This window comes from Apium graveolens, chromosome 3 (genome assembly GCF_009905375.1).
Source record: "Apium graveolens cultivar Ventura chromosome 3, ASM990537v1, whole genome shotgun sequence".
Classification (NCBI taxonomy): Eukaryota; Viridiplantae; Streptophyta; class Magnoliopsida; order Apiales; family Apiaceae; genus Apium; species Apium graveolens.
This window is the reverse complement of record NC_133649.1, coordinates 53,819,251-53,963,429: the sequence shown is the minus strand read 5'-3', so window position 1 is coordinate 53,963,429 and position 144,179 is coordinate 53,819,251. Positions and strand designations below refer to the sequence as shown.

At 36.9% G+C, this 144,179-nt stretch overlaps 7 protein-coding genes and 1 non-coding gene across 8 annotated transcripts; 1 reads left to right on the top strand and 7 right to left on the bottom strand.

The window, feature by feature from the left end:
• Positions 1-42,205: 42,205 nt before the first annotated feature.
• On the top strand, positions 42,206-51,627 carry LOC141712284 (putative transcription elongation factor SPT5 homolog 1). The gene is made up of 22 exons (XM_074515157.1): positions 42,206-42,675; positions 44,345-44,583; positions 44,677-44,823; positions 44,921-45,082; positions 45,160-45,243; positions 45,480-45,550; positions 45,649-46,006; positions 46,183-46,338; positions 46,425-46,522; positions 46,601-46,649; positions 46,734-46,886; positions 46,972-47,112; positions 47,204-47,291; positions 47,519-47,677; positions 47,780-47,837; positions 47,911-48,032; positions 48,123-48,201; positions 48,871-48,925; positions 49,012-49,129; positions 49,232-49,375; positions 49,874-49,974; positions 51,218-51,627. Exons 1-22 carry the CDS (start codon positions 42,348-42,350, stop codon positions 51,455-51,457), a joined length of 3,150 nt encoding a protein of 1,049 aa, XP_074371258.1. The 5' UTR covers positions 42,206-42,347; the 3' UTR covers positions 51,458-51,627.
• Positions 51,628-80,302: 28,675 nt separating this feature from the next.
• Positions 80,303-80,407, bottom strand: LOC141715995 (small nucleolar RNA R71). Its single transcript, XR_012572731.1, has one exon. It is a non-coding gene; the product is annotated as a small nucleolar RNA R71 (small nucleolar RNA).
• Positions 80,408-89,497: 9,090 nt separating this feature from the next.
• LOC141714220 (uncharacterized) lies at positions 89,498-89,962 on the bottom strand. The gene has a single exon (XM_074517752.1). The coding sequence runs from the start codon at positions 89,960-89,962 to the stop codon at positions 89,498-89,500; it is 465 nt and encodes a 154-aa protein (XP_074373853.1).
• An 11,383-nt stretch (positions 89,963-101,345) lies between these two features.
• LOC141710717 (protein TRACHEARY ELEMENT DIFFERENTIATION-RELATED 7A) lies at positions 101,346-101,914 on the bottom strand. The gene has a single exon (XM_074513254.1). It carries the CDS (start codon positions 101,863-101,865, stop codon positions 101,530-101,532), a length of 336 nt encoding a protein of 111 aa, XP_074369355.1. The 5' UTR covers positions 101,866-101,914; the 3' UTR covers positions 101,346-101,529.
• Positions 101,915-102,096: 182 nt separating this feature from the next.
• On the bottom strand, positions 102,097-106,035 carry LOC141712283 (protein trichome berefringence-like 7). The gene is made up of 3 exons (XM_074515156.1): positions 104,768-106,035; positions 103,376-103,534; positions 102,097-102,862 (listed from the first exon to the last, which is right to left on the bottom strand). The coding sequence occupies exons 1-3, from the start codon at positions 105,571-105,573 to the stop codon at positions 102,580-102,582; spliced, it is 1,248 nt and encodes a 415-aa protein (XP_074371257.1). The 5' UTR covers positions 105,574-106,035; the 3' UTR covers positions 102,097-102,579.
• Positions 106,036-107,472: 1,437 nt separating this feature from the next.
• LOC141712282 (serine carboxypeptidase-like 42) lies at positions 107,473-112,231 on the bottom strand. Its single transcript, XM_074515155.1, has 10 exons — positions 111,658-112,231; positions 110,839-110,946; positions 110,629-110,721; positions 110,402-110,494; positions 109,548-109,633; positions 109,084-109,362; positions 108,877-109,010; positions 108,309-108,401; positions 108,096-108,213; positions 107,473-107,876 (listed from the first exon to the last, which is right to left on the bottom strand). The coding sequence occupies exons 1-10, from the start codon at positions 111,887-111,889 to the stop codon at positions 107,709-107,711; spliced, it is 1,404 nt and encodes a 467-aa protein (XP_074371256.1). The 5' UTR covers positions 111,890-112,231; the 3' UTR covers positions 107,473-107,708.
• Positions 112,232-113,723: 1,492 nt separating this feature from the next.
• Positions 113,724-117,029, bottom strand: LOC141712281 (uncharacterized). Its single transcript, XM_074515154.1, has 5 exons — positions 116,715-117,029; positions 115,428-115,474; positions 115,074-115,249; positions 114,503-114,611; positions 113,724-114,221 (listed from the first exon to the last, which is right to left on the bottom strand). The coding sequence occupies exons 1-5, from the start codon at positions 116,959-116,961 to the stop codon at positions 113,913-113,915; spliced, it is 888 nt and encodes a 295-aa protein (XP_074371255.1). The 5' UTR covers positions 116,962-117,029; the 3' UTR covers positions 113,724-113,912.
• Positions 117,030-133,177: 16,148 nt separating this feature from the next.
• Positions 133,178-133,864, bottom strand: LOC141714218 (uncharacterized). Its single transcript, XM_074517750.1, has one exon. The coding sequence runs from the start codon at positions 133,862-133,864 to the stop codon at positions 133,178-133,180; it is 687 nt and encodes a 228-aa protein (XP_074373851.1).
• Between the last annotated feature and the right edge of the window lie 10,315 nt (positions 133,865-144,179).

Here is a 144,179-nt window from a genome sequence, read left to right as displayed (position 1 = left end):
GTTAATGCATACCCAATCTCACTGTGTGCTAGAAGATTTTGCACAAAGTGCAAATCAGATGGAGCTTCATCATGGTTTAAGATTGCAGCATAGTTGTTGGGAACAAACTAGGCTCCATCTATAATCAAATCCTTAGGTGCCATGAAAATAATTGAGAAATAAGTTTGCATGTAAGGTGTTTGACAAAATGTCTATATGAAAAAAAAACGTCAGGAGATGAGATAGAACAGAATTAAAGAAAAGAGAGATAAAGTGTGAAAGTAAATAAAAGATTTTACAATCTTCTCTCTCCTTTACTTATACACAGTAGAAAAAGTAACCGTTGGACACCTGTCAGACATGCAGCAGTAAAGAATAATTAATGGGCACGGGAAAACAGTAATCATTACTTATCACATGCAATTTTTCAAGGAAAACCCGTTCCATTTACCAAGTAATCCCATTAATTTAGGTAGTTCAGTTTTAATTTAAAATTTAAACTGTTCCCACTTATTAAATCATTTTTACTGCGAAACCAATATTTTGTAAAAATACACTAAGTGAGAGAATGACAAAAAAAAATCAAGTAAACAGGTACTGCCACGTCAGAATCAGAACTTGATTTGTATCAGAAATAAAATGGTCATCAGAATATGGATAAATCAGGATTTAAAAATGCATCAAAATTTCAAACAACTCAGAGACAAAATCTTGCAAAAATAGAAAATTTCATTAATATATTGAGAAAATACATTCATGAAATTTAAATTACAGCTCAACATTACAAGATTGTCCTAAGCTACAAATCCTATTTCTTCTTCCTACTTTCAACAAAAAGAATAGCGGGACGAATGATTCGCTCCTGCTGTCGAAGAGCTTCCAACCGTTCTTCTTCCAGTCGCTCAACATGGCGATGGTAATCCATATAGAAGAACAAGAGGTCTGTCAGAACCCCTTGGGGAACAGAGTCCCAAACCTCATCAGGAATGGCAGTAACATGCCATTCCTGCTGCCATTCTGGACAGCTCATGGTGAGAAAGAAAGTATCATAGTTCAGAGCTATGTTGTAATTAACCATGATTGTGATGAGTGAAGAAGAAATGAGTTTTAGAGTTTGAGTTGTAAATGAGAGAGAGTGTGTGAGGAATTTAGAGATGTCCTGGCTGGAGTGAAGTGTTGGTTTATATAGCCAATGGAATGCCAGGAGACGCAAGGAAAATTTAATGCTTACAGGTAGAAATAATTCTACCTCATCTCCCTAGACTGAGGAGAATAAAAACAGCCATTGGAAGTATAAAAGTGGGTTTAATGTGCACAAGAAATAAGTAAACATTACTTGGCATGGACGTGTACAACGAACCCTAATTGTAGTGACTGTTAATATCTCACCCGAACATATTCTGATGTAAAATGGGACTTTTCAGATTTAAACCATAAATAAGTCAAGTAAAGAATCAGAATTTAACAGTCATCAGAACATGATTTCTTAACTCGAAAAGTGAATGCCTATCTCTGTAATTCTTCACACAAATTATGATTTTGGTTCTTCAGAACTTGATCATCAGAACTTTCATCAGAACCTGTCCTCAGAATGTATGCAATCTGACACATAAACTGTTCATCTAAAATAACATTGATCACCACAGTAATTTTCATCATTCATATGGAGTGTAAGTGTGTGCATTAAGCTAAATATCAGACAAGGAGTAAAGTCTGATTCACTTCAGTACATCTTAGAAATAAGTCATAACTAAGAACTTTACTTAAAATCTGTCATTATTCTAAAGCCTACTATTGAATGAGTTCATGCATGAGTCCACCTCAACTGTTTTGTGCTTATTTTATGCATCTTTTGAAATTCCATTTTACAGTGGCTTCTTAGTGTAAGTGAGTCACGACTGCTTATCAGAATTTATGCTATTATCATAGTATTTCTCTAGTAATCATAGAGTGTGAAAAGTCACCAAGAAAAATAATTATTTGCTTTTCTGATGCATATCACTTAATACCAGCAATGCACTTGGGTCGTCCCTTCCACATTTTTACTCTAGATCTCAAAGGAGTACCTGATTTTTATTCTTTGTTCTTTTCCTTTTTCTTTTGATAAGCTAGGTTTATCAGCACTTAGTACATTCACCAGATTTACTAACATCAGAACTTAACAGATGAGAAGCATTATTCTAGTTTTTGACTTAGTAATAAGATAGACAAAGTAAACTTAACTAGGCTCAATATCAGAATTTGCTTATGTCAATTGATTTCCACATAAATAATTACTTCTAACATGGGATTTTTAGTATATTAAAGACTACTAGGTCAGCATCTAGCACAGTTATCCTCATAGGATTGAATAGTCACAGAAACATTCATATCACTATCAGAGTTTAGAAATTCACATCAGACAACAATCAGTACTTAAGCAATTTTTAATTAAGCACAGAATACACAAAGATAGTAATATCTGTAAATACTGATCATAAAGTCTGATGCAGCAGAACAAAAAACTAAGCAGATTTAGAGAAAGAACCCGAAACCATTCCAAGTTCATTTACCAATCTTGTAAAAGTGGCTTCATACAGTGGTTTTGTGAAGATATCTGCTAGTTTTTGATCTGTTGGAACAAAGTGCAATTCCACTGTACCTTCATCCACATGTTCCCTTATGAAGTGGTACCTAATGCTGATGTAATTTGTCATAGAGTGTTGAACAGGATTACCTGTCATAGCAATAGCACTTTGATTATCACAGTAAATAGGGATTTTAAAATATGTTAACCCATAATCTAGTAACTGATTCTTCATCCAAAGAATCTGTGCACAACAGCTTCCTGCAGCAATGTACTCTGCTTCTGCAGCTGATGTGGAGATTGACTTTTGTTTCTTGCTAAACCAAGAAACCAATTTGCCTCCAAGAAATTGGCAGCTTCCACTTGTGCTTTTCCTGTCAATTTTGCAACCTGCAAAATCTGCATCTGAGTAACCTATTAGTTTAAAATCTGATTCTCTGGGATACCACAATCCCAGATCAGCTATTCCCTTAAGATACTTGAAGATTCTTTTCACAGCTGTTAAGTGAGGTTCTCTTGGATGTGCTTGAAATCTTGCACAAAGACAGGTAGCATACATGATATCAGGTCTACTAGCAGTTAGATAGAGTAAAGAGCCAATCATACCTCTGTAATCAGTATTATCTACTGATTTACCAGTATCCTTATCCAGTTTTGTTGCAGTGGCCATGGGGGTGGATGCACTTGAATAATCTTGCATTCCAAATTTCTTCAGCAAGTTTCTGGTGTACTTGGTTTGACAAATAAAAGTGCCTTCTTCATTCTGCTTGACTTGAAGGCCCAGAAAATAACTAAGTTCTCCCATCATACTCATTTGATATATTGACTGCATCAATTTGGCAAACTTTTTGCAAAGTCTGTCATTTGTAGAACCAAAGATGATATCATCAACATATATTTGAACCAAAAGTAAGTCATTTCCATGGTTGAGGTAGAACAATGTTTTTTCTATAGTTCCTCTATTAAATCCACTTTCTAGAAGAAACTGAGCTAAAGTCTCATACCATGCTCTTAGAGCTTGCTTAAGGCCATAAAGTGCTTTATCAAGCCTGTAGACATGATTTGGATATTTGGGATCTACAAAGCCTGGAGGTTGTTCAACATATACTTCCTCCTCCAATTCTCCATTGAGAAAAGCACTTTTCACATCCATTTGAAAGACAGTAAACTTTTTGTGAGCAGCATAAGCTAAAAATATCCTTATGGCTTCCAATCTAGCAACTGGTGCAAATGTTTCATCATAATCAATTCCCTCCTGTTGAGAATATCCTTTAGCAACCAACCTTACTTTATTCCTTATAATTATGCCATCACTATTAGTTTTGTTTCTGAATACCCACTTTGTACCAACAACAGATCTGTTCTTTGGTCTTGGCACTAGGGTCCAGACTTTGTTTCTTTCAAATTCATTTAACTCTTCCTGCATTGCTTGCACCCAATCAGCATCTTGAAGAGCTTCTTCCACTTTCTTTGGTTCAGTCTGAGAAAGAAAAGAATTGTAAAGACATTCACTTGAAGTAGCTGTTCTAGTTCTGACACCTGCATCAGGATTTCTAATTATTAAGTCAGGTGTATGTGATTTAGTCCACTTCCTTGCAGATGGAAGGTTTTCTCTAGAACCGGATGCTCCCCCATGCTCCATGCCATTTTCATCAACATCTTCTGATGCTCCCCCTGAAACTATGCTCTCTGAGTTGGATCCTTCAGTATTTAAGTTTTCAGAACTATCAGAACTTGGCTTATCAGAACTTGATGAATCAGAACTTGAAGAGCCAGTTATATGTTCTGATGCTTCTTGAGATGTGGTTGTATCTTCAGTATGCTCCCCTGCACAGCTGCATTCTCCTTTGATGTAGTCACCACAGTTTCAATGACATCAGAGTTTAATCCATCAGAGTTTGCAGTATCAGAACTTAGACTGTCAGGGTTTTCAGTATCAGATTTTAATTCTTCATTTTCGAATCTCAACTGATCATGATCATTGAAATCTTCAAGTTCAGTAATCTTCTTATCATCAAAAGAGACATTGTAGACTCTGAAGGCTTTTGTGGAAAGTGGATATCCAACAAAGATTCCTTCATCACCTTTTAGATCAAATTTGGATAGCTGTTCAGGATGAGTCTTAAGAACAAAACACTTGCATCCAAATACATGAAAATACTTCAGATTTGGCTTCTTTTTCTTCACCATCTCATATGGTGTCTTTCCATGCTCGTTAATGAGTGTTGCATTCTGAGTAAAACAAGCAGTCTGCACAGCTTCAGCCCAGAAATAGGTTGGAAGCTTTGCTTCATCAAGCATTGTTCGTGCATCTTCAATAAGAGTATTATTCTTTCTTTCAACAACTCCATTTTGCTGTGGAGTTTCAGGAGCAGAAAATTCCTGCTTGATTCCCTGGTCTTTGCAGAACTCTTCCATTATAAAATTCTGGAACTCAGTGCCATTATCACTTCTTATTATTATCACAGAGTCTTTAACCAATTTATCCGGTTGCTTGACATGATCAATCAAGATAGATGCAGTTTCACTTTTTGTGTGCAAGAAATACACCCATGTGTATCTGGTGAACTCATCAACTATGACCATAACATATTTCTTCTTTGCAATAGACATGACATTCACTGGACTAAATAGATCAACATGTAGTAGGTGATAAGTGTAAGAACCCTGATTTTTGTAAGATTTTAAAACTTCTGTGAATAGTAACTTGAGCTGATTAAGTAATACGTATGGGGATCATCATAAAATGAATAGTAGAATTTTGAGAATCCGAGATCATATTCTTCTTTATCGAGGAAAATAAGTGAATGTAAAAACTGACGGAATTCGAAGATTCACGATTATACTACGTATTTTCATATCCGTAAAGAATGGCGTAGAACCGGGAATACTACATGAAATAAATAATATATCAAGGTGTTTCTATGATCAAGAGAAGGAATATAATTGGTTATAGGATTATAAGCGATAAAAGAAATCGCTACGAAACAAGTCATTATACGTGGAAACTATCGGAATGGAACGACGATTGCGTTTACGATAAATAAACGAATGAGAAATTAAATCCCATGCAAGTTGGCCATGCATAACCAAGTCCTAACTAGTAGTTAGGAGTGTAACTAGATGATTAGAAGTTAACTAGAATAGTTAGTGGAATAGTGTTGAATAGTGATGGGAGACAAACAAGTACACAAGCCATACTTCCCTTTTCTCACTTCATCACACAATCAAACCAACCTATACCTTTGCCAAATTATTGTCAAATCTGCTGCATACATCCCATATATTCATTATACACTCCCACACTTTAGCCACAAAAGAAAACAACCCCTTTTCCCTCACTTAAAGCTCTCCCATTTTTCATTCCAGCAGTTCGGATTTTCTGAGCAAGGGAGAAAGAAAAATACATAACTCAAAATGTACGCATTAAAATATCATGAAATTTTTACCATAGCTTCTCTATATCATAGGTAAGCTTCGTACCAAATTTCATCCTCAAATTATTTGTTTTCAATTTTATAAAAATGTTTGAATGAGGTGCTGAAAAGTAACTCCGAAATTCCAACTTGTTTCTTGGTTTTGTTTCTTAAGGATCTAGTTCTTCTAAGTGTTTTCTAAGCAAACCAAGCCTCAATAATCCTAGCACTAACCTTACTAGTGTCCAAGAAGGTATAACTTTCAACCCTTTAAGGTTTTATGGTTGGATTTAAGAGTTGTGTCTGTTGTAGTGTTAAGATCCAAATGATTGTGTTTGTTTGAGTTTGTATTGATTATGTTCTTGCCAAAGGCTTGAGATGTTAAGTTGTAATCCATGTATGTGGTAATAGATAGAGAATATAAGGTGTATGTGGGTGGATCTTGAGAATTACTTGTATTTATGATGGTTATAGGTAGTGATTGTGTTAAGATCAAGTAGTAGAAATTGAGTTTGGGCAATCTTGCACTTGATCTGTTTTCTACAGGACATTCGGCCATGAAAATGGTTAAAATTTGAAAATCACTGGCCATGAATAGATAGATCTTGTTTTATAATTTCTATACATGTGTATATCATCATGAGGAGATTTACGGTTTAGGAGTTATGGTCATTTTAGTGTAAAACGTTTCTGCGATTAGCCAACTGCACTTAAGTCCACTTGCATGGTGATTTTGAAGGACTTAAAATAATTTCAAGATTCTGGAAAAATTATGAAAATGGTTATGACAGTAGAGAATACTATCCAAAAAGAATTTTGAGAAAATATTAATTTTTCGATTTTATAAAAAAATGTTTTGGTAAAGCGAGCGCAAGCGAGAAACGCATTAAAACCTAGTTTTGACGCGCGTTTTCTCACGTTCGAGCTTAAAACTTGAAATGGACTTTCTAAAGCGAACGATCGATTTCAAAACTCGACCATGTTATAAAGTGAGAATATAAGTGTTGAGAATGTGACGATCGGAGATTCGTTTTAGTTGAGTAGTTGCGAAAGTTGCTTAATAAAAGCGAGACGTTAATCGCGTACTAACTTAGACCGTTGGTTCTTGTTTATAGATCGCCAACCGAACACCAGAGACCATACCACTTCGATTACTAGAGGCAAGTTTACGAAACCCTAACACAAATTATCCATGTTATATATACTGTTGTGATATTGATTCCATGATTTACAGTTCGAAAATATATGCTTGTCTGTGATATCAATACCTTCCAATTATGCAATTGTTTATGAAAACGAACTTTGTTTTATATGAGTATGAGAAATTGAAACGTAATTTCAATATAATACAAGATAGTGGGAGTCGGAGATATTTTTAAATCGATTTAATCCCGGAACGAGCCGGACGCGGAAAATTTCGATTTCAATAAACAAAGTACTTTCGCGTAACATACATACTAAGCGAACGATTGAGATTTGATTTATAACTAAAAGAGGTAATCGAATACTCACTCAAGGGATATCCTACTTGATTAATTATTTATAAGTAATACCTAAAGAGTTACTAAAATATCCGAAAAATACTTAAAGAGATATTGAAAAGTTTTTTAAATCAATTCACTATATCTAAAACGTATGTAACCATTTGAAGGATAATTATAAGATGTCGAATCCTGTCTTAAGTATTTAATTAAGATTTTTATCAATTCATTGAACCTTATTAAGAAATATTTTGTACTTAAGGTTTTATCAATTCATTGAACCCTTCTTAAAAATATTATGAGACCGTAAATATTTAATATTACGTACCTCTAAAAATCATTTAAAAATAGACATAGTTCCCAAGGATACTTTCTAAATTATTCAAAATTTCTCGGAAGAGATCAATCATCTGAAACTTATCAAAATCTTAAGGAACTTAGTCTAGAAGCATGAAGGTTTTGCTTCCTCGCTCAATGAAAAACAAGTGAACAATATATGTAAAACTCTACTACGGTTAAGGGTCGAAAACGATTTTAAATTCAAAACTCCGACAACTCCCAAGGATCAATTGTAATAAAAGTGACGGATAAATTACCTTGTTTAAAGGTCAACTAAGAACGATCTATTCCTTCGATAAAGGATTTTATGTAAATGATATAATTGTTTTGGGACTGAAATGTGGCCTACCCGGCACAGAGAGGTATCAGGTAGTGACCAAGCGCGAAGTGGCGCAGTATACAGTTATATGGTCTCTGTGACCATTGACTTTCGGACTTGCACGGAAATGGGCAACCATCGTGTAATGTCTTGATAAGCCCAAAGGTGGATAGGTTTGTATTCCTTCTACTAGTAGAGAAAATTTCGTATTCGGCTGATCACCGGTACATGGTTTATTTCAGTATAGTCCCTTCCTCCACTTTGGATAAATTATTGTGAAACCTACAACAGAAGGTCGATAAGGCTGAGTTTTAAATAAGGATGTTGATGTACATATATCACATTCATATAAGAATCTTGGTTCAAGCATCATATTGAGATTTTGAGATAAAATGAGTACGAGTATAAGCCGATTAAACTGATACAGTTAAAGTTGAGTTTTTCATAAAATTGACAAGCATATAAACTTTTAGAAACCTTGGATATACAATGCCTAATGGTTGTTTTTCCCTAAATGATTATATTGAGATAATGGATATCTATATCTTGCTGAGCATTAGTGCTCACTCTTGCTTTTATAAATATCATATCATAACAGATTACCAGCATGGCCCGAACCAGGATGACTGCCCGCAAATGGGTAGGGGACGCACGTGAGTACCGTAGACTGTTCGTCCGCCAGCCACCTCAGGTAGACGAATAGAGATAGTTTCCTTTTGAGTACTTGAACCAAGACTATTTGTGACCCGAGTCAGTCTCATGTAGAGCTGTTCTCGGCATTCACTCTTTTGAGATAACTTCCTTTGGTCTGTAATAACTTAAATACTTTAACGTTAATTTAGTAATGTTTCTGAGCATATAATCTGTGTGCGTGAGTTTTGTTAAAAGGTCGAGTAATGATGTGAAAAGAGGATTAATTATTTATTAGTCAATATTAAGTGATCGTAACGACCCGAATTCCCGACCCTGAATTTGGGGGTGTTACAGAAATGGTATCAGAGCCCTAGGTTATAAGTCTCAGAAACGTTAGGTGAATCAACTGAATCAATGAACTAGAACTCACATAGAGTTCGTAGTCGGGCTACGAGGGTAGCACTGACATTAAGAACCCTTAGGGGTGATTTAAGTATCCAAGGATAGTAATACGTGTGTTAAATGACTTGTAGGTACCCGATGTGTTAGACCCTGAGGCTGTAGAGGCGTACGAGAGCGAGCATGATGAGGCCCTTTTAGCTGAGATCGAGGTAGCAGACCTTACCCCCACTGTGGGCTTAGAGGTATTCGAGTACCCGGTGACTGACCCTGAGGAGGATCCGAAGGAGGACCCCTCTGAGCCAGACACTGAGATAGCCCCTTCTGAGGATATTCCATACGGCAGCACGGAGGTTCCGTCTCCAGAGATGATGAGGGTGGATGTGCATCAGAGGTCAATAGAGCGTTTGTTAGATCGGATCTCAGCAGCACAGGCTCGAGTCGCTGAGCTCAAGAGCGAGACGGGAGTAGCAAATTTGATGGATAGGATGATAGCTCTGCAGGCCAGAGTCACTGCACTGACTGAGGAGTTAGAGGCGGAGCTAGGGGCAGCCACCCCAGTGAGGACACCCACCCCGTCCCCTGTACCAGTTAGTCCCGCACGGACTGAGACCGACGACGGCATGGATCCTATTCTGGATGGTGTGGCAGCGAGTCCTGTAGATTCCCCCCTTCCACCACCCCTACCAGTCATATCCCTAGCAGTTCACGACTGGGTGGTAGGTCGCTATGCTACTGATCTGACATCGGCTGAGGCCCGTATTGCCGAGCTGAGGGACCAGCTTTCCATCGAGCGGCACATGAGGATAGAGGCTCGAGGAAGGCGAGGATACCCCAGCGCCCGACGCATGCGCAGGACCATTCGCCGCATAGAGCAGAGGACCATCGGTAGGATTCACCGCTTATCCCCATAGCATGACTTGGTGAGTAGGCGCGAGGTTATCAGGGTTGTGGTCCGCGCTATGAGGCGGATTCGTGATGTTGCTCGTGGCTAGTGGACACAGTTAGTAGTTGGTTGTTGTTCCTCAGCGGTGGTACTTAGTTGTTTTGTGATAGTTATTTTGGGTTGTTGTCTTTCATAGTGCCACCAGCTAAGGATTATTGTATTAAGGCAGATTGAACTTTTATTATTCAGTATGTTGTACCCAGACCTGGCATATGGCCAAATTATGTATAATTATCGTGTTGATTAGTTGCAATTTCTAGATTGTGGTTTAATCTTCTTTCATACCTGCATAATTACATACTGTCATAACAAATCAGGAAGCATGAGAATTGGTAAATGAAAATAACCTAAATAAGTTTATGTAACAGGAAAATGTCGCCAAGGAGAATAGTAACAAGAACTCGCCCAGCTGCATTTGGCGGCCAGGGCAGTAATAATGAACAAGGGCATCGAGCACAGACCCCACCATTAAGAATTAACGAAGAACGAAATGAGTATGATGATGAGGACTATGAAGAGTCAGAGGCTGAAGATACTCAGGGGATGAAAATGCCAGTGAACCCTATGGAGCAGTTTGTAGAACTTCTGAGGCAAAACCTGCAACAGCAACGACCACCCCAGCAACCCCAGCAGGCCATGGCTAATGCATTTAAATCTTTCAAGTCGGTCAAGCCCCCAGAGTTTCACGGTGTTACTGACCCAGTTCAGGCTAGGGCTTGGCTAAAAGAGGTAGAAAAGACATTTGAGTGAATTGGCACTGAGGAAGCCCACAAGAATAATTTTGCCACTTATCTCTTAAAGGGTGAGGCTAACTATTGGTGGGAAGCCAAGAAAAATATGGAGCCCTAAGGGATTGTTACTTGGGAAAGATTCACTGAGTTATTTTTAAAGAAGTATGTCCCGAAGTTTATGGAGGTTCAGATGCAGCGAAAGTTCCTAGAGCTGAAACAAGAAAATATGAGCGTAGCGGAATATGAAGCTAAGTTCACCGAATTGTCGAGGTTTGTGCCACAGCTGGTGGGCACCGAAGAACAAAAGGCCGAGAGATTTCAACAGGGATTGAAGCAGTGGATTCAGAACAAGCTGGCAATTATGGAGATAACTGATTATGCCACCCTAGTGCAGAAGGCCACAATAGCTGAAGCAGGGAGTGAAATGAGCCAGAAAATGAAGCAAACTAAGAAGCGAAAGTTTGATGGTCAAAGCAGGAGTGTGGGAGGGGGGAGCTTCCCTAGTAAGTTTGTCAGGGGGATGACCTCCCAACCCAACCGCAATACAGGATTCAGGGGATCAGGGAGCTTGAGTGTGGCCCAGAGCGGGAACCAGACGGGAATGTCTTATCATAGCCAAACACGACCTCCTCTGCCAGAATGCAAGAGCTGTGGTAAGAAGCATTCTGGGCAATGTATGCAGAAACCGGTGACATGCTTTAAATGTGGTAAGGTGGGGCACTATGCCACATCTTATAACCAGGAAGCGGCTAAGTGTTTCCAGTACGGAAAGATAGGACACATATGGAAGGACTGCCCTACGGCGGCTCCAACTAGCTCAAGGGGTAGTGTAGCTGCATCTAACAGAGTGCCGACTGCCAGGACCTTTAATATGACTGTGAAAGATACTGTGAGGAACACCAATGTTATAGCAGGTACGCTCCTCCTAAACTCCAATTCCGCCAATGTGCTATTTGATTCTAGAGCTACTAAGTCTTTCGTATCTAAGGAATTTGCTGAAAAATTGAACTTAAAAGTGGAACCTTTGAAAGAATCTTTGCAAGTGGAAATAGCTAATCAAGAGATTATCCCTGTAAATCAAGTTTATGCCAACTGCAACCTAGAATTAGGTGGAGTAAGATACCCAGTAGATTTAATTCCCTTACTAGGGGAGTTTGATGTGATATTAGGAATGGATTGACTATCTAGAAACCATGCCCAGATTGATTGTGAGGGGAAGAAAGTAAAATCGAAAACACCTAGTGGTAAGAGTATAATAATTAAGGGGCAACGACAAACCAAGAAATTTCTAACTATGGTGCAGACCAAGAGACTTTTAAGGCAAGGATGTGAGGCCTACTTGGCTCACGTGGTGGATACCAAACAAGAAACCCCTGAGATCCACACCATACCTGTGGTTAACGAGTTTGAGGATGTATTTCCCAATGATCTTCCCGGACTACCTCCGGATCGGGAGATAGAATTTGCCATTGATTTAGCTCCCGACACGGCACCAGTATCAAAGGCCCCATATCGTTTGGCCCCCGTCGAGATGAAAAAGTTGGCTGATCAACTGCAAGATCTATTGGATAAAGGAATGATTAGACCAAGCGTGTCCCCGTGGGGTGCACCCGTATTATTTGTGAAGAAGAAGGACGGTAGCATGAGACTGTGCATTGATTATCGAGAGCTGAACAAGCTGACCATTAAGAACAAGTACCCATTGCCAAGAATAGATGACCTCTTTGACCAACTAAAGGATGCAACGTGTTTTTCCAAGATTGACCTTAGCACAGGTTATCATCAACTTAAGATCAAACCGGAAGATATACCTAAGACTGCATTTCGCACTAGGTACGGACATTATGAGTTCCTAGTTATGTCATTTGGTTTGACTAACGCGCCCACGGCTTTCATGGATCTGATGAACAGAGTCTTTAAGAAGCATATGGACGGATGCATGATAGTCTTCATTGATGATATTCTAATTTACTCTAGATCGGAGGAGGAACATGCAGAATACCTCAGGATAGTATTGGAAATCTTGCGGAAAGAAAAATTGTATGCCAAATTCTCAAAGTGTGAATTTTGGTTGAAAGAAGTTCAATTTTTGGGTCATGTGATTAGTAAGGAAGGAATTCTCGTAGACCCTGCAAAGATAGAAGCTGTCGCTAATTGGGAACAACCAACCACACCCACCAAGGTAAGAAGCTTTATTGGACTGGTCGGGTATTATCGAAGGTTTGTAAAGGATTTCGCCAAGATAGCAGGCCCGTTGACTAGACTTACTCGAAAAACAGAAAAGTTTGTTTGGATAGAGAAATGTGAGGAGAGTTTCCAAGAATTGAAGAAAAGGTTGGTATCGGCCCCAGTGCTGGCCCTACAAGACGAGAAAGGGAACTTTGTGATTTATAGTGATGGATCCCATAAGGGTTTGGGATGTGTGCTGATGCAGCACGGTAAGGTGATTGCCTATGCATCCAGGCAATTAAAGGAATATGAAGTGAGGTAACCCACCCATGACTTAGAATTAGCCGCCATAGTGTTTGCCCTTAAGATGTAGAGACATTACCTATACGGAAAAAAGTGTGAGATTTATACTGACCACAAGAGTCTTAAATATATCTTCACCCAGAAGGAGCTAAACATGAGGCAGAGAAGGTGGTTAGAATTGATTAAGGACTACGACTGCGAAATTCTTTATCACCCGGGGAAGGCCAATGTGATGGTCGATGCCCTTAGTCGTAAGGAAAGATTGAAAAGGATCACCACGTCAGAGGATTTGATCAGAGAATTTGACAAGTTAGAGATTGAGGTCAAGGTCGCTGAGCCAGGGACCGAAGGTTTGTATGAGATGGTTATGCAAGCGGAGCTACTGGAAAAGATTAGGCGATGCCAAAAAATAGTGTTGAGGGAGAACAAGGAACTGGTAAGCGGAGAGGAGGCCAAGTGTGACCCAGACGAGAAAGGAATTATGAGGCATGCCTACAGGATATGGGTCCCTAACGTCCAAGAATTAAAGGATGAAATTTAACTGGAAGGACACAGCTCTAGATATACGGTCCACCCAGGAAGCACTAAAATGTACCAAGATTTGAAGGAGTACTACTTGTGGCCAAACATGAAGAAGGATGTAGCAGAGTGGGTCAGTAAGTGTATGACCTGTCAGAGAGTAAAGGCAGAACACCAGCGACCAAGCGGACTCTTGCAACCCTTAGAAATTCCGATGTGGAAATGGAAGCAGATAGCTATGGATTTTATGGTAGGATTACCCCAAACTAAGACTAACCATGATGCAATATGGGTAATTGTAGACCGACTAACCAAGTCAGCGCACTTTCTTCCAATCAAGGAAACCTACACAGTGGATAGATTAGCGGAGCTATACATTAAGGAAATTGTGGTAAGGCATGGAGTGCCAGTAGCTATCGTATCTGACCGAGATCCTCGATTCAACTCCAGATTTTGGAGGAGCTTTCAGGAATGCCTAGGAACCAAACTAAACATGAGCACCGCTTACCATCCGCAAACAGATGGACAAAGCGAGCGAACCATCCAGACATTGGAGGACATGTTGAGAATGTGTGTAATTGAATTTAAGGGTTCTTGGGATGAACACCTGTCTTTGATAGAGTTTGCTTACAACAACAGTTATCATGCGAGTATCAGAATGCCCCCATACGAGGCGTTGTATGGCAGAAGGTGCCGTTCACCCTTGTATTGGGATGAAGTAGGTGAGAGAAAGTTACTAGGTCCCGACTTGGTGCAAAGGACAAGGGACATAGTTCAATTAGTCAGAGGACGCATAGCAGCAGCCCAAGACCGACAGCGTAAATACACCGATCTGGCATGAAAGGACAGAGATTATGAAGTAGGTGACCAGGTGTTTCTGAAAGTGTCACCATGGAAAGGATTGATGAGATTTGGGAAGAAGGGGAAGTTGAGCCCTCGTTATATTGGACCTTTCGAGATTCTAAGATGGATAGGACTCGTGGCATACGAGTTAACTTTACCTCCAAATCTTCAGAAGGTTCATAATGTTTTTCATGTATCAATGTTGAGGAAGTATAATGCGGATGCCAAACATATAGTGGAGCATGAACAAGTAGACCTTCAATCAGATCTGTCCTATGTTGAGCAGCCAGTCGAAATCATTGACCGAAAAGAGCAAGTACTCCGGAATAAGAGTGTCAATCTAGTCAAAGTCTTATGGAGGCATCACAACGTCGAGGAGTCGACTTGGGAATTAGAGAGTCACATGCAAGAAAAGTACCCCCATCTATTTGTGGATTGATTCCGGGATGGAATCCTTTTAAAGGGGGGAGACTGTAAGAACCCTGATTTTATAAGATTTTAAAACTTCTATGAATAGTAACTTGAGATGATTAAGTAATACGTATGGGGATCATCATAAAATGAATAGTAGAATTTTGAGAATCCGAGATCATATTCTTGTTTATCGAGGAAAATAAGTGAATGCAAAAGCCGACGGAATTCGAAGATTCACGATTATACTACGTGTTTTCGTATCCGTAAAGAATGGAGTAGAACCGGGAATACTACGTGAAATAAATAATATATCAAGGTATTTCTATGATCAAGAGAAGGAATGGAATTGGTTATAGGATTATAACCGATAAAAGAAATCGCTACGAAACAAGTCGTTATACGTGGAAACTATCGGAATGGAACGACGATTGCATTTACGATAAATAAACGAATGAGAAATTAAATCCCATGCAAGTTGGCCATGCATAACCAAGTCCTAACTAGTAGTTAGGAGTGTAACTAGATGATTAGAAGTTAACTAGAATAGTTAGTGGAATAGTGTTGAATAGTGATGGGAGACAAACAAGTACACAAGCCATACTTCTCCCTTTTCTCACTTCATAACACAATCAAACCAACCTATACCTTTGCCAAATTATTGTCAAATCTGATACATACATCCCATATATTCATTATACACTCCCAAACTTTAGCCACAAAAGAAAACAACCCCTTTTCCCTCACTTAAAGCTCTCTCATTTTTCATTCCAGCAGTTCGGATTTTCTGAGCAAGGGAGAAAGAAAAATACATAACTCAAAATGTACGTATTCAAATATCATGAAATTTTTACCATAGCTTCTATATATCATGGGTAAGCTTCGTACCAAATTTCAGCCTCAAATTATTTGTTTTCAATTTTATAAAAATGTTTGAATGAGGTGCTGAAAAGTAACTCCGAAATTCTAACTTGTTTCTTGGTTTTGTTTCTTAAGGATCTAGCCCTTCTAAGTGTTTTCTAAGAAAACCAAGCCTCAATAATCCTATAACTAACCTTAATAGTATCCAAGAAGGTATAACTTTCAACCCTTTAAGGTTTTATGGTTGGATTTAAGATTTGTGTTTGTTGTAGTGTTAAGATCCAAAGGATTGTGTTTGTTTGAGTTTGTATTGATTATGTTCTTGCTAAAGGCTTGAGATGTTGAGTTATAATCCATGTATGTGGTACTAGATAGAGCATATAAGGTGTATGTGGGTGGATCTTGAGAAGTACTTGTCTTTATGATGGTTATAGGTAGTGATTGTGTTAAGATCAAGTAGTAGAAATTGAGTTTGGACATTCTTGCACTTGATCTGTTTTCTGCAGGACATTCGGCCATGAAAATGGTTAAAATTTGAAAACCACTGGCCATGAATGGATAGATATTGTTTTTTAATTTCTATACATGTGTAGATCATCATGAGGAGATTTACGGTTTAGGTGTTATGGTCGTTTTAGTGTAAAATGTTTCTGCGATTAGCCAACTGCACTTAAGTCCACTTGCATGGTGATTTTGAAGGACTTAGAATAATTTCGAGATTCTGGAAAAATTATGAAAAATGGATATGACAGTAGAGAAGACTGTCCAAAAAGAATTTGAGAAAATATTAATTTTTCGATTTTATAAAAAATGTTTTGGTAAAGCGAGCGCAAGCGAGAAATGCATTAAAACCTAGTTTTGACGTGCGTTTTCTCACGTTCGAGCCTAAAACTCGAAATGGACTTTCTAAAGCGAACGATTGATTTCAAAACTTGACCATATTATAAAGTGAGAATATAAGTGGTTGAGAATGTGACGATCGGAGATTCGTTATACTTGAGTAGTTGCGAAAGTTGCTTAATAAAAGCGAGACGTTAACCGCGTACTAACTTAGACCGTTGGTTCTTATTTATAGATCGCCAACCGAACACCAGAGACCATACCACTTCGATTACTCGAGGCAAGTTTACGAAACCCTAACACAAATTATCCATGCTATATATACTGTTGTGATATTGATTCCATGATTTACAGTTCAAAAATATATGTTTGTCTGTGATATCAATACATTCCAATTATGCGATTGTTTACGAAAATGAACTTCGTTTTATACGAGTATGAGAAATTGAAACGTAATTTCAATATAATACAAGATAGTGGGAGTCGGAGATATTTTTAAATCGATTTAATCCCGGAACGAGCCGGACGCGGAAAATTTCGATTTCAATAAACAAAGTACTTTCGCGTAACATACATACTAAGCGAACGATTGAGATTTGATTTATAACTAAAAGAGGTAATCAAATACTCATTCAAGGGATATCCCACTTGATTATTTATTTATAAGTAATACCTAAAGAGTTACTAAAATATCCGGAAAATACTTAAAGAGATATTGAAAAGTTTTTTAAATCAATTCACTCTATCTAAAACGTATGTAACCATTCGAAAGATAATTATAAGATGTCGAATCCTGTCTTAAGTATTTAATTAAGATTTTTATCAATTCATTGAACCTTATTAAGAAACATTTTGTACTTAAGGTTTTATCAATTCATTGAACCCTTCTTAAAAATATTATGAGACCGTAAATATTTAATATTGCGTACCTCTAAAAATTATTTAAAAATAGACATAGTTCCCAAGGATACTTTCTAAATTATTCAAAATTTCTCGGAAGAGATCAATCATTTGAAACTTATCAAAACCTTAGGGAACTTAGTCTAGAAGCATGAAGGTTTTGCTTCCTCGCTCAATAAAAAACAAGTGAACAATATATGTAAAACTCTACTACGGTTAAGGGTCGAAAACGATTTTAAATTCAAAACTCCGACAACTCCCAAGGATCAATTGTAATAAAAGTGACGGATAAATTACCTTGTTTAAAGGTCAACTAAGAACGATCTATTCCTTCGATAAAGGATTTTATGTAAATGATATAATTGTTTTGGGACTGGAATGTGGCCTACCCGTCACGGAGAGGTATCGGGTAGTAACCAAGCGCGGAGTGGCGCAATATACAGTTATATGGTCTCTGTGACCATTGACTTTCGGACTTGCACGGAAATGGGCAACCATCGTGTAATGTCTTGATAAGCCCAAAAGCGGCTAGGTTTGTATTCCTTCTACTAGTAGAGAAAATTTCGTATTCGGCTGATCACCGGTACGTGGTTTATTCCAGTATAGTCCCTTCCTCCACTTTGGATAAATTGTTGTGAAAGCTACAACAGAAGGTCGATAAGGCTGAGTTTTAAATAAAGATGTTGATGTACATATATCACATCCATATGAGAATTTTGGTTCAAGCATCATATTGAGATTTTGAGATAAAATGAGTACGAGTATAAGCCGATTAAACTGATACAGTTAAAGTTGAGTTTTTCATAAAATTGACAAGCATATAAACTTTTAGAAACCTTGGATATATAATGCCTAATGGTTGTTTTTCTCTAAATGATTATATTGAGATAATGGATATTTATATCTTGCTGAGCATTAGTGCTCACTCTTGCTTTTATAAATATCATATCACAACAGATTACCAGCATGGCTCGAACCAGGATGACTGCCCGCAAACGGGTAGGGGACGCACGTGAGTACCGTAGACTGTTCGTCCGCCAGCCACCTCAGGTAGACGAATAGAGATAGTTTCCTTTTGAGTACTTGAACCAAGACTATTTGTGACCCGAGTGAGTCTCATGTAGAGCTGTTCTCGGCATTCACTCTTTTGAGATAACTTCCTTTGGTCTGTAATAACTTAAATACTTTAACGTTAATTTAGTAATGTTTCTGAGCATATAACCTGTGTGTGTGATTTTGGTTAAAAGGTCGAGTAATGATGTGAAAAGAGGATTAATTATTTATTAGTCAATATTAAGTGATCGTAACGACCCGAATTCCCGACCTTGAATTTGGGGGTGTTAAAGAAATGGTATCAGAGCCCTAGGTTATAAGTCTCAGAAACGTTAGGTGAATCAATGAACTAGAACTCACATAGACTTCGTAGTCAGACTACGAGGGTAGCACTGACATTAAGAACCCTTAGGGGTGATTAAGTATCCAAGGATAGTAATATGTGTGTTAAATGACTTGTAGGTACCCGATGTGTTAGACCCTGAGGCTGTAGAGGCGTACGAGAGAGAGCATGATGAGGCCCTTTTAGCTGAGATCGAGGTAGCAGACCCTGCCCCCACTGTGGGCTTAGAGGTATTCGAGTACCCGGAGACTGACCCTGAGGAGGACCCTGAGATAGCCCCTTCTGAAGATATTCCATACGGCAGCACGGAGGTTCCGTCTCCAGAGATGATGAGGGTGGATGTGCATCAGAGGTCGATAGAGCGTTTGTTAGATCGGATCTCAGAGGTCCAGTTGTTTGACATGATCAATCAAGATAGATGCAGTTTCACTTTTTGTGTGCAAGAAATACACCCATGTGTATCCGGTGAACTCATCCACTATGACCATAGCATATTTCTTCTTTGCAATAGACATGACATTCACTGGACCAAATAGATCAACATGTAGTAGGTGATAAGGCCCAAGAATTGATGATTCAGTCTTGCTCTTGAATGAAGATTTCCTTTGTTTAGCCTTCTGACAAGAATCACAAAGGCCATCAGGAGCAAATACTAACTTTGGCAGTCCTCTCACAAGATCTTTCTTGACTAGTTCATTTATATTGTTGAAATTTAAATGAGAGAGTTTCTTGTGCCAGTTCCAGCTTTCTTCAATTGATGCTCTACTCATCAGACAGATTGCAGAGCCATCAGAACTTGTTGAAAGCTTGGCTTCATAAATGTTACCATGCTTGTATCCTTTCAGAACAACTTTACCTGTAGATTTGCTTACAATTTCACGGTGTTCTTCAAAGAAATCCACATGATAACCTCTGTCACAGATTTGACTAACACTCAGCAGATTGTGTTTAAGTCCTGAGACCAGAGCTACTTCTTTAATGATGATATTCCTAAGATTGATATTGCCATATCCCAATGTTTTTCCAATGTTGCCATCTCCATAAGAAACACTTGGGACAGCCTTCTCCACAAAGTCTGATAGCAGGGCTTTATTTCCAGTCATATGTCCTGAACATCCACCGTCCAGAACTAGGATGTTTTTCCTGTTGCCCTGCAATCACAAAGACCACTAATGATTAGTTTTAAGGACCCAGACTTGCTTGGATCCTTTGGCCTTATTAAGTTTGTTAACATTTGCAGCGGATTTAGCATCAGAGTTTATATTAACATTTTTCTTATCAGAATTTACACTATCAGACTTTGAATCAGAACTTACACTAGAAGGAACAATGCTAACTTTCTTTAAAGAAGGTTTTATTTGATAATAATCATAGTACAAAGTACAAACTATGATATTCCTTACAAGTATAAATAGAATGCCAAAAACTACCACAATGAAAACAAGGATTTTGTGGCTTATATCTAACAGACCGACTCTTAACTCCTGACTTTGAAGGTAAGGAGTTTATGTTCTTATTCTTCCTGCAAAAAGAAGCCAGATGGTTAGAACTTCCACAGTTATGACATGTTTTTTTAGGAGCATTAGGAACAGGTTTATAATCATTGTTTTTATTTACACCTTCCTTTCCATTCCTATTTTTCCTAGGTGATTTTACCTTGTCTGCATTCTTAACATCTTTCAGCTTATGCTTAAGCTGCTTCTTTGTTATTAAGCCTATGTTAACTTCCGTTGTCTTTTCCTGTTTTAGTTTGTCAGAAGTTACTTCCTCTTTAACTTCTGATTTCTCAGTATCAGACTTTACAGCTACAAACTTGACAGGTTTTAACTTTGGCTTTTGTTTAACAACTATAGGCTTAATATCTACAGTTACTTTATCATTCTTATCATCTCCATAACCTAAGCCCTCTTTCCAGTTTCCACTACTTAACAAATTCTGAGTTGTTCTGCCAGAGTTAGTCCAAGTCCTTATAATCTCTCTTTCCTTTTCTAACTCAGCTTTTAGAGATTCATTCATTTTAAGTACTTCATCCCTAACACAGAAAGCATCATCTCTATCTTTCGGAGTTTGATGGAACATGACTAACTCTTTTTCTAAATAATCATTCCTCTTCTTACAAGCTAGATTTTCAGAAGTTAATCTTTCACATGTTAAAGTTTGATCTCTATAGCTAATGAACATGGTTTAAGATATCTTCTCAACTCATTAATATCATCAGTATGAAAGACATAAGTAGTTTGAGGTACCTTTAACTCAGCAGCTTCAGTACTGCTTTCAGCATTTGCCATATCAGCATTTGCCATCAAGACATAGTTCTTCTCACTTTCAGAATCTGAGGTGTCTGTCCAGCTTTTCTTCTTTGTGATAAGAGCCTTGCCTTTGTCACTCTTCACTTTCTTACAATCAGGAGATATGTGGCCTTTCTCACCACAGTTGTAGCATTTGATATTTGTGTAATCTCCTCTGTCAGACTTCCCTCCCTTGCCTTCAGATTTTCTGAAATTCTTCTTATCAGAACTTGCACCTTTCCTGGAAAACTTCTTTCCCTTCCTGAACTTCCTGTATGCAATCCTTGTGATTCCTTTCACCATAAGAGCACACAGCTTCATCATCTCTTCATCAGCATCCATCTCAGGCGAGCTTTCAGTTTCTGAGTCACCATCACTATTAGAACTTGATGACTCAGTATCAGACTTTGTGAAGAGTGCTTTACCCTTGCCTTTCCTTGAGGTGGCTGCCTTGGGAGATTCTTCTTCAGCCTTAAGAGCAACTGTCCTTAACTTTCCTCCTTTCCTCTTGCTTCTTTGTTCCATCTCAAGTTCATGAGTCTTGAGCATCCCATAGATTTCATCAAGAGTCGTTTCATCAAGATTATAGTTGTTGCCTTCAAATCCCATCTTTCAGGAAGAGCTAACAGGAATTTAAGGTTTGAATCTTCAAGATCATACTCCTTATCAACCAGTGACAAATCATTCAAAAGTTTGACAAATCTATCATATAAATCAGTCAATGACTCATTAGCCTTTGAGTCAAAGTGTTCATACTCTTGAGTGAGTATTGTCTTCATGTTCTTCTTAATCGAATCAGTTCCCTGACATCTTGTTTCCAAGGCATCCCATATCTCCTTTACAGTTTTACAGTTTATTACCCTGTTTGACATTACATTATCAATGGCACTATGCAGTAAGTGTCGTACCTTAGCATCCTTAGCAATTGATGCGATATCTTCAGCAGTGTAATCACTCTTCTCCTTTGGTACAGACTTTGCTGCTTCACCTGCAACTGCAACATCGAGTTTTATTGGATTGTGAGGTTGTTAGGAATATGTGCATTAGTTTGATGATAAGTTAAACAAAACACTTAAGTAAAAATCTAGTGTTTGTAGCCTCAACGGATAAGACCATCTTGGCTATCCGTTGAAGGAGTAGCTTTACTTAGCAATAAGTTTAGTATTGTAGCACATTTCATTCTCTGGATTCAAGCTGTAATTCTTAGATGTTATAGGAAAGTATCAGTCATGTTGACTACTAGTGGATATGCAAGTAGGAGGGCTAATTGTAAATATTTCATGCCTTGTAATTCTGTATAAGTGAAGAAGTATCAACTGATATTGAAGACCTTCAACGGATAAGAAACAAAGCTTCAACGGATGTCTCTAATGCTTCAACGGATAATATCCATCAACGGATAAGTGCTTCAACGGATAAAGACTTCAACTGATAATGCATCAACGGATAAAGCTTCAACGGATAAAGCCTCAACGGATAAGGCATCAACGGATGAAAGCTTCAACGGATGCTTGGTTCATTAGCAGTTGATAGTGACAATTCACAAGCTGACAGAGGCACATGGGTTGATAGAGACAAACTGGAATGTGGAAGCCTCTAGGAGGAATCAAGAAAATGCAGCATTCCCATTCTGATGCAAACAAGGAAGTATTCAAAGATTCACAGATCATCCTAGATTGCATTGGATAGAGAAATGAAGAAGAAACATGTGAAGAATCCTTTCAATTGTATTTTACAGTTTTTGTCTTCACTTGTAAACTTGGTGTTATATAAACCAAGTAGCAGCTAGTAATTAGATGTGAATTTTCCTGAGCTGTTTAGAAATATCAAGAGAGAAAATCATCTAGTTTGTACTAGGAAGCAGCTGTGATTTAATTCTTTGAATCACAAATTTTCTGAAATAACACATCTCTGGTGGAACAACAAATCCACCAGAAAATTTTTTAAGTTCTTTGTGTTCTTTACATTTGTGTTTGAATATATATCTGTCTGTATCAGCTTCAAGCAATTCACACACATTTGTTCACTTAAACACTTAGCCTTAGAAACTGCTCAAAACTTAAAAAGTTTTGAGATTTACATTCAACCCCCCTTCTGTAAATCTCATTGTTAGTCCACTGGGAATAACAATTGGTATCAGAGCAAGCTCTTAACATACAAAGAGTATAAAGATCTATTTTGCTAACATCATGAGTGCACAGAAGAATCCTCCTGCTACCATCATGAGTAGGAAGGATATTGGTATAAAGATCCCAGTCCTGGAAAAAGATAATTATCATCACTGGAAAGTGAAGATGCATTTACATCTTCTTTCTCAAGATGAAAGCTACATCAACTGTATTGAAAATGGTCCTCACATCCCTCACAAAGTAGCCACAGCTGCTACTGCAACAGTTGCTGTTGGACAGTCCATTCCCAAGCCAAAAGCAGAATGGACTATTGAAGACATGGAAGAAATCCGCAAGGACAAGAGGGCCATGAACATTTTGTTTAATGGCTTAGATCAAGATATGTTTGACAATGTCATCAATAGCTAAACTGCAAAGGAAGTTTGGGATACTGTACAAATCATCTGTGAAGGTACTGAGCAGGTCAAAGAGAACAAGATGCAACTTCTTATTCAACAGTATGAATATTTTCACTTTGAAGAAGGTGAATCATTAAATGATACCTTCAACAGATTTCAAAAACTGTTAAATGGATTGAAGCTGTATGGTAGAGTGTACCAAGTCAAGGATTCCAACTTAAAATTTCTTAGGTCTCTGCCAAAGGAATGGAAGCCCATGACTGTCTCTTTAAGAAATTCTCAAGATTATAAGAACTTCACACTTGAAAGATTATATGGAATTCTGAAGACTTATGAACTTGAAATGGAGCAGGATGAGCTGTTGGAAAAGGGAAAGAGAAAAGGAGGAACAGTTGCTCTTGTAGCTGACAATGAGAAGATGGAAGCCAGGAATGAGGAGAAGACAATGCCAAGTCTCAAGATTGGCACAAGCAAATCAGAATCAAGCAAGGGTAAAGAGCAAGCAGCTGAGGATGAAGACAATTCCAGTCAGGATGACTCTGATGATGTTGATGAACATCTGGCTTTTCTATCCAGGAGGTTTGCAAAGATGAAGTTCAGAAAAAATACAAAGTTCACTAAGCCAAACAAAAACATGGTGGACAAATCAAAGTTCAAATGTTACAACTGTGGCGTTAGTGGACACTTTGCAAGTGAGTGTAGAAAGCCAACTTCTGATAAAAAGAAATTTGAGCAAGTTGATTACAAAAAGAAGTATTTTGATTTACTCAAACAAAAGGAAAAAGCTTTTCTCACTCAAGATGATTGGGCAGCAGATGGGGTCAATGAAGATGATGATATGGAATATGTCAACCTAGCCCTGATGGCTAATTCTGATGAAAATGAAACTAGTTCATCAAGCAACCAGGTAATTACTACTGATCTCTCTCAGCTTTCTAAACATGAATGCAATGAAGCCATAAATGATATGACCAATGAATTATATCATTTGCGTGTTTCCCTTAAATCACTAGCAAAAGAAAACACTAGGATCAAGGAGAATAATGTGTTTTTAAGTGATAGGAATGTTGTGTTAGAGGATCAGGTAATTGAGCTTGAAAAGATGAAACTTAAATGCTTGACTGTTGAGAGTGAACTAGCAGAAGCTGTTAAGAAAGTAGAAATTCTTTCTACACAGTTAGAAAGTGAGCAAGAGGTAATCAAGGCCTGGAAAACATCTAGGGATGTTAGTGTTCAGATTGCAAAGGTTCAGGGAATTGAATCATTCTGTGAGGATGCCTGGAAGAAAAACAAAAAGGAGTTAGAATTAATTGATGGATTGTCAACGGATGTGGAATCAACGGATGATGAAAGTTATTCGTTGAAGGAAGAAAATGAGCATCCGTTGAAGGCTCATCAATTAAAACATGCAAGTTCTTTTAAAAATAAAAGTCTCAATAAAAAGAATGATTCAACTCTCAAGAACTTTGTCAAAGAAGGAGCTAGCACATCCAGAGATGTCAGTAAGGTGAATATAGGACACATGACTTTAGATCAGCTAAAAAAAACTCAAGCTGGTTGAGGATAAGAAGGAAACTAAAAGAAAATCTAAAAGAAATGGGAAGGTAGGGATTAATAAACATAACAATTACACACCTGATAGGTATGCTCCTAGAAAAAGTTGTGTGCATTGTAAAAGTGTTAATCACCTATCTAATAATTGCAAATCTGTTAAAAATGCACCCATGCCTTCAAATCCCTCCATGCCTAAAATGTCTATGTCACCTCTGCATGTTATGCCTGTTATGTCTCACCAGAATCCCCATGCACATTTTGCAAACATGCCATATATTAACAATCCTTATTTTACTGCATTTAGTATGCCTCAAATGCCATACAATATGCCTATGTGGAATAACATGTTTGCACAACCTATGCCTTATAAAATTCAAACAAATGTGTTAAATGATTCTGTGGCTAACCCTACACTTCAACCAACCACATCTGAGACCAAGGGTGACCCAAAGTTACCTAAGTCAAAAGATGCAGGAGGAATGAAGTCTAGGAAAAAGACTAACAAGGCTGGACCCAAGGAAACTTGGGTACCAAAATCAACTTGATTGATTTTGTTGTGTGCAGGGACAAAAAAGGAATCTATGGTACTTAGACAGTGGTTGTTCAAGACACATGACAGGAGATTTCACCCTGCTCACAGAATTTAAGGAGAGAGATGGCCCTAGCATAACCTTTGGAGATGACATCAAAGGGTTCACTATGGGATATGGCTTGATTTCAAAAGAAAATGTCATCATTGATGAAGTTGCATTGGTTGATGGTCTCAAACACAATTTATTGAGCATCAGTCAACTATGTGACAGAGGGAATACTGTTTCCTTCAATTCTGAAGCCTGTATTGTCACAAGTAAGAAGGACAATAAAGTGGTTCTAACTGGAGTTAGAAAAGGGAATGTGTACCTAGCCGACTTCAACTCTACAGATGTAGAATCCATTACTTGTCTTTTCAGCAAAGCAAGTGCAGTTGAAAGTTGGCTATGGCACAAGAAGCTATCCCATTTGAATTTCAAGACAATGAATGATCTAGTCAAAAAGGACTTAGTTAGAGGAATGCCTCTAGTGGAATTCACAAGGGATGGACTGTGTGATGCTTGTCAGAAAGGAAAGCAAAAGAAAGTATCATTCAGTAAAAAGCTTGAATCTGCAATTGATGAACCATTACAACTGCTACACATGGATCTTTTTGGACCAGTCAATGTATTGTCAATTTCAAGGAAAAGATATTGCCTAGTGATTGTTGATGATTTCTCTAAGTTTTCATGGGTCTATTTTCTTGGATCAAAGGATGAAGCTAGTGAAATCATTATCAATCATATCAAGCAAGTCAATAATCATCCTGATTCAAAGTAAGGAATATTATGAGTGACAATGGAACTGAGTTCAAGAATTCAACCATGAAGTTGTTCTGTGAAGAAAGTGGGATCATGCATGAGTTCTCAGCTCCAAGGACTCCACAACAAAATGGTGTGGTGGAAAGGAAGAACAGATCACTAATTGAAGCTGCAAGGACAATGCTTGAAGAGTCAAAACTCCCAACTTATTTTTGGGCTGAGGCTGTTAACTGTGCATGTTACACTCAGAACATTTCTCTAATCAATCAAGCAAAAGGCATGACTCCCTATCAATTATTCAAGAGAAGAAAACCAACCTTAAACTTTCTACATGTCTTTGGTTGCAAATGCTACATCTTAAGGAATCAATCTGATCACAGAGGGAAGTTTGATGTAAAGGCTGATGAAGGAATATTTGTTGGTTATTCTGCTGGAAAATCATATAGGGTCTACAATCTAAGAACCAACATTGTCATGGAATCTGTACATGTTGTGTTTGATGATAAAAAGATTGATGGACTAACAGATGAAGGACATCATGAAGGGCTCAAATTTGACAACATTGAGATATATTATGATGATAGTGAAGATGAGAATGATGAAGAAGGCATCTCAAGAAGAATTCAGAATCTGCCTTTGGATAATGCACAGAATGCTGCATCCGTTGAAAGTCATAATTCAGCTTCCGTTGAAACAAGCAATGCAGCATCCGTTGAAAGACAAAGTGCATCATCCGTTGAAGTTCATAATGAAGCATCCGTTGATCACAGTCTGTCAACGGATAATCAATTCACTTCATCAGTTGATAGAGCTCCCAATTCCTTTCAAAGGATCAGCAACTCAGGGGGAGTTTCAACCAATCAACATTTTATTTCACATCATGACAATACTGAGGCAACCTCATCTAGAGCTAATCTACCACCTCAAAGGAAATGGACCAAGAATCACCCTTTTGAACTGATCATTGGTGATGCTACATCTAAAGTGCAAACTAGAAGGGCTACTCAAGATGAATGTCTGTACAGTAGCTTTCTATCACAGGAGGAACCTAAGAGAGTGGAAGAAGCTCTATTGGATCCAGATTGGATTTTAGCAATACAAGAAGAGCTAAACCAATTTGAGAGAAACAAAGTATGGAAGCTGGTACCCAAGCCAAAGAACAAGAGTTCTATTGACACAAAATGGGTATTCAGAAACAAGATGGATGAAAATGGCATTGTCATAAGGAATAAAGCCAGATTGGTTGCTAAAGGCTATTCTCAACAAGAGGGAATAGATTTTGATGAAACATTTGCTCCAGTTGCCAGACTTGAAGCCATCAGAATCTTTCTAGCCTATGCAGCTAATGCCAATTTCAAAGTCTATCAAATGGATGTCAAGAGTGCATTTCTAAATGGGGAATTAGAGGAAGAAGTTTATGTAAGCCAACCTCCAGGATTTGAAGATCCAAATTTTCCAGACTATGTGTATTATCTGTTGAAAGCACTCTATGGACTAAAGCAAGCACCTAGAGCCTGGTATGAGACTTTGTCAAAATTCCTTCTAGATAATCACTTCACAAGAGATGCAGATTATGCAGGCTGCAAAATAGACAGGAAAAGCACAACTGGTACCTGTCAATTTCTAGGGAACAAGCTTGTGTCATGGTTCAGCAAGAAGCAGAATTCTGTTTCCACATCAACAGCTGAAGCTGAGTACATTGCTGCTGGTAGTTGCTGTGCACATATATTATGGATGAGGAATCAACTATTTGACTATGGTCTGACTGTTGACAAGATTCCAATATTCCGTGACAACACAAGTGCCATTGTCATTACTGAAAATCCAGTGCAGCACTCAAGAACCAAGCACATTGATATCAAGTACCACTTCATTAGGGAACATGTGATGAAAGGTACAGTGGAACTTCATTTTGTTCCAAGTGAACAGCAGATTACAGACATATTTACCAAGCCACTTGATGAATCAACATTTACAAGATTAGTAAGTGAGTTAGGTATGCTTAATTATTCATAATTTATGTCATCTATATAATCTGCCTTGAAGCCTGAAATGAATTTGCTGCAAGAACAAAGTTGGCTTTAAGTAAGACTTGTCCTATCAATGGATATTCCCCATCCGTTGAAAGCCAAAATTGTTCTATCAACGGATGTTCATTATCCGTTGAAAAACCAAATACATTTCTGGTAATTTTATCCTTCAACGGATAAAATGGTGTTGATCATCAACGGATAACTATTTACCTTATCCGTTGAAGTGTCACATCAGTTACTATAAGTGAGTCACAGCCGTTGATTCTTTTACTCAACCGTTGATACAGATATACATTATTGTATGTCTTTGTAGTTAAGGTAGTTTTCAGAATTTCTACAGTTTTATTTATTCTTGAACGGCTGTAACTTACTTAAAAGTATCATTTAATCATTTTATTTACGTTTTAATTCAAGAAAGTATAAAAGCCCAATTGAACTCTTATTTTCACTTTACGCTTTCTTGTAATTCTTATTCTCCTTCTCTCCCAAAAAAAAAAAATTCTCAAGTTTTTCTCTGCAACCTCTACTCACAACAATGGCACCAGTAGTCAAAATTATGTCTCAAACAGGATTTGTTTATGAAAAGAATAATTTCGTAGCCTTGGTTGAAAAGAATGAAGCCCATTCTGATTATCACAAGATGATGGACTTCATCAAAAACTGCAAACTAAGCTATGCAATGCTGGAAGCCCTAACCATCTACTGTGAGGTGATTGAGGAGATTTGGACAACTGCAGAGTTCAATTCCACAGATATGACTATTGCCTTCTCTCTCAAAGGTATGGACTATTGCATTAACTGTGATGATATACAATCTTGCTTTAAGTTGCCTGAGAATAATGCCATGACACCACACACTGATAAAGATGTATCTGCTATGTTAGATTCCATAGGCTATGCTTTTGATTCTGCTAGTTTAGGTAGTATTAGAAGGAAAGGCCTTAGGAAAGAATGGAGTTTTCTTGGAGATGCCTTCATTAAAGTTTTCTCTGGGAAGATTAGCAATTTTGATGCCATAACTTCATCTCTTGTTAATATGCTCTATATGCTAGTTTCTGATAGGTACTTTAATTTTAGCAACTGTGTTATGCTAGAATTAGGATCCAGATTAGGTAACAAAGCTAATAGACCACATAACATCTACTATGCTAGATTCTTTATGTTATTGGCTAATCATGTTGCTAAAGGTTTGGTTATATCAAATGAGAATAATAAACTCAAATGCTGGGCACAAGAGAAAAGGGTCCTTGCAGACCTTTTGAGAATGAACCTCAATAGCCAGGTGCCATTGGTATACTTGCCAATCATGAATGCACCACAGGTAAGTGAGGTAAACACTTCTATAACTCCTACTATTTCCAACCCCATTGTTTCTTTGCCCTCTAGTGTGGCCATGGAATCTGTGTCTTTGTCCAAACAGGTTCCTGCCAAAGCCACCAAAACCAAAGTTTCAAAATGCAAGTCAAAGAAACCCACCTCTGTTGTTTTTCAAAAGACAACAGTTATAACAACTACCATAAACCCTGAAGGGAGTGAACAGGGTGTGAGTGGTGAGGGGAGGGGTGAACATCAAGAAACCCCCCAGGATAAGGTGGGAGAGGTGAGTGGTACCCAATCCAGCCAAGCCACAGTCTCTCAAAAGACTATGGTGGTTCAAAAGGAGTCCAACACATCCCTAGTTGCATCCTCCCAAAAGGATGTAACTATTGAAAATAGTCCCCAACCAGGGACACAGAACAAAAGAGGGAGGGACACTGAAGCCACACATTCACCAATTAAAGCCTTTTCAAGGAAGAAGAAGGCCAAGACCCTAGTTTCCACACAAGGGACACACACAACACAGATACATCCACCTGTATCTGAGCCTTCACAAATTCAGCTTGATGTGATTCCAACAAATGTGGAATCACAGCCCCATTCTCTCATAATAGAAACACACCAATCATCAAACTCTCCATCACCCTCTCTGGATGTGGATATGATATTCACATCAATTCCTGATTCTCCCTCATTAAAATTCAGGGAGGAGCCCCACTCAAAACCTGATGATCATCATCTTTGAGATGACTTGTTGGATCATCAGCCAATCCTTTCAGATGTAGTTGAAGAATCTGTGCTACCTCACTTAAAATCAATTCCCACAGATTCAACAATTATGTCACTTTCCATATCTACATCTTTTCCTTCTTCAACGGATATCTCTCATCCGTTGACAAGTGGTTGTTCTTCAACGGATAAGCTTAACAGCAGTTATCCGTTGATACCATCAGTTTCCACTTCAACGGATACTCCCTATCCGTTGATTGTCTCTACACACATAACAGAAACAATTCCAACTGTAGAGGACATGGCTATTGTACAATCACTTTTAGGTTTGAGGGAAGGGAGTGATCTTTTGAGTGAGAGGCTGGGTTGCTCCCAGGCAAAAGGAGAGGTTGAGAGTCACCATATGCATGCTATTTCTTCCAGCATGGCAAAAGTGAGTGAGGGGAGTGCCACCTTAGAAGGTGAGGGTGAGGGTGTGAGGGTGTGTGTGACCCAGGGGGAGCCCCTGATGCAAGAAAATAGAGAAAAAGAGAGAAAGGCATGTACAGAAGCTATAAGGGTGGATCCAGCCATTGCTAGTGAGTCAATGAAAGTGGATGATGTAGAAAAGGAAAGACAATTTCAGCAACATTTCAAAGCTGTAATTGATAACATTTCCTTGGATGCTGACACTTTTACTCATCCTGTTTCAGCCTATCAATTATTGGCTGCTCAGGGCAATGTGGAGGCAGAACGGACATTACACATTGTACACACTTCAGAATCTCTTCTCAGAGACAAAGCTGCTGTTAACAGGCTGCCTTCTCAAGCTGGTGAGCCATCTGAAGAATTTGGAGTGAATTATAATGATGATGACTCTAATTCTTTGGATGAGAGCATGAACTTAGGGGGAGTAGCAGGCCCAAGTTCTGTTCCTGATCTTCCTGAATGGGCATGGGCAAAAGCCTCAACACCAAGAGAGTTTAGTGTCACTTTGATTAGACAAGTCATGACAATTCAGCAGGCCCTTCAGGAGACTACAGATGCTGGTACCAAGGCAATTCTACAAGCTCATCTGGAATCTCTGAATCTCTTGCAGTTGCAGCATTTTCAACAAAATCTAAGTGTGGATGAGCTCAAACAGGACATTGCTGATCTGAAATCCTACAATGCTGAGAAGTTGGATTCAGTCATACCTTATGGTACTATGCAAGATTTGTTGGGGAGACTGAGGAAAGAATCTGATGCTGACAAGAGACTGGCCAGATTGGAAAACAGGGTTCAAATCATTGAAGATTCTATGGTCACCATTCTTCAGAATCAACAAACTCAAACAAATCTACTCATGCAGCTGGCAAATGCACAAGGCTTGACTCCTACCCTTGATGATAACAAAAAGGGGGAGAATAAAGGGAAAGGGGAAGGAGAGCCATCAACAACAGATCCAATAAGAACTCTACAAAGAATCCTCTGAAAGAAGTGGATTTTCCTCTTCCAAAGGCTGATGAGGACAAGCTTTTGGGTAGAAGTATCTCATATCTCAAAGAGACCATGGATGTGGCTGTAAGGAGAAACATGGCTATTATCTTCAGAGAGGGAAAGAGCATATGTGTGATGAAAGGACATCCCAAATTCTCAATAGCCAAGAGGGAAGAAACCAGAAGGTTGAAGGAAGAAGCCAAACAGCTAAAGGCTGACAAAAGAGCACAAGCAAAGCTTGACAAACAGCTAAAGTCAAGTCAGGCTGAAGAACAGAAAGAAATGGAAGACAAAAGTGAAGATGAAGCTATGGGGGACATGGTTGGTACTGAGATGGAGGAAAGAAGTAAGGGAAGAGAAGAATGGCAGAAAGGGAACAGAAAGAAGGTCAATGCAAAGAGAAAAATGGTAGATAAGACTGAAGAAATCCAATCAATATCCAAACCACTACCCTCTATTCCTGAACCCATTGTGCCTGACCCCTTCATGAACATTCATAGTGAAACAATCATTCCCAAGGAGGAACCAATTGATTGGGATACCATCAAATTGCCCACCTTCCTAACCTCTTCTCCACCATCAAAGAAGCAGAAAAGAGAATCAAATCAACACCCTCTAGAGCCTCAATCAAATTCACACAGAAGCCTAAGCTTAAACCTCAAGCCTCTAAAGATGATTATGTTCACATCTGTGACATAAAAGAATTTTCAGACATTGAACTCTATCTGGATGAGCTGGAGGAAGTAAGGGGAATAGCTGCCTACAGACAGCTACCAGAAAGACTAGTGTTCAAATACAAAGGAGATGGGGAAAGAACCTGGCCTCTTTACAGAATTCTGAATGAAGGCTACTCTACCTTGATTAGAGTCTACTCAGCCATACAAAAGGATTCTGGCTTTACCAGGACTGCCAAGACTGAGATTCTCAACAAGATTGCCAACATAAGGAAAACTTGGAGGGAGCCCAATGCTTTGCCTAGAACTTTACTCATTCAAGAAAGAGGAATTACAATTCACAAATCACCTCATTGGTTGATGGAGTTCAGAGACAACAAAGGAGTCAGAAGATTTTTCAGAATTGAAGATCAGCTCAAGATTGCCAGTAATGAAACTCTCAAGGATATGCAATCTAAGTTGGACATCAATGAAGAAGATGAAGCTGAATTCTACAGACAACTTCAACTTCAAATAGAGGAGAATGACAGGAGGCTAGGAAAGAAAACAAAGGATCAAAGGAAAAGGAAGTAATCTGCTCAGGCTAAAGGAGCACCCTTGGAAATAATGTAACTCTTCAATTCCATCTCAGCATACACATCTTTGTAGCACTTTTGAATTTCTGCTTTATTACAGTTAATATATTTGTCAAGTGTTTTGTTATCATCGAGCTAAACCCAAATTTATGCCTATAGTTCTAGTAGACATAAATAGGGGGAGATTGTTAGGAATATATGCATTAGTTTGATGATAAGTTAAACAAAACACTCAAGTAGAAATCTAGTGTTTGTAGCCTCAACGGATAAGACCATCTTGGCTATCCGTTGAAGGAGTAGCTTTACTTAGCAATAAGTTTAGTATTGTAGCACATTTCATTCTCTGGATTCAAGCTGTAATTCTTAGATGTTGTAGGAAAGTATCAGTCATGTTGACTACTAGTGGATATGCAAGTAGGAGGGCTAATTGTAAATATTTCATGCCTTGTAATTCTGTATAAGTGAAGAAGTATCAACTGATATTGAAGACCTTCAACGGATAAGAAACAAAGCTTCAACGGATGTCTCTAATGCTTCAACGGATAATATCCATCAATGGATAAGTGCTTCAACGGATAAAGACTTCAACTGATAATGCATCAACGGATAAAGCTTCAACGGATAAAGCCTCAACGGATAAGGCATCAACGGATGAAAGCTTCAACGGATGCTTGGTTCATTAGCAGTTGATAGTGATAATTCACAAGCTGACAGAGACACATGGGTTGATAGAGACAAACTGGAATGTGGAAGCCTCTAGGAGGAATCAAGAAAATGCAGCATTCCCATTCTGATGCAAACAAGGAAGTATTCAAATATTCACAGATCATCCTAGATTGCATTGGATAGAGAAATGAAGAAGAAACATGTGAAGAATCCTTTCAATTGTATTTTACAGTTTTTGTCTTCACTTGTAAACTTGGTGTTATATAAACCAAGTAGCAGCTAGTAATTAGATGTGAATTTTCCTGAGCTGTTTAGAAATATCAAGAGAGAAAATCATCTAGTTTGTACTAGGAAGTAGCTGTGATTTAATTCTTTGAATCACAGATTTTCTGAAATAACACATCTCTGGTGGAACAACAAATCCACCAGAAAAGTTTTTAAGTTCTTTGTGTTCTTTACATTTGTGTTTGAATATATATCTGTCTGTATCAGCTTCAAGCAATTCACACACATTTGTTCACTTAAACACTTAGCCTTAGAAACTGCTCAAAACTTAAAAAGTTTTGAGATTTACATTCAACCCCCTTCTGTAAATCTCATTGTTAGTCCACTGGGAATAACAAAGGTCCTTCCTTGATTCTGTCAAGATATTCTGGATCTGTAGCTTCCAGAAACATAGTCATCCCCACCTTCCATATGGGATATTCAGACGGTTTCAATACGGGAACTCTAATAGCCTCATATCGACTATGGATTTATGTCTTTGGAGGTTCTTCAGTTTTGGTGGGCTTAGTTGGAGTTTCTACTTCAGACATGACTGTTTTTGGATCTTAAACTGTTTGTGTGTTAACAGATAGGCTCTGATACCAGTTGTTAGGTCACACACACTATAGAAGGGGGTTGAATACAGTGTATATCACAATCAAATCAAATTTTAATAACACAAGTAACAGAAAAACAGACTTTATTCAAAGCAATAAACTCTGTTACAATATGGAACTGTCCTCTCTCAGTGATGAAAAAATATCACGAGAGCTGCTAGGGTTACAATGAATAATATTCTCGATAATGATAACACTTATAGTGTAAACCCTATGTCTGTGTTTATATACTACACAGTTACAAGATAATCGCTAATTGATATGGAATATAATTCTGCTTCCTAAAATATATTAATCAGATATCTTTTCTTCCAAGTATTCTATTCTTCATAAAATTCGTTCTTCATGCATATCTCTTCTTATGTTTGTCTCGATCTTCTCTTCAATCAATCAGTCATCTTCCTTATCTGAACATTTCCTTTAAGTCCTGATATTATCTTCTGATAAATATCTCCTGAACCTTAAGTACTGATGACTTAAGTTCTGACTTCAGTATAAGTGATGATTTCAGTTAAGTACTGATTTGTCCTGTTTAAGTAAGATCTGAAAACTAAACATAAATCATATTAGTCATGATATTATCAAATATATCTAACAAAATCCGAAATGGAATCTATGTATACCAACCAAGTATGGACTTTGGTTGAAGCACCTGAGGGTGTGAAGCCTAATGAGTGCAAATGGGTATACAAAAGAAAGATTGGAGCAGATGGCCAGGTGGAGACCTATAAGGCCAGGCTCGTGGCAAAAAGGATTCAGACAAAGGCAAGGGATTAACTTTGATGAAACTTTCTCGCCTGTAGCCCTGTTAAAATCAATTCGGATTTTGCTTGCGATTGCTGCTTACTACGACTATGAAATCTGGCAAATGGACGTGAAAACGCCCTTCCTCAATGGGAAACTTGAAGAGGAAGTGTATATGATACAACCAGAGGGTTTTCTTTCCAAAGGAAATGAAAACCTAGTGTGTAAGATGCTACGAACCATATATGGTTTAAAGAAAGCTTCTCGTAGATGGAACATCCGTTTTGATGAGACAATCAAAGAGTTTGGTTTTATCAAAAACATAGATGAACCATGTGTCTACAAGAATGTTTTGGGAGCGCGGTAACATTTCTTGTATTGTATGTGGATGACATACTTCTTATAAGAAATGTTTTACGACGCTTTCATCTGATTAGGGAGATTGTTGAAAGAGGAGAAGTCAACGTCAAGAGAGTTGACACACATAACAACATAGCAGACCCTTTAACAAAACCACTTTCTCAAAGTCACTTTGATCGTCATAAAGACAAGATGGGTATTAGATACCAGAGTGATTGGCTTTAGTACAAGTGGGAGATTGAAAGAGATGTGTCCTAAGTCCAATCATGTATGATGATTTAGGAATAACTTTTATGTAATATGTTTTGATTTCATTGATATTAATAAAAGACTTGTTTTGGTTTTATTGCGGGCATTATCTATTTAAGTGTTTAAATAAGATATACCATAGTTTAGAGTAAAGCTTTTTATGGGTTATGATGAGATCATAATAATGAGACCTAAAAGATGATAACTCTAAACTTAAATATTTTCTGGTTGTAGGATTACTAACTGGTAATTAGTAATCCGCAAAGATCGGTACATACTATGTTTGCTTCATTATGAAGGATGTCTGTTCTCATAGACATTTGTGTGGTGACACTATAGCTAGTATGTAGGTGCTTATTATAGAATAAGTTCACTGAACATGACTCACACAGCTGAACAATTGATGGAGTTCACTCACGTGTCAGCAGTTGTTCATATAGTGATAGTTGTACAAGTATCCTTAGACTTGAGGTCACCATAGTCATCTTGTGTACACTGAACTATGCTTTGGTTTAGTTCTTAGTCTTCAGGGATAATTATAAGGGCTCTACTGGGTATAGGAATTTGTACACAAAGATAGTGTATGATCAATAAAGGATCTACCCCTTTTAGTGAAGGAAGAGAATGTTCAATGCCGATCCACTTATGCTAGTTCAGGAATCTCTGGCCAGAGTGAATGAAATTAGAAAGGAGTTTCTACATTAAATATAACTAAGCATAGTGAATGGGAAAGCAAATGATTAAATAAGATAGGCTTGACACAAGTTCCATGCCTTGTATTTAATCGTGACATTGCAGGGTAGAAGGAATTGATTGTACGGTAACTACTCACTGAATAGGTTCTTGGTATTTTAAGCAGTGAATTCATATTATCCGGATAGTCGCGATATGCTGAGAAGTATCCCTCACGATGTAGAATAAATATGATTAATTTATTAATTAATCATATTTAATGAATTAGAGAATTTATATAAATAATGATAAAATAGTTTTATTATTATTTATTTCTACTACCGGTTTAATATTGAACCTACAGGGTCACACCATAAAAGAGAATGATTTAATGGTGGAGGAATTAATTAATAATGACTGGTAATTATCTATTTATGAAATAAATAATTAGTTAGCAGATTTAATAATTGATTAAATGAGATTTAATTAATTTTTAATATTATTAATTAAGAATTTAATTATGGAAATTAAATCAAGTGAGAGAATTATTTTTCTAAAGTGTTTAGAAAAGGGATTAATGATTAAAAGGTGTTTTAATTATTAGTTAATTGGTTAATAAGAATAATCAATTAAAGGGTTAATAATAATAATATTTTATGGAAAATTTTCAGCTGAAAATTTTGCCTATAAATATACTATTATAAACCCTATTTGCCTCAACCCAAATAATTAACCCTAATTCTAAAGTAGAAGAAGAGGGAGGCAACTAATTCTCTCAACCTCTTCCTCCCTCCATTATTTTGATCCCTTGGTGGATACCGGTGGAGTGCTTCACAATTGAGGAGCAGCTACTAGGGATCTCCGTTCATCGTTCTTGGATCACTATTAAAGACCTCCATCTTTCCATTAACGTAAAGCTTCTTAAGGTTAACATACTGAACTACGAATTAAATATTATTTTTCGCATGGATCCTGCGGAGGGTTTTGGTTATTTTAAGATTTAAATTTACGTTTTCGTTGCGTTTATGTGCTAAAAACCCTTCAAAAGGAAAGATCGATGAACCAACAAAGAAACAGGAGATGAAGATTCCTCAAATCCTGATGAAACCTGTGTGCAAAATGGTTCAGGTTTTTGATGATACAGCTGCAGAAGTTGAAACTGTTAAAACTCCGAAAAGAAAGAAGATAACAGAAGAATCTAAGACAACCTCTGACATAGCTCAAATTATTTAGAGTGAAGAACAACAAGCTACAGAAGAATCTGCAAATCCTGAACAAGTCACCAAAATATCAACCTCTGACAGAGCTCAAGTTGATTTGAGCAAGATGACAGTTACTGATAAGAAGAAACTCCTATGGAAAAATGTTAAACCATTAGATCCTAAGAAAAGTCAACTGTTATCGGATTTCATGACTGTTGGATTGAAATCCGGAGAAGCAAGAGACAGAGTTGGATTAGGTTCTGAAGAAGCCAAGATCAAAACAGGAGTTGAAGTAATTACCAGAGATCCATTCTTATTAACTGAAAAACCTCTTGAGGAAGTTACACAAAAACACCTTGACAAGGTTATATCTGTTCAAGTGGTACTGGATGCTCATGATAAGAGTAATGTCAAAGAAAAGCTGATTCTATTTCTTGAAGATGGAAGAACATACAGAATGTCAGAATCAGATGTGCTGAATAAATCTCTGAAAGAACTTCAATTCTTTCATTATCTTTGGGAGATAAAGTCTGAGATTACCAGAAGATAGTCAAATTTCATAATGAAGACCATAAGGGATAAAGCCAGAATCTCTAGATCAAGGGTTGCAGAATTTGTTCCAAAGATAGTTGAAGATGATGGAAGTGAAATTCTAATAAAGAAGAATTCTGCTAAACTTGAAGTTATTCTAAAAGAGATATGTTTGTGCTATAATGAAGACTCATCTCATCCAAGGGTAATTAGACTTGGTGATGGATTAGAAAGAAATCAAATCTCAGCACTTAGGACTGCAATCTACCAGATTGGAAGTCAAGATGAAGAAATGAAGCAAGTCAAGGCTACATTAGCTCAAGTCCTGAGAAATGCAGAAGAGAAGCTGATATCAAACTTTGTCAAGAAACATTTTGGATTCAGATTGATTCAGTAAGATTGGTAAAAACTGCAAAGACTGTAAGTTGTAGTTAGTTGTCTAAATAAACTCTCATTGCATTTGTACTTAAATGTTTATGACATCATTAAATCTATTAACTTGTATATTTTTCATAATTTACAAGTTGGGGGAGATTGTTAGATATATTTGTGATGTCATGTCTAATCTGTTGTGTTTAATTTCAGCACTTAATATCAGGACTTATCAGGACTTACTGGAAATCAAGACTTACTGAAGTTAGAACTTATATCAGAACTTAAGGCCGTCAGGATTTATATCAGGACTTAAGTGCGGGTACTTCAGATAAGGAATGCGGCTGATTTACAGGAGATGATATGGACTAAAATAAAAGAAGATATGTATGAAGAGTTCGACAACTAGAAGACTTGTAGAAGATAATATCTGATTGGTATATTTTAGGAGACATAATTATATTCCATATCAATTAGAAGATATCTTGTAACTGTGTACTATACAAACACAACTTAGGGTTTACACTATAAGTGTTATCATTCACGAGAATATTATTCATTGTAACCTAGCAGCTCTTAATGATATTGTTCATCACTGAGAGAGTAGTTTAACCTACTTTGTAACAGAGCTTATTATATTGAATAAACTTGATTACTGTTACATACTTGTGTTCTAAATCGATTTGATTGTATAAACACTATATTCAACCTCCTTCTATAGTGTTGTGTGACCTAACAGTTTAAGCTAAGACATGGCATTAAATCATTCCACCGTTTCGGAGAGAGTGGTTCAGTTGATATACATGACATGAAAAATAAATTAGAGTCCACAAGGAAAAATATAAAATAGTTACCTATAAAAAATATTTTCAATATAGACGAAACTGGTTTGTTTTACAGGTTACAAGCTGATCATTCTCTTGCTACAAAACAGCTTGAAAGAAGAAAACAAGATAAATAACGACTCAAAATTGTTATCTGTTGAGGATGGCTCTGAAAAAATTCTTTATAGATTATTGGAAAGTATGCAAACCCACGCTGCTTCAAGAATGTTAACATGAAAATCTTGAATTGTCACAATCGTACAAACAAAAGAGCATGAATGACAATTTTTTTTTTTTTCTGAATACATTTGTTGGTTTGATAATAAGATAAAGGGCATAAAAGTTTTATTTGTGGTTGATTATTGTCCAGCACATCCAAAAATCATTAAATGATTGCAAAATATTGAGTTGATCTTCTTGCCACCAAGCGTGACATCCAAAATTCAACCTTGTGATGCTAAAATTATAAGAACTTTCAAGATGCACTATTGCATGTGATTCTATCACGGGGTAGTGGAATGTTATGAGCTAGGACGATCTGATCCATGAAAGATTAATGTTTTAGATGCTATCTGTTATGCAGTCTCGATTTGTACCATAAATGTAAACAAGAGACGATGACAAATTGTTTTAAATGCTATAAAACTTCTTCAACCCATGAATTTTTAAGCAATTTAAATGAGCATACAAATCCTAAAATTCGTTTAGCAAATAAAGTTTTCAACCATATAAATGATCCAGTTTTAAAACAACACGCATGAGCTTTTGGATGAACTATGAAAGATTAGAGATGAGCTTCAAAAAGATTTGAACTTTATGAAAAAACAGACAATAATGAAACCATATTTTACAACGTTGTAATATAAATATTTTTATAACTATGCAGAATTATTAATTAATAAAATTATTGGGACTATGTATTAATAAAGGATTTTCTCTAAAAAGTATCATCTTATTATTGTATCAAAATTTATAAATTTTTTAAACTCGCCCAAGTCGGGACCAGAGAAATTTATTATCTTGGACATGTTATTAATTTATAGAGTATTAAGAAAGGAGGTTTTATTGTATAGTGTTAAATGAAAAACCAAAAAGATGTTATGGTTTCTCTAAATCTTGTAATCTTGTATTCTTCAATCCAATTGCGGACCGGTTTTCAGATATTAACGACGAGTCAGATTATTTCATTTTAAAATTTTTGGATCGTTGTTTCTGAAAAAATATGTGAATTCTTCTTGGATCACCGATGCGATTGAGAGATGTGTCTGCTACAAGTTTTGGCGTAGGTTTTATCATTAAAACAATGATTTCTTTTGTGTGATGAATCCGTATGATTCATTAGGGCCATGGTGATTAGGTTTTTTTGTGTATTCAGAAATAGTAGATTACCATGAATTGTTGTTTATTTTTTTTCAATATTTAATTATTCTTTATATACTCAACATCCTGTTAAGGGAGCGAGCACATGACCGTTACACTAATAGATGTCGGGTAAATCTATATTTTTTATTAGATCATATTAGACTATTACTTTGAAAATATATAAAATCACTTAAGCTCGTTTGACTAATAAGAAAAAATCAATATTTTTTCTCATACACACATACATATATACATACATACACATACACAGACATATGAACTGTTATTAACAAACACTGATCTGTTCGACTCTAAATTAAATGTCAGTGTATATGTATCGGTGCGTTCATTTCGCGCTAGTTTTATATTGCATTGTCTTGTTATGCAATAATATCATCAGTTCTCTTTACTATATTGTTTACGAAATTTCTAAATTAGAAAGCTAATTTCACAAGATAACTGTAATTTGTAAATATGAAAACCAACTTCATCGATAAGTGAATTCGGTTAAAGAAATCCGACCAAATGTATGTTTTAACTTAACTCTCATCATCTTATCAAATTAAAGTTAGTTACATGAAATTTACCTTAATTTTATTATTAACAATTAACAAATTTATAAAATTAATCTTAACCATCAAAAAGCATGATCGAAGGTTGAAACTCCGTGAAAGAATTCTCCCCGTCTCTCCGTAAGGAAATAAATATATACAACAATTGACATTGATTATTTGATTGAAACCCATTACTCTTGAAGCCCACACCGACTCAAGTCCAAGCCCAACACTACCCGCTATATGACCTCACTCATTATTACATTTCTTCCCTCTTTCTGAATTTCCTGAGCTCTAGGGTTTTAATTTATCTTCACAAACACATCTGTATCTCTAAATTAACCTCTCCACACAAACCCTAGCTGCTCAATTCGAGCTTTTTCAAGCTCAATCATGCCGCGGCGAGACGTGGACGACGACGATCTGGAGCCGGAAGAGGACGAGGAGGTGTTCGAAGACGAAGAAGAGGACTACGACGATTACAAGACCGGTCGGAAGCGTTCGAGATCGCAGTTCATTGACGATGCGGCGGAGGAAGATGAGGATGAGGAAGAAGAAGAGGAGGAAGATGATGATGATGAGGATTATGGTGGCGGTGGAAGAAAAGGAGGTAAAGGCGGTGCGCCGAAAGCCAAGAAGCGGAGTTCGGGTTCGCATTTTTTTGATTTGGAGGCTATGGTGGATAGTGATGAGGATGATGAGGAAGATGAAGCAGAGGATGGTAAGTTCTTTCTCTTGGAGGCTTGTTTCGATTTGTTTTGTTGTTTAATAGGTGGAATTGGGTAAAGGTTGCGACTTTATGTTGATTTGAATTTGGTAGGGATTATTTGGTTTTAGAATTTCGGAAGTCGATTATAATTACAGGGAGCTGTGAGTAATTGAAATTTGATTTTGTTGCTAATTTTTTTTGGTTAGTAGGCAGGATTTGGAAAATGGTTTTTTAGTATTTAAGTGATTTTGATAAGAAAGAATAATTTGAAAAGAATCGAATTAAGATGAGAATCTGATGAGTTAATTTACAGGATAGGTGTTCTTACAATTAGAATGTTTTTTTGATGATGAATTTGAGTTAAGCGGCCGTGGAGCGGAATATAATTAAATCAAATATTGGTCCATTTGTTATTATCTAGGTTGGACAGTTGTAGGTTCCTTTTGACTAGCTTATGTTTCTTGCGAGTAATGTCTTTGTGTTTCCTTGATAACATAGTATATAACATGTCAATAGCCCATCATTTTAAATATTTGGCACATCAAACAAGATAAAAGTCTGTATTGAGAACCCTTCAAAACGCTCTTTGCTCATTCCTGTCTGGGGCATGGTTCTCATCCCTCTTTTTACAATGCATAGTAAATTAATAATCGATATGGAAAAATATATTTAGTGTTTTGAAATAAAAGCATTTGCGTTAGTTCCTTTAGCATCGACTGTCAGCATCCTAATGATAACTTCTAGCAGACTTCCCTAATTTTCCTTGAAAACATGGAGTTATCCGAAAATGTAATGTTTGTAGGAAGGACCAGCATCACATCAGTCTATTAACACAAGAATCTGCATATCATATAAACTAATTCCATATCCTCAAATAGTAACAGCATTTTAATGTAAAGTTGAAATTGAGTAGCCAAAGTAAGATTTTTAACCTTAATATTTCAGTGTTGGTGTAAAATTTTAGTGTTTTTTAATATTATTAAATGTCCGAGGGATATTTGTTCTAAGAATAAAACACACGACCGGTATTAAATGTCACCCTGAATCATATCTTGTGGGATTGAGATAGTTTCATATTCTTTTGCAGGAATCGAACTTATTGGAATAATAAACATAAGTAGATAGGCAATTGCTACCAAATACATCTTAAGTTGTATTAAAATAATACAAACTGAGTGACAAGTAATTTTTGTTCTCCCCAGCAGTGTATTTTCTTAAATTAATTGCTTCCTAAATAATAAATTCTCATTTGCACGTATACCTAATTTTTTTTTATCTATATTCAAATAAAGCGCCTTTCATCAATGAAGCACGGTATATCCTTTTCTTGTGGTTACACTAGAAGTGTGCTCATGTATGGTTTCAGTTATTCCATACTTTTCTTATCGAATGTCATACTTACACTATTAAAGTGCCCCAAGGATAATATAGAAATCAACTATTGGAGGGAAATGAAAACAACAAATTAGATCTGGAATTAAGGAATTGAAGTACATGAATGATGTTTGCACCAACTTTGATGAATTTTCTAGTGTTACTATAAGGAGAATATAGATGTATCTTAGTACTATAGTATTGCTTATATGGAAGCTTTTATGTTTATTAATTTCAACTTTTATTTTTCAAACTTTTGAAATTTGAATTTCTTATTCATTACTGATTCTTGGGAGCAAAACTGTAGATTTCATTGTGGATAATGGAGCTGATCTACCTGATGATGAGGATACTAGACGGCTACATCGCCGACCTCTGCTTCCTCGTGAAGATGACCAGGAAGATGTTGAGGCTCTTGAGAGAAGCATTCAGGCTAGGTATGCCAGGTCCAGTCATACAGAATATGACGAGGAGACCACGGATGTAGAGCAGCAAGCTCTGTTACCGTCTGTCAGGGACCCAAAGTTATGGATGGTCAAATGTGCGGTATGATCAAAACAACATATTACTACCAATCTGGTTTGCTGCAGCTTCTTGCAGCGTGATGGTTTCATTAATATTTATGTTTATGCTTTCTAGATTGGCCATGAGAGGGAGGTAGCTGTTTGCCTCATGCAAAAATGCATTGATAGGGGACCTGAGCTGCAAATTAGATCTGTTATAGCACTTGATCACCTGAAAAATTATGTATATATAGAAGCAGACAAGGAAGCCCATGTTAGAGAGGTACGCTAGCTGTCACTAAGATTCAGTCATGTACAGAAGTGGATTAATGGTATTCTTGTGACAATGAGCTAGTTACCATTAAAATTTTTCCATTCAGGCTTGCAAGGGTATGCGTAATATATTTACAGGCAGTAAGATTCTGCTTGTTCCTATCAAAGAAATGACCGATGTCCTTGCTGTTGAAAGCAAAGCGATTGATATTTCAAGGGACACCTGGGTTAGAATGAAGATTGGGACTTACAAGGGGGACCTTGCCAAGGTACCTATGACGTCCTTGCAGTCATATTTTCATTGTTGTTCACATAAAATATGTTATACTTACTCCTCTACATATAGGTTGTGGAAGTGGACAATGTGAGGCAGAGAGTTACAGTCAAACTGATTCCGAGGATTGACTTGCAGGCTTTGGCAAATAAATTGGTATGTGCCAGTACTTTTTCTTTCTGATTTTTTAGTTTGCTGCAGTAGACTACACATTGACAGGTGGGTTCTTCTCTTTTCTATTTTTATGAAAAAGGTCGAGTTATCTCTCATATTTTGATGGCTTTTACATTCTGCGTCTAATTTTTGTAATTAACAGTGTCTCAGCAACTAAAATTGCATCAAGTCATTTTTGGTTTTCATTTTAGACAACATTTTTTCATTTCCCCTCGCAGGAAGGTAGAGAAGTTCCAAAAAAGAAAACATTTACTCCGCCGCCACGTTTCATGAATGTCGACGAAGCTAGGTAAGTTTGAATCTGTTAAATTAAATACCGACTTGCAAGTGTTACTTGAATTTCCTATCTGTCGTCTTCATCTTACATTTGTTCGGTTCCGTCTCCAGGGAAATGCATATTCGAGTAGAGCGTAGGCGAGATCCAATGACTGGTGATTATTTTGAGAACATCAACGGTATGATGTTTAAAGATGGTTTCTTGTACAAAACTGTATCCATGAAATCTATTAGCACCCAAAATATTCAACCAAGTTTTGACGAACTTGAGAAATTTCGGCAACCCGGTGAGAACGGGGATGGTGATATGGCTAGTTTGTCAACCTTGTTTGCAAACCGAAAGAAAGGTCATTTTATGAAAGGAGATAGAGTTATAGTTGTGAAAGGGGATCTGAAAAATTTGAAGGGGGTGGTTGAGAAAGTTGAGGAAGGCACTGTCCATATCAAACCATATGATGAAGGCCTTCCGGTAATGATAAAACTGCTCTTATTACTCAATTTAGTTTGTTTTTGGGGGAAATTTGTAAGTTGAAGATAGGTACATTTACAGTATGCTTTTGTTTGTCTAGATATGACGTGGTATTTATTATTTAATTATCAGAGTGGTATTTTTTAAATTATTGATGTGCATCTTTTATATTGTAGAAAACACTGGCTGTAAGCGAAAAGGAGCTTTGCAAGTACTTTGAACCTGGTAATCATGTGAAGGTGGTATCTGGTGCAACAGAAGGTGCTACTGGCATGGTAGTGACAGTTGAGAGGCACCTGGTCAATATAGTGTCGGACACTACTAAAGAAGTTGTAAGTTTTAAAATGTTGTCATTTGGTACTTTATGTATCATTTTTCCCTCTTAAATGATTGCTTTACCGACATGTTATTTTTGCAGATTCAAGTATTCTCTGACAATGTAGTTGAAAGTTCTGAAGTGACATCGGGCAAAACTAGAATCGGGGACTATGAGCTTCATGATCTAGTGTTGCTGGAGTAAGATTTTTGAATTCAAAGAATAAATAATTTCTTTATAATCATTCCAGTGCGCAATGTTGATTTAGTTTTCTGCAGCAATATGAGCTTTGGCGTGATCATACGTGTTGAGAATGAAGCTTTTCAGGTGACAATATTTTAATACGAGGAATTGGAATCATGATGCATTTTAATTAATATGCTTTTTAATATCTAAAATAATAAATCTCAGGTTCTTAAGGGAGTGCATGAAAGACCTGAAGTTGCACTTGTTAGACTCAGAGAGATCAAGTACAAGATTGAAAGAAAGAATTCAGCTCAGGATAGGTCACGGAACATAATAGCGGTGAAAGATGTCGTGAAAGTTCTTGATGGACCTTCCAAAGTAAGATTATCCGTCCAATCTTGTACATTCACAATTAATTTATGTTTATTCTCTCCATGTACTTATAAGTTTGCTTGTGTGCCAGGGGAAACAAGGGCCTGTTGAACATATCTATAAAGGTATCTTGTTCATATATGATCGTCACCATCTCGAGCATGCTGGTTTTATCTGTGCCAAATCCCAAGCTTGCATGGTAGTTGGAGGACGTGCAAATGGTGATAGAAATGTATGTATTTGTAGTTCAGTCACTTGATACAACAAGATATCTTGAATAGTTGTGTTCAGCTATATTCAATTTCCTCGAATTATGTATGTAGGGGGATCCAACCTCAAGATATCCGCTTAAACCTCCCAATCGTGTTCCACAATCGCCTGGTAGAATGCCTAGAGGAGGCCACAATAACTGTACGTTTCTAAGTTTGGGCCTCTTTGTTGTTTGCTAAATGTGTTTGGGTCTCTTTAGTTATTATGTTTAATGTTTATGATTAACACTATATTTCTATTGTTTATTTGTTTCAGCTTGTATTGTTATCACCTTTTTTGTTTACTTGCTATGGCTTTGTGTGTTTTTTTACTGAATCAAGCCAATAGACATCTAATATCTCTTACCATTAAATTGTTTTATTCTGCAGCCGGGGGTAGGTTTGGAGGTGGAAGAGGACATAACTCTCTGATTGGTACTAGTGTAAGAGTTCGCCTAGGTCGCTACAAAGGCTGCAGAGGAATTGTTAAAGATGTCAAGGGACAAACAGTTCGTGTTGAATTAGAAGCTCAAATGAAGGATGTAACAGGCTAGTTTCAATACATTAAAAGTTTTTTGTTTTTTGTTTGGTGTTCATTATCTATGAGTTATAGAATTATAGTGGATCATGTTGCTGTGTTCATGTTTGCAGTTAACCGTGATGAAATTGTTGATGCCGTGACTACACCAACTAATTCAACGCCGTTCCGGTAATGAAATCCCTACATTGTTTGACATCATCTCTAGAAATTCCTAGTTTTTTGACTAATTATGTTTTATTAGGGAGCCACCACGATATGGTGCGGGGAGTGAGACACCGCGATATGGTGCAGGGAGTGAGACACCGATGCATCCCTCTCGAACACCAATGCATCCTTATATGACCCCCATGAGAGATGCTGGAGGTTAGATATTCTATATGCAGCCGATTTTTTGCCAAGCATTAATATGCAATCATTTCATAATATTCTTTTTTTTCTGTGTTTTTGTTTCAGCTACACCGATTCATGATGGTATGAGGACTCCTATGCGGAATAGGGCTTGGAATCCTTACACACCAATGAGTCCTCCACGGTTTGTACTTGATTTCTTGCGACATATCTATATGCTGGAATATGTTAATTATTTTTAGACAATAGCATGGTATGAAAAAAGTTCATTGTCTGAATTATGTCATTCGATTAGCCTGCAGATGAGACTCAACTTTCTTGTTTCCATCCACGCACGGTCTTCACTTATTCCATAGGCCCACAGGGAGAGGGGGCGTAAATAAGTGATTAGTAGAATACTTTAGAGTAACTATATGAAAGTTGGGCTTAGTTCTGTACATAAAAAGAGAATGGAAAGCATCTTATAGCTGCTTTTAGTTTCACTTACACTTCTACTATACTGATAATGTTGTCGGCGTGGTAACTTCACATTTTGTACTTAGTTTTCAGTACTATGAATTGTATTTTCTGTGATCCAGAAACATAATGCTAAAGTTGCCTGAGCTACTTATAGTGGCAAATATGAGGATCATGTAAAATTATTCCTGATATCCTCCATATGCCATTAGGTGGAGTAGTTGTGTCTGTTGAACATGTTATTTATCCATGTTAAATCTGTTGAAGTGCCTTCTATGTATTTGGGGTTGTATATTTGATTTTCTGATTGTTTTTTAACGATTTGAGTCACTCAATTTATGTGCCTTCAACTGGGTTTAAATATTTGATTTTACTCGTTGGTAATCAAACAAAATAGGGATGACTGGGAAGAAGGAAATCCTGCATCTTGGGGGACAAGTCCTCAGTATCAGGTTAGTTATCCGTGCAATGTATAGTGCAGCTCATTGAAAATTCTGAAAAACTGGCATTATGTTGAAACTAAGTGCTATCTGTATAGCCGGGAAGTCCCCCTTCAAGAACATATGAAGCACCCACACCTGGTTCAGGTTGGGCCAACACTCCAAGTGGCAATTACAGTGAAGCTGGAACCCCAAGGGATAGCAGTCCAGCCTATGGTAAGAAGTTTAAAAATCTGTTTCTTCACTCTTGGGAAAGAAGCTGGAGAAGTTGACCACTTTTTTATATCAACATTTAGAATATTAATGTTTCCTTTTCAGCAAATGCACCCAGCCCATACTTGCCGTCAACTCCTGGCGGTCAACCGCCTATGACACCAAGTTCAGCATACCTACCTGGTACACCTGGGGGGCAACCGATGACACCTGGAGGTGGCGGGTTGGATATGATGTCCCCTGTAGTCGGTAATCTCTCTCTCTCTCTCATATACCATATTTCCCTCCAGCCAGTCATGTGCTTGCAGTGCAGGGGACCTAATATTGTTAAATCATAGTTTATATATATATATATAATATATATAAATGTCTTTAAAATTTGAGCAAGATGGATAAATTAAAAGTTTGTGCAGCAGATAAGAGTAATTTAAAAAAGAAGGCTTATAGAACATGTGCTTTGCACCATTTTACCTATCAGATCAATGAATAGATCTCTTTACTTGTATGATTTACATGTCCCAGACCCCCCCCCCCCCAAAAAAAAAAGATCTACTCTCTACTCAGACACAGGCCACCCTCTCTTTATGGATGATAAATGTGTTTACTGGGAACTCTCTAATGAAAGTTGTTTGGACTGCTTTTTTGGGTTGGCTCACATTTACATATTTCTTTGAATTTACCAGTGTACTCTGTAGTTTTTTCCTAGTTAAAAATAGCAGCTTAGTTCTAAAAGTTACTCTCTGGCAGGTGGTGATCATGAGGGTCCTTGGTTTCTGCCAAATATATTGGTTAACTTACGGAGGTCTGCTGATGAAACATCTTTAGGAGTTGTTCGGGAGCTGCTTGCGGTACGAATATCTTTGCAATTTTACTACTGTTGCATACCTATCCTACTAATTTGGGTTTATAAGTAACGGAATGTGTATGTATATACACTTTAATAGATCTGCATCAGTTATATTAAAGCTTTGTTCTTGGCCTGTATTAGCTCATGTTAAGGAGTATGAATTACAATAAAGGATGAAACTCAATATGAAAAATAATGTAGTTTGAAGATGTAATTATAAATTAGTATGTTTGCTTGCATGCCGTAAATAGTGTTTAGTGTATTTTATTGCATAATTAACATATTCTAGTACACGGTATTATTATCTCCTTGGTCATTCAATTGAATCAGGAAATTAGATATGTTGTCTATCACCTTTCAGTTTAATGTTTTACGATTACTCTTCAGCAGTGGTTTGAATGATTTGCGAAACATATAGTGCCCATCTAGTGTATACAGTAGAGTATTGACCTACTGTAATAAGAATTGACGTAAATGGAAATATGGAGTTAAATTCCAGTGATGCCAGGGTTTTACAATGAATGCAACTGTAATATTGAGGATATTCTGTAGGGTGTTACTGTCATGAACACAATGATTTGCAATTGTTTAATGTATATATATAACTGACACTAAACAAGTAAGACATTGGAGATATAGAGAGACTTAAAGACATAATTAGAGAAATAAAAGTGAGAGATGCAGAGAGATATAGAGAAGAAATCTTGAGATAGATAGAAGAACATTAAAGGATGAAAATGATGGATTTAACATGGATGTGAACTATTGGCTTTATGCCATGTCTTGAAGAGCAGGATGTTCAGTTGAGAGTGACGAAAAGGACTGAAATAAGCTGAAAAGAGAAATTAAGTACGTAATGGGGAAGCCAGTTTTTTCCCTTCTATGGAAGGAGGGAGAGATGGTGAAAGTCTTTGGTAGAGATACTTCAAATTTATACTCAATACAATTTAAGACAACTACTACTGTCATCGATGTATAGTAGACAATTACAAAGGCAACCACAACACTGCATTAGCTTATTTACCCCATGACGTAACCTATCACCTATGTCCTCGACCATTGGTGTTTTTTAACCTATTCTGTACGTTGCACGGAAACATCTTAGAATGTCATATAATCTTTTCTGGCTTGTTATTTTAGTTTTCATTCTTATTCTATATTGGTCAACATTTCCAGCTAATCAAGCTAAATTATAAAAATTTTAGTGGAAGTAAATAACAAAATGACTGTGCATGTGGTTACAGGATGGTTCCTGCAGGGTAGCTCTGGGTGCGAGCGGCAATGGTGAGACGGTCACTGTTTTTCCTAATGAAGTTGATGCAGTGGTTCCAAGGAAGTCGGACAAAATAAAGATCATGGGTGGTGCCTATCGAGGGGCCACTGGAAAACTCATTGGTATAGATGGGACAGATGGAATCGTGAAGCTAGATGATACACTTGATGTCAAAATATTAGACATGGTCATTTTGGCTAAACAAGCCTGAAGCAGATGATTCTCTACATATTAGTTTGACCTATGTTAGGGTCTTGTTAATTATAAAGGGTGAAAGACTTCATAATGTACATTTTAGTTGTCCAGTCTCAAATTTTGTGGAATTCTTCCTTGTTTTAACTTCTCAAATTTTCTAGGTAGCAAGCCAACAAGTTTAACTTCCTTCTAAATGTGAAAGCAGAAGAGGAGTGTGAAGAAATTTGAAACCAAAATACAGGAGGGATAGCTATAGTTTATTTGATTCCTTCATTTCTAGTTACCAGCTAGCTATCCAGTCTACATAATTAAATTGTAATGGAGGGTGTATATAGAATAATAAACTTCGTAGGTTTTGTTTACAAATATGTTGGTACTTAAACCAAGTTAAGAAGGGAAATAGTTTTCTTTTCGCAGACGCAACTGCACGTAGAATTTGATTACTGAAATAGTGAAATCAAAGATCGGATCTTGTAGTTGTGTGTGTATGATTTTCCGTGTAGAGTATTGGATATTAGGATTTGTGTTTTGGTGAGTACGACAGAGTTTCGTTTCCACAGAATTTTTAACGGCGGTTGTAAAACATTCTTAGTAGCATCGTTTGGTTGCAGGCTGAACAGGACTGGATGTTTGTAATCCAATTTTGAAAATGTACTCGGAACTGTGTTTGGGTCTATATGATAATATGATTTTAAGTGTATATCCATATTGAAGGAGTTTATGCATTTTAAATTAAAAAAATTATAAAAGGAGTTAAATTTTTATTTGTTTAAAATTTTCATGCTAACAGTTTTAGAAATGGTTTGGTTTTGACTTTTGAGCATGATCATTCTGAAAAATAAAAGCTAAAATTTAGAAAGAGTTTAAGGTGTCCCGCGGGCTAAAATGGGCTAAACGAACGGACTTCGTAGATTATCCAAACTGTTTGGGAGAAAATGAAAATGACATTTTCACTTCATAAATGGCGTTAAGTTGAATGTTGGGTGTTAGATACATTCGATTTTCATTATTCGCCATTGAATCATTTGCGATTATAATACCTTTATGTTTATCTTTCTTTCAGAAAATTTATGCTTAGTAGCTTAAAGTTTAAACAATATATTTATGCTTTTATTTTATATGACCATAATTTTCTATATTTGTTGTTAATTAAATAATCTTTTTGTAAATTTATTCTCCATTATTTAATTTTATTTATAATATTAGATTGAAAAAATAAAAAATTTAAATACATGATTACAGAATTTTGAAGTACTGCAAAAAGTCACGATAATTTAAAAGAAAAGATTATAATCATTTTAATTTTTTTAAGATATAAATTATAAATTATAAGTTATGATTACCAAACAGATTATCAACTTATAAATAACTTATACGTGAAATTATCTTAACACTTAAATAACTTATAATCTACGATATTCATATTACTTATTATAATTTACATTTTTTGAAAAATTTCAAATGGGGTAACTCTTTAATATAAAAGTTGGGAAGTGCGGCAGATCATTTAGAATTAAATCCAAAGTTTTAGGGTAAACATGAAGTAACAAACTCGCAAATTAAAAACAAAAATGTATTTCTAATTTAACCTGGGATATGATGATATGAATAGGCAGATTTTCAAAGTTGAGTGTACAAGTCAATAAAACTAGAATATTCGTTTATAATATGATACCTGTATTGTTATTTAAATCTAATAAAAGCTTTTTACTCAGACATCTAGAAGTTTTATTATTGTATTTTATTACACAACTGTATATTTTTGGTTTATATATTAAATCATAACAATATATTTAGTCGTGTTTTTCTTGTAATTTTCTCGACTTACTTGCATTTGTTGGTTCTATTTTGTTGTGTTTCAAAGTCTATTTTGGACAACACAATAGTCGGGGAAATAAGATGAATGGAAACTAAATGACAAGAAGCAGGATGCAATGTAAGACATGATATACCACGTGTTATCTTTTTGTGAGATAAATTTTTTTATTGTCTAAATTTCTTTAAGAATCTATTCCTCATGATAATCGTAATGATTTATGTATTAGTTAAGCATATATTTCAATTAGATGATATTTTTTTTTGGAATAAAGAAATTCTTGCAATCTCTATCATTTTGGGGAGTTGTATCATTTTTGCCAAAAATGGTTTATCATATGACAAAGATATTTTCATAGTATCATATTTGGTCGTGCGCAACTACAGGTGTCGTGCAATGCACACTTTAATTTACATATTTTAAGAATATGAGTTAGCCAAAAATTCTATTTTGTTAGAAGAAATTACTTTCTCAAAAAATTTAAAATTCTCTCGACTTTGAAGCAGCATCCCTTTTATCTCTGATTGCCTTTCATTGGCTTTCACCGGTTAAAAACCTTGATCTCTTCTTTTTATTATTGATAATTCATCTCTTAGTTCAAATCCTGTTAATCTTCAATAACTTCCCAATTTATTTGGATATTGATTGTCTCTCCTCATGAGAGTCTGGTTTTATTTGATTTTTTTGCAGTTCATCATGTCCCATATTACAAATCTGTGAAATTTTCATGGTGTTGATTCAGTGATAAAAGTTATTATGGTTATGTATTTGTGGTCGATTGCTCAAAATAATAGTTGGAGGATTATATCATGTATCAAAAAATCGCTTGGTTGTCTATCCAAGAACCAAGAATTCAACATGAATATAATTATGCATTTGTTCAATTTCGATCATATGTATATATGCTGTATGACTTTTTATTATTGAATTATTTTTTTACAAGAAAAAAAAATATATGTTAGCCATAAGTATAACCATGGGTGTTCTCTGTCCACTTTAGTTCAGATTTAGACGATAAACTGAAACAAAATTTTACACCGAGGAATCTTAAAAAATTCAAATTGACCCAACAAAATTAAATGAAATCATTTATTTCGGTTTTACTTGGTTCCGAATCTTTCGTTTAGCAGATTTTGGTGGTTCGCAATATAAAATAGTAAAACTTATAATATACATGTCCTTTTTGAAATTTCCTTCTTTAAGTACACATAAATTAATAAAAGTTTAATTCCTTCGTGATAGAGTAAACATGACTAACATTAATTAGTAACATTTACAACGATCAATTTAGTTTCCAAAAAATAAATCTGATATATACAATTATACTGAAGTCTTTAATATTATTTGAAGAGTAATACAAAATTGTTTCTATGACAAGTTGATGGCTGAATATTTGATAAGATTTAAGTGGCAAAACGGAAAAAATCGATAACTCACAAATCTATACTACACCGGAATGGGTATAATTTGTAATTTGGTTAACCCCTCATTTTGTTTATCCCTTTCAATCACGATCGTCGGATCATCTTCATCAAAGAGTCAGAGTCGTTAGTGTTGACAGAGGAATTTAGTAGCAATAAAATTCGAGGTTCGTAGCCGGAAACAAGATCGATGACGGTGCTTCTTCGTCGGAAAATATGAATAGTGTTCTTCGGGAAATGTGAACAGTGTTTGGTGGTGATGATTATTGGTGGCTGAGATTGCTTAGGGTTACTGGTGGCTCCTTTGCGCTCTCGCTTCTCACCCCTTACAATGTGCCTATGTATCCCTATTTATACAGAATCAAGCCAATGTAGTTCTTGGGGAACAAGAAATCTAATGGGATTAGATCTCTTGTCCCGAGGCCCAGTAGGAAACCTAGTGGAAACCGTCTTCTACCAGCTTTTCCTACTGGAAACCGTCTTCTACCAGCTTTAGAAATGTCCGCCGATGAGGCCCAATCACAAAGGCCCAAGGCTCGTACACGGCTTCGAGACTTCACAGATAAGGCATCTCCCTGGCCAAGGATAACCCCCCGCTACAAGCTATTTCTCTAATCCATGGACGCAGGTATAGCCGTAGTTCACCCCAAATGTTGTACGCATCCTTGTCCCCCAGATAAGGAGCCCCTACCAGATTGCTGGGCAAGTGATCCTAGGCTTTTGGGTGCAAAGTGTAGGATACCCCAAAATCTCCCAACGAGGACACCCGTTGACTACAAAGACAGAGCTCCCAAAGCACACACCAAAGTTTACCCCACATCCCCAATGAGGACACTCATTGACTACAGGAGGATGCCTTCCGTCCAGGCATACCCCTGGAGTTCTCGGACCACGGATACCACCTTACTGTGGTTGCATTACAGGAAGGAGTTCTTCAATAGAGTTCCTGCAAAAATAGGTTAGTAATAATAATCTCCTCCTTCCTTGAATCATCCAAAGAATCCGTCCAAATAACCATGTTAAAGCCCCATCTAAGCTATCTTTCCCACTTTTGGAGGGCCCTAACACCTTCTATAGGTTAGGGGCTAGCTCAAAGAATCAGTTGAGTTCCTTTCTTCATATACCAATAGGGCGCACATCCTAAATTCATTAGAGCGCGCCTTGATTCTTTATTATGTCAACATAAGGGCGCGCCTCCCCATATTTGTAGGGCGCGCCTACTAGCTTCTCAGTAAAGAGATTTGCCTTATCTGCTCCTTAATTTTAGGCATAAACTTCTCAATTATGCTCAATTGACCCGGTTTTGTCCCGAACAATACTTATTCCAAATTCTGGGCATAACAATTACCCCCCAAATTCAATATGCTATTTAGAATGGGATTGGAATTTCATGTATTCTTTAAAATTTTTAAAAACTTACCGTTTTCTTATATGGCGCGCCTTCAACAGGGCGCACCTTCTAAATTTAAAATGATTCCTTTATTTTCGGGAATCGTGATCGACGTGATTGACATGATAAACAGTTGTCATACGTCACTATCAGCTATAAATACAAGTTATTGACCCCTTATTTTACTTTTTACTTTACCCCTTTTTCACTTTACTTTTTCCCTCAAAAAGTTTTATTATCGCCGGAAAAATCAAGATTTCCCGGGAACAGTTCATACTCCACTGATTCGAAAATACTTTCCGGCTAATTCATCACCAATCAAACAGGTTCATAATTCTTTTCCCCTTTTTTGATTCCATCAGGTAGATTACTTGTAATATGCCAATTATTGTTCATCTTCTTTTTCCTTTCTCATGCGTTCTTCAAAAATTTTGTATGGATATGTGCATATATCATGTATATCTCAATTTAGATCCAAAAATTTAGCATTTCAAATTCAAATTCATGTTTTTTGGAATTTCAAACATTTTTTAATAGTAATTTGTGCCCTAATTCAGACCCAAGGCGCCCCTTCTGTCTTTTCCGTGTTAAATTAGATTTATGAAACACCCAAAATAGGTCTTTTGGGAATATATATTTTTATGATAAAAATACAATTAATCACTTTCTGGGCCCGCCATCTTAGCTTATGACGCGCCTTTGAGGACATTCATGACAACTGCTTTTGGTCTAGACCAAGCGTATATAATTTTCAAATAGGGCTCGCCATCTTCTTAATGCATGCCAAATTTCGTTATCCCCTTTTTATTTCAGCATTTAGTATCATAATAAAATTCTTGGGGCACGTCCTTTCTCAAGGCGCGCATTCTACTTTTGTCATTCTCTCTGTCTTATTCTCTTCTTTTTGGACATGCCCTCAACATATCTTTCCTTTTATTTTGACAGTTGGAATACGAGGGCACATCTTCTCCTTTCTACCCATTCAAGGAATTTCTTAGTAATCTTGGTATATAATCTCCTCCCAACATTTAATTCAAACCCTAGCTTCCAAACGCTCATCACACTCCCGAATATTTATATCGCGTGGCGCGCCTTATTCAAGACTCCAATGAAGGCAAACTTATGGCAGACTCTCCAAACAGTTCTTCTCTGGATAATATCCCTTTAGCGCAAAGAAAAGGAAAAAAGAAACTAATTCCTAAAAATAGATCACCACTTCCAGCAGACCACAACCTTAATGATTAGATAGAAGAACTGAATGCTCATAGATACAGAGGGGTAGAAATATGAGTGAATGTGGGAGCTGGTCCTTCAAAAGTTTTATATAAATCTATTTCTCAAAGTTTGTCTCCCCAACAATCTCAGGGCGCGCCTACACCCCCTAATTCTCCAGGCACGCCTGATGAAGACTCTCCTGTTCTTAAAGAGGAAAATAAATTTTTGATGATGACACCTACCAATTCTCAAACTCTCCTGAACCCTCATCCATTTCATTCGTTCATTGGGAGGTTTCTGATAGCGAACTGGACTTTGAATGGAACAACTACGAGCCATGTACTGAAGCCGTGAAGAAACGTTTTAGGAAGGAGCATGGAAAGTTATTCAGTGTAGGACTACCCTTAGCTTGCTCTGACGAGCAGCTAGAATGGCTGTTGGAGTTCTATGATATGGAAGTAATCTGGGTGTGCCCACTTAGTATGATGCGGTCTCACATCTTCAATTATGGAAGAAACTTCAGAATTCCCAGAATGGTGACTAGCCCAAAGTTGGTCTCACTGGGTGTGGGCGCGCCCTTGCACCCTTACCTAAGTGAGGTGATTGAACTGTATGATGTAGCTCCTCTTCAACTTTCCCCCAACAGTGATAAGTAGATTTTATATCTACTTGGAACGCTTCATTACAGGCTCAAGTTGGTATTTTGGACTCAAGTTATTGGTATTTTTGATTTGTTTTTGTGTTATTGCATTACATGCATTAGTTGGATGAATAAATGAGCTTCTCAAAGAAATATTCTGAAAAGAGATCAGAATTGGAAGCCCAGGCCATGTTCACATTGAAGAGCATCTCGATAGTTTCGCGTGGACTATTGATTCGCTGAAATCTGACGAACGGAACTCAATCTACAGCAAAAAGAAGAAAATGAAGTCCAAGTACCGGAAGGTGGCACGCCCGCGCTGGAGAGCGAGCGGCCGCGCCAGATATGCAGAAGTGCGCATGCCCGCGCGGAGACTGGGGCGACCGCTCGGGGTCCCTGTGCCAGAATCCTGATTTGAGTTGAATTCGAAGAATTTGAGAGCCCAGGTCGTCCAGAAGCCTATATAAACCAATAAAAAGACGTTTTTAAAAACAAGGAGCTAAGGGAGAGCAATAAGAAGACCTAGAGAGCACAAGACGGCTACGGAGAAGAAGACTTTTGTATTCTTCAATATAGTTGATACTTCAGATGCTTGTTTTCGATTTTTCTTTGAACCCTAGTACTCTTATATTGTTTATTATAATGTTTTCATTGGAACCCATGGTGACGATAAGTTCAACTATGAACTAATCGTTGTCATGGGGTTCTAGCGAATTTATTTATGGATTTCAATAGTTAAATTTTTATAATCCTTTGTGTGTGGTGATTTATGATTTCCTATTTTGGTTGTGCTTATTCGTCTTTGATGCGTAGCTAACATCTAAGATTGATTGTTAATCTCTATTGAAGCGACATTGAATATAGAGGTTTAGAACTAGCCATGCTAGCATAGATTTATGTATGAATTGACATGCATAATTCTGGGTAATTTTAACCATCTTATTCACCATACGTAATCACGATAGATAACGTTCTCTTAAACCATTATGTTTTCAATCTTTATAGACATATAGGGACTAAGCATAATTGGTGTCTATTCAACTTCTATCTTAACTTTGGATGTTTGATAGTAGGGTATACGTATAACGAAAGTTATCGTATACTAATTTCATGTTATCTGATTAGTTTTCATCACCATCACATGCTAAGATTAAAGACATAAACTTTGAATGAAGTATTTAATGAAGTTAGAATCCCATGTTTTATTCTCATATAAGTAATTCACTTTTAATCTCTTAGTTAATGCATATTAGTTTAATCTCTTTAGTAGTTAATCAACTCAAATTGTTATTTGTATTAACAGTGAGTGATAATCATACATTGTTGCATAGGTGCATAATCTAAACTTAATCTAAACCAGTCCTTGTGGGAATGAACTTGACTTACATCTTATACTACTTATGATCACGTACGCTTGCATGTATTTTAGTGCGAACAAGTTTTTGGCGCCGCTGCCGGGGACTCGGTGTTAAATTTAGTTTATATGCTTGTCATCAGTGTTAGTGTTTGTGCCCTAGAGATAACACCATGATGTTTTAGTTTAAGACATTAGGATTATTAATGTTTATGTTCTATCGATTATTCCCTTTATAATTTATTAATTCTTAATTTACTATGATATAATTGTTAGATTAGTAAATGTCCTTGGAATATGATATGCAATTCTATATCTCTAAGTACATGACTTAGAAATGAGATTATGAGAATAGTAACAATATTTCTAAAGGTCCGTAGTCGAGTATTATTATTAAGGGACAATAATAACGCATTAAGACTGGTGTGTTTGTTGACTGATGATCACATCTCATTGATCATAGATACATAATACTAAAGTCAAAAACACAGGCAGGTGTATATGTACATGGTGCTGGACAGACCCAATGTGAGATTCTACATGTCCGTTGTGTCATAAGTAATTCTCACTGTGATAATGATGTAATGGTCCCTAGACCTGAAGTCATTATATTTCTATACGAGAATTAATATACATTGATTCCATTAAAAGTTATCCTTGACCGGGTAATGATAAAAGTGGACATTAGGTATATTATGAATCGTATGAGAAATATGAATAATCCAGAAGGGATTTAACCCTCCTATTTTAGGAGTGATATTATTGGCCTCTTGTGTGAGCTAGACTACGAAATGCGTGGCCACGTTCAAATATTGATTTGATATGATAGTCTACTCATTGATCAAGGAAACATGGATTAAACATTGATGAGGATGACACATTACATGCCTATAGTTTAATCTATAATATGTGGTTAAAGGGATTATATTATATTGTACATTATTCACGAAAGGTTTAATCGATCACCAATTCAATTATTATTACTTGGGTAGCAATGATGTATTACTAGATACCGCTCATTGTTTGCGATTTTAAATTACATTTAAAATTCGTTGCCAATGTAATAATAACCTAAAGGGTCACACACTAAGAATGCTTGAAGGATTATTTAACTTAAATTGGATTTAAATTATATTAAAGTAATTCAAATTATTTATAATATTAATTAAGTATGGCTTAATTAATTAGATAAATATTGATATTCGAATTTACTAATATGAATTATGTAATTCATTTGTTAAATAATTAAGTGTGACTTAATTATTATACAAATAGGAATTTCAAATTAATAATAACTACTAATTAGTTAAGAGTTATAATTCTTTTTCTACTCTCCATATAATATCTCTTGTGTGGCTGATTTTGTGAACAAGACTTTTACAAAAAAAACCCTAGCCACCAAGGGAGAAGATGGAGAGAGCAAGAAGAATCGGGGTTGTGCTAGTACACATCCAATCCTTGAGTTCAAGCATTCGTGTGGATACCGATAGAGCGTAGATCGCGAGAGCGGGATGCGCAGTGATTGAACAGGCTTCGGATCTCCATTAATCAACCAATTGGTAAAGCTTCTTAAGGTAAACAATCTGATCTACGAATTAAATATATGTTTTTAGCATGGATCCTGCGGTGGATTTTGAAAATTCTGATTTTTACGTTTTTAATTACTGTTTCCGTTGCGTTTATGTGCTCGAAACCCAACAATGGCATCAGAGCTACTTGCGAAAATTATTTAATTCATTTATGTGTTTACTGGTTATATGATGATAACTTGTATACAATATTCCATGACTGTTACGTATGCGATTTTATATATTTTACATGTTGTTATGTTTATATATGCGTATGTATATATATATTTTGAATATATGATATTCATGAGAGTTGTATAATCATATGATGATTATATAATCTGTATATATACTAATATATACATGTTTTGTGTTTATTCTTATTATAAGAATCGTATTTGATACGATTCTTAATCGGATACAGCGGATTTGCTGAAATCTGTGTCTGGTGTCCGATTTTGGAGAACGAATACGCTATTTCATATGGAATCGAGCGTCTGAATGTAACAGATAGCTAAATCTATCATCGACTGATCTGTAAGACATTTGACGTCGTTTAGGCCCTGTAATCTGTGATTTAATGTTATCAGATTTAATTTCAAATTTTCTGATTTTTTCAATATTTGGTTTTTTTGATTAGATCATGATGGGTATGATATGTTAAGATTAGATTATGTGTTTTAACATGTTATTTTGTGTTAATTGAGCATGGTGGATGGTTATGGCTTATGACCTTAGGTTAATGGTTTTGGTTTTTCAAATACGACTTGCATGTCGTTTAATCTTGTAATTATTAAATCTCGAATGTAACTCGAATTCTTCTTGTAAGTTCATTAGATTAGTTTTCAAATTTCATTCTTGTATTGTACATGAAGACATGAATATTTGAAGATCAAGGGTAATCCCACACGGAGGCCATCCAAGGAAGCAATACAAGAAAGAAGACATGTAATAGTTAGCCCGTATTTATTTTCCACCTTAGGTTGACCTAGATCTTTGTCATTAGCTTGATAAAGATCACATAGGATGAAGCCATAACCAACCACATTTATTTATTACACTTTACATATATATGCTCATATGATGAATGTATGTGTAGAGTAGTTTATAAAGTTGCATGCTTAATTAGATTAAATATGTATGTATTAGATACGACACCCATGCCATGCTTGATAAACAAGATAAAATATGTAACGATTCAAAGATTTTAAAATGAACAAACGATTATGAGATTCTCGTGTTTATGAAACATGGAATAAAATACAAATTTTCTTTGTTTATGACATGGGGCGATTTTGACAAAAGCGAGTTCATTAAACTTGTAAGGTTGTGGGTTTTAAGCGAGACCGTTGTGACTCCCTCACTACCTGAAAATCAAACCATTGACGAATATTGATTTGAAGTATTTTATTCAAGGAAAAATTGGGAATCTCTTTATGATGGGATCATGATCGTTTTAAAATTAATAAAACCCTAAAGTTAATATTAAGTTGATCGGATGCCTTCTAATAAGTCTAATACATTAACCCTAGATCGATAAAGAGTGGGTTTGCCAAAGCGAAGTACTCCCATCTATCGTGGGAGATGTGTTGAAGTATATTGATACTTTTGACTATTGGGTTTGACTTAACTAAGTTACTACAATAGGATTGTGAACTTAGAGGCATAGAGTTTGGCGAGAATTATTAGATAAATATGAACAAATGTTGTTCCACCAAGCTATCCAAGAGTTATATAGTTGATATAATTGACAAATGTTGTCTACCTAAATAATCATGTTTTAGGAGAAAAGCCAAAGCTGACCTAACGCATGGTGAAATATGGATCTTGGCTCACTAGAAATGATATAGAAGATATTTTTTCCGAATTAATAGTTAGGGCTATTGATTTGATAAAAATAGTGGGAGATATATATTGTGAAAATATAATGAAGAATCACTTGAACATAATTTAATGATCATCTGTAGACTAAGTCATTTTATGCACTTTAATATTGTAGATAACAAATGACAAATAATACAAATAACTTCTCTATGTAATAGTCCTTGAGAAGGACAAGCTGACATGACAATTGACATGGGAACTTGAGGATTGTCCTCAGGTTCAAGGATGTCACTCAAACCCCTCCCTTATTTCTTCTAGCTGAGAATGAAACATGTGCTGAACAGAATGCTTACCAGAAGCAAATTGATTATGCAACTGATGTTTCATGTCTCATGCTTGTAATTATGAGTGCTGGGCTTTAGAAGCAATAAGAGCATAATGATGTTTATGATATGATTGACACCTTCAAAGGATGTTTGAAGGATAGGCTCGTCAGAAAGATTTGACAATAATAAGGCACCATATTTTCGCATTAATAGGAGAATGATATCCGGTTGGACCACATGTTCTAAAGATGATATGTATATGTACCTTGATATTTTGGGTTACAAGAATAGTCTAGAGACTCAGCTTGATTTGATCAAACAATCTTTGAACAACTTCTATTCTTAGTTTGTTAAGAACAAAAGGAATGAGATAAATAGAACATTCACTGAGTTGTTAAGCATGTTTATAACTGTTGAAAATAACACGGTAAAGGCATGAATTACGTCCATATTGATGATGTACACATGGAATGCAAATGGGAAAGGAAAGTGGACAAACAAGGTGAAGACTTAATCTTATTCAGTGCCAAACCAAAGTCCAATCCCAAAGGGCTTTTGAAGCCTAATAGTGGTGTTGCTAAAGGAGATGATGGTCAATTCTGTGGAAATAACTGGATGAATGGAAGTTAAATTATCGAGCTTATTTGGAAGATCTAAAGAAGAAGACTAGCAATGGTCAAACTTCAGGTTTAGGGTTAGAATTGGATCAAAAGTTGTTGCTCTAGTTGAAGGAACTCGATACCTAATTTTGCCCATAAGGCGAGATTAAGAACTTGATAAATTGTTATTGCGTGCCTTCCTTTAGCGGATACATTAAGTCAATTTCTTGTCAGGATAAGAAAGGTTTTAATTTATATTAAATAAACAATAGTTGTTTATTCTATTTCAATGATAAGAATTATAATGTTGCACAATTAGTTAACAATTTATATGTTCTAAGTTGACCCAAATCAAACATTACCTCTAACATTGTCGTTAAGCCATATTAATGAGAAACGCATTTCTGAGTTACACATAGATGAATACTTGGATAAGTTTGATTTTGAATCATACGGAAGATGCGAACTTTGTCTCATTGGAAAAATGACTAAATCTTCTTTTACCTGATCGGGTGAAAGGGCCACCGAACGATTATGACTTATACATAATGATGTATGTGGTCGAATGCGTATGATGGCAAGGGGTGGCTTATATTACTTCATAACATTTATTGATGATTTTAGTAGATATGGATATGTGGTTCTTATGAAGAACAAATCCGATTCTTCTGAAATGTTCAAAAAATATAAGGCCGAAGTAGAAAAGCAAACAAGGGAAAATTATAAAAGTTTTACGATTAGATCGTGGAGGAGAATACTTAAACCACAATTTTCAAGAGTTTCTTGAAGGAGTGTGATAGTGTATCATAACTTACTCCTTCTGGAACACCTCAATGGAATAAAGATTTTGAGAGGAGAAATCATAACTTGTTGGACATAGTGCGATCGATGATGAGTCAAGCAGATCTTCTATTCAGTTTCTAGGGTTATGCTCTAGAAACAACTACATATACACCTAACCAAGTTCCGACTAAAGCGGTTCAAAATACTCCATATGAGATATAAAGTGAAAAATGTCATAGCATGTCATTTATGGAAATTTGGGGACGTGAAGCATTTGTAAAACGTTTAGCCTCTGACAAGCTTGGACCAAAATTAGATAGATGCTATTTTGTGGGATACCCAAGTGAGACTAGGGTATAGTTTTTATAATCCTTTCGAGAACAAAGTGTTTGTTTCTCGGGCCGTTGTATTTCTTGAGGGAGAACTACTTTCTAAGAAAATCAGTGAGAGGATAATACATCTCGATGAAGATCGAGAACTACATGATAATATTGAACCAGAGTTGGAATAAGATCAGGATGTACATCAAAATGTTGAAAGTAATCATGTCCAAGAAACACAGGTTATTCGTAGATCTAGTAGGATTCACCATGAGCCTGGGAGAAATTATGAATTTCTTTTGACTCAAGATGGTAATGTGATGCTTACGGATAATGATTGTCGTGCATATGTTGTGTACTTGATGATTTCATAAACAAAACATCTAAGTAGATTTTACTTAGTGAAATAATGTAGCACTCGACGGATAAGAATTATAGTCCCGAAGGATAACTAATTATAGTCCCGACGGATGTTAACTAATTATCCATCGAGTGAGTAGCTTATGTAATAATAAGTCTGTAGCACAGTTCTGTATACATCTTTGTATAGATTCTGTAGTAGCCTATAAGTCATGTTGACTTTAACTAGATATGCAGAATAGGTTGATTAATTGTATATAAATGATGTCTTGTAATTCTGCATAAGTGAAATGAAGTCAAGTACCAAAATAGCTACCGACTGATGATTAACAAAGCCATCGATGGATGATCAAATGACTATCAACGGATGCCTGATATAGCATTCGACGGATGATCAATGAAGCCATCAACGAATGTTCAGAAAGTCGATGGATGATCATATATCCAACGGATATTCATAAAGTCCAACGGATGATCATATAAAGAATTTAAACAACAGTTGAACAGTGAATACTGAGCACAGCCGTCGAGATGTATACAAATCTACTGTGGAAGCCCATTAACTGGGTAATAGAGGATGAAAAGTAGCAAAGCTTAAGAATGATAGCAAATAAAAGATGTACTGAGATACAAAAAGAGAGAAATCTTTGTAAGCAAAATCCTTAACATTTCCCTGTATTCTCAGTAGTTTGATTTATAAGCAGCTGTGAGCATTCTTGCACACAGAGTCCTCTCGATATATAATATATATCTCTGGTGGAATTGTTTAAATCCGCCAGAAAGTTTTTAAAGACTCTTGCTTTTAATTACTTATGTTTTGATTCAATTAAGTTTCTATTCCGTATTGTGCTAATCAAAACACTTATATTTATATTCGAGTTGAATATTTTTATTTCGAGAAAAAGGTTCAAGAATTCCATTCAACCCCCTTCTGTAATTCTTTATATTGTTAAGGGACTAACAATTGGTATCATAGCAAGCTCTTAATCTACAAAGAGTTTAAAGATCAAAACAATTCAGCAAGATGAACAAGAAAGACGTTGGAGTCAAGATTCCTTTTCTAGATAAAGATAATTACCATCATTGGAAGGTAAAGATGCATCTTCATATGCTTTCTCAAGATGAGTCCTATGTGGACTGCATAGAAAGAGGTCCTCATGTTCCAATGAGAGCTGCAACAGGAAATGAGCCATCCATTCCCAAGCCGAGGCACGAATGGTCTGATCCTGACATTGAACAAGTCAGGAAGGATAAAAAGGCCATGAACATTTTGTTCAATGGATTTGATGCAGACATGTTTGACAACATTATTAATTGCAAAACTGCCAAGGAAGTCTGTGATACTATACAGATAATCTGTGATGGCACCGAGCAAGTTAGAGAAAATAAAATGCAGCTCTTGTATCAGCAATATGAGCATTTTCACAATGAGGAAAGTGAGTCACTTACTGACATTTTTAGTAGATTCCAAAAACTACTAAATGCTCTTAAGTTGCATGGAAGATTCTATCAGACTAAAGACTCTAATCTGAAATTCCTTAGATCTCTTCCAAAGGAATGGAAATCAATGACAGTCTCATTAAGAAACTCACAAGATTATAAAGAGTTTACTTTGGAGAGACTGTATGGCATCCTGAAGACCTATGAGCTTGAGATAGAGCAGGATGAAAGGATGGAGAGAGGGAAGAAGAAAGGAGGATCCATTGCACTAGTTGCTGATTTGGAAAAGGGGAAGGAAGTGAAGATGGAAGCTGTTGAGTCAACTTCTAAGGTCTGTGAAAGCAAGGGCAAGGGGATTGCAGTAGAAAGTGAAGATTCATTGAGTCAAGATGACATGGAGGACATTGATGAGCACCTAGCATTTCTTTCCAGGAGATTTGTCAAGCTCAAGTTTAAGAAGAACTTTGGAGCAGCCAAGCCAAATAGAAACATGGTGGATAAGTCAAAATTCAAATGTTTCAAATGTGACTTGGCAGGGCATTTTGCAAATGAGTGTAGAAAGTCAGATTCCAGTAAGAAAAGGTTTGAGTCTGTGGATTATAAGCAAAAATACTTTGATCTACTCAAACAAAAGGAAAGGGCTTTTATTACACAAGAGAATGACTGGGCAGCAGATGGTTTGGATGAAGATGAAGATGTCAGCTATGTCAATCTAGCCCTAATGGCCAAGTCTGATGAAACAGAGACAAGTTCCTCAAGCAATCAGGGAAACAGAAGGAATCTTTGGTACTTGAACAGTGGTTGTTCAAGACACATGACTGGTGATTCTACCCAGCTTACAGAGTTTAAGGAGAGAGCTGGCCCAAGTATTACTTTTGGAGATGACAACAAGGGTTATACTGTGGGATATGGCTTGATTTCAAAAGACAATGTCATTATTGAGGAGGTTGCCTTAGTGGATGGTCTCAAACACAATCTGTTGAGTATCAGCCAGCTTTGTGACAAAGGCAATTCAGTATCCTTCAACAAAGAAGCCTGTGTTGTGACTAATAATCAAAGCAACAGAGTGGTTCTCACTGGTGTGAGAAGAAGAAATGTGTACCTAGCTGATTTCAACTCAACTAAAGCAGAATCTGTAACTTGTCTTCTCAGTAAAGCAAGTCAGGATGAAAGTTGGCTATGACACAAGAAGCTATCTCATTTAAACTTCAAGACCATGAATGAGATGGTAAAGAAAGAATTGGTAAGAGGTATTCCTCTAGTGGAGTTTTCAAAGGATGGACTGTGTGATGCCTGCCAAAAAGGGAAGCAGATCAAAGCATCATTCAGGAAGAAACTTGATTCAGCAATTGAAGAGCCTTTATAACTGCTTCACATGGATTTGTTTGGACCTGTCAATGTATTGTCCATCTCTAGGAAAAGATTGTGCCTAGTAATTATAGATGATTTCTCAAAGTTCTCTTGGACATATTTTCTAAAGTCTAAAGATGAGGCTAGTGAAATCATCATCAATCACATAAGGCAAGTCAACAATCATCCTGATTTCAAAGTTCAAAGAATTAAGAGTGATAATGGAACTGAGTTTAAGAATTCTGTCATGAGAGCATTTTGTGAAGAAAATGGGATACTGCATGAGTTTTCAGCAGCAAGGACTCCACAACAAAATGGAGTAGTGGAAAGGAAGAACATATCACTTATTGAAGCTGCAAGGACATTGCTTGAAGAATCTAAACTACAAACATATTTCTGGGCTGAAGTTGTAAATGCTGCATGCTACACTCAGAACATTTCTCTGATTAATCAAGCAAGATGCATGACTCCCAACTCTAAACTTTCTTCATGTCTTTGGCTGCAAATGTTATATCCTGAGAAATCAAACTGATCAAAATGGGAAGTTTGATGCTAAAGCAGATGAAGGAATTTTTGTTGGATATGCTGTTGGTAAAGCATATAGATTCTACAATCTAAGAACCAACATTGTTGTGGAATCTATACATGTTGTGTTTGATGATAAAAAGATTGAAGGACTGGAAGATGGAGATTACCATGAGAGCCTCAAATTCGACAATGTTAAGATGGTTAGTGATGGCAGTGATGATGAGAATGATCAAGAAACAGTGTTTAAGGATAATACATACAAATCTACTACCAATGAAGCACAAAACTCAACATCCGTCGAGTTGCATAATGCTTCATCCGTCAGAAGGCAATCTGTGTTATCCATCGGAAGACAACCTGCCTCATCCGTCGGTATTCAAAATTCACCATCCGTCGGGTTATCAAAAGGAGCAGGAGGTCAAGACAGATCACCTACAGAAAATTCTCCTTTCTCAAATCAAAGATCCACAAACTCAGGGGAAGTTTCTAGCAATCAAAACTCAATCACACATCAAGACAATCATGAGGTCTCTTCATCTAGAGCTAATCTACCTCAGCAAAGGAAATGGACAAAAGATCACCCCTTTGAGCTTATCATTGATGATGTTTCCTCTAGAGTTCAAACAAGAAGAGCAACTCAGGAAGAATGTCTATACATCAGCTTTCTATCAAAGGAGGAACCAAAGAAGGTAGAAGAAGCTTTGTTGGATCCTGATTGGATCTTAGCTATGCAGAAGGAACTAAACTAATTTGAAAGGAATAAAGTATGGAAGCTGGTACCCAAGCCTAAAGGAAAGAATCCAATAGACACCAAGTGGGTATTCAGAAACAAGATGGATGAAAATGGCATAGTAATCAGGAATAAAGCTAGATTGGTTGCTAAGGGTTATTGTCAGCAAGAAGGAATATATTTTGATGAAACTTTTGCTCCTGTTGCAAGACTTGAAGCCATCAGAATCTTCTTAGCCTATGCAGCCCATGCCAATTTCAAGGTCTATCAAATGGATGTCAAAAGTGCCTTTCTAAATGGAGATTTAGAGGAAGAAGTGTATGTTAGTCAACCTCCTGATTTTGAAGATCCAAAATTTTCCAGAATATGTCTATTATCTATTGAAAGCACTTTATGGACTGAAGCAAGCACCTAGAGCCTGGTATGACACTTTATCAAAGTTTCTTTTGGAAAATCATTTCACAAGAGGTACTGTAGATAAAACTTTATTTTTCAGAAATGTTAATGGCTCTAGTATACTTGTTCAAATTTATGTAGATGATATTATTTTTGGCTCTACAGATGAGAAACTTTGCAAAAAGTTTGCCAAATTGATGCAAAGTAAGTATGAAATGAGTATGATGGGAGAACTAACTTACTTTCTTGGTTTGCAAGTTAAGCAAGTTAGTGATGGAATATTCATTAGTCAAACTAAATATATTTTTGATCTTTTAAAGAAGTTTGATCTAATGGATTGCACATCTGCAAAAACTCCCATGGCCACTGCAACTAAGCTTGAACTAAACACTACTGAAAAGTCTGTGGATATTTCAAGTTATAGAGGCATGATTGGCTCACTTCTGTACTTAACAGCTAGTAGGCCAAATATAATGTTTGCTACATATTTATGTGCTAGATTTCAGGCTGATCCTAGAGAATCTCACTTGATAGCTATTAAAAGAATTTACAGATATCTCAAGGGAATACCAAAACTTGGCATTTGGTACCCTAGAGATTCTGGCTTTGATCTAACTGGTTATTCAGATGCAGATTATGCAGGTTGTAGAATTGATATAAAGAGCACAACAGGAACCTGTCAATTTCTAGGAAACAAGCTTGTGTCCTGGTTCAGTAAAAAGCAAAATTCAGTTTCTACTTCTGCAGCTGAAGCTGAATATATTGCTGTTGGCAGTTGCTGTGCACAAATTTTATGGATGAAAAATCAATTGCTGGACTATGGTTTGCAAGTTGAAAGGATTCCTATTTTCTGTGATAACACAAGTGCAATTGCCATCACTGAAAATCCAGTGCAACGTTCAAGGACAAAGCACATAGACATCAAGTACCATTTCATAAGGGAACATGTAATGAATAGTACTGTGGAGTTACATTTTGTTCCAAGTGAGAAGCAACTTGCAGATATCTTTACCAAGCCACTGGATGAATCCACCTTTTCAAGGTTGGTAAGTGAGTTAGGTATGCTTAATTACTCTTAAATTTATCTAAATTATTTTGCAAGTTGTAATATAGCCAGAAATTTAGTTGATTTTTAAGTCTTGGATGAAATTTTGGCTAAGTCAAAATTTGCATCTCGACGGATGACCCTTATCCATCGAGTTTAGTCATCCGTCGATATACTACTTGCTAATAAAAGTCAATTATTTTTCTGGAATACTTTATGTCTCGACATATATCAGTTTATCCTCATCCGTCGAATTGTCTAAATCTCAGCCGTTAATTCCCCGAACATTATCCATCGAGTATACTTACAGTTTGTACGCATTACACGACGGATAATGGGTGAAATTTTTACAGTTTACTTTTAAACGACTATTTTAGGCAATTTCTATTGGTTAATTTACTTTTCTTTATTATTTTTGTCAATTATTTTTGAGATAGTATAAAAGCTTATTTCATTCCAATTGTTTTCTTTTATCATTCTCAAATTCAACTGATTTTATTTCATTCTCTCTCAAGTAAATATTCTCTTTCTCTTCAAGCTTTCATTCTTTTACAATGGCACCTGTAGTAAAGATTATGTCTCAAACTGGGTTCATTTATGAGAAGAACAACTTCACTGCTTTGGTCAATAAGGGTATTCAGCAATCAGAGGACTATCACAAGATGATGGACTTTGTGAAGAATTGCAAGCTAAATTACGCCATGCTGGAATCACCCACAATCTTCTGTGAAGTTGTTGAAGAGATGTGGACCACTGCTATCTACAACTCGGCTGACAAGACCATCACTCTAACCATCAAAGGTAATGAGTTCTGTATCAATAGTGATGTGATAAAAACATGTTTCAAAATTCCTGATAATAATATGACTTCACCACACAATGACACTGATATTATCAATATGCTTAATTCCATACATTATGCACTTCCTACTACTAAACTGAGTGATATTAGGAGATTGGGTCTTAGGAAGGAGTGGAGTTTCTTGTGTGATGTGGTTACTAAATTTTCTCTGGAAAAGTCAGTAATTTTGATTCTGTGAATATTTCCATGCTTAACATGCTATACATGCTAGTTACTAATAAATTTTATAATTTCAGTGACCTTGTCTTGATTGAGTTAGGTTTTAAACTAGGTGAGTTAGCTAAAAGAGGAAAGAATGTGTATTATGCTAGATTTTTCATGTTATTGGCTAACCATCTATGTCAAGAGATTGTACTTGAGAACCCAAACAACAAATTGGCTTGTTGGGTTTAAGAGAGAAGACTCATTGCAGATTTGAACAGAGCCAACCATCACAGGGATGTGCCAATGTTCTATTTTCCTGTAATGCAGGCACCTCAGGTAAGTGAGGTAAGTTCATCCATCCCCACAACTATTCCAACCTCCACTATTTCTTTGATTTCAGGAGTAGTTATGGCAACTGTGCCAATGACCAAACAGTTGCCTACCAAAGCCTCCAAACCCTCTACAATTTCCAAATCTAAATCAAAGAAAACCCCCTCTGGTATCTCTCAAAAGATACCAGTTGTAAAATCCACAAAAGCAAAAGAGGGGAGTGTGAAGGAGGGAAAGTCAGGTGAGGGAAGGGCTAAACATCAAAGAAACCCCAAGAATAAGGATGGAGAGTTGAGTGAATCCCAGCCTAGCCACACTGCAGTTTCCCAACAAACTGTAGTGCTTAAAAAGGATAAAAGCTCACTTCTAGCTACATCCTCCCAAAAGGATGCAGTTATTGAACAAAGCTCTCAGCCAAGAGCACAGGTCAAAAGGGTTAGGGACACAAGCTCACCCCAAACTTACACAAGAAAGAAGAAATCTAAGACCTTTGGGGATGCACAGGGCACACACACAGTGCAAACTGGTGCTAAAGACACAGTCCCTGCACTCTCTCAAATTCAGTTTGACGTGGCTCCAATAAATGTGGAGTCACAGCCAAAATCTCTAATAATAGAAGCATCTGAAACACCATACTCACCAACAAACTCTCTGGAAGTGGATAAGATAAATACTTCAATTCCTGATTCCCCTTCTTTAACTCTGTCGGGGAAGCCAAAATCTAGTGCAAGTGAGCATCATCATTTAGATGATTTGTTGGCTCACTTGCCAATTCTTTCAGATTCTATTGCGACATCTGTGCCCCAAATATCATCAATCAACACAGAGTCAATAATAGTTTCTCTTCCCACCTCATTCATTTCTACTCTCTCGATGGATATTGCTCATCCATCGAGTAGTGATTGTATCCCGACGTATAAGCCTAACAACAGTTATCCGTCGGATAGCATTACCACTCACTCGACGGATATCACTTAGGACTGAGAGGCTGGGTTGCTTCCTGGTAAAATGAGAGGAAACGAGTGAAAGTCAGCAATCCATTTATTCAGGATTGACAAAAGTGAGTGAGAGGAGTCCCACCTTAGTAGGTGAAGGTGAGGGTGTGAGGGTGGGGAGCCAGGGTGAGACCCTGATGCAACAAAAAAGAGATTTTGAGAGAAAAGCAGGTATAGAAGTAATAAGGGTGGATACAGCCATTACTCATGAGTCAATGATTGTGGATGATGCTGAAAAGGAAAGACAATTTCAGCAACATTACAAGGCTGTAATTGATAAAATTTCCTTGGATGCTGACACTTTTACTCATCCTGTGTCAACCTATCAATCGTTGGCTGCTCAGGGCAATGAGGAGGAAGAAAAGACATTAAATTTGGTGCATACTTCAGAATTTCTGAAAAGGGATAAAGCTGCTGTCAATTTAATGCCTCCTACAGCTGATGAGCCATCTGAAAAATTTGGAGTAAATTCTAATGATGATGACTCTATTTCTTTGGATGGAAGCATGAACTTAGGGGGAGATGAAGGCCCAAGTTCTGTTCCAAATTTACCTGAATGGGCATGGACAAAGGAATCTACACCAGGAAAATTTGGTGTATCTTTGGTTAAACAGGTCATGGCTATTCAAAAGGCCCTTCAGGAAACTTCAGATACTGGTACCAAGGCTATTCTTCAAGCTAACCTAGACTCTCTACATCTCATGAAGATCCAGCAATTAAGACAGAATCTGAGTGTGGATGAACTCAAAAAGGATATAGCTGACTTGAAGACCTACAATTCTGAGAAGCTGGATTCAGTCATGCCATATGGTACCATGCATGATCTATTACTAAGATTGAGGAGAGAATCAGATTCTGAAAAGAAGCTGGCCAAGCTGGAAGATAGAGTTCAAGTTATTGAGAATTCAGTGACTACCCTTCTTCAAAATCAACTGACTCAGACAAATCTTCTCATGCAACTGGCTAAAGCACAAGGCCTAACCCCTCAACTTGATGATAACAAAAAAGGGGAGAGAGAACCAAGTGAGGGGGAGAAACTTCAAGTTCAAATCAGCAAAGTAATTGTACCTTCAATTACTGTCTCCAAGCCACCAGTTGCAGATGGTATAGATCTAATTAAAGCAGAAGCAACAAATTTGAAAGTTGCTGAGAAAGGAAAGTTGAGTTTGATCAACTAGGATAAGATTGATGAGGAGATACAGAAAAAGTTTGAACTTGTCAAGGAGCCAGTTAAGTCAGCCATCCATCACTCTCAACTCAAGCAAATCAGTGTGAATGAGATGAGCATGAATTATCTGGAAATAGGACAATCTTCCTGCATCAAGTCTACAAAGGCTGAAATAATTCTTAAACCAAGGGCAAACTATCCAAAATCATCTTTGAAGAACCCCTTGGACACTGTATATGAGACACCCAAGCCTGATGAGAAAAAGCTTCTATCAAGATCAATTGTCTTCTATAAAGATCCAGCTGATTCAACTTCAAAAAGGAGAATTGCTAAGATATTCAGAAATGGAAAGGAAATTTATGTGGTAGCTGGACATCCACAATTTGCTCAAGCAAAGAGAGAAGAAAAAGCCAGATTAAAGCAGGAAAAGAAGCAAGCTGCTCTAGATGCAAAGAAGACTAAACAAAAGAAAGAGCAGATTGCTATCTTGGCCAAGCTACAGGCGTTGAATTCATCTCAACAAATTCCCTCTCAACCATCTGAAGCTGCTGAATCAAAGAAGAAAATTGAAGAACAGAAGAAATCTCCAAGAAAGAAAGAATTGGCTAGAAGAACAAAAAAGAAACTGGATATTGTTGACAAAGGATTGGAAGATCAATTTCCTAAGTTACCCACACCAGCTACAACTCAAGCATCAAAGCCCTTTGTGGCATTTGATGATATAAGGGTGGTGGATCCCTACAGGAATATTCATGGTGAACTTATTGTGCCCAAGGATGAGCTAATAGAGTGGGATAAAATACCAATTCCTGACTTCAATTTACCAATCCTTAGCAAGCCAAAAAGTACAAAGTCAAGGGCAGTCAAGAAAGTGAAGTTGTCACCTCTCAAATCCACATCTGTAGTTAAAGTTCAACCCAAAGCTAACAGGGGAGACTACTTGTACTTGTGTGACATCAAGGAATTTTCTAATCTAAACCTCTATCTGAATGAAGTAGATGAAGTGAGGGGAATTGATGCATACAGAAACCTACCTGAAAGGTTAGTGTTCAAGTACAAAGGAGGAAATGAGATTGTGTGGCCACTTCACAGGATTCTTCAAGAAAGCCAAGTTGTACTGATTAAAGTTTATTCATCCTTCAAGAAGAACTTTGGGTTCAATGTAACTGCAAGAAGACTAGTATTGAAGAAGATTGAAGAACTAAGGAGTATTAGAGCTAAAGATGCACTTCCAAAGATTCTAATCATCCCATACACAGGGAGAAGAGTGCATCTAAGGCCCTACTGGCTGATGGAGTTCATAGATGACAAAGGTGTGAGAAGATTCTTCAGGTTAGAAGACCAATTGAGTATCTCTAGCAATGAGACTCTCTTGGAAATGCAAGAAAAGCTAGATCTCTCAGAATTTGATGAACTGGAATTCCATAGGCAGCTCTAAAATCAGATTGATGAAAACAACATGAAGCTTGAAAGAAGATCCAGACCTTCAAGAAACTAGAAAAATCTGCTCAGGCTAGAGGAGCATCTTGAAATGACTGTGAGCCAAACTTTGTACATTTTGATTAATTGAAGCACTTTTCAGTATTATCTGCTTATCTTTAAAGCTGTATGTTTAGGATGTTTTGTTATCATCAAGTATCTCTTAACTTATGGCTACAATTCCAGTAGACATAAATTGGGGGAGATTGTTGTGCATATGTTGTGTACTTGATGATTTCATAAACAAAAAATCTAAGTAGATTTTACTTAATGAAATAATGTAGCACTCGACGGATAAGAATTATAGTCCCGACGGATAACTAATTATAGTCCCGACGGATGTTAACTAATTATCCATCAAGTGAGTAGCTTATGTAATAATAAGTCTGTAGCACAGTTCTGTATACATCTTTGTATAGATTCTGTAGTAGCCTATAAGTCATGTTGACTTTAACTAGATATGCAGAATATGTTGATTAATTGTATATAAATGATGTCTTGTAATTCTGCATTAGTGAAATGAAGTCAAGTGCCAAAATAGCTACCGACGGATGATTAACAAAGCCATCGACGGATGATCAAATGACTATCAACGGATGCCTGATATAACAGTCGACGGATGATCAATGAAGCCATCAACGGATGTTCAGAAAGTCGACGGATGATCATATATCCAACGGATATTCATAAAGTCCAACGGATGATCATATAAAGAATACAAACACCGGTTGAACAGTGAATACTGAGCACAGCCGTCGAGATGTATACAAATCTACTGTGGAAGCCCATTAACTGGGTAATAGAAGATGAAAAGTAGCAAAGCTTAAGACTGATAGTTTTTATGTTTATTTAGTCTTTTTGACTTTGTAATCTTGGTAATATATAAACCAAGAACGTAGCAAATAAAAGATGTACTGAGATACAAAAAGAGAGAAATCTTTGTAAGCAAAATCCTAAGCATTTCCCTGTATTCTCAGTAGTTCGATTTGTAAGCAGCTGTGAGCATTCTTGCACACAGAGTCCTCTCGATATATAATATATATCTCTGGTGGAATTGTTTAAATCCACCAGAAAGTTTTTAAAGACTCTTGCTTTTAATTACTTATATTTTGATTCAATTAAGTTTCTATTCCGCATTGTGCTAATCAAAACACTTATATTTATATTCGAGTTGAACATTTTTATTTCAAGAAAAAGGTTCAAGAATTCCATTCAACCCCCCTTCTGTAATTCTTGCTATATTGTTAAGGGACTAACAATGATAAGCCTCTCACCTACCAAGATGCTATGAACAGTTCAGACTCCAAGAGATGGCTAGCGGCCATGAAATCCAAGATGTAATCCATGTATCAAAATAAAGTACTGACATTAGTTGATCCACTCGAAGGGGTAAAACCTATAGGGTGCAAGTGGGCTTTCAAGAAGAAAACTGACATGGATGGTAAAGTACAGACCTATAAGACGTGACTAGTTGCAAAAAGTTTCAAATAAATTCATGGTATAGACTATGATGAGACTTTTTCACCGGTTACTATGGTCAAGTCCATCAGGATTTTGTTAGCAATAGTTGCTTACTTTGACTATGAGATTTGGCAAATGAATGTCAAAACTGCTTTCTTATATGAGAGCCTTGAAGAGGATGTATATATGATACAAACTGAGGGTTTTGTCGATCCCAAGTTTGCTAAGATAGTTTGTAATTGCTTCTATCTATTTATAGATTGAAGCAAGCCTCAAGGAGAATGAAAATTCATTTTAATAAAATGGTCAAAGTGTTTGGCTTTATTCAAAACGAAGATGAACCATGTGTTTGCAAGAAGGTTAGTGGGAGCCATGTGACATTCCTAGTATTATATGTAGATGACATATAACAAATAAGGAATGGCATACCTTCTCTACAAGCTGTTAAGACTTGGTTGAAAAATAATTTCTCGGTGAAAGACTTAGGCGATGCTACCTATATATTAGGGATCAAGATCTATAGATATAGATTGAAAAGATTAATCGACCTAGTCGGAGTACATACATTGATAAAATAATGCATCATTTTAGGATGTAAGAGATAAAGAAATGATATGTTTTGATGTCTCATGGGATAGTGATCTCTGAATATAATTGCCCCCTAAATCATTAGATGATAAGGGCCATTTGAGAAAGTTCCAGATGGCTCAGCAATTGGATCTATAATGTGTATAATGATATGTATATATCCTGATGTTTCGTATGCTTTGAGCATGACGATCAGATACCAGTCTAATCCAGGTGAGGGTCACTTGATAGTTTTTGAGAATATTCTTAAGTACTTAAAGAGGACTAAAGATTTATTTTTGGTGTATGGAGAAGATAGGGAACTGGTTGTAAAGGGTTACACTGATACTAGTTTCTGAACCTAATTTTTAGACAAACAAGGATGATTACGAGTTTATGTTTGTTTTGTGTTTTGTCTAAATATAACTGATTTTAACTTGAATAGTTCACAACAAGAAAATTGATGATTCTATGGAAGCCGAATATATTGATATTTCTTTGAAACAACCATGGAGACTGTTTAAGCATGTCCTTAGGCAATATCGCCTTATTAATGAGATTAATGATTAAGGAGATATAAATGTAAAGTGCATAGTAATGATAGTATTGCAGACCCACTGACTAAGGCTTTGTCGCAGCAGAAGCACGATGGTCATACTAGTTCCATGAGTATTGGATACATGAGTGATTGGCTCTAGTGCAAGTGAGAGATGGTTAGTGTTTGTGCCCTAGAGACAACACTATGATGTTTTAGTTTAAGACATTAGGATTATTAATGTTTATGTTCTATTGATTATTCCCTTTATGATTTATTAATTCTCAATTTACTGCGATATAAATGTTAGATTAATAAATGTCCTTGGAATATGATATGCAATTCTACATCTCTAAGTACGTGATTTAGAAATGAGATTATGAGAATAGTATCAATATTCCTAAAGGTCCCTAGTCGAATATTATTATTAAGGGACAATAATAATGCATTAAGACTGGTGTGTTTGTTGACTGATGATCACATCTCATTGATCATAGGTACATGATACTAAAGTCAAAAACACAGGCAGATGTATATGTACATGGTGCTGGATAGACCCAATGTGAGATTCTACATGTCTGTTGTGTCATAAGTAATTCTCACAGTGATAATGATGTAATGGTCCTTAGACCCGAAGTCAATATATTTCTATACGAGAATTAATATACATTGATTCCATTAAAAGTTATCCTTGACCGGGTAATGATAAAAGTGGAAATTAGGTATATTATGAATCGTATGAGAATATGAATGATCTAGAAGGGATTTAACCCTCCTATTTTAAGAGTGATATTATTGGCCTCTTGTGTGAGCTAGACTACGAAATGCGTGGCCACAGTCAAATATTGATTTGATATGATAGTCTACCCATTGATCAAGGAAACCTGGATTAAACATTGATGAGGATGACACATTACATGCCTCTAGTTTAATCTATAATATGTGTTTAAAGGGATTATATTACATTGTACATTATTCACGAAAGGTTTAATCGATCACCGATTCAATTATTATTACTTGGGTAGCAATGATGTATTACTAGATGCCGCTCATTATTTACGATTTTAAATTAGATTTAAAATTCGTTGCCAACGTAATAATAACCTATAGGGTCACACACTAAGAATGCTTGAAGGATTAATTAATTTAAATTGGATTTAAATTATATTAAAGTAATTCGAATTATATATAATATTAATTAAGTATGATTTAATTAATTAGATAAATATTGATATTCGAATTTACTAATATTAAATATGAAATTCATTTGTTAAATAATTAAGTGTGACTTAATTATTATACAAATAGGAATTTCGAATTAATAATAATTCCTATTTAGTTAAGAGTTATAATTATTTTTCTACTCTCTATATAATATCTCTTGTGTGGCTGATTTTGTGAGCAAGACTTTTACAAAACAAAAACCTAGCCACCAATGGAGAAATGGAGAGAGCAAGAAGAAACGGGGTTGTGCTAGTACACATCCAATCCTTGAGTTCAAGCATTCGTGTGGATACCGATAGAGCGTAGATCGTGAGAGCGGGATGTGTGATGATTGAACCAGCTTTGGATCTCCATTAGTCAACCAATTGGTAAAGCTTCTTAAGGTAAACAATCCGATCTACGAATTAAATATATGTTTTTCGCATGGATTCTAAGGTGGTTTTCGAAAATTCTGTTTTTTACGTTTTTAATTACTGTTTCTGTTGCGTTTATGTGCTCGAAACCCAACAATCAGTGGTCGTTAAAGTTCACCGACTCAGATTATTTTCTTACAAGGTTTACTTTAGTCGTGTGTTTCAGGTACTCTAGTTTTTATTGCAATGGGAGAACCAGCAGCAGATAAGAAAGCTTTGATGGATTATTCTCAACCAAAGATTAATGACATTCGGTCTAGCATTGTTAGACCCGCCATTGCTGCTAATACCTTTGAAATCAAGTCCAGCATGATTCAAATGGTACAGAATTCAGTCCAGTTTGGGGGTTCTCCAACGGAAGATCTAAATATGCACATCAGGGATTTCATAGAGATCTGCGACACCTTTAGTTTCAATGGTGTGTCTAAGGATGCGGTGAAACTGAGACTGTTCCCATTCTCTCTGAGGGACAAGGCTAAGAGTTGTTTACACTCTCTACCAGCTGGTTCGATTACTACTTGGGAAGATCTTGCTCAAAAGTTTCTCACTAAATTCTTCCCTATGGCAAAAACAGCTGCAATCAGGAATGCTCCTACTCAGTTTGCGCAACAATCAGGGGAATCGCTAGGTAAAGCTTGGGAGCGGTATAAGGAGATACTTAGGAAGTGCCCTCATCATAGAATGCCTGATTGGATGATCATCAATTCTTCTATAACGGTTTGGGAGCACAGTCAAGACCCATGCTCGATGCAGCATCAGGTGGAGCCTTATGGGCTAAGAGCTGTAATGAAGCTTATATGCTAATTGAAATGATGGCTGCTAATGAATATTAGTATCCAACCCAGAGATTGCCATAGGGCAAGGTAGCAGGAGTTCTTGAAGTGGATACATCTACGACTATCACTGCTCAACTAAAGGCATTGTCTATGAAGATCGATGCTCTAGCTTACTATGGAGTTCATCAGAGGACAAGTGTTTTTGAGCTTTGTGCAGGTTCACATACAACGGAGCAATGCACTATATCTAATGAATCAGCTCAGTTTATGAGCAACTTTCAGAGATCGTAGCAACCAGTTCCAGACACTTATCATCCTGATAACTGGAATCATCTTAACTTCAGCTGGAGCAACAATCAGAATACGATGCAAAAACCGTTCCAGGAATTTGGAAACAAGCAATTCAATCCTCCTGGTTTTCAACAACAATTTGCACCAAGACAACAACTCCAACTTCAACAACAAACTCTTGGAGGTGCAGGTCAATCTTCTAATGAAAAATCAGAATTGGAGGAGTTGAGGCATATTTGCAAAAATCAGGCTCTTATATGCAAAATCCAGGCTGTTTCTATCAAGATTCTGGAGAACCAAATAGGATAAATTTCTAACACCTTATTGAATCGACCCTCAGGAACGCTTCCTAGTGATACAGAAGCCAATTCAGGCAATAGGGAAGTGAAAGAATAGGTGAACGCTGTCACCTTGAGGTCTGGAAAGGTCGCAAGCCCCCAAATTCAGCAAGAAGAAGAGTCTGAAAATTCTGTCCAGAATGCAGGTGCATCTGCACCCTTGCCAATTCCAGATAATGAGATTGTAGCTGAAAAAGTTGTGTAGAAGGATGCCGAGGTGGAATCGAAGAAGAAAGCTGTTGCAAACAATCCTCCTGAGGGTAATACAGGGGATACACAAGTCTATCCACCTCCGCCATATCCTAAAAGACCTCAGAAGCAGAAGTTATATAAGAAATTTGCCAAGTTTCTGGAAGTTTTTAAGAAGTTGCACATCAACACACCATTTTCTGAAGATCTAGAACAAATGCCGAGCTATGCGAAGTTCATGAAAGGTATAATCTCGCGGAATGTGAAGCTTGAGGATTTGGAAACCGTTGCTCTAACGGAGGAGTGCAGTGCTGTGTTGTAACAAAATTTACCACCAAAGCTTAAAGATCCTGGAAGTTTCACTATTCCTTGCATTATTGGAAACTTGTCGTTCGACAAATGCTTGTGTGATTTGGGAGCTAGCATCAATCTGATGCCCTTGTCTATCTTCAAGAAGCTTGGTCTGCCTGTTCCGAAACTGATATACATGTCATTGCAACTAGATGATCATTCCATCACTTATCCGTGAGGAATAGTGGAGGATGTCTTGGTTAAGGTGGACAAACTCATCTTCCCTACTGATTTTATAATTCTGGACTTTGAGGAAGATAAGAAGATTTCCATTATCTTGGGGAGACCATTCTTAGCTACTGGCCGAACTCTGATCGATGTGCAGAAGGGAGAGCTTACAATGAGGATTTTAAATCAGGAAGTCACCTTTAATGTGTTCAAAGCAACAAAATTTCCAACTGATGAAGAGGAATGCTTTAAAGTAGAGATGGTCGATTCTGTAGTAAATTCAGAACTTGAGCTAGTGCTAAGGTTAGGTACTTTAGAGAGAGCCTTGGCATAGGAATCTGATAGTGAAGAGGAAGGAGCAGAGCACCTGCAGTATTTGAATGCTTATCCATGGAAAAGGGGGATGGATCTGCCATTCGAGTCTCTTGGATTAACAGAGCTGAAAGATTCTGAGGAGCGTTTTCAACCATCTATTGAAGAAGCTCCCATACTTGAGCTCAACCCACTACCAGATCACTTGAGTTATACATTCTTAGGTACATCCCATGATAAAGGGTCGGGATATATTTTTGATGATGTAGAGGGTGGCCGGATGGATCCTCCCGTGCCTACAGAGGGTTCTTCTCATGCACAGCAGGGAGTTGATAGAATGATGTTGGTGATGAGCAGTACAAGTGATTGACCAGGTGTATAGAGGCCATACACGACATTCACAATCGTTTTGCTATAGATTTGACACAGGCTTTGGGCATTATTTTCCGGGCCACTGGTGTCGAGGTCGATTGGCCTGTATTTGGAGATGATTCTGTTTACCCACCGCCTAATTCTCCATCCGAGGAGGGTGATCCTCCCGACGACTAGGTATGCCTGAAATCCTTATTATTACCTTTAATGAGGATATTGAAAATTTTAAGTTTGGGGGTGATAATGTAAGGATGAGTAGTATGTGTAGTGTCCATATAGATTCATGTTGCATGTATAGTTGTTAATTCATTCATATTTTTGCATGATTGTTCAGTTAGGTCATATTTGTTTATATATTTATTCATGTTTTTATGTGAGTTCATTTAGTTGCATGTGCATGCATATAACATGATCCCTTAGGTTGAGCTGTTTCTGATTGATTGGTTGATGTTAATTTGAGTGTGGTGATGGCGAATAGAGGGATTATTAAGTCCTAATGAATTGATTTGCATGCCCAAAAACAAAATATTTTTCACAAGTATTATAGGTTGCTTTTGAGCTAGATCACGATCATACTTGTTTATTTGTTGAGATTTAATCACTTGGTTATATTTAAAATTTTGCTATTCCTTTAATGACGTAGGAGCACTGAATTTTAAAATTGGAGAAAAACTTGGAATTCATTGCTACTTGTGAATAAGACTAGGCTTCAAATGGCTAGTAGCCGGCTCATTTTTTGAGTAGTCTAGGGTTGAATGAGATGGAGCGAAACACAATCATTCAGAAATCATTGAAAAAAAGGAAAAAAGAAAAAAAAAGAAAAAAAAAAGAGAAAAAGAAAAAAAAGTAAGTGTTTATGCATAATTGATCAAGAGTGAGCTCTTTACTACTCGAGTTATTAAGTTCTAGGGGACTTTGTGCCTAGTGACCTAAGGCTTTTATAGTCTGGGATCCACTAACCTAATGCTCGTTATATGGGTATTATTATATACGTCTTTTGGGATCTCATTCATTACACGGTCAAATAAGTATCTTTGTTATGTGTTCAATAATAGCGTGAATCCTTGTATAACTCTAGTAGTAAGGAGGTGTTGTGAGTTATTATGCGTTTAACGTCTATTCTGTTTATAAACTTGTGATTGTTTTGATGATAGATAAGTTATGGTTATTGATCTAGTATCAAGAGTATATATGTTAAGCATCCACACACACACGTTTCTGGTTTGTGAGTTGGTTTGTGGGGTTTATTCAAACTCTGTTAAATGTCATTGCATTCTTAGAGGCATTGGATTATTCATTTGGTTATGGTTATTCTGAGGGGATTGATTGCATTTTCATTTAGTTGCATTCACGTAGTTGCATTCATGCATTAGGTTTCTTTTGTAGTTTTTCAGTCTGTTTATGCTTGAGGACAAGCATCGATTCAAGTTTGGGGGTGTGATAACTGGATTTTATATCTACTTGGAACGCTTCATTACAAGTTTAAATTGGTGTTTTGACCTCAAGTTATTGGTATTTTTGATGTGTTTTTGTGTTATTGCATTACAGGCATTAATTGGATGAATAAATGAGCTTCTCAAAGAAATATGCTGAAAAGAGATCAGAATTAGAAGCCTAGGCCATAGTCATGTTGAAGAGCATCTCGATAGCTTCGCATGGATTATTGATTCACTGAAATCTGACAAACGGAACTCAATCTACAACAAAAAGAAGAAAATGAAGTCCAAGTACAGGAAGGCGGCACGCCCACGCGGGAGTACGGGGTGGCCGCGCCAGATATGCAGAAGTGTGCGCGCCCGCGCGGAGACTGGGGCGGCTGTGCGGGGTCCCTATGCCAGAATCCTAATTTGAGTTGAATTCGAAGAATTTGAGAGACCAGGTCATCCAGAAGCCTATATAAACCAATAAAAAGATGTTTTTAAAAACAAGGAGCTAAGGGAGAGCAATAAGAAGACCTAGAGAGCACAAGACGGCTACGGAGAAGAAGACTTTTGTATTCTTCAATATAGTTGATACTTCAGATGCTTGTTTTCGATTTGTCTTTGAACCCTAGTACTTTTAAATTTTTTATAATCATGTTTTCATTGAAACCCATAGTGATGATAAGTTCAATTATGAACTGATCATTGTCATGGGGTTCTAGCGGATTTATTTATGGATTTTAATAGTTAATTGTTTTATAATCCTTTATGTGTGGTGATTTATGATTTCCTAGTTTGGTTGTGCTTATTCATTCATCTTTGATGCGTAGCTAACATCTAAGATTGATTGTTAATCTCTATTGAAGCGACAATGAATGTAGAGGTTTAGAACTAGCCATGCTAGCATAGGTTTATATATGAATTGACATGCATAATTCGTGGGTAATTTTAACCATCTTATTCACCCTATGTAATCACGATAGATAACTTTCTCTTAAACCATTATGTTTTCAATCTTTATAGACATATAGGGACTAAGCATAATTGGTGTATATTCAACTTCTATCTTAACTTTGGATGTTTGATAGTAGGGTATACGTATAATGAAAGTTAGTGTATACTAATTTCGTGTTATCTGATTAGTTTTCATCACCATCACATGCTAAGGTTAAAGACATAAACTTTGAATGAAGTATTTAATGAAGTTAGAATCCCATGTTTTATGCTCATATAAGTAATTCACTTTTAATCTCTTAGTTAATGCATGTTAATTTAATCTCTTTAGTAGTTAATCAACTCAAATTTTTATTTGTATTAGCAGTGAATGATAATCATACATTGTTGCATAGGTGCATAATCTGAACTTAACCTAAACCAGTCCCTGTGGGAACGAACTTGACTTACATCTTATACTACTTGTGATCATGTACGCTTGCGTGTATTTTTGCGTGTGTTTTAGTGCGAACAAACAACTATAAATTTGTTCTTGCTTTGTTCATTTTATACATGGACTTAGGTTTTCCTCAACCCACAATGGATGAAGTAATCCATTTCTTCAGCTTGAGAAAGTCTGACCATGGATATTACTATTTGGTTATGGAAAAGCAGCACAACAAGAAAGGATTTTTTTCTGGTAAGGTCAGTCATGAGAAGGGCAGATAAGAAATTTTTCTACTTGTACGATGTTTCAAGGATAAGGATCCAATTTAACACTTCTCCAAGTAAGACCGCGCCTTATCTAACTCTTTCACTTTATTTTTTTTACTTCTTGCATTCATTATTATTTTGCATAAATTTATTTTGTTTAGACAGACCAGTAGTAAAAGTACTTGAGGGAGCGCCTAAAAAGCCTGCAGAAGCCCTTCTGAGAGTGGCTGCTGAAGGAATTTGAAATCGTTGGTTACCAAAACCAATTTGATGCGAGTAGGAATCTTGTATGATCAAATAGGGACAAAGCGTAAGTACATAAAATTTAGGAGGAGTAACCCTGTTTCTCGCGTCATCGATATATATATATAGCGATGAAAAGGTTGAAGATGAAGAAGAGTTAGAAGACAACACTCTTCAAGGCGAGACTCCTATAGGTTTAATGTAGTATAATTCAAACGGGCGCTCCGTCTCCCGTGGGCGCGTCCTCGTTGTATTACTTTTTTTTAGGCTAAATACTTTATGAAAGTGTACGTCCACAGTTTAGAAGCGTCATTTATCATTTTTCTTTCGTAATGCTTTTCACTAGTTCAAAGATTGCATGTTGCACCTTACCATCCTTTGTTTGCATTTATATGTGACTTTTGCCTATTAAGTATAACTTTAAATTTTGTTACATATTTCAGAGTGAGGGTGCGCCCTCTTAATAAGGCGCGTCATACTTTTATTGCACTAATAATTTTCATGATTTATATACAGATTTGGCTCCTTCATGAATCCCTAAGTCATTTGGGGCGCACCTTGGTGATAAGCCCAAGGCCAGAGTGACAAAAAAAGACACTCCAAAAAGTCAACCATCCATTCCAGCCCCTGCTTCTGTCTTCCAACCTACCCTTGTTCCTAAAAGGATGGTGGTAGATCTAACTGAGAAACAGGGCGCGCCTAAGAGGCCCTGGACAGAGGGCACGCCTACTGACTTTTCTACAACAACATTCAATTATCTTGCCCCCCGGGGTTCTTTTTATGATACTGACAAAGAGGTCAATCAGTGGCAGGCGATGAGCTTGGAAGAATCTACCAAGGCCTCAGTCAAAGCCTCTTGCAAACTCATGTTTCATTCCATCCAAGATGTGGACAAAATCTTGGAAGAGAAGGCGCGTCTAGAAAGGTTGCAGGGAGATAATAACATTCTCCAAAACAATCTCAAAGACAAAGATATCCTCCATTCCAAGGATATTAAGGCAAAGGACTCTCAGATCTCTTTTCTCAAAAGGGAGTTGGAAAACTTGGGTTCCCAGCTTGACATTTCCAACAAAAAAGTTGAATTCCTTCATACTGAGCTAGAAGAAGCAAATCTCAGGATTGAATATCTTGAAGGATAACAGAAAGATGGTTGTATAGAGGAGAAGAAGGAGATAACAGACGATGCCTTTGCTCTTAGTTTCCTTATATATAGAATTGGGTTTGTAGTAAATGACCCAGACTATTCTTTTGAGAAGTTTGGTGATGAAACTGTTGCAGAAATGGCAGAATTCAAGAAGGAGTATGCTACTAAGATAAAAAAAAAGGAGAGTTGAACTTGGCCTAGAGGAAAAAGTCGAGGGCGCGCCCTCAAATGAAGATAAGGATGCGCCTGAAGTTGATCAATCTAATCCCCTTCAGACAATTCCTCCTGGTGAAGATACTCGGGGCGCGCCCTGAATTTGCTTTCTTTTACATTCTACTCAACTGATTTTATGAATACTTGAGGTGCCAGCCCTCTTTTCAAGCTGTGCAAATTATAAAATTAAGTGCTTTGCTTTACTTTTGCATATTTTCCTGTTATGACAATTATTTGGCTGTCTTTTCTCACTATTATCCTTACCAATGTCAAGTCTTTAATAAACATATAAGGCTAAAAAATTTCTTATAATTTTCTAAGTTATAAATATATGGGCACTTCCACCATTAGGGCACGCCCTATCATTTGATATCTCACACATGAGGAGTAGATGGTAGGTAAGCTTATAATTTTACAGTCATTATTTGGAGCACTCCTTTTATTAGGGCGCATCCTTTTAAAAGAAGCATTATCTTTTTACCCCGAAAATTTTCAAGCCATATTAATATTATGCCACGATTGCTCTTTCTAAGTCATTCCATAGAGGGCGCACCTATAAGTAAGGCGCGTCTTAAAATTTTTATTTTACATAAAAATTGAATTATAAGTTAAGCACCATCTGGGCGTTTCATGTCTCAGGGCGCTCCCTAAGACCTTTATTTATGAGTCCACTATATTAATTTGTTCAAATAATTTTCTCAAGTAGATTTAGTTGAGGTGTTTCAACCCTTAAGGCGCACACTCTTCTTCATTTCACAAGTAAGTTTTAAGTCATGCAATTGAATACTTTTTCCCTTTTATTGATAATGCGCTCTAGTGCGAAAATTACAACAGTCCCATGGCTACTATGCTCTGTGGGGAAATTATTTGAAAATTTTATCCTTTCATTAGTTCCAAGGTTCGTATTCATGTATACTACCCCTAGACTAGGAGGGATTTATTTGTTACTAGTCTATTTTATAAAATTAATCATAAAAGTGAGGGGGCCGAGGCCGCGCCCTATTGATAATATTTTCACAAGTGCTCTGCATTCCAAGCTCGAGGAATGAGTTTGCCATCCAAATCCTCCAAATGATAAGTTCATTTCCAAAGTATAGATTTGACTCTGTACGGTCCCTCTCAATTAGCTCCGAGCACTCCATGCTGAGTTATTTTGGTATTTGGCATAACTTTTCTCTGAACAAGGTCTCCCACCTTATAAGGCATGGATTTCACCTTCTTGTTAAAATATCTTGCAATCTTCTGCCGATATGCAGCAAGCTTTAACTGAGAATTCATGTTGGCTTCATCTAACAGATCTAAGTGGAGCCTCTGGTTAACCTCCACATCTTCTTCCACAAACAAATATCTTCATAACGATCCAGCCCCCACTTTCACGGGAATCATAGCCTCATACCCGTAGGCTAGCATGAAAGGGGACTCGCCAGTAGTTGATCTTGTAGTTGTGTTATAGGACCAAAGAACCATCGGCAGGTGTTCTGGCCAATCTCCTTTCTTTTCTTCCAACTTGGCCTTTAGAGTATGCTTATTGATCTTATTTATAGCTTCAATTTGGCCATTACTTTGTGGATGATAGACTGCAGCGAAGTCCTTCTTGATGTGCAAATCTTCACAAAGCTTCTTTAATTCTTTGATGTCAAACTGTTTCCCATTGTCAGATATGAGCTTATACGGAATCCCAAATCTACATACTATGGAATTGAAAACAAAATCTTTAATTTTCTTAGCCGTGATCGTGACCAACGGCATAGCTTCCGCCCACTTTGTAAAGTAATCCACAACCAAAATAACATATTTCACCCCCCGGGTTTGGGGAGTTCTCCAATAAGGTCGATTCCCCACATGGCGAAAGGCCAAGGACTTGCCAACAAAGTTATGGATGTTACAGGGACGTTGGAATAATTGGAAAATCATTGGCAACGATCGCACGCCCTAACAAACTTAAAAGCATCTTCTTTCATGGTTGGTCAGTAACTGTCTAAGAACTTTTAATGCCAACGAACCACCCCCGAGTGATTGCCACAGATACCTTCATGAATCTCTCTGAGAATATAATGTCCTTCTTCAAGATCTACACATCGCAAAAGCGGTTGATTAAAACCTCTCTTAGATAGCTCCCCGTCATACTCAACATACTTTGCAGCCTGATAGCGAAGGTGTCGAGCCTGTAGCTAATCTTATGGCAAATTTCTTGTGCGAATATAGTCAAGAATTAGGCTCATCCAAGTCTCCTACAAGACCTCTTGCATCTGAAACACACTCATTTATGGAATACTTGGAATTTCTTGAATCCCCAAGGGAATTTGTCCTAGCAACACATTGTCCATTTGCAAGCCCATTTTTTCCAAGGCTCCGCATTGCCATTCTTTTCTCTTGGCACACCCTCTAGCCTGGCGCTACCAAATCTTTGGAGCAAGCATTGTACACACCTCATGTACAACTCAGTTCGAGGACCCCGGGATTGAAACCCTCCATTAACTTGATTTACCACTAACTCCGAATCGCTCTGAGCTATCAAATTCACAACCCCTACTTCCAAGGCTATCTTCAAACCATTAATTAGGGCTTCATATTCAGCGTCATTATTTGTGATATAAAATTTGAAGTGAATGGCGCTCATCAAATGGTGCCCCTCCGAGGTAATCAGAACAACCCTAGCTCCTGCTCTATTATTATTCACAACCCCATCGACATATAGAATCCACCAAGGGTATGGGAAATCTTCTCTTACCTTTTCAGGGTTATTCTCCTGTAAGGAAGGTTCTGCCAACATTTTAGCCTTCTCATCAACCTCGGAATCAAACTCAAGTATGAAGTTAGCCAATGTTTATCCTTTGATTGCCGTGTGGGGGCAATATTCCAAGTCAAACTGTCCCAACTCAACTGCCCACTTCAAAATTCGACCTGATGACTCTGGCTTGTGTAAGATATGCCTCAGAGGATAAGCGGTGTGGACCTCTATCTGATGAGCTTGGAAGTATGGCCTCAACTTTTGTGCTGCAAGGACAAGGGCATATACTAACTTCTCCATGCTAGTGTACCTAGTATCTGCATCCAAGAATCTCTTACTCAAATAATACACCGGCGACTGGTGGCCCTCTTCCTCTTTCACCAACGCCGCACTGATGGAATATTCTAAAACCGCCAAGTAGAGAATCAATGTTTCCCTATCATCGGGTTTTGCCAACATAGGAGGATTACCCAAATGTTCTTTGATCTTCTAAAAAGCTTCCTCACATTCTGAGGTCCACACAAAATCCTTTCCCATTTCTTTGATAGCCTTACAGAATTTCTTGCATCTGCCTGAAGATTTTGAAACGAATCGATTTAATGCTGCAATCATTCCCGTTAAACTCTGTACTTGCTTAACGCTGGTGGGAGATTTCATGTCTAGCAGAGCTTTCATTTTCACGGGATTTGCTTAAATTCTACTATGTGATCTTCAACCTCCTTAGATTTTACCAACATATCATCCACATATACCTCTATCGTCTTCCCAATCTGTCCCTTAAACATCTTGTTCACCAACCTCTGATAAGTTGCCCCAACATTGATTATACCAAACGGCATCCCGATATAATTATAGAGACCTATGTCCGTGATGAAAGATGTGTGCTCTTGGTTAGGCTCATACATGGGGAATTGATTGTAGCCAGAGTATGCATCCATGAAACTTAGCAGAGCATGCCCCGCTATAGCATCAACTAACTGATCAATTCTTGGCAAAGGAAATATATCTTTTGGGCAAGCTTTATTTAGATCTGTGAAGTCCACACAAGTTCTCCACTTCCCATTGGTTTTTTTTACTAACACCGGGTTTGCCAAACATTCCGGGTACAAAGATTCTCTGATCAATCCGACATCCAAGAGTCTATCCACCCCCTCTGCCAATGCTACAGCCCTTTCTCCACTTATCGGCCCGCGCTTTTGTCGAATCCCTTTATATTTGGGATCGATATTCAATCGATGACACATGAATTTCGGGTCAATCCCAACCATATCTGAGTGTCTCCATGCAAATACATTAAAATTTGCCAAGAGAAATATTGAAAGTCCTTTTTTCAGCCTTAGATTTAACTGAGAACCAATCTTCAGAACTTTGCTCGAATCCTTCTCGTCGATTTGGATTTCAATTGTATCCTTAGCCGACCCCATTTTTCCATAGGCATCAGAATCCAGGTATCCAAATCGAGATGATTGTGATCTTCATCATTTTGTTTAGAAGGCATGTCCTCTAGAGGAGGAGCATCAACTTCTTTTTCGAAGGAAGACGCGCCCTGCGTAACAGAGGCATCAAATTCTTTAGGATTTTTAATGAGAGAAGGCGGACCCTGTAATATAGGGGCATCAACTTCTTTTGAAACATTTGGTGACAAGGGCGCGCCCTGTGATATAGGGGCATCCACCTTATACACAAAAACTGTTCAAGATTTCGTAAAACATCAGCTCTTCTTTCGAGTTGTTCTTCATTGAAGTTTCCTTGGATTGTGTGGTTGTTTGGGGGCTCTTCTTCTTCCAACATTTCGATCCTCAGAGTATCTTCTAAGAACAATGTTGCTGAAGGCAACTTGGCGGAGTATTCATTCTCTTGCTCAACATAATAATGGACACAAATCTCCTCGATTGGTTGCTCGATCGTTCCCTCTGGTTCGTCGTCAGAGGCATCTCCGATTTGGATATCCTTTCTTCGAAAGCCCCTCATAGCTTGTCGGTAACATTCTCGGGAGTCATATTGGGAACCTTTTATGCTTTCAACCCCATTTGGGGTGGGGAATTTGATAGTCAGGTGGTGAATTGAAGTGATGACCCTCATTTTCCTGAGAAAAGGTCGTCCCAGCAACACATTGTGGGATGACTCCTGATTTAAGACCTTAAATTCGAGCATCTTTGTCACAGATATAGGACTTTTTCCCAGGGTACATGGCAACTAAATTGATCCCATGACTCTAACTCCTTCTCCAGAAAAACCATAGACCCAAGAATCCTCCCCTGACATATCTAGATCAGGTAAACCCATCTTCTTATAGGATCTATAGTAAAGGATGTTTGCCGAGCTACCATTATCCACGAAGGCTCTGTAGAAATTTTTAGTTCCGATTTGGAGAGAAATACCAAAACGTCATTGTGGGGGTGATGTACCCACCTCACATCCGTCTCTCTAAAGGTGATATCCATTAATTCTCCCTTGAATACGTTGGGTGACCGAGTCTCCACCCTGTGGATGTCAGTCAATGTTCGAAACCAGGCATCCCTTACGTATCTTGCCAAGACTCGATTAATGCATTCCATTTTTTGATATCCTCCATATATAGCTCGGATGCTACCATGCCTGATAAATTTGTTTTCTACCTAAATCTCATTGTTGGATCCCCGAGGAGTACGACCTCCTTCCTCTTTCGCTTTGTCAGAACCATTTTTATGCCTCCTTACTTCCTTAACCACCCATTCGTGAAGATAACCTTCCTTGATCAGAGCCTCGATTTCATCTTTTAGTATTGACACTCATGAGTGTTGTGCCTGGATGATTCAAGGAATTATCAGTATTTATTCTCGTCTTTAGTTTGGCAAGACGACAGAGCTTCTGGCTTCCTGAAAAGTCCTATATTCTTGTTCACTTCAAAGATGTGTTCAATCGATGCAGCCAAGGGGTTTATCCGCTAGTTCTGCTGTCATAGGTTGAGGGAGGGTTCCATTACCTCCGCACAATTGCGGCGTTCACCGATTCGGGCTTTGACTACTTCTTCGATATCTCGGGCTCAGAGATCTGTCTCTCTTTCTTGCTCTACCCCTTTGGCTTGTTTGTAAAGCCGGTTGGACCTCTGCTAAAGATTGTTCTATGGCCTTAAATGATTCTGCTAAGGCAAAGACATCTTCCAGAGTAGCTGGATCCTTCCCTTACGAATGTTTCCAGAAATCTGAACCAACTCTTAATCCTGCTATCAAAAAAAAATTCAAAGCTTTGTCCGAAGCCCCTCTTACACTGGTAGACTCGGCGTTGAACCTTTTGAAGTAAGATGTCAGACTTTCATTCTCCCTCTGCTTGACATTGGTCAGAGTACTGACTAACGAAGCGTACCTCACAGTTGCTTGGAACTTAGTCAATAATAAGGTTTTTATCTGATCACAGGAAGTGATTACCCCTGGTTCAAGCTTTAGAAACCACTGTTGAGCGCTTTCCCTTAAAGTTGCTTCCAGGAGTCTGCATCTGGCAAAATCTGGGACCTGGTATACTTTTATCTCTATGTTGAATCGTCCCAGGAACTCCATAGGATCTGAACTTCCATGGAACCGGAGATCGCTAGTTGTGTTATGATATCCAGCCGACAGCTGAGCCCCTCTTACAACCGCTTAGAATGGTGAAGGAATCTCAGCTGTTGTTGTTACCCTTCCTTCCAGATGATTGTACTGCTTCTTCAGATCATCCATATTAAAGGTCCCCACGTCGGGGATAGTCTGCAGATGGTTTATGGATCCTGAGGTTGAGGTTGAGGTGGAGGTGGCACTACCAAATTTCTGCCCGGAGGAGCCGGTTTTTAATTAGTATTATGTGCATTAGTTTGTCCTCCTCTCGGTATCACTGGCATCTCTTGGTTTTGCCCCTGATTTCCTTCCGAATTTTCTCCTTGTCCCCGGCCGCGGCCCTGAGGAATCTCACGATCATACGCTTGGATATCCCTACGACCGTCATCTTCCACATAATTATCTCTATCAGCTCGATCATACATGCGAGTATCCCTATAGCCACGATAATTATTGTGACGATTTCCGTCCAAGTATCTACCTCGGCCTCCGCCTTTTCGTTTCCACCGGGGTCTTCTCCAACGATCACTTCCATAGTCACGACCGTACATGTCCATCGATCTATAGAGAGGAGCTCTCTCATGGGCGCGGTGCCGCTCTTGATTCTCAGTAGGATTCAGGGGCACACACATTGAACCACGGGGCATTGTATCTCTTTGGTCGGCATCTCTCTGCCATTCCAAAAACAACATCCTTAGATTATCATCTCCCAAACAGATCCCCAAACGATCCTTCAAGGCAGCGAAACCTCGCTACTCATCATCGACATAGATTCCGCTTACAGCTGTTCCCCCAGAGTTCGCCCAGATCGGTGCGGGTGAGTGATTACTCGGTCATCATCCCGCGACATCTCTCGCCCATTAGTATCTTCGTCAACAAGTTCAATGATCGGGGTTGTATCGTAAGAGTAATTCAGACGTTGGGACGTTATTGCCACACGCTCGCCTTTGAATTGGTCGCTTCCAACCGGAGCATCTCTCCCAACCAGGAGAGCCTTTTCAGATGCATGAGCAGAGCAGTTATGACAAAGGCCCCACCTTGTCTTACGTCGTTCTATCATGCTTAACCTTGAGTCAAAACCATTCAAGGCATCGCCCATGCGATAAAGCTGCTCCAACAAATCTGCGTTGCTAATCAGCACTGGTGGTTGGCCTCCAACGTTCGGGGTGGGACGATCCTTCGGAGTAGCAACATTGGGTTCATCAAAACCCTGCTCAGAGCCTTTTTCAAATCTTTCTCCATCTTAAGAACTTTTATCACGATATTGAGACATCTTTCCTCCTAGATGCAGATCTTGATTAGCCCCTTTTTCTAGGGCCAATTTGTTGATGGAGGAATTTGGTAGCAACAAAATTCGAGGTTCGTAGCCAGAAACAAGATCTGTGACAATGGTTCTTCGTCGGAAAATATGAATAGTGTTCGTCGAGAAACATGAACAGTGTTTGGTGGTGGTGATTATTGGTGGCTGAGATTGCTTAGGGTTAGAGGTGGCTCATTTGCGCTCTCGCTTCTCACCCCTTACAATTTGAATACGTATCCCTATCTATAGAGAATCAAGCCAACGAAGTTCTTGGGGAACAAGAAACCTAACGGGCTTAGATCTCTTGTCCCGAGGCCCAGGTAGGAAACCTACTGGAAACCGTCTTCTACTAGCTTTAGGAATGTTCGCCGATGAGGCCCAACCACAAAGGCCCAAGGCTCGTCCACGGCTTCAAGACTTCACGGATAAGGCATCTCCCTGCCAAGGATAACCCTCCGCTACCAGCTGTTTCTCTAAACCGTGGACGCAGGTATAGCTGTGGTTCACCCCAAATATTGGACGCATCCTTGTCTCCCGGATAAAGAGCCCCTACTAGATTGCTGGATAAGTGATCCCAAGCTTTTGGGTGCAAAGTGCTGGATACTTCAAAATCTCCCAACGAGGACACCCGTTGACTACAGAGACAGAGCTCCCAAAGCATACACCAAAGTTTACCCCACATCCCCAATGTGGACACTCATTTACTACAGAAGGAGGCCTTTCGTCAAGGCATACCTCTGGAGGTCTCTGACCACATACACCGCCTTCCTGTAGTTGCATTACAGGAAGGAGTTCTTCAACAGAGTTCCTGCAAAAAATAGGTTAGTAATAATAATCTCCTCCTTCCTTGAATCATCCAAAAAATCCATCCAAATAACCATGTTGAAACCCCATTCAAGCTATCTTTTCCACTTATGGATCGCCCTAATACCTTCTATAGGTTAGGGGATAGCTCAAAGAATCAGTTGAGTTCCTTTCTTCATATACCAATAGGGCGCGCCTCCTGAAATCATTAGGCGCGTCTCCCCATATTTGTAGGGCGCACCTATTACCTTCTCAGTAAAGAGATTTGCCTTATCTTCTCCTTAATTTTAGGCATAAACTTCTCAATTATGCTCAATTGACCCGGTTTTGACCCGAACAATACTTATTCCAAATTTTGGGCATAACATTTAGATCCAGATACTAAAAAAATACACTCCACAAATTCTCAGGTCAAAATCCCATTATCAACAAACATTTATATTATTATTTATAAAGATATATATAAGTTATTAGGTTCGAATCCCGTTAACAACAAATAGTTATATTATTATTAATAAAGATACATATAAATTTTCAGGTTCGAATCTCACCAATAACAAACAGTTACATTATTATTTCTGAAAAAAATCTCATCAATCACATATTATTTATACTATTTGAACTGAAGTTGAAATTATATGCAATGAAATTTATAAATATAAAATCATTATTTAATATTTAATTATTTATATAGAATTTTAATAAAATTATATAAAATAAAAATATATAAATACTAACCAAGACTCGTGCATCGCCCGGGCCGTAAACTAGTATTTATAATAGTTAAATTGAAACTGCGAGCTATACTGGTTTTGGTTTACATCTATTCGAAATAGGTTTAGTACGCAGATTACATTGTTTATCCCCGACTTAAATATCAAAGTGGTCATTCAACTGATGGCTATATATCAATTTAATCATCAAACTTAACGGGATATTATTAATATCACTAAAATCATAATAAATATCAAACAGGTACCTCAAAATATGTGTTCGAAAATTAATTTTTTTATGAAGTTTTATATATTTTTCTTGAATCTTATTACAACCAATTGTATGAATTATAGTATTTTAGTTAATATAGTAAGATTTTAAAAAAAAATTATCTACTATTTATTTTTAATTTTGTAAAAATTTTATTTGTTTAAATAAAAATAATTAGTAAATAAAATTTTAAAAATCTCACCATGTCATCTAAAATACTATGAATTCATAACTATTCGTTTGGTTGTAATAGAGTTTAAGAAAAATGTTTTGAATTTTATAAAAAAATTAATTCTCGAGCACATATTTTGAGCTAATTTTTTTGATATTTATTATTATTTTGGTGATCCAAATGATACCCCGTTAAGTTTGATGATTAAACTGATATATGACATTCAGTTGAGTGACCACTTTGATATTTAACCCATTTATCCTCAATCATGATCACCCTTAATATTAACTATACAAAGTTAATTTTGAAAACTCTATCTTTTATTATAATTATAAATTTTGAAAATTCGAATTAATCATATTCTTTTATTGTAAACTGAGGATTTATTGGAATGATAAATTGAAACAAAAATCGAATAAAATTTTAATAATATTTAATACGTTAACCTATTTTAATAATAAAATGTGACATTCAAATATTTTTAATGTGAAATTCAAATATTTTTTATAGTGATAAATCGAATTTGGATAATCAAATTCATTAAGTATTTTTAAAAAATTATCGGCGTATTTTAGCACACTGGTTTGTATAAATAAAACCAAACCAAACATATCCAGTATATTCCTCTTAGAGCAGGGTCTGTGAAGCATAATATTTACGCAGACCATGCCCTTACCCTGAAAAGTAGGGAGACTGTTTCCGTGAACACCCCCTACTTAGTGCACGACAAATATAATGTGAGTGATATATGCATACATGTATCACATATTATAATACATACAAAATCTAAGCAACAATATTAAAAAAGAAAGAAAGTATAAAGCAAACATACAATATCTAAGCTCGTGGATGCATCCATACGAGACTTACCTACATGGAGTCAAACATATGCACAAAAGATAAAAGAAACTTTACGGCTATATGCTTTCTAATCCACCAGACAAACCCTCGACCACTCTAATACGTCGTTTCAAGTAACCCTATCTAATATCATGTCACATGTGATATTTAAGACCCTTATATCTAAACTCGATTGATTCGCCCAAGTTCTACGAGGGAGACCTCTTTTCCTTTTTCCCGTACTGAGATACTTTCCACCCCTCGAACCAGTGCTGATGTATGCCGTCTTCGAAACGATACTGTTTTGTATAAAAACCATAAATTATATTATAGATAATTTAAGGTTAAGAATTAAAAGGAAATAGATTGAAAATAAGACCATTTACCGTGTTTATAAGATATGTAGGTATGTTCATGACAACGTCTGCTCTAAGCCGCCTCTCTTCTCTCACCCTCTTCGAAAACCCTAAAATAAAATTTTCTAATTTAGGGGCTATTGTCAGCCATTTGGTTGATAATAAGCCTCGTTTTCCCCCTGTTTTAACTTATTTTTTTTTCTTTTTAATAAATATATTTCTTTATTGAGAGTGTTATTACTCTATTAATGAGTTTTTTCTACCCATGTATTCAGTTTGTTTTCTCTCCATGTGAAAGTGAGTTTATTTTAATATCCAGGATCGTAGATCCGCGGGATTTTATATACTGATTCATTAATTTCAGTTGTGTAAAATCACAATCATGGTCTCGTTCTAATACGTTTTGACAAATTAGTTATGTATATTTCTCATGGCTTCAACAAATTATTAAATTGTCTATTCAAAAATGTTATATACGTCAGCAATATTAGCGGAATATGTGCCATCATTTAAGATCTTCCCGATAATCGTAACTTATATTGAGAAAATCATGATTTGTTCTATTTTACGTATTTGTTCAATTTTGATTATTTTTATAAATATCGTATAACTTTTTATTAATGAATTAATTATCTTCCAAAAAAGGAAAAAGGATAGGTAGGTAGGTGGTGCCACTAGAACAAAGTACAAACACATTGAAAATGCATATAATTTGTGTTTACAATTTTCATTAAAAAATTAAAATTTTCTTTTTCAATAATCTGAAATAATTACTTGTATAATAACTATGTTTTCAGAAATTGCAAGATTTGAAATTTATCAATACCATAATATTATATAATTTCTAATATCGCTAATATTGTTGAAGTATACATGATTTTTTGAGAGACAATTAACAATCTATTGAAGTTACGAGAAATGTATATAACTAATTTGTCAAAAAGTGTTTAAATAACTCATAATGATTACGATTTCATACCAACCAAATTAATGAAACAATATATAAACTTCTACAAATCTATGATGCGATACTAAAACATAATTTGCTCTATAACCCATGCAATGCACGGGCAAACTCTAGATTATACTAATTAAAATTATTTTTGCTGTATTTGTTGACAAATATTTATGTACATACATACATTAAAATTAAAATCTTCATTTGACTTGTCGATATCTCTGAGTTCTCTACATGCAGAAATGACTTGTCGATATCTCCAGTTCTCTACATCTTTATTTGACTTGTCGATATCTATGAGACTTCTCTATAAGTCATTTTGGACTTCTCGATAAGACTTGATCTGTGACTTGCCGATATCTTGAAACTTCTACGCTTTTCTATGAGGCATGATCATGGCTTGATCTTCTTCCAGAGTTTATTACTTAACTTGAATTTGTTCACAGAAAAATACTCCAGTCTAATCTTCTAACCTTTTTATAGACTCAAGTAATACAATACAAAATATAAAATTGATTATCAAACAACTAAATCTCAGGGTTGTCAATGTGACTTAGTCTTGTTATTGTATAGGCATGTCTTACACAATAATATGTATGTATGTATGTATTTATGTATGTATGTATGCGCATATTAATTATAGAACAATTGAATATTTTACTAAATGAATAACGAAGTGAATAAAATATTTTGTAGATGTTAATGAAGGGGTATAATTGTCAATAAAAATTAATTTGCTCAACAAACCCCCTAACGATTGTTAACAACCTATAGGACGGTGACAGTATGTGATATATGTCACATAATTACTAATATTGAAGTATAAATCGTATATATGTGTATAAATAGTCTATTTTATTTTTTATTTCATCTAATTTAATATAATATCTGGCCATTTCATTGTGTTGGAGGACGATATTAAAATTTATGAAAAATAAGAATATATGAGTATGTATCTATGTATGTATATGTGTATGCGTGTGTATGTATGTATGTATGTATGTATGTATGTATGTATGTATGTATGTATGTATGTATGTATGTATGTGTGTCTGTATGTGTGCATGCATGTATGCATGCATGTATATATGTATGTATATATATATGTATATATATATTTGTATGTATATATACATGCATAAATGAATTAATTTATGTATATATATATGTGTATATATTTATTGTATGTATGTATATACATATTAATTATACAATAATTAATAATTTTTAACAAATGAATGATGATATGAAATAAATATTATATAGATATTAATGTAGGGGTATAATTGTCATATTAATTAAATTGCTCATTAAACCTCCATGTTATTGTATTATATATATAATAGAATAGATAGATGACTGCTATGAAGAGAGAGAACGAGTCAAATATATCTAAAAAAATCCACTAACTGTATATCAGCTCAATAAAGAGAAACATTTATTGAAAAGCAAATAAGATTGGTAAAATACAAAAAAAATGTGACTTATCAAAGGCTCTAAACGGGATAAAGTTTTAGAGTTTTTGGTAGAGGAAGATAGAAGAGAGGCGGCTATAAACGTGCAATTCAGTCATATTTGAACTTATATTATGTCGAAGTAAAGGAAACTCCTGGCCTCTTCTGTAGAATAAAGTTTATATAAGAATATATGAGTATGTATCTATGTATGTATATGTGTATGCGTGTGTATGTATGTATGTATATATGTGTGTTTGTATGTGTGCATGCATGCATGCATGCATGTATGTATGTATGTATATATGTATGTATGTATATATCTATATATGTATGTATGTATTTATGTATGTATCTATGTATGTATGTATATATGTATATTTGTATGTATATATACATGCATGAATGAATTAATTTTTATATATATATGTATATATTTATTACACATATGTATACACATATTAATTATACAATAACTAATAATTTTTAACAAATGAATGATGATATGAAATAAATATTATATAGATATTAATGTAAGGGTATAATTGTTATATTAATTAAATTACTCATTAAACCTCCATGTTATTATATTATATATATAATAGAATAGATAGATGACCGATATGAAGAGAGAAAGAGAACAGAGTCGAATAGATCTAAAAAAATCCACTAACAATATATCAGCCCTTTCAATATTGGAAAATATTTATTGAAAAGCAAATAAGATTGGTAAAAAACAAAAAAAAATGTGAATTATCAAAGCCTGACGACAATCTCTAAACGGGATAAAGCTTTAGAGTTTTTGGTAGGGGGAGATAGAAGAGAGGCGGCTATAAACGTGCAATTCGGTCATATATGAACTTATATTATGTCAAAGTAAAGAAAACTCCCGGGCCTCTTCTGTAGCATAAAGTTTATATGTTATTTTTCTTAATTCAATTGTATTTGGTTTTCTGCAGCAATGTCTCAACATTTCGAACAGCTAGCATAATATATAACAGATAATTAGTATATAGCAAATCAAACAAATGTTGTTGCAATAATGCTTATTTCATATCTTATTCTGAACTTAAACTGGTAATTGATGTTATAATGCATTCCCATCAAACTGGAACATAGATTGATTTTAAGTTTTAGCCACTTCTTTGTACTTGAGGCTTGTGCTCTAGCTGTTAATGACCTGAACCAGAAGATGATTCTGCAACATCAATTCCAACTGCAGATCTTGCATTCATTCCTTCACCAAATTTTTCATTCTTCCTGATATCTTCTTCGATATGAACATCGTCCTCAATTGTTAGCACCACAGCTTTTGTTCCATGAGGTCCTTCTACGATATCTTCCTTAATCTTCACATGTTCATCTACGCGTACATTGTCAGCTTCTTGAGATGCCTTCTTTCTGTACTTGATGAAGCAACACAAGGCAAACAAGACGAAAGCAAGGAAGCAAAAGCCACCTAATGACACAAACACAACAATAACAGTTGAATCGCTATCCGATGCCATTTGATTGGTTTGAAGATTTTGGAAAGTTTGTTGTGGTACATTTGGTGTTCCTTGGGAGCTTATTTGTAGTGATGATAGTTTGATTGTGTTGCAGTAAGATCATGCTTTTAAGTTTCCAGTGACTTGTCTCACATTTCAAGACTTTAAAACTTGCTGTCATATATTAGATTAGAAAACACTCCTCCAAGATCTTAAAAAATAGAGAGGGAAACGCAAGCAAATTAGCTCCTCAATTAACTCTGTTTTCAACTTAAAACAATATAGAAGTGTTGTTTAATATATTTACATGCGATGGCTACAAATGGGTAATGTATATCTAGCATCATCATTCAACTAAAAGAAAAAGAAAATTTTGAATTACTGCAACATCAAGTTCATCAACTACTTTTTCATTGATATATAACAAATATACATCTAGTATACAGAAGTATGTTCTGTTAAAAAAAACTCTACGTGTATCTATTGACATCACAGTAATGTTTTCTGCATATTGATTCACGAACAAGCTCTGGTATGAGGAATGTTCAGCTCACAGATAGCCTTGCACACAAAGAAATTAAGTGGTAAGATTCCTGAGCAGTGTTGATCCTTTCACCAATTTCACCAACTTTGGAAGGAGTAAATTCAAAGTAGTCATGAAGGACAGTTTTATCCACAAGTAGATATAGGTTAAAGTGAAGACAACGTCACAGTATTACGTCTGGAGGTTGTACCTCAATCCTGAGAAAGTAGACGTGAGAAAAGAATTTCATTCCACGCATCAGGAACTCCTGGTAAGCACCAATGACTACAGTCTGGCACTAAAGGGTTGTCACTCCATGTACCAACATGCGCATCACTTCGGGAAGCCCCCATGGGAGTGACATGCATCACGGTTACTGGAACTGTCATATTCTTCACTACCTTAATAATAGTGTCGGAAAATGGGTTTCGCTCCTTGCCATCGGTTGTGTTTAAAGGAAACCTTGTTACTTTGCAAGTAAGATGTTTGCTACCACTGGTAAAAACAATAATATCAATCACTTGTGGGAACTAAATACCAAAAACTACAGACAAGGTGAATAAACTGTGGCTGATGGGCTGGTAGTTCGGTACAAGAGGAACTCAAGAGTTAGATTTGGGCGAAGTCTGTTATAAGTTGTAATTGTAATACCATGAAAGAGTATACAGAACTAGACAACATGAATAGTATAACTTGTCGCCAAATATGGATTGACAAAAGAAACACAGCCAAAGGTCATTTTTATTTAGAAAGAGCTCATGTTGAAATTATTTTCCTTTGTGGAGGTTTCTTGTCACACTGTTACTTGTTGAAATAAAACCACGAAAAAAGTATTAACAGACAGATGCAAATGTCACGTAAATGGCACTGCATGAGATTGTGTTGGAAAAATACACCCAGATGCAATAATGAATTGATTGCTACCAGAGTTCAAGAAATGGGATCCAATTAGAAACCGATCATAGTTATTGACAAATATATGAAGATATATCAACTAGTTTAACGCACCTCCAGTGGCTGGGCTCAAAAGTCCGAAAGAATACACGTGTTCTATTTGTATCTATCATATTTTGCACCCAAGAAGACCATGTGGTTAATGCTGTATTGTAGGCAGAAGCGGTTGACATTCCCAGCTTCAACCTTCCATCAATCTGGAAATAGCAGCGCCTGTCTGAAAAACCAGTCAAAACCATTTTCCAGGTATATAATGAAACTTAAAATCTTAACTGTAACTTTTCTTTGGAAATGGTCGATAGAAGGAATTTAAATACTCAACACGCATGCCACCTTTAGGCCTCGAAAGTTACTAAAAGGAGATGTATATCCACTACGATACAAGACAATGGATACCTTAAGATCTTTATTGTAAATTCTAGTGCTGACTTTTACTTTTAAACCATGGAAATTTGTCGGATGGCTTATTTTATAAAGGAAACAAATTCCAGAGTCCTTCAAACTAACTGAACTCAATTTAGACTTCAGAGTTTCTAAAAAAGATTGGAAAGTACCCAACGGACACTTTCATTGAAGAACTATGTTGTGTGTATCAGAGAAAGTTAAAGAACAAAGGCAATCAGAAGGATGCAAATGGTGACCAATTATTAGTACTAGAATATAGGATGATTAATGCTATTAATTGGCGGAGTACCAAAATTAGACCATCCCCATTCTTAGGTGCACAACTACGGCCAGTGAAGAAAAGTGAATGAATTCTAAAACTAAAGAAGAAACGTGAATGAGGAATGTGATTAGGTAAAGATTCCTTCAAAGTAGAAGGCAGAGAACAAGATCAACCTTTTTTGATTGACATTATCCCATTCTTTCCTTTTCCAACATTTTCAACAGCTATATACTCCCAACCTTTCATATTGTTCTGTTTTTGGGATTTGATAAGTGGATGAATAAGAGCCCAAATTCCTCATTATACTGGAAATAGATAACATCGTGTGCAACAATGCTCAACCAAATGGCAAATCTATAAGCTTTTTACAGTCGGCTGGTGAATCACAATATTGAGTATTGAAATCATTATTAACTAATATTAAAAAATCAGGTCCTTATTGTTAACGAAGGAAGGACTTGATCAAGAATATTCCTGTCTTGAATAGTAGCAAATTCATGATTGATGATACCATAATAATTTGGTTTTTCTTGCAGTTAATAAAGCATTTTCCTGTTGTGATCCAAGGAAATACCTGATTCTTACATAGTTTCTGTTGTAAGTAACATGACTACTTGCATTGAAGTAATACAGTGTTGGAATTTAAAAAATAACATACACTAGAACACATCAATAATTGAAATTCGTTAATGCTTGATAAACTACAATTGCTACTAGTACGGCAGTGAAATTCAAAGATTAACTGAAGAATGAAATGCAAGAGTAGAACTGCAACTTACATGTCAAAGAGCTTTCCAGGAGTCCACCAATGCCCTGAATTGAAGATAAGAATATCCGACTGGATCCACTTCTTGCTGATGTTATCCAAGACATCGAGTTTTAATGTTGACTTAACTCTTTTGGGTGACTGTTTTGGGACTGCACCAGGCTGCACTAGGAAAACAGAACGGTAGAACTCAACTATCAAATTATAAGATGCAAACCGAACTCCTAAATGTCTGATCTGTTTTGTGATCTTCTTCCCATTGATTTCATACACACTTGATTTATCCTCCACACCAGTCATTAGCAAACATATCATAGACTCCCATTGAGTCCTACCTAATGAATCACCAACAAAAACAACTCTTTTCCCACGAAGCATTTCCAAAACCACATGAACATTAAATTTCAAAATATCACAATTCTTAGGCTTCCACCTCCACTTTTGATAATCTTTATCTTTTCGACCATTTGCCAAACAATTAAAACCACGTTCCGCAAAAGGACAATCAGAAGCATTGTACAAAGGGTATCTCTCATCATACACCCAACTTCCATCAAAATAGTTGCACTCCTGTCTAGGAGCTGTAACATTATATATTTCGTAATTTCGGACAACTGGCTGAACATCAAGAACCATACAAGAATACCCATAATTCATAGCTAAGACCAAAAATACAAATGTACACACAAAAATTAGTCCATTAAATGTCTGAGAAACCCAACTCTTTATATGAATCCCAGCTATGGAATTTCCCAAACCAAAAATTCTCAGAGGAGAAGGCCTAAAATAATCAAATAAACTCAACTGCAATTTACCCATCACATAAACTAGTAAAACAACAGAACTTAGCACACAATTTAGCTAAACACCATAAAAATAATCAGTACAGAACTTTTTCAGAACCAGATCAGCACAGTGCAAATCAAGAAACCCCATAAATTATTAATTTTTTTTAAAAAAAATCAAGAATGATCTTACAGGTCTAACAACAAGTTGTTGGAGAGGATCACATAGAAAGAGGGGTAATTTAGGTGATACAGAGAGATTGATAAGGTTGGTTTGAATGTGATGTGTGAACTAAACAGCTAACAGAAGGAGAAAAATGGTAGGCAGAAAGTGAGGTTATAGGAGTAATCTAGAATTGAGAGCAGCTTTAGGAGTTAAAGATGAGTTATATACATACATATGTATGTAACACATGTAAAGTTGGTTAGGGAGAGAGACCACCTTGTACTTAGAGATGCTGACAATAAAGCTATCAAGTGTTTGACTCTTGAAACAAATCATTTGTTTTTGGCTTCATTACACAAAACACTTTGCTGTTTGCGACGACATCCTTATTAATAGTTGTGTCTTATTATAATATATATGCTTTTAAGTATGGGACATTATTATAGTCAATTGCTTCTTTATGGTTTGATTATAATCTTGTCTCATCTTTATGTTTATATAATAGATCAATGTGTGCACGACTGCAGCTATGCAAGTAACTAAAAATATGCCTAATATATTATGCAGAGGTTCGAGTTCCGACAGATAATTATTACAACTTACAATATAGCTTGAAATGTTTATTGAACATGATAAGAATCAGTATTGATTTTATTTAATTTTTATGTGAGTGTAAGGGCTCAACTTATTATTCTTACATATTTAGGGTTATAATGGTAGGGCTTCAAAACTTGTAGTTGTTTGGTATTGCTGCTGTACAGTAACAACACTTTTTCGCTGAAAAACAGTTAAAAAAACTGTTTGGTAAAATTTAAAAACTATTTTGGGGAAAAGTGTTTTTAGCCTAAAAGCTGCTCTTAGAGAAAGTTATCCTCATACTTTTAGAAAAACTGTTTTTCACCTGTTGCGGGAAGCAGATGCTGATTTCACCATCAAACTTTACCAAAAGCATCATTATTTTTAATTTTTTGCATTAACACATCTACGTATCAAAAAAATTATCAAAAAATTATCAAACAGTCATTTGATTTTTACAACACTTTTTTCAGCAGCACATCAATTTTTAACAACAATTTCAAAGCCTTAGCATAAACTTTTTAAGTTATGTACGGGCTTACTAATTGCGACAAGTATGCTCTGACCTGTAACAATGATCCAGTGTGTACTAGAAGTCTAGAACCCCTTATTCTGTAAACTAGCAAGAATATGGTGTAATGAAATAAGGGATAAAAGAACTTTCCTGTGATCTGGCTCCATGTGTATTTTCACATTAGTATAATATTTTGACTTTACATGTGCCGTACAGTTAAGGTTATCCCATTGACAAATTGTTCTAGTGCTCCTCCGTACGCATCCCTACTTCGTAACTTACTCTCTCCTTCCCTCCCGTTAATTTGCGCTTTTTAACGTGTCGTTCAATTATTTACAGAAAATTTCAAAAATTGGTAAAGTTTTATAATTTTTAAAATAATTACCTCCACTACTTTTGTACACCATACCTACTTTATACATGTAATATTAGTGAGTCTCATTATTTTTATTTATTTTTTAAACTTTTCTCCACTACTTTATCATTTTTCTTAAATTCCGTACTCAATCCAAATGTAAACATTTGAGAGGGACGGAGAGAGTAATTTTTTTAGTGCTTTTAATCTTGTTTCTATAATGAATGTAGGATATTTCATGCTGTTCTCATGTTTTGATGCGCTGTATTTTTTAGTTAATATTTAAGTATACATTATAAGAAAAAAAATCATTACAATCGACTACTTGAATACTCATCATTTAACTGCATGTCTGATGCATGTAAGTTCTACATGTCTGATTTGCAAGTTAACACTTTTTCTTATGAATCATGGATGCTTATTTAATAATTAAAACAAGAATTACTGAATCCTCTATAACTACTTCAGTCTCCTTACTTTGTTCTTTCTTTTCCTCTTATCAATGCCTTTGCACTACAAAGAATTCAAGTGTGTAAAATCACCATATTCTATCTGCATTTACTCATCAATAGAAGGGCGTGTAGTATTTGGCAATCTCCGGCCTCGTATGAAAGAGCTGAAGAGATGTAAGGCTCGTGATGGTTGTGCATAAGGTACCATATGGGCTGCACCTCTTACTGTTGCAAAGGTTAATAAGTTTCCATATTCAGTTGCCCAACCTCCCACCTATATATCACCAAGAAGATTGTGCCCAATCAACAAATCTGACGATTAGTACATTGATGCTAATTACATTTCCGATATGGGTACTACTCAAAATTTCACACTATATCAAGTTTTCAGAATAGAAAAATACTGGCACGGTGATTATTTAATGTAAAATGCACATTGTCAAACTTTAAACTTGATTATTAACAAGTAGACTGGAAATATATTAAACAGTACCTGTTTCTGGTGAAACCAAGCTCCATATGGAACTGTCACCTTGAACTTTAAATCATGAGCCAGTTCACGGACTAGTGTTCGGGAGCCAAGCAGTGGTACAACGGAATCTTGATCTCCGCTACAGTTGGACAAACATATCACCATGTCACTGGAATAAGTTGATATTCCATCCTTCTAGTTCTTAAAGCTTTCTTAATATTATAAAGATATTACCTGAAAATCCAAACAGGAATGCGGTTCTGGATTATCCTTTTAAGTAAAGGCAGGATGTCAATGTTGCCATCCTTGTCGCTGTAGTTCAGCTGACTACACAAGAAAGTTGGTTTATAGATGCAAATGGAATTTCCTCTTACAGAAAAAATAACCTATAGGCTGCATAGCATAGAGTCTAAAACAACTCTAGTGATTACTACAGCATGGTTTTTGATGCATGCTCAAAATGTCCTGCATAAATTGTAAAATACTTACTGACCCATGTGTCCTAATTATATCCAAAAAACCAAAAACATAAAAAAATTAGGCCAGCCAGCATACACATAATTGCTTGAAATAAATTAACTGTTGAAAAGCGAGATCAGAAAATTCTTGCATCTTCAATAAATCTATGTTGATCAATATCTCTTGGACTTGTAAAGCACAAGAAAAGAGGCCAATTGCAGGTCATTTTTTTTTTATCTTTTTCATTCCATGTGCATGTATAATAAATAAGACATTTTGCAATATTTTCAATCTTTGTCAACAATTTGTTAGTTCTTTAATTGTCTATACTGCATGGACTTACTTGCTGCACATAGACCAGGGATATGGTAACCTGGTCCGATTTGCATGAAGAGCTTTCTGAACCTCTGGAAGGTTGAAATAGAATCTTCTCTCATATGTAATGCACACATCTACGCCAACACTAATTTTGGTAGCCTGAAATAGCAAAGTCCATATTTAGGAACGATCAATTTCTCGCAGATACATAGAAAGAGGTTGAGGGGTTTACCAGTTTCTTAAGTCTAAGCTCCTGCTGTACTATAGATGGATAGCACACATCAAGAATCACATCATAAAAGTTTATATAGTTACCAACTATAGTATTTGCTTCCGATATAGCATGGTTGCATGCATCTGATACATTGTGTGGACTGCCAAAGGTGTAATCATCAAAGTTGCATTCATTCATGATTGCCAGGCCAACCTCATCTGAGATCATTCCATGTGACCAGAAGAATTCATATGTTGATGGCACATCCCGATCTAGTCTGAGGAGTGGGTTCCCAATCTAGAATGATTCAAAGTGTTTAAAAATGTGTGAACAACCCCTAATTATTACAAGTTTACAACAAATAAGGTGAAAAATGAAAAAAAATTGAACAAGGGTAATAAAATTCCTTTTTATAGAAGGGTTTTCTGATTAAATTGAAAACAAGGAAAAATATAAATAGTTTAGATGTGTGTTTTACTTACAGCAACTCCTTTGATGTTAAACTTGTAATCTTTAGAATGTTCTTTGTGGTCCAGAAGAGCAATAGCCAACTGTGGTATGTAATGTCCTGCCAATAGAATGTGGATGCAGTAATCAAATTATTTAAATTGTTCACCGGTAACTTTGCAACAAGTGGAACATACAGGGCATATTTTTGTTTCATGAAATTACTTCTAGAACAATTCTTCTAGGAAGGGTAAGAGATAGAAAACTATTACGCAGTTTACAATTAAACGCAATTTGTTCAGTGTCAATTTTGTCAAACAATATATAAACCTTCAATGCAGAGAATATCAAAAACTGGAGAAATGTCCTATTTTTAAGGCTACAGTCATAAAGAGCAACATATTCCTGCAATCATTAAGAAAAAGTAGTAAATCTTTCCTTACTACAAATATGAAGTTTTGAGATGAGTTGACATTAAAATGCAGGTATTAGTGTACAGTTTGCATCTTAATACTCTTCCCTTCCCTTTATAATTGGCTTGTTCGAATATTTCTAGTGAGCTTGACCATATTTGCAATGCATAACACATAGCATAATGTATAAATTTCAAAGAAGATACTAGTAGATGCTATATTTAATCTAATATAACATTCAATTTTGAGATTTTGTAAACTATGAAAGTATGCTTTGTAATTTTAAGTCAAGGTTTGGTTGACCAGAAAATTCAATCAAGCCAATTTACTGGGGGAGGCAGAGACTAGAGAGTGTTTTTTAAATGGTCTATACTGGTCAAGATCTACTTTACCAACTTTTAGCATAAGCTATCCATATTTAATTGACAAACTCAATGAGCAAACTTGGGGCTTGAGCGCATTTTTCTATATTTTACCTGCATAGCTTTCTCCTGTTAGAAATAAATCCCTGGATTTAAAAGCTGGAAACTTGTCCAACCATTTCATCATGAAAATGTTCATATCCATAGCTGCAAAAGTCAATAAAATTATTTTCAAGAACATATCTCATCAAACTAAGTGTGCCATAAAAAATGAGCAGAAAAATGATTGTCACACAAATATATGGTTTTACAGAATTCAAGTTAGCTAACAATTTTCTTACCAGTAGCATCATCTCCACGAGTATAATCCGAGGTTGTGTTTGAGTATGACCATCCCACACCTACCGGAGACTCGACAAACAGAAGATTTGAAGCTGCAGGGGACAAAAAATAACTCGAATTTAAGTAAGCACATCTCATTTTGAAGACATTAGCTTTAGGCATGATCTTTGTCTAGATCTATCCTGGTTTTACATATCTTTAGCTTATACCTTTATTCCATGATTTTGAATTTCTTCGAAGGCCCCGACCATCCCCTGTAGGATAAAATGGACCCAATTCAGTAAAGGCTCCTCCGCCAATTGAGGAACAACCTGGGCCTGGAAACCAAAGTTACGAAGTAGTTCAAAATCAAATACAAACAATCAAAAACCAACGCAAGAAATTCATTGCTGCAAAAGTCAACAGCCATATCTTTGCCAGAACTAAATTTTTTTACACAGGCATTGCTTTGAAACATTGAGACAATTCAGTAACTGATAACCTAACAAGTCAAAGCCAATCCACAATTACAAAATATTGAATAACAGAAATAGGCACTTGCTAAACCAAAAAAGTCAGATCCTCTGCGAAAATCAACATGTCATAATTTGAAACATAAACAAAGGTATAAAATCCCATTAAAAAAAGTAACGCAAAAGTGCTAAATATACCTTGGTCACAAACAAAACAACTGACTACTGTACTGAAGTCCACTACAGCTGCCGAAGGGGTGACATTGTCTAACAGACTAACAAGACCAGAAACCCGATTTGAACATCTCAATTTCACAAAATCCGAGCATGACACAGCACGACTTAATAAATTTGAACATGACCCAAATGACTCCTCTAATAAAATTTCCCTCATTTAAGCTTATATGTTCATTTTTATCAAGTTTTACTGTTTTACAAAAAATCGAAAAACTCAAAAACTAAAATAAAAAGAAAACCCGAAATAGCTACCCCAATTCACTGCTTAGCCTAAACCACATTAGCACAACAAATTAAACTTGAAAAAAAGAATGAAAATAGGAGAGTGAAGCAACAAACCTCCATTGAGCCAGAGAGTAAGAGGTTTATGATGAGGATCAACTTCAGCTTCAACAAAGTAATAAAACAAACTCTTCCCAGATTTAACATCCACATCAACATAACCAGCATACTGCTTAAACCCTACTTTAGGTTGACCTGGTAATCTCACCACTAGATCTTCTTCAGGGTACCCTTCTCCACCTACCACTAACAAAACTACCACAACCAACCACAAATAGCAACAGCCCATTTGTTCAAAAATTCAAGAAAATTTATTTAAATAGTCAAAAAAAGAAGAAATTATATAAAGAATTTGAGTACAGCCCTTTTCCAAGAATGTGAAGAATAAGAAAAAGATTATTGTTGTTAAAGATCCATGTAAGGTATAAGTTGTTGGGAGTGATGGAACACGTGAAATGAGGGGGTTAGTTTAGGTTGTAAAGGTAGTTATGTATAGACACGCGTGTGTAAGTGTAAGTACAGGTAGTAAAAATGGAATGGTGTTCTGGGGGGTTGTTGTACTTGAGTGGATCAAGAGAGAGACGTTAAGAAAGTGCAGGTTTGTTGCAAGAAAGGTGAGTGAGTGAGTGAGTTATATATAATATCATATCCTGTTGCTTTATTAGTGGCAGCTTTGCTGGGGTTTTTTTACATCAAGTGTGTGAGTGTTTGTTGCAGTGCCAAAACACATGTGATTTCCCATTTTTAATTTTTTTATATGCACACATGTAAATTATAGAAAATTCTAAATGTAATAGCTGATATTGAGTGTTTTAATATAGAAAATTCCCCAGATCCCACAATTTTTTCTCAACAACTTTGTTTTATCCATACACAAACATATAATTATAATAACAGCAACTAGTAAGTTATGGATCTGTGCTCTTCTTATACACTCACAAGTCACAAATAAGTTATTTATGGAATGGGAGGATGAGTCAAAGTTGAGAGTAGAGGAAACACAGAGAAGAGGGACAGATAGTAAGACAGCGGTATCTAAAACAAGATCAGGATCTTTCTGAATTATACATGCAAATGCATGTTTTTTTTGTTAGTTTACAAGCACCCCACTGTTAGAAGAATCGACATCACATAAGAAAAATGAGAGAGATACCACTGTAGCAAGAGTTCACGCCGTAAACAAGTGGTGTATTGTATAGTTGGCACTTGGCAGTAATATTTAATTGACAAAGCTTCTAATTTTTTGTATAATTAGAACATACAAAGAGAGTATGATAATCCCCAAAATGAGTGCAATACTCTAACCATTTAATTTTTTGGGGTAGACGTAGACCAGAGTACAGCTAGATAGGAGGAAGTGGTTTAGGTGGGAAAATGTGCCTCTGTTCCAATAGTAAGAGTCAATTTTTACTTCTTCATGGTCCAATGTTGAGAGCAATTATACAAACTTGATTTAGCATCATGGAGCCTTCATTGTAATACTTTTTGTCAAAGCTGCAATATCAGCCGTATACTGGCAGAGACAGACTTATAAGGATTTAAAGTTAACTTTAGATAATTATTTAAAGTTAAGTGAGTTTTCTAACACAAAATTAGGATTATTTTTGTAAATATAGGGAATTAATTTTATTATTACAAAAATGTCATTCAACTTTAATATGTAAAATCCTAATAACTATAGATAATTTTCCTAAAATCAATTTTAGGAACCTTTTTCTCAATTTATAATCCATCTTATATTTTGGTTCCAGTTCCCTTTTATATTTCTACTTAAAATCTATCATAGTTAATCTGGAGCGGGTTACTTTTATCCCCAATAATACACATACCAACTCTCACACTTGCCCCTTGAGCTTACTCTTTGCCATTATGGTGTAAGGCCCCAAGTTATCATTACTAAGAAATGGAATAGATTGGATTGGAGGGTTGCTTTTGCCCATCTATGCATCATTTTCTCACAATATTTGCAAACATTCAAATTTCAAAGTCATGTGATTCTTGTTCCATCATGAAGACTAGCTCTTCAGTTTTGAATTCAAAATTATGAGAGTATGACAAACATGTTGTTAATCAAAACAAATAAATTCAAACCTACGGTTGGATGAATAGCAACTACATACAGATGAACTACGAAAGAATGCCCCTGGTATTTATACATAAATGTAAGACAGTTTCTTTGGTATTTGTATACATATACAAGACAGAGCTTTGTAATGAACAGTTTAAGACCTGCTTTTACAAACGTAGAACAGAAACTAATACAAATAGTCAAATACAACACCTTGAGGTTGCTCAGCATGTCTGGAAAATGTTCAAAATTCAGGATAGTTACGTACTAGTTTTAATGTTTCGAAGGGTGTGTCTAATCGCCATTCACGTTGTTTTTTGTTTAGTGGTCTTCCTTTCCCTGCCTTTTCTCTGTTAATTCTTACATCAGCTATACCCCATGTGCAACACTTTGTTTCCAAATCATAGGAAATGAGCCTGAAAACACCGTCACATTCACAGGGTGCACCAGTTTCAGCCACTGTGCTAATATATTTCACATACATATTTCTCTCTTTGAACCGTTCAAGATCTTGCGGAATTCGAATTACCCTTTCAAGGCCTGGCGAGGAAACCTAAAACGACATTTATATTAATAAAAACTTGGTGAAGCGATACTTTACTTTTTAATGATTACTAAAAAGGATGTCTAACTTGCATGCTATAGGGAAAATTCGAAAAAACCTTAACAAATGAAGTGTGACTTGAGCATCTATATCTATTGGCATCAGGAGACAACACACATATGCTAGTCAAGAGAAGCTTGGTACAGTTAAATTCTTCATAGAATAGGGGACTATCTTTCTAGTAAAATCAAAAGAGATCTAACTATGTTGGAGATATTTAAAGTATCTACCTCTAGTGATACATTCCCTGTAATTGATCCAGCAACTTCAGCTTTATCCAGCCTTGCTCTGTAAGCTTTTGAAAAAGCTTCTATATCTTGTATATTGGGAGAGCCAGACCTGTAAAATATCATTGCTAATCAAAGCCTTAGAGATCATTCAGTTACTTTTTCTGGCACGGTAACAAATTCTACTATAGGGCAAAAAATGTGTTTTCCACAAGTATCAGATCTGGTCAGTCAAAATGCACTTGCAATGTATGCCAAGAACGTTCATTGACTTCAACAGGAAATTTATACATTGTGATTCTTTCAGTTACAATATCAAGTGAAATCTCACCGACCTTTACAAATTCTACAATTAAAATTATATAATACTCACCTAAAACAATACCAAGAAGCAAAGAGATCGATGAAACAGTGAAAAGTAAAAAAAGGAAGCCATAGAAATTTTTATTCGGACATGCTTCTTCAGAGGTAGTAGCATTAAGCTTTCAGAAACCCATAAGAGGGTTTAGTCAAATAAAGCATAAATGGCAGACCTCAATGTTAGTTCTGAAATGTAATAGAAATGTGTGCTTACTTATTTGAAAGTTTTTCTATGCGAACACGAATGTTGTTATGTAAAAATGTCTTAAAAGCATATATTCCCAAGTCTCCATCAAATGATAAAGCGACTTCTTCCGCAATTGCTAATGCTTCTTCATCCCAACTTGTACCTACAAGTGATATTCCACCCCCTCCCTCTCCATCTCCAACCTGCGGTTAAAAATATAAAATTCTAGGGACATGAAAAATTTATAAAATAAGATATAATATTAGTAGGAATTTTTCATTTGAATATAATTAAGATAAGAATGCACGGAGAAATGATAAACAAAAAAAAAATCGTCAACACAAAAGTTCACAAACAAATATCTATTTTAGAAATACTTACACAGGGTTCATTGTCTTCTGTTGAGTATTCATCATCCACAAATTCCTCTGTACAAGAAATTGTTAGCATTAACATAACAAGTCCTTAAAAAGAACCATTCAGTTTAGTAAATTATGTGTAGAAGTAGAACCCTGGACCACTTAAAGCGCACATACACACTTATCTCATTGGTCCTATAGCCATAGTAGACCTGGCAATACTGGTATGCGACACGTGAACACGGTACGAAACAACACGAATAAATAGTGTTTGGATTCGAAAATTTGGTACACGAACACGAAAGTATACAAACACGAAAAAATACGAATATAATTAGTGTCGGGTTTGGGTTTCCGATATAAGTACACGACACGGAACGAAAGTACACGAAATAATAAATAATTAAAATTTTAAAATATATAATATTCATATATATACTAAATACCAAATGTGAATTTTACCTATTCTAGATAACATATATATAATTGTAAATACTAAAATATATTTTATTATTCCTCGACTACGTGAGTGAACACTTCACCATTTAATTATCTATTGCATTTTTTAACAATTAATATTTTTTGTATATAATCCTTGTACTTTAGTGTACTAAAGCGGGTAAACACGAATATATTAGTTCCGGGTTAGTGTCACCAAATTGGTACACGAATGCAAATCCGGGTCGGGTTCGGGTTTAAGGTTTGGTACATGAAAACACGAAAGTACACGGAACGTTTGTACACGACACAGAACGTTGCCAGGTCTAAGCCACAGTAATCCCCTAACCAATTAATTGATTTCAAAATTTCCATTACTGTTTTCCATTACCAATTATGTTAAGTGCGAAAACTTAATTGATCTAAACTGAAGTACTAAAACTATCTGAGACATGATCAGTGAACTAATCTGTTAATATTATAGTAATCAATGCATTTTTATTTTGGCAGATAAGTAACAATAACTAGGGTGTAACATTCATAAAGCAGCAACAAATATAATCACTATTCGTGTAAACCAGAAATATCATGACACCTGAACTGAAAAACACAACACTAGTACACTTCAATGCAGCAAATACACCAAAGCAAACATTTTTACAAGACTTCTCCATACCACAAAACCGAACTCTTAAACTTTTTTCGATTTTTTCGAAGTAGTCACTTAAACCAATTACAACCTCAAAAACAAGATAATGCCTTAAGTTAAAAAAAGCTCAAGACTTGCACTCAAATACAACACTACAAGCATACAAACAAAATATTATCAAAGATTAAAATGAAGTTCAAAACTAGAGTCTAATAAAAGTACCATCATCAAAATCATCAAGAAAACCATCATCCTCTTCATCAAACATGACTTCATCAACAATGGAAGATGGGTTTTGAAGGGGTTGGGATTGTGGGTCCCTTTTCTTGGCCCTGACAGTGAGAAGGGTATTTTCGGACCAAGAATGAAAATTGAACTTGTGGGTTTGGATGAAAAGATGGTTATTATAAATGGGTAGAAATGAGAGTGGGAAAAAAGGGGTTCTTGTGAGCGCAGAAGTCGAAGGCATTGTTCCTGCCCAAAATAGGGTTTATGGTTTACAAATTTATTTGTGCACCATTTCTTACTGCGACGTAAATAAATTATATTGAAAAGGTTTTTCGTGTTGTACCATGCTCACTAAGTAGTAAGTACTGAATTTTATATGTAATTATATTTCAATCAATCAATCGTACCCGATAATACCGCCTAGGACAGTGTCTGGGGAGGGTATATCGTACGCAGCCTTACCCTCATTTCAAAGAATGAAGAGACTGTTTTCTCAAAAGACCTCCGGCTTGTGTGTGTGCACAAATATGTGTGTTCTAGGTAAGCAATGATCCATAAACATAAGTAACGATAAATAATGATACAATACCTCAGCCCATGGCCTTCTTCACATGAGACTTATCGTAAAAAACTTCGTTCATTGGTTCATTGTAGTAAGCCCCTTCTATTTCTCATTTTGCACTCCTTTTGATGCCTCAAACATAATATTTCCCTTGGAGATCACTCTCCAAACTAAATATTTGAATTACCACAAACCTGTCCAAAAAAAAAACTAAAACAACACACAACCCATCTACCATATCATGTAATTAGTCATATGGCTTTAAAAAGCGACATTGTAGCACCTACACGAGCAACTAAGACTATTAATAACTATAAGAACAAACTACCAAACTTATTAAATATAAGTATTAGACAAAGAAAATTATTACAAGCTACCAAAAAGTGCACTAAATTACAAACTACACATGCAAACTACGAAAGTCCAAACTAATTTGCCACCCTAATCCTCCTGCGCCAAGATCTCATGTTATTCCCTAACAATACAACAAGAATTACAGAAGGGGGGTTGAATGTAATTCTGGCTTCTTTTTGAGATTTATGAAAAATGGTTCTGATAATATATATAAGTGTTTGATTTGCAAGGTGCGGAATGACAGAATTATAGAAATCAAAACACAAGTAATAAAAACACAAGTTTTTAAAACTTTCTGGTGGATTTGAATGTATCCACCAGATATATATATATATATATATATATATATATATATATATATATATATCGAGAGAGAATCATGTGTAGCTCAAATAAGCTCACAGCTGCTTACAAGTATGAACAACTAAAACTTGCAGAGAAATGCTACATGATACAGCTTACAAATGTTTCTTTGAGAATGTATTTTCTTAGTCTCGTTCGTTGTTGTTCTACTTGCTACACTTGGTTTATATATCACCAAGTTTACATAGAAAAAAGACAAGATAATAAAACAAAACTATCAAGTCTAACTCTATGCTACTTCATTACTCTATTCCAACATCTTTGAAAATCTTCATAGCTTGCATAAAAATGGTAATGCTTCTTTGTTCTCATTTTCCTGCTAAACAGGCTACCACATTCCTTTTGCAAACACCCAACGCATGTGACTGTGTTGTCACTGTCAATAGATATTTGAATTGATCATCCGTCGGGTACATGCTTGTTATCCGTCAGGTACATGCTTGTTATCCATCGGGTAGCCTTGTTGATCATCCGTCAGGTAGCTTTGTTGATCATCTATCGGATAGCCATTTATCACTTGACTCCATTTCAATTGTGCAGAATTACAAGACATCTTTTATTTACATTTAATCAACCTATTCTACACATCTACTAGCAGTCTACATGATTCATAAACTACTGCAGAATCTATACAAAGTTGTTTGCAGAAATGTGCTTCATGACTTATTATTACATAAACTACTCACCCGGTGGATATCAATTAGTCATCCGTCGGGACTATAAAGATTTATCCTTCGGGACTATAATTGATTATCCGTCGGGTGCTACAAAATATACTAAGTTAAATCTACTAAGGTGTTTTGTTTGGCTTATCATCAAGTACCCAACATATTCCTAACAATCTCCCCCAATTTATGTCTACTGGAATTGTAGCCATAAAATAAGAGAAACTTGATGATAACAAAACATCCTAAAGATACAGATTGAAAAATAGTAGATAAAACTAATAAGTGCTACAAATTTGCTGAAAATTGAACAATGCAAAGTAAACAAAGAAATTGCTCACAATTGTTATCAAGGTGCTCCTCTAGTCTGAGCAGATAGATTTATTTCCTTGATTGTCTGGATTTCTTTCCAAGCCTTCTATTCTTTTCTTCAATTTGATTCTGGAGTTGTCTGTGGAACTCAAGTTCATCAGATTCTGAGAGATCTAGCATTTCCTGCATCTCCAAAAGAGTCTCATTGCTAGAGATACTCAACTGGTCCTTCAATCTGAAGAATCTTCTAACACCTTTGTCATCCATGAATTCCATCAGCCAGTAGGGCCTTAGATGCACTCTTTTTCCTGTAAAGGGAATAGATAGAATTTTTGGAAGTGCATCTGGCTCTAGTACTCCTTAGTTCCTCAATCCTCTTTAGAACTATTCTTTTTGCAGTCACATTGTATCCAAAGTTCTTTTTGAAGGATGAGTAGACTTTAATCAGAACATATTGGCTTTCTTGGAGAATCCTGTGAAGAGGCCATGTCATCTCTTTCCCTCCTTTGTATCTAAATACCAGTCTTTCAGGAAGATGTCTGTAAGAATCAATTCCTCTTACTTCTTCCAGTTCATTCAAGTAGAGATTCAAGTCAAAAAACTCCTTGATGTCACAAATGTACATGAGATCTCTCTTGTTGACTGTGGGTTGGGATTTGGTTAGAGCTTTGGATCTGAGAGATATAGGCTTCACTTTCTTGATTGCTCTAGACTTTGTCTTCTTTGGCTTGTTGAAGATAGAAAAATTTAACTCAGGAATTGGTAAATTATCCCAGTCTACTGGCTCATTCTTAGGAATTATGGGCTCACCATGAATGTTCCTTGTTGGTAGACCACTGAGGGTTTTGATATTTAAGTTATAGTTATAGGTTTCTTGGGGATAGAATCTTCCTTTTCCTCATCACTGAAGTCCAATTTTCTCTTGATTCTTTGCTTGTACCTTGGTTTCTTTGTCTATAGAGGTTCATCTTGCACTACTTAATCTTGAGATTCAGTAATTACAAATGGTTGTTCAGAAGTTTCTGTTGTGGTTCTTACAGCTTGAAGCTTGGCCAAGATAGCAACTTGTTCTTTCTTTTGCTTTTGCTTCTTAGCATCCAAAGCAGCTTGCTTCTTTTCTAGCCTGATTCTTTCTTTCTCTTCCTTCTTAGCTTCCACAAACAGTAGGTGTCCAACCACCACACAAATCTCCTTACCATTTCTGTAAATTTTAGCAATTCTCATTTTAAGTACTGGATCAGTTGGATCCCAGTAGAATGCAACAGACCTTCCCAACAGTTTCTTCTCATTTGGCCTAGGTGTTTCAAACACTGTATCCATAGGATTCTTGTGTGAAAACTTAGAGTAGTTCATTTTGGCCTTCATAATGAGATCCTTCTTTGGAGAATTGATGCAGGAAGTTTGGCCTTTTTTCCAGATAGTTCATACTCAAGTCATTTACAGAGATTTTCATTATTTGAGAGTGATGACTGAAGACTTTGTCTGGTTTCTGAATTGGCACAAACTTTTGTTGAATATCTGCATCTATTTTTCTCCATTTTTCTTGTAACTCCTTCTCAGCTGTTGCTATATCAATCTTTAGCAGATTATAATCCATGTTCAGTTTTGCTGCTGCCAGATTTATGATATCAATGTTATCTGTGGCTGGTGGCTTTGTGAAAGCAATTGTTGGCACAATCACTTTACTGATCTGTACATGTAGCTGTAGCTCCCCCTCATTTGAACTTTTCTCCCCTTACTTGAGCTTTTCTCCCCCTTTTTGTTAGCATCAAGTTGTTGAATGGAGGGGAGTTGAGTAGAAGAGGAACTTTGTGCTGCCACTAGCTGTTGAAGCAATTGAGTTTGTTGAGCTTGATGAAGGTGTATAGTAGTAAGAGAAGCTTCCATTGCTGTCATTCTTGTATCCAAGGCATCTATCTTTGTGGCAAGATCAGAATTCTTCCTGAGTTGTCTCTTAATGTCAAGCATTGTAGCTTCTAGAAGTTTAGAATCCAACCTTTCAGAAATGTCCCTTTTCATTTGATCAATTTCACCTTTGATAGTAGTGATATCCTGAGTATGTTGAAAACCTTGGATTTATTATAATTACAGAGAAGCAAGGTGTGCTTGTAGGAGCTTCTTGGTGCTGGCATTTGTTGTGGTCTAAAGAGCAAAATGTGTCTAATTTATAAGTTAAATCAGGGTTGTCTTGAAATAGTGTTCATCACACTGCTTTAAAAATGCCCAAGATGACATACCTGATATGGAACTAGGGCCTACTTCTCCCTCTATGTCCAATGGCCCTTCTTCACTTTCTGCATCCTCACCACCAAATAAATCTTCTGAACTACCAGTCTCATAGTCAATATCACCAGCTGTAGAGGGCAGAGATGTGATTGCATCCTTTGCTCTTTGCATAGAATGTGTGGTGTGCACCAAATTTAGCATTCTTTCTGCATTGTCATTGCCCTGTCCAGCTAGAAGTTGATATGCTGGAACAGGGTGAGTAAATATCTCAGCATCCAAGGAGGTAGAATCTATAACAGCTTGACTTTGCTGAAATAGTCCCTCCCTGTTTGCATCCTGGACATTCATTAACTCACTTGCAAAGACATTCACCCTTATGTCTCTTGTACCTGTATTTCTCTCATTATCTCTCTTTTCTTGCATTAAGGTCTCACCTTGGCTCTCCACCCTCACACCCTCATCTTCACCATCTAAGTTGGGACTCCACTCACTCACTTTTTCCAGTCCTGAAGAAATGGACTGCATTGGTTCACTCTTTTCCTCTCCTTCATTTCACTCCCTTCCCTCAGTCCTAGGAGTGATTGCACTACTACTAAGTCTTCTGCACTTGTAAGAATTGAAGAGATTTGAAGTTGTGCAGAGACACCCGACGGATGAGTAATATCCATCGGGTTAGCAGTTTGACTATCCGACGGATGACTGCTGTTCAGCTTATCCGTCGGGATACAATCACTACTCGACGGATGATGAATATCCATCGGGATAGGAGAAATAAATGAGTTTGGAGTGGAGACTGTTGTAGACTCTGTGCAGATTGATGAAAATTTTGGCACAGATGTCTCAATAGTCTCAGAAAGAAATGGCAAGTGAGCCAACAAATCATCTAGAAGATGATGCTCATTTGCTTGGATTTTTGACTTCTCCTAGAGAGTTAAAGATGGAAAATTTGGAAGTGATGTGTTTATCATGTCAACATCCAATGAGTGTGTGGGAGAATTTGGTGTATCAGGTGCTTCAATTGTAAGAGATTTTGGCTGTGACTCCATATTTATTGGAGCCACATCAACCTGATTTTGAGAAGGTGCAGTGACTGTGTCTTTAGCACCAGTTTGCACAATGTGTGATCCCTGTGCATCCCCAAGGATTTTTGATCTTTTCTTTCTGGCATAAGTTTGTGGTGAGCTAGTGTCCCTACCCCTTTTGGCCTGTGCTCCTGGTTGGGAGCTTGCTTCAATGGTAACATCCTTTTGGGAGGATGAAACCAGTAATGAGCTAATATACTTATTAACAACCACATTTTGTTGGGAAACTGTGGTGTGGCTAGGTTTGGGTACACTCTTCTCACCAGCCTTATCCTTAGGGCTTCTTTAATTTTCACCCTATCCCTCACCTTTCTTACCCACCTTCACACTCTCCTCTTTAGGTTTGGTGGATTTTACAACTGATCTCTTTTGAATGAAATCAGAGGGGGCTTTCTTAGCTTTAGATTTAGGAACTTTTGTTGGTTTGGTAGCTTCGGTAGGCAACTGTTGGGTCATTGACACAGTTGTCATTGCTACACTAGAAAACAAAGAAGTTTGTGAGGTTAGAAGAGTGGAGACAGAAGAAATTACCTCACTTACTTGAGGTCCCTCCATTACTGGAAAGTAGAATAAGGGTACCTCCTGGTGATGGTTTGCTCTGTTTAGATCTGTAATTATCCTTCTTTCTTAAACCCAACAATTCAGCTTGTTGGTTGGGTTCTCAATTACAATTTCCTTAACAAGATGGTTAACAAGCATTATGAAAAATCTAGCATAATAGACACTTCTACCTCTCCTATTGACCTCTCCTAACTTAAAGCCTAACTCAAACAAAATCAAATCACTGAAATTAAAGTACTTATCATTAACTGGCATGTAAAGCATGTTAAGCATAGAAATGTTTATGGAATCAAAGTTACTAACTTTACCAGAAAACACCTTAGTTACTACATCACACAAATAACTCCATTCTACCCTAAGACCCAACCTCCTAATTTCACTTAATTTAGAAGTAGTGAGTGCATAGCCCATGGAATTAAGCATATTAACAATGTCAGTGTCTGTGTGTGGAGCAGTTACAGTATTATCAGGAATCTTGAATCATGCTTTAATAACATCACTATTTATGCAAATCTGCTTACCTTTTAGAGTGAATGTGATGGTTTTGTCTGTTGAGTTGTACACAGCAGTTGTCCATATCTCTTCAACAACTTCACAGTAAATGGTGGGTGATTCCAGCATGGCATAGTTGAGTTTGCAGTTCATCACAAAATCCATCATTTTGTGATAGTCGCCAGACTGTTGAATCTCCTTGTTCACCAAAGCTGAGAAGTTGTTTTCCTCATAGATATAACCAGTTTGAGACATGATTTTCACTACATGTGCCATTGTTAGAGATTTGGAATTTGTAGAGAGAGAATTTGCTTTTGAGAAGAAAGAAATTAGAGCAATTGAATCTTGAGAATGATAAAAGAAATGAATAAAAGTGAATTTGCTTTTATACTATCTCAGAAATAAATTAAAAAAAATAATAAAGTAAAATAAAGTAACCAATAAAAATTACCCAAAATAGCCGTTTAAAAATAAAACTGTAAAAATTCTGTTACTAATCCGTCGTGTCATGCTTACAAGCTGTAAGTATACTCGATGGATAATGTTCAGAGAATTAACGACTAGGATTGAGACAATTCGACGGATAAGGGTAAATCAGTTATCCGTCGAGTTATAAAATATTCCAGAAAAATAATTGATTTTATTGACAAATTGTATTCCGACGGATGATCAAACTGAAAGAGATGTGTCCTAAGTCCAATCATGTATGATGATTTAGGTACAACTTTTATATAATCTGTTTTGATTTCATTGATATTAATAAAAGACTTGTTTTGGTTTTATTGCGGGCTTTACCTATTTAAGTGTTTAAATAAGATATACCATAGTTTAGAGTAAAGTTTTTTATGGATTATGATGAGATCATAATAATGAGACCTAAAAGATGATAACTCTAAACTTAAATATTTCCTGGTCGTAGTATTACTAACTGGTAATTAGTAATCCGCAAAGATCGGTACATACTATGCTTGCTTCATTATGAAGGATGTCTGTTCTCATAGACATTTGTGTGGTGACACTATAGCTAGTATGTAGGTGCTTATTATAGAATAAGTTCACTGAACATGACTCACACAGCTGAACAATTGATGGAGTTCACTCACGTGTCAGCAGTTGTTCACATAGTGATAGTTGTACAAATATCCTTAGACTTGAGGTCATCATAGTCATCTTGTGTACACTGAACTATGCTTTGGTTTAGTTCTTAGTCTCCAGGGACAATTATAAGGGCTCTACTGGGTATAGGAATTTGTACACGAAGATAGTGTATGATCAATAAAGGATCTACCCCTTCCAGTGAAGGAAGAGAATATTCAATATTGATCCACTTATGGTAGTTCAGAAATCTCTGGCCAGAGTGAATGAAATTAGAAAGGAGTTTCTAATTTACATTAAATAGAACTAAACATAGTGAATGGGAAAGCAAATGATTAAATAAGATAGGCTTGACACAAGTTCCATGCCTTGTATTTAATCGTGACATTGCAGGGCAGAAGGAATTGATTGTACGGTAACTATTCACTGAATAGGTTTTTGGTATTCTAAGCAGTGAATTCGTATTATCCGGATAGTCGCGATATGCTGAGAAGTATCCCTCACGATGTAGAATAAATATGATTAATTTATTAATTAATCATATTTAATGAATTAGAGAATTTATATAAATAATGATAAAATAGTTTTATTATTGTTAATTTCTACTACCGGCTTAATATTGAACCTACAGGGTCACATCATAAAAGAGAATAATTTAATGGTGGAGGAATTAATTAATAATGGCTGTAATTATTTATTTGCGAAATAAATAATTAATTAACAGATTTAATAATTGATTAAATGAGATTTAATTAATTCTTAATTAAGAATTTAATTTTAGAAATTAAATCAAGTAAGAGAATTATTTTTCTAAAGTGTTTAGAAAAGGGATTAATGATTAAAAGGTGTTTTAATTATTAGTTAATTGGTTAATAAGAATAATCCATTAAAGGGTTAATAATAATAATATTTTATTAAAAAATTTCAGTTGAAAATTTTGCCTATAAATATACTATTATAAACCCTATTTGCCTCAACCCAAATAATTAACCCTAATTCTAAAGTAGAACAAGAGGGAGGCAACTAATTCTCTCAACCTCTTCCTCCTCCATCACATTGTACTCTTGGTGGATACCGGTGGAGTGCTTCACACTTGAGGAGCAGCTGCTAGGGATTTCCGTTCATCGTTCTTGGATCGCTATTAAAGACCTCCATCTTTCCATTAACGTAAAGCTTCTTAAGGTAAACATACTGAACTACGAATTAAATATTATTTTTCGCATGGATCCTGCGGAGGGTTTCGTTTTTTTTTAAGATTTAAATTTACATTTTCGTTGCGTTTATGTGCTAAAAACCCTTCAATGGCATCAGAGCTACTTGCGAAAAGTTTTTAATTCATTTATGTGTTTAACTGTTTTCGATATATGAGCATGTACGTGATTCGCCATGATTTGATGTTGATATAATATGCTTATATATGTATGGTTTTGAATATATGATATTCATGCGAGTTGTATAATCATAAGATGATTATGTAATCTGTATATATACTGATATATACATGATTTATGTTTGTTATAATTATGAGAATCATATTAGATACGGATTCTGAATTGGCTGCTATAGATTTGCTGAAATCTGGGTCTGGTGTCCGATTTACGCAAACGAATACCCTATTCCATACGTAAACGAGCGTCTGAACAAAACAGATAGCTAAAGCTATCAACGACTCGTGTGTAAGGCATTTGACGTCGTTTACTGCCCGTAAACAGTGATTCTTGTTTTTTTGATTTTATTCTGATTTTTCTGATTTTTGTCATATTTTTTTTATGATTAGATCATGGATAATATGTGTTGACGGAGGAATCTGGTAACAACAAAGATTGAGGTTTCTCGCCGGAACTAAGATCTGTGACGGTGGTTCTTTGCCGGAAAATCAAGCGGTGTGTGGTTGATTATGGTTGTTTTAGGCTGAGATTGATCAGAGTAAGTGGTGGCTCTCTTATCGGCTCTCAACTTCTTACCCTTTCAATGTGCCTACGTACCCTTTATATAGGGATCAAGCCTAACGTAGTTCTCGTAGAACAAGAAATCTAATGGACTTAGACTTCTTATTTCTAGGTCCAGTAGAAGCCCATCCGAAATTCGTCTTCCGCTAGCTTTAGGAATGTCCAACTATGAGGCCCAACCGCGAAGGCCCAAGGCTCGTCCGTAATCGCAGGACTTCACGGATAGTGCATCTCCCTGCGTAAGGATAACACTCCGCTACAGCTATCTCCCTTGATGTACGGACGCAGGTATAGCCACGGTTCACCCCAAATGCCGGACGCGTCCCTGTCCCCCGAATGAGGATAACCCACCAGATAACAGGACAGGTGATCCCAAGCTCTTGGGTGCAAAGTGCAGGATGACTCCAAAGTTCTCCAACGAGGACACCCGTTGAATACAAGAACAGAGTTCCCAAAGCACACACCAAAGTTAACCCCGCATCCCCAACGAGGACACCCGTTGAATACAGGAGGAGGCCTTCAATCATCAGGCATACCCCTGGAGGCCTTCTAGCTTTTCACCGACATCCCCCTCCTTGACCGTCTCAAGGAGGGAATTCTTCAAAGAGTACCTGCAACAAATATGTTTGTAAAAATAACTCTCCATTGCTCCGTTCCACGCATGTTTTGTCCTGAAGTCACCATTAAGAACACATTGACCAACACAGGACGCGTCCTCAGAGTCTGGGCACGTCCTGACCTTTATAAATTCACCCCTTTTTCTTCCTCAACCGTTCCTTATAGCATGCCAAAGTTACAAGACGCGTCCTTATAGAGACAAGCGCGTCCTCCAACCTCCATTGCCGCAAGATCATATTTAACAAGCAATTTTTCCAATGTTGACGCGTCTACCGCAAGTGGGCGCGTCTAGATCCAAGCTTCGCTATCACCAGACCATAAAACATCAAATCAAATATAGGCGCGTCCTATTGGCCAGGACACGTCCTATCCTTCCACAACGCAGTACCGGGTTTGACCGTATGTAAGCCGCATTTGACCCGAGTCAATTTAATGCCGAATTTCGGGTATAACAACTACCCCCCAAATTCCATTTGCAGTTAAAAACAAAATTGGAATTTTTATCCATGATCCCGAGCAACAAAATTTGGTTCACAGGACGCGTCAACTGCCTAGGACGCGCCTTCCCTTTACTCTGTACTTGCAGCATACAGCTGTCCTCCACGTCAGCTATACCTTTCTCTATAAATACCCAAGGAGGGATCCGTCATCTTCATCTTTCTCTCTCTCAAAAAACCATCATCACCGCCATCTTCAAACTTTAAGTTCAAAAAACCCCGACGATCCAGCCGGCCATTTCCTGATTTCTTCAGCTCAACTCAACCGCCAACTGACAAGGTACACAAATCTTCTTTTACTTCCTTATTTGATTGAGTAAGTCGATTCTAATGAGCAAAAAATCGTTTATATGCTTCGAGTTTCCATGCACTGTTCTTTATTTTCGTCATGTATGTATATGTGTATATATATCAAACCTCCATATTCTGCTATATTGATCCTTGAATTACATGTTTTTAGAGTTTTATCACATTTTCCCCAAAATTGCTAATATTCGATTAATATTCCACCGCATTGTAACCACGTAGGACGCGTCTTCCTGTCAAGGCGCGTCTTATTTTCCTTTGTTAAAGGCATATGTTTAAGCCGTTTTAACTAAAGGTCGTATAGGGGCAACACCTTACTAGGACGCGTGTTGGTAGTGTATTTCACACAATAGATTCTTAGGACGCGTCCTCGAATATCTCTAGCATCTTTCTTCTTCATGATTCATTCATTCATCATTTTTTTTGGACGCGTCCTCAAATGTTTATTCCTTCTTTTGCAGCTGGAGGACGCATCTTCTTCCTCACCATTTCACCCGTTCAAAGTCGTCAACAAACGCATTGGAATCTATTCCCCGCACCTCATCTCTTTCAAACCCGATTTCCCTGAAATTCACAGGACGAGTCCCTTTTTCGAAGCAGAAAGACGCGTCTTCGACTCCCTCAAATCAAAGAACTCTATAATGTTAGATTCCAGTTCTGATTCCATGGATCATGTCCCTATAAGCTCAAGAATGAAAAAATAGGAACAAAAGACAAAGAACCCCAATTCTCCATGCTAGAGCCGCCATCGAAGATTGGACGGACGATGAGATTATACCTACCACAAGCCAAATGCCCCGAGGAATAGCTGTTTCAGACGAGGATGCGTCCCATTCTCAGGACGCGTCAGATTCCCAAGGCGCGGCTCCCTCTCAGGACGCGTCCCCTCTCAGTGTAAGCGAATTTGAAAGGAGGGTTCCCGACCCCGAGACATATCCTGTGTCCCCCCAAAAATCTGATTTTCCCCTGGAACATTGGGAACCTTCAGACGTTGAAATGGATTGTGACTGAGCCAGGATTGGTGCCCTAACTGAAGCAGAGAAAAATGCCAGAAGGAAAAAAGAAGGTAAACTAGCCTGTGTAGCCCTTGACTCAACTGCAACTGACTGGGAAATCCAATGGCACATGAAATACTATGACATGGAGGGCATCTGGGCGCGCCCTCTTCGAACCATGAGGCCGCACATCTTCAACATTGGGAACCAAAGGATCCCAAGAATGGTGCTTACACCAAAGTTAATTTCCTTGGGTGTGGACGCGCCCTTGCATCCATATATTAAGAGAATTTTGAAATGGTACGACGTGGCCCCAGTCCAACTATCACCAAATTCATACAAGTTAGCCTGGGCTTTGTACATTATCTACCATAACCTGAGATTGGGCGCACCCTCAATGAAAGAATTTAGCTTCTTCTACAATATCAGAAAATCAATTCCCGGGTACCATTTCCTGGTTGTCAACAAATGGTTGAACAACAAAGGATTTAATGAAGGTAAAATCAGCCATGAGCGAGACTGGAATGAGCCATTTTTCTACATTTATGATGTCAAGAGGATGCGCGTTCGCTTCAACTTGGAACCAAGTAAGTTCAATATTTCGGACGCGTCCTCTGCATCAGGGCGCGCCTTACCTTTTATTAATTTCTTTTTCTTCTTTTTGTAACCTACTCTCCCTTCTCTAGACAAAAGGACTCAGAAAGAGCTAACAGGAAGGAGGAAGAAGAGAGCAGAGAAGGTATTGCAGTATGCTGAGAAACATTTTTAACCTCAAGGACATGATTACTGAAGAAAATTTGAAGAAAATAGGAGCTTTGTCTCCACGAGTGGGTTCTCTCTGCAAATTTCGAGACTTCCATAATGGGAAACCCATTCTCACTGTTTTCAAAAAATCCAAAGGGCTCCAAGCCACAGAAATTATTCAGCCAAACATCAACAAAAAGGTGGACTTAGAGCAAGGTAAGGAATTCTTATACGCAGGACACGTCATGGCTCTAGGACGCGTCTCTTTGTGCTCACCTTTCCTTAATTCTAACCCGACTTATAAACGCTACTTTACATCTGCGCTGTCACCTTGGGCGCGCCCTACCCCCCGGGCGCGGCTTTTTTGTAAAATTCTGTGTTTGCTATTAATGTTACTTATACTTTTCCATATATCCGAAGCGCATCCTTGGTAAGACGCGTCCCTTCTCTAGGAGGCACATATATCTATATATTTTTGTATTCGTCTATATCTATCATGCATGTAGAATTTTATATCATAATATGGGCGCGTCTTGTTCTCAGGACGCGTCTTCTTGTACTTAACTAATACCTTTTCATGTTTATATCACAGATATGGCCTCTCTTCCCAAAGGATTCGCAATTGGGGCCTCCAAAAAGCTAAGGGCCAGGAAACAGGCCCCTGCAAAGACTGATTTGAAGGCCAAAAACCCCACTCCTGTTACAACTCCTTCTCCTCCACCAAAGATAATCGACACCGCTGTGATAGACATCCCTGAGAAGGTGGATGACGCGCCCTCCAAATGTCAAAAGGTAGTGCCAGACGATAAATCCTTCGTGCTTCGATATCTGGGCACGTCCTCAGCTGGAGATTTCACAGAGGACGAAGTCAGAGGCTGGACCTTCAGGACAGAGCAGCAGACAGAAGAGGCCATGGTGAGGGCTGCAGCTGAGCTTCACTTGCACGCTAGGTAAAGTGCTAATATGGCTGCAAGGCTTAGGGCGTGTCTTGCTGCCACCGACACTGCAAAGAGTCAGGCTGAAGACAAGGTTAAATCTCTGGAAAAATACATTACCCTGCTTGTCCAAGAGAAAGATGCTGAGATCAAACGCCTGGAGGGGGAGAGGGCGCGTCTTGAGTCAGAAAAGGCTGTGTTGGAAGACAATGTCTCCTCTTTGGAGAAAACGATGGACAGTGTTATCGAGCTAAATTCTACCATGCAGCTGGAACTTGACACTCTAAATGATGATAGGCTGTATGGATGGACAAAGGAGAAAAAGCTAGTTTACCAGCATGGCTTCCAGGCTGGGTTTGAAGAGTGGTGCTCTGGGTTTATTGCAAATGACCCAGAGTATACCTTTTCAAAGTTTGATGCAGACACCCAGATATGGGTCAAGGATTTCAGGGTCAGGGCCGCAGATTCTATCAAAAGTAAGAGAATTTTTCTGGGCTTAGAGGAAGAGGACGCGTCCCCTGCTCCTACTCCACTTCAGACTCAACCTCCCCCTGCGGATGACCAAGACAAGCCTCAGGACGCGCCTCCTGCCTAGGGCGCGTCCTATATATTTTATGTACTTTTCCTGAACTGTTTTTAAGGGTGCGGGCCCCTTGAAGCCTTGCAAGTTGTAATGATTATTTCTGAACTTCATTCGCTTGTACTTTTATAAAGTTTCCCTGCCTTAATCATGCAGCTTCCTGCTTAAGTATTCTATTATGTCATTTATATGGGCGTGCCTTGTATTTAGGACGCGTCACATTTGACATATTGTTATTTCTTCTACTAACACAGGACAAGCAAATGCCCGTAGTGGGCGCGTCCTCTCTACTCGAACGCGTCTTTATGAGCATACCACTACACTGTACTTGTGTATTTAGCCAAGGAATAAAGCACAATGGGACGCGTCCCAATAATTTGACGCGCCTAACCTTTTTCTTTAAGAAGTACTTCGTTCCTCAGGCAGAACGCGTCCTTTGTAAGGACTTGTTTTATTTTGTCGAAATTAAGGAAACATTCTACTGAAAGAGCATCAACCAATAACTTGGGCGCGTCCTTGGAAATAGTATACCTCTTAGTTCCATTTTACTTGAGTTTGGTTATTCCTTTTGACAGCCACTACTTTAGTTAACACCTGTGTAGAACTATCACTTAGGGCGCGCCCTATGTCTAGGACACGTCATGCAACCAAGCAAACCAAGCAAATAACTTTTTGGAAAATTTCAAAATTTTATTTATAATGCGCTCTGGTGTCAAAAGTGTACCAGTCCCACGACTATGCTCTGTGGGGAAATTATTTCGAAAAAATGACCCTTCAACTAGTTCTAAGGTAAGTAGTACATGCACTACCCCCCTAGGCTAGGAGGAATTTATTTAATTCTAGCCTATAATCCGGGCATAGCCCCTAAATATATAATAAAAGAGGTATGTAAGGGGCCAAAGCCGCACCTTACTGGTAATACTTTCGGAGATGTTCTGCATTCCAAGCTTGCGGAACCAGCTTCCCTTCCATATCTTCAAGGTGATAAGTCCCCTTCCACAGGATGGACTTTATTCTGTGCGGTCCTTCCCAATTAGCTCCAAACACTCCATGTTGGGGGTTCTTCGTGTTGGGCATCACTTTCCTAAGTACCAAATCTCCCACCTTCAGCAATTGTCCCTTTACCTTCCTATTATAATACCTTGCGGCGCGTTGCTGATACGCTGCGAGCCTTAGCTGAGAATTTTCCATCGTCTCCTCTAAGAGATCCAAATGAAGCCTTTGATTAACCTCAGCATCTTCCTTTCTGTAACAATCTCTGCGAAGCGATCCCGATCCAACTTCCACGGGGACCATAGCTTCATAGCCGTAAGTCAGCATGAACGGAGTTTCTCCCGTAGTAGATCGTGGTGTAGTATTGTATGACCACATCACCTTCGGGAGTTCTTCAGGCCAATTTCCTTTGCGTTCCTCCAGTTTGGTTTTGAGGGTATGCTTTATTATTTTGTTAACAGCTTCTGTCTGTCCATTGCTTTGAGGATGATAGACCGCGGCAAACTCCTTCTTGATTTTCAACTCCTCACATAGTTGTCGCAACTCCTTGATATCAAACTGCTTTCCATTGTCGGAGACAGGCTTGTAAGGGATTCCAAACCTGCACACGATGGAGTTGAAAACAATATCTCTGATTTTCTTTGCGGTGATAGTGGCCAGTGGTATAGCTTCCGCCCATTTAGTAAAGTAATCGACCACAACCACTGCATATTTGACGTCCCTTTTAGCTTTAGGTAATTCTCCGATAAGATCAATTCCCCACATGGCGAACGGCCATGGGCTTGCCATAGGCGTCAAGAGTGTCGCCGGCATAGATGAGTAGTTTGCAAAGCGCTGGCAGCGATCGCATGCCTTGACAAAATTTGTAGCATCCTCTTTCATTGTGGGCCAATAATATCCTTGGCGTAAAACTTTCATTGCCAACGAACTACCCCCTGAGTGATTGCCACAGATTCTCTCATGTACTTCCCTTAAGATGTAATTTCCTTCTTCTTCATCAACACATCTAAGCAGAGGTTGATTGAACCCTCTCTTGTACAGAACTTCGTCATATATCACATACCTTGCAGCCTGATAGCGGAGTCGACGGGCCTTAAACTTATCCTCGGGGAGTGTTCCCTCACGAATCTAAGCCAGAATGGGCGTCATCCATGTTTCCTTGGGAGCCTCATCCACTTGCATAATTTCTATCTCTAGGATACTGGGGATCTCTTGGACTTCAAGAGGGATGGATCCTAACAACACAGCCTCTTGTTGCGACCCCATTTTTGCGAGAGCATCCGCGTTACTGTTCTTCTCCCGCATAACACATTCCAACCTAACTTCTTTGAACATTCCAATCAGGCGCTGTGTACATCTCAAGTATAATTCTGTTCGGGGGCCTCGCGCTTGAAATCCCCCGTTCACCTGATTCACCACCAGCTCCGAGTCACTTCTTGCAATTAGGTTTCGCACCCCCATTTCCAAAGCAATCTTCAGGCCATTAATCAACGCTTCATACTCCGTATCATTATTCGTTACATAAAACTTGAAATGAATTGCGCTCATCAGGTGGTGGCCTTCCGGAGACACAAGTACTATACCTGCACCTGCTCCTCCGTTGTTAACTGCCCCATCCACATGCAAGATCCACCAGGGATGTGGAAACTCCTCCAAAGACTCCTCAGCATGATGTGGATGTAGCGTCACCAAAGCTTTGTCATCAATTTCAGAATCAAATTCCAACAAGAAATCTGCTAGGGCTTGCCCTTTAATCGCTGTCCGGGGCACATATTCCAAATCAAACTGTCCCAACTCCACAGCCCACTTCAGCATTCTTCCTGATGACTCCGGCTTATGCAAGACCTATCATAGCGGGTATGCCGTACGGACTTCAATTCTATGGGCTTGAAAATACGGCCGCAATTTTCTTGATGCAAGAATCAGGGCATAGACCAATTTCTCCATACTTGTGTAGCGAGTTTCAGCGTCGTGCAATCGCTTGCTCACGTAGTACACTGGTGACTGCTGCCTATCTTCCTCTCTTACCAGAACCGCACTGATTGAATATTCAGACACTGCGAGGTACAATACCAAAGATTCTCCATCTAACGGTTTTGAGAGCATGGGAGGGTTTCCTAGTTGCTCCTTGATTCTTTTGAAAGCCTCTTCGCATTTTGATGTCCATACAAAGTCTTTCCCTGCTAACTTAGTCGCCTTAAAAAATTCCTTGCATCTTTCGGATGACTTGGAGACAAATCTATTTAACGCGACAATCCTCCCAGTCAAACTCTGCACCTGCTTCATATTGGTGGGTGACTTCATATCCAACAATGCCTTGATCTTTGCGGGGTTGGCCTCAATTCCCCTACGGTTGACGATGAATCCGAGAAACTTGCCCGACTCCACGCCGAACACATATTTTTGAGGGTTTAATTTCATGCGAAACCTCCTTAGAATGTTAAACATTTCCATCAGATGCTTGATGTGGTCATTCGCCACCTTGGACTTTACCAGCATATCATCCACATACACTTCCATGGTTCCCCCGATTTGATCCTTGAATATCATGTTTACCAACCGTTGGTAGGTTGCGCCCGCGTTAATCAAACCAAACGGCATTCCTATGTAACAGTATAACCACCTGTCAGTAATGAAGGATGTATGTTCTTGATCGGGGCCATACATCAGAATTTGATTATAACCGGAGTATGCATCCATAAAACTCAGCAACGCATGTCCCGTCGTCGCGTCAACCAACTGATCGATTCTTGGGAGCGGGAAGCTATCCTTTGGACATGCCTTATTGAGATCTGTGAAATCCACACATGTCCTCCACTTCCCATTTGGCTTCTTCACCAGCACTGGATTTGCAAGCCATTCGGGGTAGAACGATTCTTTGATTAGCCCCACCTCCAACAACCGGTCTACTTCTTCTTTTAATGCTATCGCCCTTTCCCCACTTACTGGGCGGCGTTTTTGATGTATGCCCGTGCAATTCGGGAAGATATTCAAATGGTGACACATTACTTCTGGGTCGATTCCTATCATATCTGATGACTCCACGCGAAGACATCAAGATTTGCAATTAGGAAGCGGGTAAAACTTCTTCTCATTTCATCATCTAACTGGGATCCCACTTTCAAAACCTTGCTCGGGTCATTTTTGTCAACCGGAATAGATATTGTGTCTTCGGCCGGTCCCGTCTTTTCGGCGGGCATAGGGATCCTATGATCTAAATCGAAATCAAAGTTTTCGGCGGGCATAGGGATCCTATGATCCAAATCGAAATCAAAGTCTCGGGGATCTTCGACTTCTACTTTTACATCTGAGGGCGCGTCCTCATGAGTGGGAGCATCTACCTCAAGACAAGGCATAGATTTATGCAACGTAGGTGAAGAGGGCGCGTCCTCATTTGGAGGAGCATCAACCTCAATTCTATTTTTATTCTTCAAGGGCGCGTCCTTCTTTTGAGGAGCATCCACCTTAAAGTTATTTCCGAGACCTTGCAAAATCTCACTTCTTCCTTCCAACCTTTCTCCGTTAACCTCCTTGTGTATGATCTTCTCTACATGGTTCGCTACCACTTCTTCCACGCTACGGATCCTTGAAACATTCCCCCGCATTCGAACAGAGTTCTCAGAGACATAGGTTTCTTCCTCTTCGGGGCCTTCTACGAAATAGTGGGCATGAACCTCTCCGCTTGGTTTTGTATGAACATCCTCTACATCCTCAAATGGAAGACCCTTTCCTTCGTACCTTCTCCTGCGGAATTCTTTAACAGCCTTATGGTAGCAGTCGCGTGACTCATACTGCGACCCTCTCAGGGTGCCAACTCCGTTTGGTGTTGGGAACTCATCAAGTGATGTATCGAGGTTATCACCCTGAACGCTCGCAACCAAGGTCTGCCGACCAACACATTGTGCGCCGAATCCTGATCCAGCACTTTGAAGTCTATCATTTGAGTAACTGACAAAGCTCCTTCCCCGAGCATGACGGGAAGCCTGACCGAACCCATAACTCTCACTGCTTCCCCAGTAAAGCCATAGACGTGCGCATCTTCAAAATACATGTCGCTATCCGGGAAACCCAGTTTTTTGTAAGTGCTGTAGTACAAGATGTTCGTAGAACTCCCATTGTCCAAGAAGACCCGATGTACATTCATTGCCCCAATAAGCATGGTAATCACCAGCGCATCGTTGTGGGGATGGTGTACCCACCTTGATTCTTTTTCCTTGAACGTAATGTCAACGGACTCTCCCTTAAAGATCTTCGGAGGTCTGTCTTTCAAGTTATGAATGTTGGTGAGCGGCGGATGTCGCGCCTCTCTCGTGTTTCTTTCCAATGCTCGATTACTATCCCCAACAAAAGGGTGACCTCCAAAAATCGCCCTGATACTGCCAGCCGTCTGAAACTTAACTTCTTGTAACACCCCCAGATCCGGGGTCGGGGATCCGGGTCGTCACGGTCTTTCATTCCACAATACCACTTCACTTACTTAATAAAAATAACCTTATGCTGTGACCCCACACTAACACACACCACAACCCGTTATAGTCTCAGAGATGAACATAAAAAAAAAATAACCACAAGTAATTATATTCCACAATTATCTGCCAATACACCTTAAAAGGTTTTCTGAATAGATTTACATTTTATTTGCCATTACTACAATTCATATTATACATAAGTCTGGTACATCAAAAGTTGAAGGCCTAGCCTATTGGTAGTTCCTACCTCAGCTACAGCAGCATCAACGCTTCCAGAAAACTGCCGAACGATTTCTAACCTCTTGCGAATCGGGAGCTTGGTCCGGTTCATCTTGTCTATCTGATGTTGTGTGATGAAAGAAGAAAGCAAGGGTGAGCAGCAAGCCCACCAAAATAATATGTATAATGATTAACAATATATGAGTCTACTCATAATACTCATGAAAGTCTTGGTCAAAAGAAGTGAACCAAGTTGATAACTTAATGCGATGAAGTCGCAAAATATTCGGTATATATATATATACATATATACTTTTCAAAATATTGGAAGTCCTCTTCCATGCATAATATACACAAAATCCCAGTGTATAACTGTATAAAAATATCGTTGCAAGGTGATCTCATATATCTAACCTTGTCTCAACGTTTTTCTGAAAATCTTTGTCATTCATAAGACAATTATTAATTAGATATAAGTTTAAAAGATGAGGTTACCAAATACCCCAATATACTAATATCTTTCCCAATACTACTTGAACTACCACCATTCAAGTTATAATCAGTTTCAAAAGTTCATCCCACTGATGAGACCACAAGATAAGACTTGAATAGATTCAATCTTTGAAATATTATTGAATGAAAAAGTTATGAGATACTTTATTTAGTCCCGATATATACATATATCCACATATATATATATCCCGAAAACATTTCCTGGAACCTCTGTTATGTGAAGTATGAACAGAGTTCGAAACATCCAATGAATTTTGGAAAGGAAAAGAATTTTGGCATAAACCCGATATCTTGCTGATCAGGCAAAGATACCAATAAGTAACCTTTTCTACTGTAGATGGATGAATTCCTCACCGGTCATCACCCTGGTCATAATTAAGACCTCGCGCTCGACCGTACCCCGGCCCCTCACGCGTTGATGGACTGCCACCCAGCCACTTACACAATATTAGACCGTACCCCGGCCTGTCGCTTATGCCGACTCAATTAGATGGGCTTACTTCCCGAACATTGGGCAAGTAATCAATTCATTTACCAAATCTGCAACCTCGTTGCGAATATAAAATACACCACAGAGCCGGATTCCCCAGGTTTTGAGCGAGTATTCAAATCCCCTTTAAAAAGGAAGATCTTAAATATAAAAATGAGTTTTGGGATCCGCTCTGACTTTTTTAAAAATCATTTTGAAGACTCGAAAACACTTTAAAGAGTGTTTGGAGTAAGGCTGATTTAATGAAGTAAATCAGTCCCCAGAATATTAGAAAATATCTGAATATTATTAATTAAATAATATTCCCATAAAGAATAATCTTTATAAAAATAATTGAAGTAGAAGTATTAAAATTTATACTTGAAACGAGTATTAATTAACCAAAGCTATACTTATATGAAAGTATTATCTTTATTTGAATAATCGAAAATAAGTTTGATTATTGACATCTTATTCTTTAATAAAATAAAGAATATATTTCAGCAAATAATCGGAGTCATAGATCCTCAAATGAATATTCAATAAATAAAATAAGCTGAGTCATAATACCTCGAATGAATATTATAAATAATATTCATTAAATAAAATAAATGAGTCATACATCCTCAAATGAATATTCAAATAATATTCAATAAATAATATAAAAGAGTCATAAGCCCTCGAACGAATATTCAAATAATATTCAATAAATAATAAAAGGAGTCATACGCCTTCGAATAATATTCGAAATAATATTTAATAATAAAATAAAGTTTCAAGTTATCGAATAAACCTTATTCGATTAATAGTTTAGAAAACTATAACCATACATATATATAAATATATATATATATAAATATCCATATCCATATATATAAAATCTACTCGGGATCCTCGACTCCCGGTTTTTGAAAATATTTTCACCTTTGGGTCCCTATACTAAGGGTATATGCAAGATACCGCTATCCTCTAGCATAGGTATTATCAAATGAACCAACAGATATATATTTCAAGAATATGAAACATGCATGCATATATACCATATCACATGCTACAATATATCGCAAGAATTTGCTAAATAACCAACATGCATCTATCGCAAGATAATGCATATACAAGTGTATACATCACAACAACAGTATAACGGATAGAATACTTGCCTGAGCGACTGGGGGTTACGAATGGCTCGGGACGAGTCTGGTAACCTATAAACAACAAGTAAGTTGGAATTAAACCAAAATCACTTGTAATTCTATACTTTAACTAACTTAGACTCTAACGCTTGTTTTGCGCTCACTGATTTGCTTAAGTCGCTCGGGTACCCTCGGCCCCACCATTTTTAATAATTTAACCTTTACGAGTTTTAAAGCGATTCCTTCGCGAGTGACTTACCAACTGCCTAAAACACTTACCATAAAGGTTTCATGCATTAATTAACCCTTTTCGGTCTTTAACCTACCTTTCAAAGTAAGGCGAGGGGAAAAAGTTTCGTTCGCGAAACGCCGTTACTTGAAACGGTCGTTTCTCCTAAACCGTTCATCGGAATCAAACGAACCACATATCAAAACGAAGCTCGTAACATGAACTATCTAAACATGACAATGGTCAAAACCTAGCAGTGAGTTCAAGGGTTCTGATGTTAAGAACAAAAAAACAGTCTACGGTAAATCGGACATTACGACGGCTATGTTTACGCGATTTCCCAATTTTAAACCATCCACAATCAACCCAAACCATCCTCAAATCCAACACACAACAAACATCCATCCTTATCACATCATAACAATCCCAACCAATTCACTTTTAATCATTCATACATATGCTTAAACCTAACTTTAATCATACTTAAGTTTCTTTAAATCAAAACCACAAAATTACCATTTCATTTCACTACCATTCCAAATCTCAAACTCTAATCATAACAACAAGATACCATAACATCCTACTCATCAAAATCACCTTATAACATATAAGAACCTAGGGTTTGAAAATGGTATACCTTCCTTGAAGTGGTGGGTTGAGCTAGGAAGCCTTAAGAAGCTTGGAGAAGCCTTAGGTAAGCTTGGATCTTCAAGAAAACAAGAAAAGTTCAAGTTAAAAAAACTTGAAAACACTATTCATTGTCTTCTTCATTGTTTAAATGAAGAAGCTAGAGAAAGAATTAATGGCTCAAACTCATGATATAGCCATTACTAAGCATAAGGATGGTTAGGGAATTTTCTTACCAATTAAGGATGCTTTGATCTTGATTTTGGAAATTCTAAGCCTTGAAAAATGCAAAAAGCCGAGAGCTAAAAGATGAAGAACAAGGCCTTGGTTGATTTTTGATTTTTTGATGAAATGATTTGCTAGTTGGTTGACTTGGTTTTGTATTTGATTTAGCAAATTACCACCTTGCCCTTGAATTTGTGTGGTTCTTATTCAACCACACCTCCTTCCTTCCTATGTCATGCTTACCTCATCCTCATGATGTCATCCTTCCTTCCTTGTCTTCTTTCTATTGGTTGGATGACATCATTCCCATTAATCCCTTTGATTAACTTCCTAATCGTTTGCCTAATGACCGCTGATCTGCTATACGGTTCGCTTAACTTTCGTTCTCGTTTATCGTTTGAAGGATCATACCCGGGATCTTATTACTTAGGTTCCCTTAACCTTTCTCAATACATTATATTCCTTTTTATGATCCTCTATTATAATCCTTTAATTTAAATCCTTTTTATCCTGTTACCTTATACTCAATTCTCTCCGTACCTCTCCGTACCTTGTGGATTTCCGGGAAAAACCAAAGTGTTCGGAATTGGATTCTGACGATCTTTACATACACTTATATACTTCATAGAGTACTAATAATATCCCAGAATATCCATAACAGAATCCCTACATAGTGTGGCGCGAAAAGTTTTCTCATTCAGCTAAAACACTATTCATAAGGGTTACAAAAAGTTGAAAATTTTGGGGTTATTACAGTCTCCCCTCCTTAAAAGGATTCCGTCCCGGAATCAAACAGAAAACAAATGGGGGTACTTTTCTAGCATTGCGCTCTCTAGTTCCCAAGTCGATTCTTCCACATTATGATTCTGCCATAGTACTCTGACTAGCTTGATCACCTTGTTCCGAAGCACCTGCTCCTTCTTATCTATAATCCTTACTGGCTCCTCCACGTAAGTTAGATCTGGCTGCATATCCACCTGCTCGTACTCCACTATGTGCCTGGCATCCCGATGATACCTCCTTAGCATTGACACATGGAACACATTATGAACTTGTTGCAAATTAGGGGGTAGGGCTAGCTCGTAAGCTAACTTCCCAATCCGTCTTAATATCTCAAAGGGTCCAATGTATCTTGGGCTTAGTTTTCCCTTCTTTCCGAACCTCATTAATCCCTTCCAAGGGATACCTATAACATTATAGGTCCCCTATTTCATACTCTTTGTCCTTTCGTGTCAAATCAACATACTTATCATGTCTATCTTGGGCTACTACCAGCCGTCCTCTGATTAGATCTATCATATCCTTGGTCCTTTGGACTACTGCGGGTCCGAGCATCTTGCGCTCTACAACTTCATCCTAACATAAGGGAGATCGACATTGTCTTCCCTCAAGGATCTCATAAGGCGACATCTCGATAATGACATATGATCTATTGTCGTAAGTTAACTTAATCCGTGTTAAGTGATCATTCCAAATTCTTTCAAGTCTACTGCACAGACTCTCATCATAGCTTCTAACATTATAGCTTTTACTTCTCAATACCCATTCTTTTCCAGTTCGTAATCGCTATCACCTTCCGTTCCTAATATTATACTGGTTATACTTTTGCTTGTTAGCGTTCTATAACCTTTTAATAACCACGTCAACCTTAGTATCACGAATGTGTTCCCATTCCGCATACTACCACCACTTTATTACTCCTTTTTCAGTTGTTTCTATTTTCCAAAATTTGATCAATCAAATAGAATTAAAGGAATTTGTTGAGAGATCACTATGATCATGAACACTTGTTATATCGCATAGTCAGTACAGAAGGTGGCCAGCCTTTAGTACTTGACAAGCAATTAAACAACATGTGGTATCCTACTAGGCTTCTATCACAAAGATAGATAGTCATTCGGCAATACCTCCCCTTCTGGAAGGGTTGTTCTTCTCAGCTTACATGAAATGAAAAGAAGAGAAAAGAACGAACTGAAGAGAATTGTATATATGAAAAAAAAATATACTGCCACAAAATATCTGGCTTGGAACCTACCTCTGAACTATAGAGGTTTGTCATAGAAGAACAAAACATATATGTATTTATATCAACATCAAGTATTATAGCATCGCATTTCACGTGCCTAAATATTTTCGCTATCCCGTCCATCATTCTATGGACCCATGCTCTTCCTCGAGCTTATACACAATTACCTTTGGAACTCCCTCGACATCGAAAATCGAATCTGGGATCTCATTCTAGACATCATCGTTACTTGAATTCTATGCTTGCACCGCAACCTTCCTCGTATAATAATACGACTCTCTATTGATAAGAAAGAATAATAATTCACTAGGTAGATACTCTACTTAATTAGTCTATCAATGATAACTTATACACTACCACGACCCGATTAGTGGTACTCAATCTCAACACCCATTCCAATACAACTCTCACGGTTGTAATCAGCTCATTACTCGCAGAATCATTGCTGCCTTACTATGGTCCACCACTGACCTACTGTAGTCATTCATTTTCCATGAAGTCTTAATAGCTAACCATACGGAGTCTATCCATGTCGTATCAAATCATTCTAAGGAGGTAACATAATCACCACTCCTGATTCATGAAGGACACTCCTGATCCTGACATACATACATGACATGAAGCATATAAAATTGCAGAAGAGTTTCAATCAAAGCACCGATAGCGGGTTAATACCATTCTTAATCATATGCCTTCAATAGAAGACTTAACTTAAAGGTTCGTGTAGTCCTTTCTGAAATATGGTCCTGGATTATTCTCAAGATAGGACCTTCTAAGATAGATAGCCCGCTCATGGCGATTACACGAATTAAACCTTTACCTACTACTATTACGGTTGGGTATTGCACCGTCATCAGAAGGAATGTCAATCTTCCAAACCATAATTCAACCTTCACATTTCTAACCATCATCACTGTATTCTTTTGGCACACGCGCCTATAATTATCCACTTACCTTTAAAGTGTCGGCCACCTCTTTGGCCTTTCCTGATAGTAAAATTTTCCTTACAGTCAATGTCTTTTTAACCACCTCCAAATAAATTTTCTACCTTATTTCCGATCACTGCTTGAGTGAAGATGTTTTCCTTAATATCTGATGAGTAAAAAAAATCACCATTTTTCCATAAGTTATTGCCTCAGTCTTTAGAGGTTAATCACTGTCACGACTGACTCTCAATCATACTTAGAACATCTTTTATCCTAGGCCCTAATTGCCCTGAACAATTTCGACCATTACTGGTTCGATCCATACTTTCTCGTGGTTTAACATGTGCCCCACTTGGCATCATTATAATTACGTCATATTTCCTTTATCAACATTTTTATTCTTGAGAATTTTGAATATTACCTTTCTCCTTGTAAACCTCTAAGGTTATCCTTCAATCGTTCTTCCTGTATTCCCTAGATACAGGGCATATCAAAATACCATTTACTAATACCAGAATCATAGTCTATATACTTCTGAAAAAATTTCTCCATTGATCCTTAAAGGTTGTTACTACCTTAACCCTTTCCAATTCATATTGTCAAAACTCATACTATCCCTATTAAGGGTGAAATGCCAACCTTTATGCATTCCCCTAGGATTCATTTTAAGTTACCGATGTTCTATCCTTAATTCCACCTTTAAAAGGTACCTGCATCCTTCCATGGATAAATAAGGTCATATATCCCTGATATGGGTATCTTATTCAATCATTCCCACCTCGATAGTAAATGCCTAATTTCACAATAACATCTGTATTCAAATTGAGGTCAATCCATATGGCCTCCAAAAGATAACAACGGTTATCCGCTTGTCTTGCCTAATTTGGTAACGATAACAAGGATGTTCTGGAAGATATTGGTCGTGTTCAACATGAACTTCTTCTTAATAATTCCTTATTTACTTTTGTTGTTTATCTCAACAGTCACCTCAATGTTGGGATATCTCTCATACCTGGCGTCTCCCTTTCTGGGTATCAAGCCACCGGTCTTACACTTCTCATTCTTGAAGGTCACTTCCTTCATCCAATTTTCCTAATTTCTTACTTCCTTGTCTCCTCAGTCTATCCGCGTCTCATTATTTATCCTTCAAACTATCTCAAGGTTTCCTCAAATCCCCCCAACTTACAGGGGGTAAACTATATATATCTCTTATGCCTTCCACCATCAACTTTAACTCATGGTGAATCACCCTCATTCTTACGAATGCATACTTTTCTATATTTATTGCTACGAG

Excerpts from the sequence above, each read along its gene's own strand:
- LOC141712284 (XM_074515157.1), top strand. The coding sequence starts at position 42,348 with ATGCCGCGGCGAGACGTGGACGACGACGATCTGGAGCCGGAAGAGGAC. Across the intron at positions 46,007-46,182 it reads CATATGATGAAGGCCTTCCG|AAAACACTGGCTGTAAGCGA; the intron begins GTAATGATAAAA and ends TTTATATTGTAG. Across the intron at positions 46,523-46,600 it reads CATGATCTAGTGTTGCTGGA|CAATATGAGCTTTGGCGTGA; the intron begins GTAAGATTTTTG and ends AGTTTTCTGCAG.
- LOC141714220 (XM_074517752.1), bottom strand. The coding sequence starts at position 89,962 with ATGTTGGCAGAACCTTCCTTACAGGAGAATAACCCTGAAAAGGTAAGA.
- LOC141710717 (XM_074513254.1), bottom strand. The coding sequence starts at position 101,865 with ATGGCATCGGATAGCGATTCAACTGTTATTGTTGTGTTTGTGTCATTA.
- LOC141712283 (XM_074515156.1), bottom strand. The coding sequence starts at position 105,573 with ATGGGTAAATTGCAGTTGAGTTTATTTGATTATTTTAGGCCTTCTCCT. Across the intron at positions 103,535-104,767 it reads CCTGGAAAGCTCTTTGACAT|GCGCTGCTATTTCCAGATTG; the intron begins GTAAGTTGCAGT and ends TTTTTCAGACAG. Across the intron at positions 102,863-103,375 it reads TTTGAGCCCAGCCACTGGAG|TGGTAGCAAACATCTTACTT; the intron begins GTGCGTTAAACT and ends TGTTTTTACCAG.
- LOC141712282 (XM_074515155.1), bottom strand. The coding sequence starts at position 111,889 with ATGGGCTGTTGCTATTTGTGGTTGGTTGTGGTAGTTTTGTTAGTGGTA. Across the intron at positions 109,634-110,401 it reads AACAGGAGAAAGCTATGCAG|GACATTACATACCACAGTTG; the intron begins GTAAAATATAGA and ends TTCTATTGGCAG. Across the intron at positions 107,877-108,095 it reads CTTGGTTTCACCAGAAACAG|GTGGGAGGTTGGGCAACTGA; the intron begins GTACTGTTTAAT and ends GGTGATATATAG.
- LOC141712281 (XM_074515154.1), bottom strand. The coding sequence starts at position 116,961 with ATGCCTTCGACTTCTGCGCTCACAAGAACCCCTTTTTTCCCACTCTCA. Across the intron at positions 115,250-115,427 it reads CAGAAGACAATGAACCCTGT|GTTGGAGATGGAGAGGGAGG; the intron begins GTAAGTATTTCT and ends TTTTAACCGCAG. Across the intron at positions 114,222-114,502 it reads CAGGGAATGTATCACTAGAG|GTTTCCTCGCCAGGCCTTGA; the intron begins GTAGATACTTTA and ends ATGTCGTTTTAG.
- LOC141714218 (XM_074517750.1), bottom strand. The coding sequence starts at position 133,864 with ATGCTGAAGTGGGCTGTGGAGTTGGGACAGTTTGATTTGGAATATGTG.